The sequence below is a fragment of the Micromys minutus genome, assembly GCF_963924665.1.
Source record: "Micromys minutus genome assembly, chromosome: 1".
NCBI lineage: Eukaryota > Metazoa > Chordata > Mammalia > Rodentia > Muridae > Micromys > Micromys minutus.
The window spans coordinates 57,186,866-57,331,044 of NC_137969.1; the positions used below are offsets into that span (position 1 = coordinate 57,186,866).

At 43.4% G+C, this 144,179-nt stretch overlaps 1 protein-coding gene and 1 pseudogene across 3 annotated transcripts; one reads left to right on the plus strand and one right to left on the minus strand.

Annotated features, from left to right (window-relative positions):
* Positions 1 to 1,328: 1,328 nt before the first annotated feature.
* TGFB2 (transforming growth factor beta 2) lies at positions 1,329 to 80,189 on the plus strand. Of its 2 annotated transcripts, XM_080915437.1 has the most exons (8): positions 1,329 to 1,746; positions 15,400 to 15,483; positions 52,471 to 52,634; positions 70,935 to 71,067; positions 71,178 to 71,288; positions 72,960 to 73,137; positions 74,511 to 74,664; positions 77,551 to 80,189. In XM_080915437.1, exons 1-8 carry the CDS (start codon positions 1,401 to 1,403, stop codon positions 77,707 to 77,709), a joined length of 1,329 nt encoding a protein of 442 aa, XP_080771563.1. In that variant the 5' UTR covers positions 1,329 to 1,400; the 3' UTR covers positions 77,710 to 80,189. The 2 variants fall into 2 exon arrangements, with proteins under 2 accessions (XP_080771563.1, XP_080771564.1); XM_080915438.1 differs by lacking the exon at positions 15,400 to 15,483.
* Positions 80,190 to 103,485: 23,296 nt separating this feature from the next.
* On the minus strand, positions 103,486 to 104,085 carry LOC308426471 (histone H3.3A-like; annotated as a pseudogene). Its single transcript has one exon. The product of its transcript is annotated as a histone H3.3A-like (transcript).
* Positions 104,086 to 144,179: the final 40,094 nt, after the last annotated feature.

Below are 144,179 nucleotides of genomic sequence, written 5' to 3' on the forward strand. Positions count from 1 at the left end.
GCCAGTCGCCCTCCCCCAACGGGCCATTCCCCTTTCCACACCTCCTCAAAGGTTGAGAGAGCTCGTGGTCTTAGTAACAGAGGACTTCTGACTGTAATCCTAGCGCGTCACTTGGTTGAAGGCAAACACGTGGTTTGGGGAGCACTTATAAATCTCTGCTCCGGGCAGGATTGTGATGTTATCTGCTGGCAGCAGCAGGTTTGCTCAGAGCGGAGCTGCTTAAGTTGCCGGTGGGAGAGCAAGTGGGAGAGAAAGAGAAGGAGCAGAGAGCTCAGCTTTATGGCAAGCGCCAGGGATGGAAGGAAGTATTAGGGTCTAAAGAGCCGTTCTGGAGCAACCCAGCTGCAGAGAGAAGGTATCAGCAGAGGTCTACTATTTCAGGGTCGCAAGTCCCTTCTTACCCTAAGCGAGAAACTACAAACTAGGGAAGGGTGCGAGTCTCGGGATACCCCGCAGCCAACGCGCCCAGGAGGCAGTGTTGTTCCACAGGGGGTTAAGGAGGTGGCGGATCTCTGTCGCCCTTGGCCGCCTGGAGCAAGAAAAGGAGGATCTGCAGGACCGAGCTGGAGGCTGGCCCGCTTTGCAGGCAGCGGCGGCGGCTGCAACGTGGAGCGACCCAGCCGGGTGTAGGCCACAGCGGGGCCGGCAGGAGCGGGATCGTCGCCGCCTGCTCCGGCCTCGGCGGATCTCCGGGGCGGACAGTACCCCACCGAGAGTCTCCGAGTGAGCCGCTCCGGGGCGCATCTGCCTCCCCGCGGCTCGCCAGGCTCGCCCTCGGCGCGCGCACCCGCACGCGCGCACCCGCGCACACATCCACACGCACACTCATCCACACACGTGTGGAAGGCAGGGCCGAGCCGCTTGGTCTTTGAACATCTCAGTTAGAGCCCGGCGCAGCCCCGGCCGCCACTCAGCGCTCCCTGCGGCTCTGCGTGCCTCCTGCCAGCCCCCCGGACCTTCTCGGCTCTTCCCTTTTGGCTGGAGGATCGGAGTTCAGATCAGCCACTCCGCACCCGAGCCTGACACACTGAACTCCATTTCTTCCTCTTAAGTTTATTTCTACTTCAGAGCCACTCACCTTCCAGAAGAAAAAAACAAACCTTCCTTACTCCTTAAAGTGAGCGATACCCCCCCCCCCCGCCCCGGCATCGCATATTAATATCTGTCTCCACGTTGGGAACGCGTTGCATTTTCTTTCTTTCTTTCTTCTTCTTCTTTTTTTTTTTTTTAAAAGGAATCCCAGCCAGGGACGTTTTTCTATTGGGCATTGACTTTCGACTGCTTCGCAAAAGTTTCGTATTAAAAACAACTCTACCTGACCCGCTCTGAGAATTACTAGTTTCTTTTTAATTTTTTTCTTACTTTAAACAACAACAACAACGTTTCCTCCTTTTAAAAACATGCACTACTGTGTGCTGAGAACCTTTCTGCTCCTGCATCTGGTCCCGGTGGCGCTCAGTCTGTCTACCTGCAGCACCCTCGACATGGACCAGTTTATGCGCAAGAGGATCGAGGCCATCCGCGGGCAGATCCTGAGCAAGCTGAAGCTCACCAGCCCCCCGGAAGACTATCCGGAGCCGGATGAGGTCCCCCCGGAGGTGATTTCCATCTACAACAGTACCAGGGACTTACTGCAGGAGAAGGCAAGCCGGAGGGCAGCCGCCTGCGAACGCGAGCGGAGCGACGAGGAGTACTACGCCAAGGAGGTTTATAAAATCGATATGCCGTCCCACTTCCCCTCCGAAAGTAAGTACAGTTTCCGTGGTTTTCGCTTTTTCCATCCCCGAGTCTAAGGTTGGCCCGGAGCTCCTCAGATCCACCGCAACCTCAGGCGTTCGCCCTCTCCAAGTCCCCAGGTCCCGATCGCTTCGCTTCCCTTCTCCCTTCCACTGCCTTTCCAGTAGTGGGATGGAGATTCGTAAGCTTGCAAACCTTCAACTTAAGTTTTATTTACTTATTTCTCCATAACTTCCTTCCCACAAACGCCCCAGACCTTTAAAAAGACGTTTGGATTTCTTCTCTTCTCTGGTCTACCAACTAGCGAATCAGCTCCCTTCTGTCAAAAGGAAAGCGCTTCCCGGGATGACTTTAGGCTGAGAGACCACGATAGAGTTTGTTTTCTTTGCCGGGTTGGCGTGCAGTGGGGGTGGGGGTGTCCTCCAACTGGTACACAAAGAGTTAAAAAAAGTGCTTCCAAACTAGCCTTTCCAAAGGCGTCCCCCCCCCTTCCCCGCTGACCTATCTGGGGACTCCCCAAGCTTTTGCTATTGTCTTTCACTCCTCTAAGAATGTCAGCATCACCAAACTGGATTGTGGGCGAGCAGGGTGGGGGTGGGGGTCACTCAAAACCCCTTAAATCCTCCCCGGTCATTTATTGTTCTCTCTAGGTGTTTTTACACCCAATCCTCTTGCAAAACCGCGTTGCCAAGTCCCCTTTTGACCTCACGTGGACAGTTAGGAAGGATAAATACGGTTCTGATTGGGCTCAACTAGGTTTCACTTCCAATTCGATTTTTCTAGGTAGCTGACCTCACTAGTCTGGGAGCAAGTCGTTTCTCTTAGGGGGATTCTCCATGATCTTTTTCAACCTTTAACTCTGTGCTCCAGCACTTTCACAAGCAGCAAGGTCTTCTGCGCTTTCTGAAATCGAAGATAGGGGAGACAGTTATTTAAGAAAAAAAAAAGAAATCCCCGTTTCGCTGGGAGCCTTAGCTTCAAAAACAGCTGCACACAGTAGCCGTGATTTATTGTGGAGCCTTTTGGGGGGAGGGAAGAAGTATAGTTAGTGTAGATTTCTTTCAGAGTTCTTTAAACGGGGGAGGGGGAATGCAAGGGAGGGGGAGAGAGAGAGAGAGAGAGAGAGAGAGAGAGAGAGAGAGAGAGAGAGAGAGAGAGATTTTGCAGCAGCAACAGCATTGAGCGATACCTGAGAGGGTTAAACACCAGGAAGAAACACTAAAAGAAAAAAAAAAAAAGAAAAGAAAAAAAACTCCAGCATCCCTGTGTTCCAAGTCCCCGTCGTAAACTTCTCATTGGCCGATCTGTTTTCTCCTCCCCTTTCATGCCCTATATCCTCGCTGGCTGTCTTTGTGAAGTCTCTGTATCGTGCCTAAATAGATAATGCAGCCATCTTGGTAATTTTATCCCAGAAGTTAGAAGTGCGGGTGGTGCTTTTCTCTTCTAATACTTATTTTTAGTTTGACAAGCCAGAGCTATTCGACTTGCCGAGTCTTGTACTTGGTGTCCTCAGAGTGTCGGTGTACCCATGTGTCTAACCACAGTCTTTCTGGTCACTTTTCTTACCCTGTCGTGTCTCTTGTTGTTTAGTGGTGTGACAGATGCAGGGAACCCTGCCCAGCAGGATTTTATTATTATAATTATGGTCCTCTCCACCACAGTGGTGATACATACACTCCGCCCTGTTTATTCCCCCTGGGAAATAAGGATTTCTATCTGGGGCGGAGCCACTGTGATGTTAGGCAAGGGAGTTCATCTTAATTAGTCCCGAGCCATTGTGTGTGTGTGTGTGTGTGTGTGTGTGTGTGTGTGTGTGTGTGTGTGTGTGTTGATTCTGCAGATATTTGAGCTGACAGACAGGTATGTTATACAGGGCTGAATAACTCCTTCTTTGGTGTTTAGATGCAAAAGCTCAGCTTAGCTGTCAGGAAGTTTTGCAGAGACAAAGATCCAATCTCACACTGCATAGGTGTGCAGGAAGCAGGCCAAGAGGGAAGCACTTCTGTCTGACAGATGACGTTGAACAAAGATGAGCAAAAGATGACGTTGAACAAAGATGAGCAAAGATGGGACAACCCAGGACCAAGGTCATGAGCAAATTCAATAAACTCTTAGGTTACAGGGAAGATTTGAGTGTCAGTAACACTCACATGTGGACTTTTCTGTATCCCACTCCTGAACTTCCACACAAACGGAACCTAAGTATACTTGCCCGCACACATCCATACATACTATATGCACACACACACACATACACTATATGCCCACACGGGCTATCATTTTTATGTAAAAAATCAGGTATTTAAGAAGACCGTGTTCAATGTAGAAACTTAGGAGTAGGAAGGTATGTTAGTAGTAGCAGATTCAACACAATGGTGCAGGGGCTGTGGGTAATTTTATAGAAAGTAGGTTAACTGATTTTCTAGGCCTTTTAAATCCAAAAAAAAAAAAAAAAAAAAAAAAAAAAAAGAAAAGAAAAAAAGAAAGAAAGAAAAAAAAAAAGAAAGAAAAGATAATCATTCCAGATCATTCCATTGTATTTTTAAAGGAGAATTGGAAGGTCAGGGCTGACTGGCTTATATACCAACACTTGCCTCACTATGGAGTGTGCAAGGAGGGCATGCGCCTGTTACATCTTGCAGTGCATCTGAAGAGGGTCATAAGCCCATAGAGAAGTCATGGGAAAGATCACCACCCCTTTCTTCCTTCTCCACCAACTCATTAGCGTTTAGGGAGTGACTTCAACTCAAGTATTACAAATATGCCCTAATTATGCTTGGTGGCCATACATCACAACAGATGGCTGATATATCTTGGTGGGACATTTAATAAAGTACAGACCCAATATTTTTAGCAATGTGGAGATTTAAAACTGAAAATACAAGAGATATTGTATATGCCCTCTGGCATACTTTGTCTTAAATATTATCCTTGGCCAAGTGTGCAGTATAAATAAATAGATATTAATAGAACTGGACAGGCGCCAAGCTCCTAGTATGAATTTTAGCCAAGAATGTATTTATGGGGGTATAAATAATACTGTGTCAACATTTAAAGAAGGGATCTGATTAGTTTTGAATTTCTGCATATTGATCTTTTTACATATTGTTGGTTTAAGACTCAGAGTAGAGTTGAACTTGGGTGTACCACTGCTTGCCCAGCAGGAGTTGGTGGATGCTGAACACTTCATTCCTTTGAAGTTCAAGGTGCAGCTATTCAAAGGACAGCACAGAAGGCTTTACAAATCTGAGGGGAAAAAAAGTGATTTTTTTTCTCTCTAAGAAGAATCTAAATTGTTATTAAAACAAGTAGAGAAATGGTAAAGGAAGGGGAAGTCATTTTCCTTTTTTGTAAATTAGTTTGTTTGTTTTGTAAGTCTGAGTTTCTCCTATGTAAGGAAGTACTTCCTACGACTGATCTATATTCCAGACCTTTTTTTTTTTTTTTTAAAGATGGGGCCTCAGATGGTAGCTGGAGCTGGCCTTAAACTTGTCATGTAGTCTAGGTGATTCTCAAACTCATTGCCCTCTGTTCCCCTCTGCCCTTGTGCTGGGACTACCTATGTGCCCTGCCATGCTTGCCTCTCCCCTCTGCTTCTCCTCACAACAAAGTGGGCACATATTGTGTCCTGCTCTCTCTTCTCTTTGCTCTGTATGGTTTCCACTGTGACAGCTGATGTTGTCTGAAAATAGTTCTCACCGTCTTGAGGTGACATGCTGCTGGTTTTCATTAGATAGCAGCCAGGGATATTTCTGTCCTATTATAATGGAGAAGGCAGTCTACCCCTGCATCCAGCAGAGAATTTATTCAGCCTCAAATTTCAATGATGCTCATGGTGGGAAGCCACCGTTCCCTGGTGTGCAGCTTAGGTTGTTGGGTTCTGCTCCTAATAATATTTTAAGAAGTAATGGCAACAACAAAGTATCTTTATTATCAGAGAAAATTAAAATAGAATCATCAAATAGAGAATAATCAGAATAGAATATGGATTGGGCTATTTTGTATGACATATGCTTTATTATTGCGGCCATGAAGCTCCTACATTAGAGACAACCAATTTTCCCATTCATTTGCCTTCAGTAATGGGGTTGGTCCCTCATTCACCAGGAATGCCAAGTCAGCACATAGAGAACAAAAAGAACAGAGGAATTATCTTGGATTTTCCTTTCAAATAGAATAAGCAATTTGCAACCTGGGCAAGCAAAGACAGTAAACTGCCATGTTGGCTTATTTCATCTCTTTGAATTAGGTGGACTGAAGCATACAGCCTGGAAAAAAAAATCACAAAGAGGTTGGTTGCCTTTGTAACTCTTTCACATGAAGACTAAACATCTAATACTGAACAAGTCTCCTCTGGTCCTCCTGTAATTTCCGAGTGAACTTTTCAGGATGTAGAGTGAATGCCGGTGTCACGATGGTTTTTAAGGAATGTGACTTAGCATTCAACTCATGAATCTGTCTTTTTTTTTATATACAAATTGCTGGCCTGTTGGGCCAAACGCCCAATGAAGGGGACTATTAGCAGAGCACAGTAGTAGCCTTACTTTAAAGATACATTTTTGACTTCTCTCCTAAAAGATTTTTCTGTGTTATGTTTGTAGATGAATGTGAGTCAGAGAGAGGAAGGGGGATTGGAGAGTAAAGACTAGCTGGGACCTCTTGACTTCTGTAATGGCTGTTATTAATGCACAACAGAGCCAGACTTCTTTTTATTGACTCATGGCCAGTACTACTTGTAATGCCTCGCTGTGGTTACACCTGAGTACCTCCTCCCACATCTCCTTCATTTTTACTTTGCAAAGTAGGTAGCTGAGGCTTCCAATTAAAACACACTTTATAGCTGGAACAGGGAGGTAGTTTTTTTGCTGCCTCCTCTGAGTAGACCTCCACGTTTTAAGGGCTGGGGGTTCCCAAGATTTAAGAGCTGGTGGGTCACTTAACCACACCTCTGAGTCTTCACAGCGTCTCCCATGGTCAAGGCCAGGAAATGCAGGTCCAGCTGTCTCCTAAGAGGCTCTGCCAGATCCTGACCAATACAGATGTGGATGCTTGAAGCCAACCATCGGACTGATCTCAGGGACACCAATGGGGGACTTAGGGGAAGGACTGAAGGAGCTGAAGGGGCCTTATCTGGCATCAGTAGGAGGGGAGACCCTTGGTTCTGTGAAGGCTTGATGCCCCAGTAGTGGTGAGGCGGGAGTGGGTGGTTGGATGGGGGAGCAGGATAAGGGCAGATGGGATAGGGGGCTTGCAGGGGGGAAACCAGGGAAGGGGATAACTTTTAAAATGTAAATAAACAAAATATCCAATTACAAAAAGCCAAAAAAGAATATTGGCACAATGGAATATTACTCAGCTATTATAAAAAACAAAATTATGAAATTTTCAAATAAACAAAGATTGAAACAACAGCAGAAAAAGAGTTGTCTTCTCCATGGTGGAAAGATGCTGATGTAACCTCTCAGGCACCTTCTGTGTAAAGATATGAAAGAATGACAAATGGTTTTTCCTAGAGGAAATGGAGATGTGAAAAAGAGCTAATGATTCACCGCTGAACTCGCATCGAATCTGGGTTAGAATCGAGGAGGTCAGTGACTACGGGGCCTTTGCCCAGAGATTACAACACACTGGAAGCTGCAATGTTAGAAGGTTCTGGAAGGCAGGGTGGAGGAGCCCAAGGAGAAGTGTGCGAGGATGCTTTCCTGGCCTGCGTCCTTCCCCGCTGTCCCTGGCATCTTCTTCATAAACTCCCAAGAGAGGTGGGCAGCAAGCAGGTGCCTGCCCAGAGCAGCGCATTCCGCTGTCTCCTCCCATTTCCGGTCTGTCCTTCAGTCTCACTGAGGAAGCCACTTTGCAGACGCCCAGCAGCCTGACGAAATGTGGCTTTGGCTGAGATAAACAGATGTTTCTGTTGTCTTTTTTTTTTTTTTTTTTAAAGCATCTGGTGTGCTTGTGTTCTGCCCTTTAATATACTTTAAACAGAGATAGCTTTTAACCTGGGATTCATTGTTCTCTAGGTACTTTGTTTTAAATGTAATAACATGTTAGGGATTCTGGGTCAGGCTTGTTTAGACCAAAAGATTTACTTCCACCTTTTGTTTAAAAGAAATGTGTGTCTTGCTCTAACCTCAAACTACCTTGGGTGGGTGGTTGTTTCTTCTCTGACCTCCAGTAGTAAGAAGTGGGTGTTAGTCTACACTCTGATCACCAGCTTCCTGTGTTGGCTGTATGGCTTTGACTCCACACCAAACCCTCTTTAGTCCCTGGCTCTTAATCCAAATTGCCCCTCACCCTTCAAGATGATGGTTATCCCTCTGTAGGGTGGTCAAACCATTGTGCCCATCCCTATCTCGTACCCTGATGGTTTTCACTGGATATGGCAGCCCTTCAGATTTCTACTGAGCCACCTACTTCTGCAGATTGCAGAGGTCTGATTTGTGAAGAGGCCCTGGGCAGCTTCTGGCACTTCGTAGGCCTCTGTGTGGCAGTCATTATTCATTGCATCACAAATGTCATTGACTTTAAGATGTGCCATTGCTTTCATACCACCAGAAAGGAAGATTGCCCCCTCGAATTCTAGTGCAAAGGAAGATGAATTACCACAGAGGATTCTAGGATTATGAGATGGCGTGCGTTCAGCAGTCCTTACATGAGACCAGGGACCACTTTCTGTGATCTTGGGATGTCTTGGCAACATCTTTCCACCCAGTGGGTCCAGTTCCCTGGGTCACTCTGACTATTCTTCAGGTGCCCTTTACGGCAAAGAAACTGGCAATGTAGTGACCTCTTCCATGAGGAGATCTGGAGCTTTTTGGTGTCTTCTTAGGTTCAGCTCTCCTAAGTAGTTAGCACTGTGCACCCTTTAAGGTCGGCTCTGCCTGCATCCCCGTTCAGCCCTGCCTCTTACCAAATCTCTGCTTGTTAGCACTACCTTCGGGCAACCTTTCCTTCAGCTTTTATCCATGAACAGGCCATGGATTTTCATGTCTCTGGGCCCCGTGGATGTTGTTTCTTCAACTGTCTTTTAATATTTTGAAGATTGTTGCAGACATAGATGGCTCCTCTGTAAGAGAGCATCTTAATTTTGTCTGAACACATGCAATTGGCTCTTGTGCACCCCGAGATCTTGAGCATTGCCTAATGAGAAAGACTGAACCTCCACAGTGACCTGCACCAGCAGACCTGGGAATAAAGACTGTTCCCCTTAAAAGAGGAGAGAGGACTTATAGTTTCATCAGAGTGAGGCAGTGCAGGCTTATTTCCTGTTTCTGCATTTTTAAAGATTTATACTGATATGGATAAGAAGAGAGTGAACCTTTACTGAATGCTTCTGTGTGCCAGACCTGACTTTAAATAGTTACATGTGCCTCATCTCCTCTTCATAAGCCAGCTCTGAAGTTGGCCCTGGTGTTTTCATGTTGACATCTGAAGTTACAGCCATCAGTTTATCAGTGACAAACAAATTAAGGTTTCACCCCCTGATGATAACAGCAACCTTAACACAGAGTTCAGAAAATGAACGCCATTGCCTTTCTTTTTGTTTGGTAGCTATGGGGTCATCATATGCAGCCCAGACCTTGGGATAAGTAGTCCAGGCTAGCCTTGAACTCTTTATTTTACTGCTTCAGACTTCCCAGTGCTAGAGCTACAGTCATGGGTGCCACTATGGGCAGCTCAGCGTGGCTTTTCTTGACCTGATGTCAGTCACTGGTCAATCCTTCAGAGAACGACTCTATTCTCCAGGAGAGCACTGCATTTGCAAGTCCAGAATAGTTCTCTAGGAAAGTGAATGTATATCTGAAGAGGGCACAAAATCCCCCAACATATTCAGCTTTTATCTGTGTACTTGGTTGATCAAAAGTGAAGATTTATCAAGCCCTTGACCTTGGCTTATACTGAAAACCCTCCCAAACACTGTAGGATGCTTTTCGGAAATTAACTTATTTGGGTAGCAAAATGAACCCAGGCTTTAGAGCTAGCTAAGAAGTAGAAGCAAGAGAGAAGCACATGGAAGGAGGCTGGACCAAAGGAAAGTGGGTGGGGGTTGTAAAAATAGGGTGCTCCTTACCGAACTGTGTCATTACCAGCCTTGTAGCATGGGTCCATGCTTATCATTGGCCTGGGCCTCAGTTTTTCCGTCTGTAAGAATGAAGGAAAATAACAGCTATTCCTGGTGCTGTGAACCACAGTGAAGCAAGGGTAAGGAGGACACCTACCACAATTGCTTCTGCCCCCTAGGGCTTGGTCTCACAGACAGTGGTTTCCTATCTCAACACCCACCCCACACCCCACTACACCCCCCCAGGCCCCGCTCCCATCCCACCCCATCCCCTGAGTCACTATTGAGAAAAAGGAAGCAGAGCCAGGTCAGACAGCCATGATTAAGCAGGGTAGACTTAACTTTCACTGGAGACCAGCTCTGGCCCAGCCCTGACTTATGTGCAAAGTCTACAGCAAGTGAAGGACTTGGGGGGAGGGGTGTCTAAGGATGGGATGAGAGGGTACAAGGGACTACTTGCAAGTCACCTGAATTGATTTAAGGAAGCAATCCAAACCAGTGACAAAGGGGCCAGCCATGCTGAGCCCTCCGGTCATGCTCAAGGGTAGGAATACTGTACGCTGTTTCCTCTGTGAATTTGTGCCCTGGCTTTCTTAGAGCAGCTTGGGAACACCACTTTGCTGATGCCAGAAAACTCTTCTGTTCAAGAGGAAATTGACTGGATTTAGGTCTTTTGGAAAGAGGGGGAAGCTTCGTGGAGCTGAGCAAACCCTGTCCCGTGGACTGCCCTCCTCCCCATTCTCTCAAGCAGCGCTTGGACTCGTTAGGCCTGAGAAGTTAGAAATGTTTGGCTTAGACTTTCCTCTAGCCACAATGACTTGAGAAACCAAAGGCAGATGGGAAATACTCTGTGGATGTTGTGAAGCCCAAACCATCTGAAAATAGTCTGAATGCATTTCCAACCCTCTGCAGACAGCTGTTTTCCTTCACCCCTGTCGGCTCCATGCATCTTTCATTCCCAGGGAGAGTGTCTCTGCTGCCCCCAGGCCTTCCTGGCTCCTTCCACACTGGTAATTAGGAGCCAGGTTGTTCCTGAAGAGGAGACTCCACCTATCTGAATGCACAGTCATGGAGTAGCTATGTAAGAACTGCTCTCTGGTGGGGTTTGTTTCAGGAAATTCTACAGGACCTTTCCAGTCTCCTGAAGGAGAAAGAAAAATGAGAGAAAAAAAAAAAAATGCCGTGGCTGAGTTCTTGGCTCTGTTCACGTGGCTTTCCCTATCTTGCCCACAGCACACTGACAAACACCACATCTGTCCCAACAAGCCAGTTCACGGATCACCATCCATTCATAACTTCAGGCTGCCATAAGAAACCTCATTCATTCCTTCTCCGGAACAAGAATGCGCCATTTGGCTCCGAGAAACCCGCCGAAATGATCACAGGCGGGGGAGCTCTCAAATCACTCCACCTGAAAACGGCAACAGCAGAATAATTGGGTAGTTTTTCTTGGTGCCTTTTTAACAGCACGGGGCTATTTATTGTTGCCAAGATGTAAGTGGGAGTATTCTGGGAAGTGGAATATCATTTTTAAGCTTTGGACTGGTTTCCTCGTTGGTAATTTCAGTGCCTCTCAGACCACGAGTATCACTGATTATTCCGTCTGTACCAGATGTGACAGAGCTTTGTCATTTTTCCATTTGGGGAATTTTTTTTTTTTTTTTTTTTTTTTTTTTTTGAGGACCATCCACAGTTCATCTGCCAGTTTAATCTCATTGTCACTTCTGCTTTGACATCTTCACGATCACCCCGGAATTGTTCCTACTTGATTTATAAAGGAATTTCTGTAATTAAGAAGCTAGCTCAGAAAGTCCTAAAAAGTGCATACGATGTACTCTGACCCTGGGCCAACAGAAGAAAAGACCAGAGGAAGGGGGTTTATGGAAGGAACTGATCCCCCTCTGCGGGGTGTCTATTGGGATTCTGTTCACGTATCTTTGCACATCTGAGTTTATCCCTTGGCTTTTGAAACTCTGGACGTTGAGGACAGGGACAGAGGAAGGGACAGAGGAACCCTTTTCTGGTCTGGGATGGTGGGTCATCGCAAAGGCTGAATTCTAGTCTTCACTCCCAGTGCTGCCCCTGCAAGTCCCGCCTTTCGAAGTGTCTGTGAAGCCCCTAAGCTGCATCTTGTTTATATTTGAGACGTCGGGAAGCCTTAAGAACAACTAGCCAACTTTGCTGGTTTGAACAGCGTCCACTCTTGTACCTTGTAGAAGGGTTATTAGGTTGCTAAGTGTGTTAACTAAAGTCACTAGATGGGCCTGAAGGATCTGCATCCTGACTGACTCTTTGCTTTCTGGGAAGCCTGTGTCTTTTGTTTCCATGCACTGGGGTGGGGGGGGGTCCTACTCTGTCTTGGAGAGGGGCATGTTCCAGAAGAGTTCCATTGTTAGAGAGTATCGTGGTCAGGAATGATATGTGCAGACCAGGTCTCACTTCACAAGTGTTCACGTTGTGGAAGGAGGGCCTTGAGTCAAGCCCCAGGATTGCCTTGCCCAGTAACAGTTGTAGGAACATTCTAAGAACAGTTGGAACTTGTAGTTTAGTACTGTTAGGTAGAGACAGAAGCCGTGTGTGCAGCTACTGTTATTGAGACATACTGTGGATGCTTTAATGGAGAGCTGGGGGTGGGGGTGGTTCTCAGGAACTAATCTGACATAAAGTTTATTGAGACTTTTAAAAATTATATATTTATTTTATGTGTATGGCCATGCCTGCATGTAAGAGAGTATATAATCCCCTGCAACTGAAGATACAGACAGTTTTCAGCAATCATGTGGGGACTGGAAACCAAACCAAGGTCCTCAGCAAAAGTAACTGGCTGTCTTAACTACCAAGCCTTCTCTTCGGCCAGACTGAGAGTTTTACATGACATTTAATTACGCTCAATGAACTCCACACAGTATTCCCAGATGGTTTCTAAATGAGGTGTTCCAGGAGCTCTTGACCTCCTTGGCCAGATGCAGGTTTCTGGAACCCTTTTTACAACCAGGAGGGACCAGAGACAAAGGCCTTGGTAATTTGCATTCATAACAAACACCAGAGGGGACTCTTGGGCATAGTAAAATTTGAAAACTACTAGTCCCACTTTTTGCCTCTTAGACTCTAGAAAGGGCTATTGCCACACGGCAGTGTCCCTCGGGGTCATCCAACCATCTCCATCAAAGGAAAAGTGTCCCTTTGTAAGTTGTGGGTTTGTTTCACTGCCGCCTGACTTACCAGTCCTAGGCTAAAACAACCCCAGAGTTCTCATGGTTTACATCATAGTCTTTAGTTATTTTACAAAGTATCCATATTAAACATCCCATTCCACCCCTAGTCTGTGTAACCCACATTCCTCTTTCTCAACATGAGTACCCAGGTACTTTTGAACAGTATTGACTTTAGGACTGAATGTCTCTGGTTTTTTCATCACGTTCCTTATGTTGAGGAGCATCACGAGTAACCGGCACTTCACTCATCTGAAAAAAAAAATGTGTATCCATATCACCTCTGATACAATCATGTATGTGTTGAATAATGGTTATTTCAATAGTGGGGACTTCTTCCTGTGGTCCGAGAAGTCACTATTGTGATCTTACCGTCTGTTGTAACTGGCTTCCACCAGAGAGCCCTTGCTTAAAAAGCAGACAGCAGGCAACCGAATAGGACAAAAGGAGAGGGAAAAGGGAGGATATTAATACTGCAGCTTCACAGTGGGATGAAAGCAAACCAAAGGTGCATACTTAAGGACTGAAGAACAATACTCCCCTCCCCTCATTCTCACAAGTGTTCCTGTGATCTACATGACTTTGGGCCATGCTGGTCTCCTAGGTCTCCAAACTTCAATGGGCAGAATGGTGTCTCTTCTGTATCAGGACACGTACTGGCCTGAAGAAGGTGCTGTTTCCCAGGGAAAGGATTTAGGTTCCCCCCAAGAAATGCATAGAGCCATCACACAGAGGAGCAAGCATTGCTGAGCTAGCAGCTTGATCTGCATCTCTGCCCATCTCTCATTGTATTCCTTAAGATTTTTATTTAGAATAACTTTCAGCACGGCTTTGTAAAGGTCAGATATGAGAGAGAAAAGCCCCTTTTGCTAATCTTGGGACAAACAGTTTATGCGCAGAGTGAGGGATGCTTCCCCTGTCAGCCGATGGGGAACTCTGAAAGTAAACAGTACAGTCACTTACTGGGGGTGGGGGGGGGGGCAGATGGCTACAGATGTGAGCTGGAAGCAGCATATGGTAGCAATGTGACAGCGCCATGCGCAGCAAAAGGGTCATCCACAGCTTCATTGTCCCTGCCACACCAGCTGAGCAGAGCCCCATTTCCAGACCAAAGAGTGTTCTTCTGTCTGGAAAGCCAAATTCATACATGTGTGAACATCTGTCACTTGGGTCTCAGTGGGACAAATGTTGGAGATGGTCAGTATCAGAGTGTGGGAAGAGCTATTGCTGTCTAAAAGTGCAGTGGGAGGAAGCACATGTGGGCCATTGTCTTGTCAAAAGAAGGTCCAAGTCGGGTCTGAAGGGTGCCAGTTACTCCTAGAAGATACATTCATACAGACATACAGATAGAAGGCACATAGGCTCTAAACCCGTGGTAGCGCCGGAAAGGAACAACATCCGAGCCGGCTCTGGATGTAGGCTTCGCTCACTTCACAAACCAGATAACTAATAGGATTGCACCATAAGATTGCCTTTTACCTACAAATCTTTAAAAATACAGCATCTTGGGGGCTGGGGAGGACATGTTTGTCATCTCTTGCATACAGATGCATGGGTAAATTCATGGGAAATCAACAGATTTTTAACCTGCATCTTCTCACACAAAAATATCCTGTTGCTTTGAACACCCAGCAGTGTTTTCTCTTTTCTTTGATATACATGCATGCAAGTGTGGGGTTTTTATTTTTATTAATTTATTTTCTGGTGTATTTTGTCTCTGAGACTAAGGCAGCGACATTTAAGTCTGATTGCTGTTCTGTTCAAAGTAAGAGCCTCAGGAGTCAGGATAGCGGAGCGCTAAAGAAAGACATGGTTAATCTCTTTCAACATGGGGCAGCATTTGAAACTATGGGTCCACAACTCCAAACCAACAGACCCTTGGATTCCTGATCCACGGGTGAAACGGTTTTCACATGTGGGGGGAAAAGTGAGGACAGGTGTTGTTTTTAAGAACCTTGAAATTTAGGCCAGCCAAACAAAAGTTCAAGCTTTGTTTTCAACAATAGACCGTCTCTTGTCTAAGAGGGTAAAGGCTTTTTTGTTCATTCCCCTTTAGAATAATTCAGGGTATTACCTTTCCCCGAGTTCAGTATACAAGTTGCAAACTGTTGATTTATGACTGAGCACCTTAAGGGGACAGTTGCAGTGAGCACTGTGGGTTGCTGGGTAAGGCATGACGTGAGATCAGGGACTAGAAATCAAGGGTGGGGGCTGGGAGTTGGACTGTTTAATATCCTGCCCTAGGTATCAGATGCCTGCTGTTTGGAGGGATGGCTTGGGGGGATGGCAAGAGTAGCCAGCAAGTCCCTTTTCTACTTGGAATCTTAGTGTAGTTCTGGGCTGGGCGTGTCTTCAGTAAAATAGCTAATGACTGCTTTTTAAAACTCCTAGCTGTCTGCCCAGTTGTTACAACACCCTCTGGCTCAGTGGGCAGCTTTTGCTCCAGACAGTCCCAGGTGCTCTGTGGGTACCTTGGTGAGTATCCTCATTCGCTTTATTCCTCCTTTGACACCGCGGTACCAAGTCTTTTATATGTGTCTCCAATGGGGAATTGGTCGGAGGGGAGACAGGATTTTGAGAAACAGCTTGTAGGTGTGCCCTCACAAAAATGCCCGGGATTTTCTAGTCGGTGTCATGAGAAGAACCGATGACTGGTTTGGAAGAGATGCGCTGCCCGGCGTGCAAGAATGATTGCCAGGTGTGAGCTATGTGTGCCAGGGGTCAGAGGGGGATTTAAAAATATCGATCCTTTGATCCCCACGGAGGCCATTTTCTGGAGGACCCTAGAGTAAGGCCTGAGCATTAATGGGGAGGGGTCCCTTTTTACAGAGTTTGTATCTGCATTCCTATTTTTGACACACTATAGCTGTTCAGCTGATGTTCCTTGTGCTGAACCTAAGAGAAAGAAGGTCCACCCCCAAACCCCTGCCTTTCAGAGTGACAGAGGGAGGTTCCAGGGAGCGTTGTGTTAATGCCATCGTCTCTGACCTATGTTGTTGACATGTCTGAGTTGTATGAGAAAAACGGATTGTCATAGGCCCTCAGCTAGCTGAGCCTGGAGACCAGGTACAAGTCCCTCAGCACCACATGCTGGAATTCGGGTCACCAGAACCACAGATCCCTTACTCCTTTCTGTTTGGACCATGAACTGGTTCTATTAGCATTGATCGAATGTGTACTGTGTTCTGGACAATGGGTCCACAGAAAGTCAGATCTGAGTAAGCCAACACTCATGGAATTCAGTGGCTGAACTTTTTCTAAGCCATGCACAGGAAAAAAAAGAAACGGACCAAGTTAGTTAGGACTCTTAAAGTATATGTGGAGGTTCTACATCTGCACAGAGGGATGATTCTCCTGCCCTGACTGAAGTCAAGTCCTTTCGAGAACCAACTTTGCAACTTTCTATGCCTGACCTTGCTTCTTAGGAACAACTGCTACATATAGTGGCCACAGCTGAGGTTTCCTAGTACAAAAGACCCCAATGGCCCAGTTCTGTTAAGAGTTTATGTTGATAAAGAAGGGCTCACAGTGGCTAGAAGGAACAGTGTGAATAAAATCAGTGAAATGTTCAATTTGCACTGAGATAGCTCTTGTGGGAGACAGATTACATCCAGTTTCTCAGTTCTGAATTTTTATTTTATTCCACTCTACACCAAAGAATTAAATGTGCTATTTGCTGCCGTTCGCTAACTGGTATTTGGTCAAATCAGCTCTATTGCCCCATTACCCAGGTCATGCACCAATCCTTGGACCTTGATTAATACCAGAGAATCGGGGATAGTCTCCTCCTTCCCCTCCTCCTTCTTTTTCTCCTTTTTTCTTTCTTCTTTCTCTTCCTCCTTCTTTTCCTTCATTCTTCTTCTTTCTCCTCCTCCCTCCTCCTTCTCTTCTTCCTTCTCCTCTTCTTTTTCTTCTTCTGGAAATTGTAGTTTGGAGAAGTGAGCCCCTTGACCTCCCAGAGCTGACTGGTAGTGAGGCTGACATTGGAATTCAGGGTGACCTGGCTTCTCTGTGTCCTACCCACAGGCTCCAAACTTTGAGCTTTTGCTCTTTTCTGGGAACCCAAGCCCATTCATTGTGTGCGTCATTTACCTACTGCCTTTGTAGAAGTTTCTTTCTGCTCTCCTGTCCAGCAAACAAGCTGAGTCTTAGCTAGCAAACAGTTTGAGCCCTTTCCTTGTTCCTGGACAAGTTTTTCTCTTTACATTCTCCCATTTGGTTGGAGTTATTTTCAGTTAGTAATTGCTCAGAGCTTTTTCCTCTTCCTTTAGTGAGTAAGACATGTGAACTTCAGCACTCCTCCAGCATGCTGGGGTTGTTCTGGGTGAGCTTTGTAGAGGACAACATGCTTTTGCAATGTCAAAAGGTTGGATGTACCCAATCCTAGAAAACAGAAGCTCTCTAACCTAGATTAACAGTCACAAAGATAAACCCATCCTGTAAGGATTTCAGTGGCTCCATTAAGATTAAACAATGAGAACTAATGAGAGGGCTGAGATAACAACCCTGGCCGCTCTTGCAGAGGCCCCAGTTTTGGTTCACAGCAACCCTGTAGTGGCTTTCAGCCATCAGCAGTTCAGGTTCCAGGTGATCTGATAGCCTCGTCTGGCCTCCATGATACCAGACACTGGCACAGTGCACAAACGTACATGTACGCAAAACACCCGTACACACAAAATAAAATAAATAAACCTTAAGAAACAAAGATTTAAAGGTCCCATTCCAAGCCTAGCCTGTTTGTATACCCCAAGGCAGCTTCCTTGGGCTTGTACCAGACCAGTGGAGTCAGAAGCACTGGGTGGAGGCAGCTGGGAGGGTGCAAACTCTAAACAGTCTGCAGGTGCTCCTGATGTCACTGAATTCTGAAGTTGGCAGCTGTGGGAGGCAGTGGGTCCTCTGATGATGCTGGTCTGTTTACTCACAGAGGCCCACATGGAAGGCTTCAGATGCAGCAGGACCTCTGTTTGATCAGCTGGTGCTGCAAGGGAGGTCCCCTGAATCCACAGCCCACTCAGAGATTTCCCTGTGTGTCCCCCACTTTCCAACATACCTACAAACACCGAGGTGGAGCTGTTACTAAAGTATCCTGCAAAGCCCCTGCTCCAGATTCACCATAGGGGAAGGCTTTGTGTATACAGGGAGATGATTTAGGCACATGGGTGGGGGGTAGCAGATGCTATCTTGGAATCAGCCAGGAGACTGATCCCTTTATTCAAGTGCCCTCAACTGTGAGGTCTAAAGGAGATTATTTTTTTTTATTTTATTTATGTAAAGTTTTTTCTTTTCTTTCTTTTTGCCTGTATGCATGTATGTACATCATATACTTGCAGTGCCTGAGGAAAGCAGAAGAGGGTCTTGACTCTTACAGCTAGAGTTGTGAACTTCTCTGTAGGTACTGAGAACCAAACCTGGCTCCTTTTCAAGAGAAGCAAGCACCCTTAACTGAGCCATCTCTTCATACCCCCCCATGTGTTTAATGCATATAAAACATAAGCTAATGTATAATTCCCCAGGGTGATATTTGATCAAAACACCAAGATCCTCATTATGGCCTGAATCCCATTCTGACACATCCCATGGAGGTTAGAATCTAGACAACAACCAGAATGTAAATTCCACTGTCTGGGCCAAGCTAAGCTTCTTCTGGTAACTGCACTTTTCGCTTTCCAAATGACATTTTTCTTAAAGGTGTTAGAGCTGGTGGGAATTAATCATTTGACTAGTGCAACACTATGCCTCCCAGAATTCTGATAGGATTCTTGAACCACCCAGGTCCTGAGTCTTACCCTACAGTAGGAATATTTCAGCACAGCTTTTCCCTCATTTTCAGTTACCACACTATGTAGAGAACTGCTCAGCTCTCCTCTGGTGACTTACCTCCCACAGGCATCAGAATAGCTGAGAGGGTTAATTTTGCCCTACAACAAGCATTTCATAGGAAGATCTCTCTACATTCACTACAGCCATTGAGAGAATACTAAAGCAAGTATCTAATGCTTGCTGCAATCTTAAAAAAAAAAAAAAAGTAAAGAGGAGACTTCCTTATGAAACAGCAACTTATTTCACAGCCTTTACTGGGAAGTCGATTGGTAGCAAAGATTAAAAGAGAAGGCACAATCTGATAAATGTTCAAGTGCTCTGTAAGCAAGAAGAGAACAAGGGATTGGAGGGATGAGTAACAGTTTTACACAGGCAGGGCAGGGTGTGGGAGTACTGTTTAAGAAGGTAATGCTTAAGCAGGGACTGAAAGGACAGTGTCTATGAGAGAAGGCCATAGCTGCAAAGGAAGCAGCTAGACTGACTTGGTATAGTCCGGGGTTATCAGAAGTATGCTAAGAGAAGACAGTAGAAGGCCAATGATGGAATATTCATGCAGAGTCTTGTTGGCTATCGGAAATCTGTGGCTTTTCTTGTGCCTATTGAGTTGAGTATGGAGCACAACATAGACCAGGTAGAAGCAGGAAGTCCAGCAAGATCTTTGTAAGGCATGGGAGTGAGACCTTCCAAGGACAGTTCCATATATTGTGTGCACAGGCTTATTGGCCATGAACATTTGTGCATGTGTGCTGGGAAGCCATCTTTATTTTGGTGTAGGGTGGTGGGAGGGGTGGACAGGTGCCACAAGTGGTCATGTGGTCAGTGTTAAAATCAGTTCTCTCTTTTCTGCTGTGTAGTAAACAGGTGTTGAACTCAGGTTGTCTAGCTTGGCTATGGGCACCTTTATCTACTGAGCAGTCTCACTGTCTCTGATTGCTTTTAATTAGTAATTCTGAGTAATCAGTAGCTCACTTTGTCCTCTTAAACCATCCGGGCATCCTCCTGTTCATGAAATTATCTCCCTAGGTCTCCCATCCTGAACTGACAAACTTGAAATGGCGTCTGTTAGAGGAGTGTATGCTTGTTGTAATGTTTAGAAATAGTCCCCTTTGGCTTACTGGCCAGGATCACAGAGCACTGAACTCATAGGTGATTGTTCCTTAGCCTCCAAGAATGACAGTCTACCTTTCCCTGTGCAAAATAAAAAGCCAGTCTCTCAAATCTTTTGGTCTGCCTAGCTTAGCCCAGTTGAAGAAGTTGGAATGCAGATGCCTTTGTTTAAATATTAAAGTCAGTTCTTAAGGCAGGAACTGTGTAAATCACTCAAACACTGGCCTAGGGAGCTAAAGGATAGCATCTAGAGGGGGGATGATATTTGCAACCTGGAAGGTGACCTTTGGGATTGTAATGTGGCCATCTGGCAGCAACAGGAAGTGTTTTATGTTTTCCGGAAACAGAACTAGTGTGACAAGTTGAGAAGCAGCCAGCCAGGAAGACTTCCCATGGTCTTTGAAAGAAAAAATTGAGGTATGTCTGCAAGAGAGGCTCTTTGAAAGACTGAGGCTGGAGAATAGAGTTATATGAAGGGCTTGTTTTTCAAAGTTGGCTCATCGAGTAGATGCATTTAGCCTATTGATTGTGACAGGCTTATAATGCTGTACTGTGGTAGTTTGGACCCTGTGAAATACCGTATCCTACGTTTTAAACAGATGACACTGTCTATCACAGGGTAGGTAGAGGAGTTGGGAAAGAGAGGTGGTTTCACCAGAGTTGAAAATTTTCTATATTGTAGACATGAACTCGGTCCACACTGTGTCTGTATAGCTCTGGAAAGCAAGGGGCTTGTTGTTACAAAGGTAGACACACACATCACCAGCCTTAGTTTTCATAACAACTTGTTTCCCCAACCAAGACAAGTGTTTCTGGTATCAGAGGCTTGGTTGGAACTACCAGGTTTCTGAAGCATGTCTTGATATGATGTATGGAATTTATGTTTGTCAGAAAAAAATGCTGAGATAGGCTTTCCTCCAAAGCAGTGACCTCCCTTGCCTTAGGGTCCTAAGTTGTTGTCAGTAGTCCTGACATGCCTAGAGGTGTCTGTAGTAGAGGTTGTCCACAGCAAGGATCCTGGCTAATTATCTTTGAGGCTCTGAGTCTTGAGCAGCTTGTGGAAGGGAACCAGATCTCCTGCTCCTTGTGAATCTTATGTGAACTTCATGCTGTCTTAAGCCTCTTGTATCATGTTATTCCCTAGAATGTTTTGGTCTCCTGACATTTCGGGTATAGCTTTTAGAGCCAGTCTCTCACCTGCTGCACCCAATGAGCAAACTGGAAAGGCAGCTCTGGCTTAGAAGGGCTGCTGTTGTGTGACCCCCCATTTCCATGACAGCTCCCTGTTGTGAGGACCCCTGAGTGAGCAAGGTAGCATCTGTCTTACAAGTTCATAAATAATCATTGGCCACAGCCTATTCTTAGTAGCAACAGATGCTAAGCTTTTCCAGCCTGCTCTTGGGGTCAGTGGTGGGAAGGAGAAGAAAAAAATGAAAGCATTGTTTTGCACATGGCTGGACATCTGTATTTCTGAATCGCCCTGTTGTGTGTATGATGCAACGGCTGGAGCCGTTTTGCTGAATGTGAACTTTGTCCACCGACTGGAGTCTAAATTGGTTTTGGATCCTTCTGAAATCTAAATGGTCAGAGCATATTTTTTTAATATTTGGTTGGATTGTGTCTTTGCCCCAGAGTGGAGCTGACTCCATCTGTGCTCCCAGCAGAAGCAGCAGGGGGGTCTTTCTGGTCCATGTTGCTTGTGTCCCTAAGACGGACTGCTACTGATTCCATCCATTGTCCTTATCCCTGGGACCAGGGAGGTGGCCCCAGTAGATCTGAGATCATGGTGACTTCAAGGGTCATCAACTCTAGTAGCACCGTTTGGAAGCAGAGGGGTTTGCTGCTCAGACACTGAGCAAAGTGAATCTCGACCATGGCTGACTCGCAGGCACGCTGACTCTACCTGAGCTCCACAAGTAAAAGCATTCATGTCCTGGCAGGGTGGCACTAGTTCAGAGTTCGAGCCTCCCCTGTGCCTCCAAATCAACTGGGACGCCTACATCAGCCATGCTACAGACAGACCAGCTGGAGAAGTTCTGACCCAGCCATCTGTGGAGGGACCTAGAATCTCTAGCTTTCAAAAGGCTGTCCAGGTGTTCTGGGAACCTGTTTTCGGGGAAATACCTATTGCTCATAATAAATCCTCGTGGTGCTGCCTAGCTCTTTATGTTATGTTTTGAGGGATCGAGGGTGGGAGTCAATTGAGGGGTTGACAGAGAGAGTGGGTTCTGACTTTGCTAATATGAGGGCAGGAGAGAAAACTGTAAAGAGAAAGGCTGCAAAGGAGCTTGCACGAGGGTTCCAGTTTGAGCTTTGGAACCCACATAAAGAAAGCCAGGTCTGTGCTATGTGTGTGTAATCCTAGCTCTAGAGATAGGGGTGGGAGAGGGGGCAACATAGGGCTTGAGTTTGCAGAGGTTAGGAAAAAGAGAAGCAGATCCACACACTCACTGAAGCCAACGCAGCCTACTAGCTGAGTTCCTGGCCAGTGAGAAAACTTATTTGTATCAGTAAAAACATGAACAGCAAGCGAGGTGTGGCACCCAGGTTGTCTTCTGCCTCGTGCTTATACACACATACATGTGCACCCACAGACACATGAACATACACACATGTACATGTACACACCTATATACACAGCAAACAAAACTATGAATGATGTTGCTAATAGCTAGTGGCTAAATAGTTGGGCCCTTGGTTAATAATGTCTGTTTTGGCCCTATATGTGACCATGATTATTCAGATTTATAGGCAGGAAGTAGAGGCTTACAGATATCACATGCCATTTTCCCATAGTCACACAGATGACAGATGGCAGAGCCACAGCATGAACTTGGGCTGTGTGGCTCAAGAGGCAGCTCTCCCCTAAGGGATAAACTTCAGGTTTAAGTGAGATTTTATTTGTAGGAATGAGATGACAGAAAGAGAGACTCCAAGGTCTGGCAACCATGTGTGTCTCCTGTACAAGGAAGAGTTTCTTTTCCAGCACAGAGAAAGATGTGTTCTTTCTTTTCCTCTTAGTTTCTTAGATACAGTGTATCTCTCCTAGAAGCTTGTGCCACCCATGGGTTCAAACCCAGACATCAGGATGAGGCAGGGGTTCATGTGATTTCTTCGAAGAACAAAAACTTTTTTTTTGTCTGTATATGAGATGCATGTCGAGTGTGTTATCATTCTCCCTACGCTGGTCAGTAATTATGGGGTACAGTATATAATCCTTATATTTGTGCAGACAATGGTGATGGTTTTGTTTGTTTGTTTTACCTTGTTTTGTTTTCAGCCTGGTAAGTTTCAGCACTCTGTACTTGCTTAAAGAGTCCAATTGATTCTCTACCACCTGCTAAATGATTAGGATCCTACCAGCACAGTGCAACCAGTAGGACTCAAAATTTTCCATAGCAGTTTCTGCCAAGCCTGTCAATCCCCACGCATGGGAAGGAATGTGGCTGATTCGGGAGCCCAATAAATATTTGTGAAATGAGACAGGGACTGAATTTTGCAAATATGTACTGTAATAGAAAAGGCACTGTGCACCATGCTGAGGACATGAGGGGGGGGTGCTTTAGTCACATGATGCTTGCATTTCTCTGTGAGTGGTACACTGGCTAGCTCCTAATTGCCTACCTGGAGGAAGGCTGTGTCTACTGAGTGTAGCAGTATTAATCGGCTTTAAAAAAATATCTGAGCACCACCAGCCTGTGTTTCTATCTGTCCCTGTTGATGAAGGCATACTGTCTTTCTCCCCTCTGTGTTGTATTTTTCGTTCTTTGATTAATTTCGTTATTTGCAGTTTTGCACACACACACACACACACACACACACACACACACACAATGTTGTCTAGTTATTCTCTGACTTATACTTTCCCTCCCATCCCTATCCATCTTTATCCTTCATCCCTACCGTCCCCTTCCCAGGTTAATGATGTTTCACTGTGTTTTTATAACCCACTTAGTTTAACCAAGGCCCAGTGGGTACACAGCTGAAGGCTATGACCCTATCAACAAATAGCTCAGCAGTGGCAGGTAGGCTTCTTCCTCTCCTTCTCCCTTTTCTAGGCCTAGCTGCTAACGATAGGCCATTTTTGTGTAGACCTACATCTGTGGTTTGTGATTGTCTTGGCAGTATCTTGCCCAAAGTAGACTTTTTCAGCTCTTTACCCTACCTTTCTGTTTTTACATTCTTCCTGCCCTCTCTCCTGAGCCGTACAGGAGACGGTACTTATACCTTATATGGGGCTAAGTTCTCAACTGTAACTTCATCTTCACCCTCTGTACAGCCAAAGCCTCTGTATTCACTCCCGTTCAATGGGTAGAAAGGCTTCTCTGCTTAAGGTGGAGAGTAATATTTGTCTATAGGCATACATACAAATATTTAGAAGGCAGTTCGACATTTTGTCAGAGTTAATACCTTCAGCAAAGAGGCAGGGTATGGACTTGACAGCTGAGGAACCAACAGTCTTTCTACATACTAATGGTAAATGCACCGAGAAAGAAGTTGGGAAACGCTATTTGTGATGGCTTTGGAAAAATTAAGTCAAGGGAAACCTAGCTAGGGCGGCAAAGGACCTCTACAGTGAGAACCTTAAAACTAAAACTAACTTAATTAATTAATTAATTAAATTACAGAAGATCCTAAAAGATGGAAGACCTCCCACACTTGTGGAATGCCCATCCTACCAAAAGCCGTTTATAGATTGTATGCATTCTCAGTCAAAATCCCCATGCTAGGGGAAGTTCAGCATCCTTGGGGGCTGAAGAAAAAGCAGAGAGATCTTCCAGCCCTTATGAAGAGCAGGAAGCTGTTCTTTGGAGGCTTCTCATACCCAGCTGCAGGGATACTCGGGTGAGACCCTGCTCCCTCAGAGAGTTCATGCTGCTGTCACTAGGGCCATAAAGGGCCTGCGTTCTTGTATCTGTAGCCAGAGTTCATGAGTATTTTTAGGACCCCCTTTGTCTCAATCTGATTTCTGCTTGACACTTTTACCACATGTGGCCTGTGTTGAAATGACTTTTAAACTACTCTTCTAGCACTGGAGGAGGGGTTAGATCAGAACTGCAGCCTTTAAATATTTTCCCCCTTCTTTTAAATGTTTTTTTATTGTTAAATATCCAAAAGGCTGAATTGAGGTAATTCAAGTCTAACCCTGGAGGGACCCCTGTTTAGTCATCTGTCTAGACAGATGAGTGTCTGTAATGGAACAGAAGGTGGTCCTTCCAGTTCAGCTCTGAAGATGCTAATGCTTTGTTTTGTTTACTGACCTCTAAGCTGCCATCCATAAGCTAAGAAAAGGACTCAGCCTCTGACCGACAATTGTCTTGCATGTAACAGTTGAGTTATAAACTAGTGGCAAGAAAATACAGGCTCTGCATGGAGAGACCAGGTTAAAATCCAGCAAGCCTGCTCCCCTTTCAGAACCTCACTTTCTCTTTTTTTAAAGGATGATTTTTTTTAAACTTCACTTTCTAATGAATTTTTATAGAAGAGAATGATCTAACTCCAAACATTGCTTTGTCCCTCTTAGGGCCTGGCAAAATCACCCTTCTCTTTTTCATTTCCTGGCCGCTGTTGAAGCCCTTAACTTTCTTGCTTTTCTGCTTCGAGAATTTGATTGAGAATGTAGGGGTGGCTGCTCCTGGTTTTAGGGCCAAGTTGACATACACTGAGAGGTGTGAGCAATGTTACCTCAGTGCAGAGAAGCTGAGAGAGCTGCCAAGTTTCCAGGAGGCTGGAAGAACGTTACTGTTTAGAAATACAAGGTATCTAAAGACTGTGGCAATCAGAAATCTCCAAAGACATGGCAGCTACCAGGGGTAGTGGGTTGAAGAGCTCTGAGCATGGGGTTTTAGACTTCTAGTTAGGCAGGAAGCATGAGCTCTTGAACTCTATCATATAACAGAGTTATAGGTATTCAACAATAGGACCATGTTCAGTTAAAGGGGTGCCAGTAGAGAGGATAGGAGGCAAGGTGTATGAGGTGAGATGTTCTTCCCAGCCCCCAGCTTCCTCAGAAAAACTGGTCAAAGCCCTGAATGAGGTGGAGTTACAGTATTCCTCAGAAGGGCAGGAAACTGAAGGCTAGCTTGAAAGGACTGAGTCTTAGCAAGGCTTTCTCAAAATAGATAGCCCATGTTTTTAAATTGTGTGTATGGGGGGGGGGGGGTGTGCATAATTTGTGTGTATATGCTCTTTATATGTTGTATAGAGGCCAGAGGAAGACATTGGGTGTTTTGTTCACCTACTTCCTTCTTCCCATGAGATAGGATCTTTCATTAAGGCTGAAGCTACTGGCTACCCTCCTGGCTCCACTTCCCTGTAGGAGTTACAGGGGTTACAGGTCTGTGCAGCCACACTACACCCAGCCTTTTCACACAAGTGCTAGAGACTGAATAAGGCCCTGATACCTGCAAACAATGACTCTCACTTCCCAGAGCCACCTTCCCCCCACGCCCCCCACCTTCCCCCACCCGAGTGGATAGCAAATTAACTATTTCACCCCTTCAACCTCTCATCTTAAGTTCTTCAAGGACTATCCCTGAAAGTCACCACCTGGGGCATTTTATCTTATTTATTCAGTTCATTTTCACCGTTGCATGCACTGAATTGTGGGAAGACCACTTGCTTGGAAGAGGACATCAGGCCTCAAGCAGAAAGGTGCAAAGGTCCTGCCACCTGGGCTGTAAAGTGCTGGTGTCTCCAAGCCTGTTGACCAGGGAGTGGGCAAGAAAGAACCCCCTTTCAGATGGTTTATTTTAGATCCTGCTACGCAGCGGCTATGGGTCTATAGGATGTGGGGATCATCACGGGATATGATGTGGTGGGGTGTATGAGAGCATGGTGAAGTCCCAAGGAATGCAAGATCCACTTCTCATCCACGGGGAACCATGGTTTGACTGCGGATGTGTTTGAACCCACAGCAGATGAGGTCCTTAGCTACTGTGTGTCTTCAGATCCCTCCGCATTACAGTGGGTGAAGCCTCACTTCTTTGAGCTGTGGATCTTCTGGCAGTCAGGGAACTTGAACTTGGCTGTACGCAGGGCCTAGGCTGCATGTTTCTTATGGTTGCAGACGGACAGGCTGACCTGGCTGGTGCAAATCCTGGCCACGGTGCCCTGGGGTTTCCCTAAGGCACCCTACATACCTTACACACCTGCCACTGAGATCAGAGATGTAAACATCCTCCAGAAAACTTTCTCCGAGGTCTCTCAGTGCAATCCACATATAGTCACCAAGTTGCACACACTCTCAAGGAGGCTACCGTTTATGGCCATTGCACACTGGACCCCTATGAGGAACAGAACCTGACCGGCCTAATTGACTGCAGAATTTGTACTCTTTCCGGTATCACAGTTCTATTAGCCCTTCAAGAAATTCATGTTCTATTTGTGGAGTTAGACTTATATAAGAACCATAACACACAAAGAAGATATTTTTTTTTTTAACACTAAGTGGATTTACAGGCACGGCACAATGTGAACACGCAGGAAAGGTGGGCCCATGAGGGAAAGCATCCCTCGGTTCAGAGAGCCCAGAGCAGCTGCAGCCACAAAGGAAGGAAGGGAAAGCAGCCACTTCAGCTGCAGAGGAGGGAAGCAGATATGGATGGTGTTGGCAAACCTTTTCTCACTCCCCACTATGGTTCTTGACATCCATAACCGCCGAATCCCACCAGAACCCAGTGCTTTGCAAGACTGCGGATCTGGTACCTTTGAGTCATGTCTCTTTCAATACAACAGCAATCAATAAAAACCCCCAGTAAAATGTGGTTAACCACAAGGACATCCCTCCCCACCCCACCCCCACATCAACACTGTGATTCATTCATCCCTGTGCTCCACCATCTAATATTATGTCACACTGGGAGGTACCATACCCTTACCGTACCCTTCTTCAAGTAAGGAACAGAAGTCCTACTCTTCCCCCCCCCCCCCCCCCCACGTTTCTCTGCCTAGGATCCCTGGTAAGCTGAGACCTACCCAGTATCTGTGCGGGTGTCTGTGTCCAGGGGAAGCTTCGGATCTTGGGATAACAGGATGGAAAAGATGCAGTCCCCTGAAGGTATCACTGAATTAAAAGCTGCTCTGGCCCCTTCTCACATCTTTATTAAAATAAGTGCTGAGCTTAGGCCTCCCTTGGTCACCACCTCTGTGTAGCTCATTAGAAAGGCATTTGGTATTCCTTACCTGTTAGGGAACATATCCTGACTACTTGAGGAGAGATGGGTGAGGCAAAGTGGAAGACCTTCACCTGTTTCTATTTGTGTGTGTGTGTATATATGTGTGTGTGTGCATGTGTGTATATGTGTGTGCATGTGTGTGTGTGTGTGTGTGCATGTGTGTGTATGTATGCATGTGTGTGTATGTGTGTATGTGTGGTGTGTATGTATGTGTGTGTATGTGTGTATGTGTGATGTGTGTATGTGTATGTGTATGTGTGGTGTGTATGGTATGTGTATGTATGTGTGTGTGTGTGTGTGTGTGTGTGTATGTGTATGTGTGGTATGTGTGATGTGTGTATATGTGTGTATGTGCATGTGTGTGTGTATGTGTGGTGTGTGTATGTGTGTGTATGTGTGTGTGTATCTGTGTGTATGTGTGTGTGTGTTTGTGTGGAGTCCAGCTATACTGCCATCTGTCCTGGGAAGATCAGGCTGGGCTACAATATCGTTCGCACCTCTCTTTATGTACCTTTAATTCAGTTGATAAACAGTGAAGAAATGCCCTATTGCATCTAAAACCTCTCCTTTAGGAACCAGTTACCCTTTGCTCTATTCCTTTTAGATACACTTGGTGATTGCTCAGCAGTAACAGATACTTAGGAGAGCTTCCGGTGGCCAGCATTTTTGGGGAGACTTTGGTTTATTCGATCCTGGCAGTCACGAGCTTTGTGCTGTCTTCATTTCTCTTTTGAAGAAACCAAGGCAGAGAGAGGCTAAACTGCTTTTTAAAATGATTAAGTGGCAGAACCATGACACCCACCCACCCACTGTCACTCACTCCCATTAAGGGGAAGTTCAAGTCCAATTACGTCACTCAAGGCTCCAGTGTCAATAATGTATCCGATCATAAACCCTCGGAAGAAAATGGCCTAGGTCTGAAGATTTGAAGAAAGAGATTCTCGTCTAGAAATAGATTCCTTTTGGCCTAAAATTTTGAATCAAAGTGCATAGAATATGCTAGGGTTTCAAACTGAAAGGAGTCAGCCACGTAAAACCTCTCATGAGAAGACTATATATACATGCTGAGTCCTCTGATTAGCGAGCAGTCCGCAGCCCACTGTATATAAGCTAGACGATTTTCAGTATCTTTATTTGAAGTGCCCAAAGTGCCCAAATGTAGTTTGGCCCCAGGCTGCAGAGTGTGGAAGTCACTACCGAGCTCCGCCTGAGATGCCGGGCATTCCAGGCCAGTTACCTTGTAAGTGTAATATTTAACAGACTTTACCCATAAGATGAAGGACGGAGACTGAACAGCATAGGTTCTGGTTGGACTGCTGGATGTGGACAGGGGCATATTTGGGTGGGGGGTTACCTGGGAAAGCAAACAAAGGTTTGCCACAAACAATCCCTTCACTGACTACTCAGGATCTCGAAAGATAACAGGTGAACCACTTGGGGTGCTCATCATGAACAGTGTCGAATATTTTGCTTTGCTTTGGTGCTTCTATTTTATCCTTACCGTCTATAAGGTAGACTCTGCTATTTGTGGAGAAAGTGCATGTGAGTCTCATGTATGACCCACTGTTAATCCTGTGCTGTTCTAAGGTCCCTAGTTAATGTGTTAGTAAGCTGGTACAGTTAGGAAGTTTGGCAGAGCCTAACAGGCCCAGGAACCTACCATGTCTTCCTTTCCTTTCTCTCATCATCCCATATGCCCTAGGAGTCAGATGTTTTCTATGGTCTTACATTCCTGGAAACTGAGTCAAAGGTTAAGTTGTTTGCTAAAGGCCACACTGGTGTGTGGTAGAACCGGGGGTAGAATTCATGTGTGCTGAATCACTAACCTGAAGGCTCTTTACATCTTCATTTGGTACCAATGACAAGATCACAGACAAGCTCTGGGAGTCTGGGCCAGCTGGGCTCTCTATCACATCTCTGAGGAGAGTAGATGTCAGGGCAGGCAGGTGGGTAAACACACATGCTCCCAAGCTTGTCCACCTGAGTTCCATCCCCAGATCCACATGGGTGAAGGAAAGTGACAACAGTTTCTACATGTTGTTCTCCAACCTATATGCATGCTCCGTGGCACACATGGTACACATGTGCATATGCACATTCTCATCATAGTTGTGCACACTTACATACAATGTACCCACAAAAAAAGTAGTTTTCTTATTTAAAGGGATTGTGGGATGTGAGGCACTGTTTTAGAAGTTTGCATTGAGTACTGTGTCTGTTCGACTTTCCAAATCAGTGCTTTTTGGTAGGTGTGTCTCTCTGTCATCTGTGTGTGTGTGTGTATGTGTGTTTCTGTGTGTGTATACTCGTGTGAGCACATGCATGTGTGCGTCTAAAAGCATGGGTGCATGCTTGTACCTGGGAACATACACATTTGAGACGAGGGCAGGGAAGAATTAGTGTCAGACGGAAGAAATTCCTAGGTGCCAGAGGAGTGCACATGCCTTGTCCCAGCTCATCCCTTTATCTGATGATTTAAGGTTAAGGAGACACCCAACAGGCTGGGTTGCCATTATTAACCTTAATTCACCCATAAAATAACCTCAAATTCACTTTGAGGTGATTTTATGAAAATGCAGCCTTCCTTCCTGCCAGGCAAGGTCCTCAATGAGCCCCTCCACCCCCTGCAATGCCAGGGCTGCCATCCAAGGCGGCTGGAAATACAAACAGAAGGGCCTCATTCCCCCAGGCCCCTTGCAGGAGCCCTGTATCCAGCTACTAGTTCCTTTGCCTCAGAAGGTTTTGCTTTGGTTGAATCTCACCCCAAAAGCAATAATTTTAGCCAGAGGTGGAAAATTCTAGAAGCAAAGGTGTGAAGTGAAGCTTTTTGGCGAGTGATGTCCATGGAAGAGCAGTCATCCCTAGCATGGATGAGATGTGCTCCAAGACACACATTTAGGCACAGCAGGGCTGTATTAACAAACGTCCTCGACAGCCACCATGGACTTCATGGCTGTTTCTGAGCAACCTCTGGAACTTCTTTAGTAGAGCAGGGAATCAGGGTTTTTCTTTGTGAACAATCAGGTTTTTTTCTGCTGGCCTCCCAGTGCTCCTGTGTCCTGTGAACACTGGGACATGGGGACTAAACCCAAAGGGTGATTTTCCATAACTGGAAATGTTCAGGTAAAAGGGAGGTAACGGGACTAGCTGGAAATGAAGCCCTGCCCTCTTGGTAGGGAAGTTTGGTTTTGGAAGGTGAGCTCTTAAAGCCTTCAGTCCTTGCTCACAGCGCAAGGCTCAGGTCATCCTCAGGCACCAGTGTTCTCGCCTCTTCTGAGAGCATCTCGTTGCAAACACTGTGGTATAAGGCACAGGCTATGCTGTTTCTCTTTACCTACTCTTCTCAACTTTAGGAAAACAGGTGTCTGTGACATGCTAAGGGGTCCATTAAGTAAGTAAGTCCAACCCTACTTACTGCATGAATAGCCCCAAGCTGGTGGATTCTGAAATCTCTGCTGGTCAGCGTGCACTGGAACAGGTGTCTTTCAGTGATTCTGCTAATGGCCTAAAAGGCAAGACTGAAAAGCATGGATCTCTCAAAATACCTTTCCTATTATGATATCGGTCTACACTAAAACTGTCCAAGAGTGATTGCTGACCTGTCTTCCAAAAGTTCAGTGAATGTGTGTGCGTGCGTGCGTGTGTGTGTGTGTGTGTGTGTGTGTGTGTGTGTGTGTGTGTGTGTGTGAGAAAGAGAGAGAGAGAGAGAGAGAGAGAGAGAGAGACAGGCAATGAATGACATGTTACCTCTTTCAACTCTCCTTGTTTGAGCTGTCTCCTTTCACTGATCATGAATGTGTGGCATGTTTCTTTCTTTCTCTTTTGCAATTAAAAGGTTTAACCACAGCTATTGTGTAGGGAACTCACAAGATGTGGGACACAGGAACATGAGTCAGGGATTACGAAGTTCAAAGTTGCAGTAGAATCAGCCATCGACTTCTGAAGAACTTCCTGTGGAAGAGGGTATTGCTGGGAGGAAGTGCCATTGACTTTCCCCATCAGGAAAGGTGGAGCTTGGACATGATTGGGGGAAAGGCACCTCATTCTGACCCTCAGAGTCACTGTGCATCGACCCAGGCATGCTTGCTCTTGGCCTTTGCACTCCTTTCCACACTTCAGAATTTAGCATCTGTGCATACTGTGGTTATTTTTCACAGTTCTGTAGCAATGAGATGCACGGAACATTCATTGAAAGGTTATTTAAACCACATATAGCAATCCAGTCATGACCCTTCCAGAACACACTGATTCATTAAAAAGAAGAAAAGGAAGGGATGGGAATGTGGCTCAGTGGTCGAGCTCTTGTTTAGCATAGGCAAAGCCCTGAGATCCATCCCTAGTACCAGGGAAAGGTGGTGAGACAGGAGGGGGAGAGAATGTCATTAAACATCATAAGTAATTTGAATGCCTTAAATATTGGGTCTGTGTCTTAATTTTAATTGATTTTTTTCATAACTCATTGTTTTATAGGACTGGAGGCTCTTTTCTTTCATAAGGAGTTAATTCAGGTAGCTGTGTGTATTAAAGTAGATTCAGAACAGTGAGAACAGCATAGTAGAAAGTCATTAGCAGGTTCATGGGATATTTAAAAGCAATGGGCAAGCATATCAAATGCACTCAAGTCTCTCCCTTAAAAACATTTAGTTTGTGTGTGTGTGTGTGTGTGTGTGTGTGTGTGTGTGTACTTCAGCACAGTGCCATGGAGGCTGGAAGAGGGAGTCTGATCCGTTGAGCTACAGTTACAGGTGGTTGTCAGCTGCCAGATGTGGGTCCTGAGAACTCAGACATTCTAAAACAGCAAGCATTCTGAACAATTTGAGCAATAAATTCTACCTGAATCTCAGAATGAAGGCCTGACAGAACTACAAACCAGTTCTTTCCTGGCTCCTCTACTTACCAGCTGTGTGGTATGTTTAGTTCAGGCAGAGTGGTACTACACTGTAAGCAAGGACTTTGGAGCCAGGAAAGCCCATGAAGGAAAGGAAAGAGGGTTAGGGTAAAGGGATCCCAGCAAAGGCTGTTGCTCCAGAGACTGAGAGGATATGGTATCAGGACAGAGAAAAGGGTAAACTCCAGGTTTTTGGCAGGTGTTCAAGTGGAGTTGTATGGTTTGCTGTGTGTCTTTTTCTGAGCAAGGTCACAGAACTGCCTTACTCTCCTTAGCCTTGGTCCTGAGCCTTAGTCCCCTCACCTGCAAAACAGTAATAAAGGAAGGATTTCCCTGGAGGAGTCCTTCAGACTCAGCTATTGTGATTGGCTCTTGAACTACTAGCCTCCCAGGTACCGATTTAACACTTATTTAATTCACCCAACTTTAAAGTTTGTACATGCTGTAGGTTCTGACCATAAAAGGATGGATGGTGAAACTCACATCTCTTGAGAACTATAGTGCTCTGGAACTTGAGGATGATCCATGGGGAGAGTCCACAAACTAGAATTTGAGGATGGACTGCAGGTGCTTGAGAGGTTTCTAGGAAGTGCTCTGCACCCCCACTATCATCCACAGAAACAATAACAGAGTGATCTAATCTCTCTCCCAAGAGGGGTTGGGGTTTACACACTGAAGCCTAAGTGGCCCCTTCCCAGTTGAGTGGTGGAAAGAGAGTTCAGGACCTGGGTTCACTCCTTCTGTCCCCTCACTGGTACTTTGTGGTGGCTGTCTCTGGACCTCAGTTGCCTTATCTGCAGCCTGGAAGATGAAACTCAAAAGTTATTTAGGGACCAGAGGATTAGATGAGGTCATGTAATCAGATGCTCATTCAAGGATGGCTTATTCAATATGAATTAGCAAGACTACTTCCTTCTATGGGAATAGCCTTATTTGGTTCTGGCTAGAGTCCTATGAAGTGACCCACAGTTGACAAGCACAAGGTTGAGTATTCTTTCAATGTTGCCTGACTTCAGAGGCCAGTGGGAATTCCTCCTAAGAGGCAGAAGTCCTTGGTCAAAACCCTTGATCCTTTGGCCATGAGACTTGGAAGATTTTCCATGAAGGGTTTAACATCCACATGTTAGAACCAAGGCTGAAGTCTCTTTGCTGTGCTTTAGCAGATAGTTATGAATGGGAAAATGACAATCATCTTGGCAAAAGAGGGCCTGCTGAGGGAGCAGCGATTCGGATCTCACATCATCTCCTCCCAAACTTAAATTGGCTTTTCAGAAGCCCTGCCTTACACTGTGATGCTGCCTGGTTCTGTTTTATCTTTGACTGATGGAGCAATTAAGACTAGCCCAGACAACTGTATCAAAGGAACGCATGACCTGCTATCTGGTTCTCTTCTTGAATCTTACTACAGGAGACACTGCCCAGTCTCGAGGTGGCTTTGGTTCTTTCTGTGTTCTGTTAGAAGGCTCTTTCCAGTGCTAAGCTTGAGTTGTTCTTGGATTTTTTTTTTTCCCTGTTACCACTCTCATCACTTGAGGGACTACAGAACATGTCTTTATGAGGTGGAGACATGGAAGAGTAGAAACTATGGGCTTGGAGACAAGCAGACTTTAGTCACTATTTTTAGCCACTTATCTGTCTTGGCTTTAGAAGGTTGAATAGAGGCTTGCTTCATGGTAAACTCCAGCTCTTCAATCAACAGAAGGGTGGAGATGAAAAACTGTTTGATCCACAGTCTCTGCTACCCACATACTGGCATTTATATGAGGTACCCAGATGACATGAAGGTTACAAGAGAGGTGATTATGCCCAAGAAAGCACTTTGTCTACGTGTTCAACTGTGAGAAGTGCTGATGGTAATTTCATTTGCTGTAAGTTTCCTTATATACCTGGCTTTTTTGGTGCAGGGGTGGGAGGGGGTGGGAGGTGGGATCTAACTAGTCATTTGTCTTTTACAAAAACAAAAACTATTACATTCACATGCTACAGTGTACACATGGAAAGACACCCTGAAAGAGTTGTTTCTTTTATGTCTTGTGGGCCCTGAGACTCAGTCAGGCCTACACAGGTTGATCCCTGTCACCCACACACATTGATGACTTTTGCAGCTGTAAGAACAGGTAGCATCCTAAGAGTTGTCTTACTATGTCATGCTCAGCTCTGCCACAGGTTCCTGATACCAGTAGTTATAAGTGGTTGAAGCAGGGGTGTCCACCCCCAAGAGTTTTGATGGGGCCTCGGGCAGAGAAACCAATGGCTCCTGTCCATGAGTTTTCCCATACTGCCACTGCCTTGAGACATGTGACCTCTCCTGTAGTCCTTTATAGGAAAGAGTTATTAATTTCAGCTGAGGGTATACATAACTCCCCTTTTGCTCCCAGAATATTATGTTAATAATATAACCTTACATTTATTATTTGCTGTTTTCACATTTATTGACTCTTGTCATTCTCAGGGTTGTTCTTAGCAGTGAATGTAGTTAGGTTTTGGTTTAAAGGTACGCCATCATCTTCTTCCCCTGGCTCAAGGCTGTCTGATGAAGCCCAGGGAAGATCCTTTGGTTTTAGTTCTGACATGTGGTCATGTTAAAAAGATTCATGGCCAAGAGGACACTGGGACTTCAATACCGAACTGCAGTTTCCTAGTGGAAATTCTCACATGTTCCTTCCAAGAAGGCACATGTCTTCATGTGTCTATGAATTGAGGGAATATTTTACAGAGCTTTAGTTAGATCCAAATAGCTAATGGCTGTGCTCTCAAAAGTAAGTAGACTTGCTAAATTCAGACTAAAAAATAAGAAGGGGGTGTCCCCTCCCTCTTTTATGCAACCCTCTCACACCACTGTAAACACCTAAACAGGACTCTGTACTCCACGTGACAAATGCTGTCAAAACACAAGGTAGTAGCTGAGTATGCTTGCAAAGAGCTAGAAATACTCCCTGTAGGAGATGAGCATGGGCTGGACACTCAGGGGTGGGCAGCATTTCTCTTATGTAAAGGGTGTCTAGGTGAAGAATGACTGGCGTGTTGGTATGCCAGCAGTGCTTGGCATGTCTAAAGATTGGAAATGATATAGTCTGCTTTGAGGAGGGAGAGAGCTCAGTACAGGGCTGCCAAGGGAGTGGAGAGGAAGTGACAGAATGCTATGAATCTGGAAAGGTAGTTTGGGGCCACAGGGTCCAGAGATAAACACGGTGGAATTGTCTGTCTGAGTATTTCAGGTGGGTTGAGACGTCACTGTTTGTTGGAAGTTAAGGGGGGAAAGGGTAATTAAAATGGAGGTGGGCTTGTTTTGTTTTACCATATTCAAGTTGGGATGACCCCTGAAGATGTGTGTACTGCTTAGCCTTGTTCAATGAAAGTAAGTTTTAGTGCAGTAACAATGCCTCGCCTCTATTTATCATTTTACATTAAAAAAAACTCAGTGCTTTCAGCATGCATGGTCATATTCAAATATGACTAGAGCCCTCTAAGGCAACCTCAAGTTCATAGGTATAATGAGGCTATGGGTTTTACCTCAAGTAACATGATTCTGGAGGCAAATAGGAATTTCTCCCAAGACGCAGCAGTTCTATGTAGAAACCTTTTATCCCATTGGCCTTGAGATGTAGAAGATTTTCACTGAAGGACTTAACACTGCAACATGAGCTACAGCAGAAAGCCTTGAGTCAAGGGTAAAGAATGAAAATGGCCTTGGCCAGGGAAAGCCACTGAAGGAGCCTCCTTCCAAACAAGCCTGGCTACAGCAGAGGAGTGCCACCTTTGAGAATCAAAGACAGCCAGATCTCTGCCAACCACACTTGGTAGAGTCTTGCCCCAAATCTTTTTAGATATGAGAAAACTGATTTGTGTGTGACGGTGTCATGGTGCCCACAGCAGATCTGTAGTAGAACCCAATCATTGTCCGCTTAAAACTCATTTCTGACAGCCCCTCCCACATGGCACATCTCAGATTCCTACACAGCCCAGGGGTCGCTGTACAAGATCTATTTATGGATGATTTTTTAACTTCCCTTTATCCGCACAAGATACTCTGATTGGAGCCTGGAGACATATAGTCACCTTCATGTTGACCCTCTTTATTAGATTAGATTCATAAAATGCTTTTAGGATTCCATCTGGACGAGACAGATATTTAGAATGCTGAGCATGCCACTGAAGTTCATGGGTCTGTCTCGCCTCTCCCTCTCTGTGACCCGTCCCTATTACTCTTAGATTGCACGGACATGTCACATTTAGTTGTAAGAGTTCTCAATTGCCTTTCTAAAGTAAAATGTCATATACAGTTGTTTTGTTTTTCAAAGAAAGAGTCAGAGGTCAAGTGCAGGTTTCTTTTTTTTTTAAATATATGTGTGTGGTATCCCTGCATACATGTGTGAGCGCACATGTGTGTATGTGTGCATGTGCGTGCAAGTGTACGTGGAAATCAGAAGTATAGTTTTGGTGTCTTCTTAATTGCTCTCTATGCTACTGATTGAGGTAGGGTCTCTTACAGAACCTGGAGTGTGCTGGTTGGGTGAGTCTAGCTATCCAGTTTGCCCCAGGCTTTCCTTGTCTTTGCGTCAAAGTTCACTCAGTGGCTTTTGTGTGAGTTCTGAGGAGCCAAACACCAGTCCTCATGTTTGCGTAGTAAATACTTTATCTACTGAGCGATCTCTTGAGCCCCAACTGGAGTTTGAAAGAGTCTGTTGTTGGCCTGCATCAGTTGCCTGTAATATGTCAGCTGAGCTCTTGATGGACAGGAAGTCATAGTTGTCCTGTATCCAGAGGGACGTATAGGGAGCATAGTAAATATCAGGACAAGTACAGGTTGTTTTGAGCACCAGAAGGTGATTCTTGTCCCTGAGTCTGATAATCTTTTTGGCACTGTACTATTTTGCCCATTGGTAGCTGCCTGTGGGCCATCGTGAACAGAAGAGCTAGCCATTCCAAGAACACCTTCATACCCGGCGGCGGGGGGAGGGGAGGCTCTCTGAGAAAGAGAGGGGGGATAAAGAGAGGGTCTCTGTAAGGGGGACTGGGAGGGAGCATCTTTGATGTAAAAACAGACATCTTCCCCACAAAGACATCTTTATCACCGATGAATCACAGGGACCCTAGCATGTGCTCTCTTCCTTTCCTCCCTTCCTTTCCTCTCCTTCTTTCTCCTACTCCTTCTTCTTCTCTTCCTTTTTCCTCTTTCTTTCTGTCTCATTCCCACCTCCAGGCTGTTCCCAAAGCACTGTACAGGGCAGGTCAATGTTTCCTGTCAGCTGATCACTGAACACAAGCCATCCTTCAACATGACTCCTCCAGGGATTGTTGTCCTCAGGCTGCTGTGCACTTAGAGGAAGATGCTTCTGCACTGGGCACTGAAGAGAGCTGTTCACAGTAACCACCAAGAGAAGAAACCCTTCCGAGGCTGGCTGAAAGGCAGCTTGTGTGTTTAAATGTTGCACTACCTCTTCAAGCTGGAATATGATGGTTTTAGAATTGGTCTCCTTAGCATGCTACATTTTAGAGTACTTGCCATAGGGGATGGTGTGGCCCCACTGGCTGCTTTGTATTTCACAAGGGAAGCTAGACTTAAACTCTGTAATTGTCTTAGTCATCGTTCTGCTACCAAGAAGAGACACGAATGTATGACTGATGTAAGTCTTAGGAAAGAAAGCATTGAATCAGGGGCTGGCTTATAGTTTCAGAAGCTTAGTTCGCCATGGTCATGGTTGGGAGCATGGTGGCAGGTGAGGTGCTGGAGCAGTTGCTGAGAACTATATCCTAATCTGCAAGCTAGTGGTAAGGGAGTAGGGGGAGAGACAGAGAGACAGAGACTGGGCCTCGCCTGGGCTTTGGAAACCTCAAAGCCCACCCCTAGTGACATACTTCCTCCAACAAGACCACACGTTTTAATCCTACCAAAGAGTCCACTCCCTGTTGACCAAGCATTCAAGTATACCAGCCTATGAGGGCTGTCCTAGAGTACCGCAGAGATCAAAAAGAAATCTTTCTGATGTGTTATTTAGTCTTCCCAAGAAGACCACTGTAATATGAGAAGTGGGTGTCTTTTCTGATATAACTCCTATCCCCAGACACAATGAGAGATCCCACTGATTTTAGGTACAGGTGAAGAAGCACAATTGCCCTTGGTGTAAACTCCCAGCTCTGTGCCCTTGTTTACTGCTAACTCTACTCAGGTTCCGCTCTTATGTATGGACACTCCACTGTGGTGCTCCGGGACTCTGCCTTCACCCCAACCCACTGGTAAAATAGTGGTCTGTCTTCTGCAAAAAATTTTAAAAGTTGATTTAGTAAATAGTGTTAGAATAAGGGATTGGCTTGTTTTGTGTGCCAACTTGATCCAGGAATCATCAGAGGAAGGAGCCTCTGTTGAGGAAATGCATCCATGGGCTCCAGCTGTAAGGTATTTTCTCAGTTAGTGATCAATGAAGAAGGAGGACCCAGCCTGTTCCGGGTGGGGCCATCCCTAGGCTGGTGGTCTCGAGTTCTATAAGAAAGCTGGCTGAGCAAGCCATGTTAAGTAGACCAGTAAGCAGCACCTATCAGTGGCCTTTGCATCAGCTCCTGCCCCAAGGGGCCTGGCCTGTTTGAGTCTCTTCCTGTCTTCCTTCAATAATGAGCAACAATATAGAAGTATAAACGAAATAAACCCTTTTCTCCCCAACTCCCCTTTGGGTCACAGTGTTTCATGGCAGCATTTGAAACCCTAGCTAAGACATATACATAGGAAAGCAATTGGTGACAAGATTAAATAGTCACTTATGCTCTTCCATTTACCCAGGAGCTTATGCGGGACCAGGGCTTCGAGGGGTGTCTGAAGCCCACGGAGTTTTGATCCCAGTTACAAAGTTTTCTCCAAGCTTCCTAAAACAAGCAGAGATAGCTCTCAAGCTTACCCCAAAAGGAAAACTCATTATCTCTTAAGAATTCTCTTTCCATCCTTAAAATCCCAATGCCATCTAAGTTTGCTGACTTCTAAAATAAACTGGGATTAGTTGGTTTAACTCTTTGGACCTTCTGGGTATTGTTTTTAATTCAGTCTCCTTTCCCAGAATCCCTTAGAGTGGATTAAAATGTGGACATTCTATGGTCCTTCTACACAAAAATAACTCCATTGCAGCTCAGCCGTAGGGTTGCTCTCACCTAGTTAAGTTGTTAAAATAGCATGTTAGATAGTTGAAAGGGCTTGGCTGTAGGCTGCTTCTGCAGTGAAGACTCTAGAGTTAAAGAATCTTTTTTTTTTCCTTCTCTCTCCTCTTATAAATGGTGGCCTGACCTTGAAGCACAGAAAGCGGCTCATTACCCAAATGAACAGGATTCTTGAAATAAGCATCACACCCTGGCCGTGCTCCAGAGTTCCTGCGTGGTACGGTTCATCTGGATTCCTGTAATTCCTATATGCTCCCATATCTTAATTGCCCATGGCTGTGTCGCCAGTACAAACAGGATGAGGGACGAGTGCACACCCTGTGCAAGTACCCACCAGCCCTGAGAAAGCTCCATCCTGGAAACCTCTAGTGCTTTCTGCAAGGTTCCAACCGGTTATCTACTGAAATGCCAATGGAGATAGCAAGGAACTTAGCAATCCTTCCGAGCAGACAGACACCTCACTATCTTTACAGGCCAGATGGAGAGCTACCATTTCTCGTAAAGAAAACTCTAAACTAACATCCGGCCTTTGAAGGATATGCGTTTGGAAGCCAGTCTTGGAGAGCTGGCAAGTACGGGATGGGAACTCTGGAATAAAGTGGGTTCTAGAACTTTCCTACTTTCTGTTTTCAGTAGGGGCACAGCTGGCCTGATGACCTACTTTGAAGCATGCCACTGGGTCAATCAGAAACCCCATCATGATGACAGCTGGCAGGCTAGTTTCAGACTTGGGTGCTCCTCGCAGAATTGAGCAGTTTGGTGCTCAGTCTGGAGAAGGACTGAGTTTGAGCACTGGGGTCTGTATCCACTTGAACACACGCTCAACACTTTGTTTCTTATCTGGGAATTTAGCTTATCAATTTAGGTTACTTGTCTCCGGAAACATCACATAACAAACTGATACACAGGCCTGCTGGGCCAACCTTCAAATTCCTCAGTGAGTTCTACTCCAAAATCAGCTTCAGCAATTTTGGGAGCCGTGTTAAATGCTGAATGCTGTGCACATAGTCGCCTCGGGGCATCAGTGAAGGATGCTGGTGTCTTGGCCAGGTGTGGTGCCCCACCTTTAATTCCAGCCCTTGTGAATCTGGCAGAGCTCTGTCGGTGTTTTCTAAGCCAGCCTGATCTACATAGCAAGTTCCAGACTAGCCAGGGCTACTTAGCATCAAAAAAAAAAAAAAAAAAAAAAAAAAAAAAAGAGGGAGCGGGCTATAAATTTGTTCCCAGGGAAATGCATAGAATTGTAGTGTGGGTACAAAAGTAAAAATAAAATAAAATATCCACACTACAAAGTGTAGGTGTTTTTTTTTTTTTTTTTTTTTTTTTTTTTTTTTTTTTTTTTTTTTTTTTTTGTTGTTTGTTTTTGTTTTCTGGTTTTGTTTTTTTTAACTTCGGAGCAGGTAACAGCTCCCTGTGCCTCTATGATCATGTTTAGGCTTTAAAGGACTAGTTTTAATATTGGAGCAACAAGAATGAGGAAAAGTGAATATGAAAAGCAGCCAAAAATAGAAATTCCTTGCATAGAAATGAGATGAGGAGAAGAGATTGGCCTCAGATTTTTTAATCAGAACTGAGGGGACTCAGAAGCCCTTCTCTTAGGGAACAGACCCAGGCCTCTCCTGAAGCCCTGTGCTTGGCCCTTGCCCTTAGCAGAGAACATTTGTACTTGCAGAGGCTGCTGTGCTGAGTCTGGGTCAGATGCCACTGACCCTGCACACACCAAGGGATGCGGGCAGCCTCTCCGCACAGCTCACACCACCCCGCAGGGCTGCAGAGAGTGAGCACCATGGCTTTTGCTTTGCCTCCTTCAAACTGGTTCATCAGGATCATCTTTTTCCTTTTCGTGCTCCTTCTCTGCCAAGCCGTGGATTTAAGATGCTCCTACTAACAGCCCATGCCACTAGGCTCGGTTGGCAAACAGCTTGCAATTCTAGCAGGGTGTGCCTTGCCGCTTATTAGCGTCAGCTTTAAGGCAGAGTAGTGTATCAGCACGGTGCCTCAAAGTAATTAAGAGACTGCCTTTCAAAAAGGGGGAAAATTCCTAAGCAAGAATCGCACAGAAAACACGAAGAACCCACAATGCTGTACTGGTTAGGTTTTTGATGAGTTGATACAAACTTGGATGGTCGGGACAGAGGGAAACTCAATAGGGAAAAATGCCATCTGATTGGCCTGTAGGCAAATCGGAGGGCACGTTTCTTAATGAATAATTTATGTGCAAGGGAACATCTCATAGGGGTAGTGCCATCCTTGGGCAGGTGATCCTGGGGTAACTGAACATGAGCCTGAGGAACAAGCCAGTAAGCAGAGCTCTTCCCTGTGTCTGCTTTAATTCCTGCCTTGAGTTCCCACGCCAACTTCCGGCCAACGTCCGGCCAACTTCCGGCCAGCTACCATTCATCCTGGGCTGTTACCTGGGAGGGAGCTATAAGCTGAAGTAAACCCTTTCCTCTTTAAGTTGCTTTTGGTTGTGGTGTTTTATCACAGTGATGGAGCTGTTGGATGATTTTGTTTGTTTGCTTGCCTGCTTGTTCTTAAGATTTGGGCATTATCAGGCTGGTAAAGAGCTGCCCTGCCTATGATGTGCACAGAGATGATTACAGAGCAGGAGGGGGCCTCCCACTAGTAGAGAGAATGCTAGGGCTTGTCTATCTATGTTGTTTGCAGCACTGGGAAGTGAGATCGTCCCTTGTAGAGAGAGCAGGTCAGGGGTTGCGGGTTTTTTTTTTTTTTTAACCCATGCGTTGCCAATCTTTGGTGGAACTGTATGAAAATCTTAATCCCTCCGGTTCTTAATCTGTAAAGAGAAAGGAAAAAACTAAACTATGGTTCTTATTAAGGGGTTCAGGATGACTTTTAAATAGCTCCAGTGAAATTTACTAAAACAATCAACATGTGTTGGTGTCTTTCTATTGGGCTTGTTTGGAGCGATTGCTGTTCTCTGCAGTAATTGTGGGAATAAATGATGTTATGGGGTCATAACCTATTTAGCTGCATTGGTAGCTAAAAGAGGTGACTGGATGTCAGAGAACAAAATGCACAGCTTTTTTGTTATGTATGCATGTGAGTATTTTGCATGCAAGCATGTGTGTGCACCATATGCATGCAAAGCCAGAGAGACCAGAAGAGGGTATCAGATCCCTGATAACTAAAGTTGTGTTAAATTGTGAGCCTCCACATGGGTGCTGGGGATTGAACTCAGGTCTTATGCAAAAACAGTCAGCCCTTGTCACCCTTGAGTGCTCCCAAAAGCATAGTTTAAAGAGAAGAAAGAAAAGGAGAACGGGTGGAAAATACAGGAGAAAAGAGAGAGAAGGAGTGAAAGGAGGAAAGAAAGAGAGGGAGGAAAGAAGGGAAGAAGAAAGGAAGGGAGATGTGGACAAAGGAAGAAGTGAGAGCAGAAGAAAAAGAGAGATGTATGTGTTATACACAAAGATAGTGTACTTTGTAAAAATAATCCCAACATCTGATTTTAGTGCTGAATGGAGCAATGGTAGTCTCAGCGTACTGTCTTAACACTGGGAGACTGAGGCAGAAGGATTACGTGTACAAGGCCAGCCTGTGATACACAACTGAACCCTATCTTAAAAATGAGCCAACAAACAAAAAGCTTCTCCTCAGAGCTACAGTGGCCTATCCCTGCAAGGCCATGAGGTCATTGACTAGGTCTCCAAATGTGGGTCCAGCCATACTCTTACTGTGATTACCTTCTCATTATTGCTTCCAAACTAGCCAGAAACTGCCTTTTGCAGACACAGTTGGTCTGCTTTTCAGTATCCAGAGCTTTTACTGTGAAGCCCCCAAAGTCCCTAGCCAGCCTAGAGGTGGCTGAGAAACCTGGAACTATAAGCAAATGGGTGTCTCCAAAGAGGAGGGGTTTTATGGGGGCAATGGAAACTTTGGGACAGAAAGTAGAAACTCCATGTCTGTCACAGTTCAAGAAAACCAAACATCATGGGCCAGCACCACTGTTATTTCACTTTCTAGAAAAAAAATGTTTCACTGAGTAAGAAGGGGCCCAAACAGTCCTGCTGACAGTATGCAGGGTCTCAAATAGCAGCTCGATGAAGGCCAAGTCACACAAGCTGATGCTGGCACAATTAGGCTCCCCACTGCCAGCAGCATGTCAAGCCTGACACCGTCCCCCTCTTGGAGACTCCACTGTAAATTGCAGATGCTGTGGTGCCCTGTTACATTTAATAGGTGGGATGACCGGAGAGAAAAATCAGAAACCACGGCCGATGTGCTGTTTATTTCTCAGTCATTTTGTGTTAAATTGCTGTGACTTGAATATCAGCAGGGTCGGGATGTGGTAGTGAAACTGAATCTACATCCAGTGTGCCAAGACAAATTTCAGAAAACCCCAAAACACAATTGTCTTGATTTCTTGCTAGCCGCGCCTATGCACATACAAATAGGGGGCTGATTTATTGCCCTCCAACTGTTGGGTGCACTGGTTGTCTTGTTGCATTTGGGGGGCTGTCTAATAACCCCCCCAAACTACTTCTTTGCATATTGAGGATGTCAGAAATGTGGGACCCTTACATTCACTAAGCTTGTCACATGTCCATACCAATTACTGCTAAGCTTCAGGGTGGTGGAGTTTGTCATGGAAAAGGAAACAAGGAGTCCCTTTTGCTCACTGGAAGGTTCCAGCTGTATGTAGATGCTAATAGGGTTAGGGGAGTAGACACATGTGGTGGAAGTCGGAAAGATTGGGGTAATACTGGAGTTAGCAACATCCCTCCTACTGGTGATGGTTGCAGTGTGCAGCCTCAGCTCCCCCAACCAGGGAGCGGTCTATTAGGGAGTGAAGATGTAGACCCTGGCATTGAACTTTCTCAAACTGACCTTTATTGAAGGGGACAAAGTTTCTGTGTGATCTTTCTCTAATAGCCCATCAAATGCCAGAATTGAGATATTTCTACCTGATACAGCCCACCCCACCTTGGGGGTCTCTTTTCACAGGAGGCAGAGAGAGAGAGAGAGAGAGAGAGAGAGAGAGAGAGAGAGAGAGAGAGAAGAATCAACATACTTTTGACTGAAAGTACCACCTCCCCTTGACTCAAGCCACAAATTATTTCAGTTTTCTCACACCACATCTCTTTATCTTGGAAGTGGTGTGGTTTCTCTGCATCATAAGCAGTATGGGCAATTTTTTCTTTTCATGGGAGGGTGAGAGTGGGATAGGTACATTTTATTCACCCCTAGCTAGTTCATGAAGTGAAGAGCTGGAAATGGAGGGGGTGGGGAAGCTGGCCAAACTCATGTGATCCCCAACCAGCAGAGTGTATGGTCAAAGTTCTCAAAGATGGCTGTGCAAAGAATTACCTGCCATCCAACCAGTAGGTCTGGGATACTGATAAAGCCCTCAGGTTGAGTGACCATTCTTGGATAGTGGGATTCAGAGGGCAAAAGCAATGGAAGCCATTAAAACGAGAATATCATGAAGACCTACCAGATTTGCTACACCAGACGTCTGCAAAGATGTGAATTCTTCTGCCCACACAGGACTTTCTTATCTTGGAGGAGAGGTGGAAACTTGTACTCCTGTGATATGTGCAACGTCTGATACAAAGCCTAGATGTTCCTTTCTGCTTTTGTGTTTATTTGTGATTTTTTTCCTTCTGTCCTTTATTTCAGTGGTTCTCAAAATCTAATGTGCTCAAGAATCGCCTAAGAATTGTAGCAAATGTCGATCACTCTCCTCATTCTTTGAGGGCTAGTGGTAGTTGGAAGGCAGAGAGCACAGGAATGTTCTTGTAGAGTTATGCTCCCCACTTAGGCATCTCCATTCATGTAGAACAGATGCTTGCCCACACCGCAAAAAGGAATTTGAGGATCAGTCAACATATACATTATTGTTTATTAAGACAAGATAAGGGGTGGTACATGCCTCAGGTTTAAGAATGAATATTTCCAGAGAGGGAGACTTAAGGAAAGAGCTATATACAACCAAGACACTGCATGCTGGCTGCTCAAGAGCCTCACTTTTAACTGTTTCCACAATGACTGAATATAGAATTCCATGTTTTAAGTCATGTCATAATTTCCAACAAAATTTAAAGATTACGTGGCTTAAAATTAACTAAAAATATATGAGCTGGTTTATGTAATTATCTTATCTCAAAGAATTTCCTTTGGCAAATGGAACTGTAAACTAGTTTTATGAGGTGTATGGTTAGGATTAATGGGAGGGGAATATTTGACAGTTAAGCCAGAGGCTACAAACATTCTATCCTAAAGAAGAGGTTGTTGTTAACATCCTTTTTAGAGATGCCTTTGCAGGCAAGTTCAATGTTCTCAGTTGTGCAGAAAACCTCCCAAACAAGAGAAAACACAAAACTAGATCCCAAGTGAGGGGTATCTTTCCTTTTTCCCCTTCCCATCTAGTTCTAATCTTCTCAGCCTCAGGAGTCTGAGCTCCACTTTTGTCAGAAGGATCCTGCATTGGCTTGGATGTCTCTTACGACTTTTAGGAAGTAGTATAGGTAGATTTAAAGTACAGATAGTTAGTTATGATGCCCTCAGGGAGCAGAACACACAAAACTCCCCCAGACTACCATCAACCCCTTGCAAACCCACACCATCTGTGTTTCACTTTGACCTACTGATCTTCCTGTTCATCTTAGAAACTCCCCAAGGACAAAGAACACCTATGGGTTCTGCTTAGATGACCGCTACTGTTGAACACCAAGAGTTTCTTCTGCTCTCGGTGACCTTTTGTAGCAGCACTGGTTTGACCTGCCAAAAAAATCAGTGTGCCAGAAGGTTGAATCAGGGGGGATGGGAAGGTATCTCAGACCTGATGCATAATATGCCCTTCTCCAATGGCACGGGTATTTATCTCAGGTTACCAAGTTTGCAAGTCTGTGGGCCCGGAACCACACTTTGAGAACCAGAATTTTAGCAAATACAGCAAATGCCTGTAGATCTTTGACCCAAGAACTCAACAGGTCACCTTTTTTTCTTGCCAATCTTGTGGCATAACCAGCTGTGTGGAGGAATAAACCCTAGAGCGCTAATAAACCCTGACCTATGTGGAGGAATAAACCCTGACCTGGCTTAGGGTAGAGCTCTGGACATCCTGGTATATTTCTTACAGATTCTGTTTCTTCGTTCTTTGTCAGAACACATAGGTAAGACCTTTCTTCAGCTTTGTTTCTTTGTTTTGTTTGTTTCTTTTCCAGACAGGGTAGCCCTGGCAGTCCTGGAACTCACTCTGTAGATCAGGCTGACTTCAAACCTAGGTGGACCTGCCTCTGCCTCCTGAGTGCTGGGATTAAAGGTGTGTGTCACTACCACTGGGCCTTGTTTCTTTGTTTTTGTTGTCTGTTTTGCTTTGTCTTCATATAATCCCTAGTCATCTTAGAACAGCCAATATCTAGGCTGATTTCCTACTCATAGAAATCTTTCCACCTCAGACTCCAAAATGCTGAGATTATGAGTGTGCACTGCTCTACCTGACCATGATTTTGGGACCTCATTTGAGCATTATGGGGATAAGGGTAGGAAAATGGAATTGTCTTGTCATCCTTTAGAGTGGCCAGGACTTTCAGTAAAACAAGTGGAAGATGGTGGGAACTGTGCAAACTCTGGTTACTACCCCTCCATGCCCCCAACCATACAGGGGGCAGGAATTAGAGCACACAGAGCCCTTTATATGGTGCCCTTCGACATGCAGCTGTTTCTGTTCCTTCTCTTTGCCTCTAATGAATTCTGTCAGGCAGCAAGAGAGCTTCCCTCCCGGGCACATTCACAAAGGCCCAATGGCCACTTGGCAGCTTTGCAAGGGACCTGAGTAGAGATTTGTGCAGGATCCAGGGCTCCAACTTCCCATCTGCTTTCTCATGTGGTCCTGACAGCACCATTTAATATTGCCTTGCCTGGGTACCTAGAAGAAGAGACAGGCTCCAAAAAGCTGGGTCATGTTCCTGTTGCATTCAGCCAAGGTCTACTTGATTTGGTATTAGAACTGAGATTCCCCACTGAGATCTTTTCTGTCCTGAGATCTTCTTGCTCCGTGGGAATGTAGCAGGGCCTTTCTTCCAAGGAAAAACCATGGGGTCTCTTGCTCAAACAATCCAAAAAATGAAGGCTATAGAAAATTCTAGAGCAGCTAGGGATATAGCTCAGGTGTAGAGCAATTGTGTGGCATACATGAAGCTCTGGATTGCATCCTAGTGCCACCAGGAAGGAAGCACCAGCAAAGAAGGACGGAAGAATGGACAGGAAGGAAGAAAGGAAGGGAGGGAGGGAGGGAGGAAGGAAGGAAGAAGGAAGGAAGGAAGGAAGGAGGGAAGAAGGAAAGAAACCTGGGATAGGATCACTTGGGGATTTGCTTAGAAGAAGTAGAAACAAAATTGACCTCATGATCTTGAGTCAGCTGTAAAAAAGGAAATGCACATGTATGGGCAGAACACCAGGAAGAGGAAAAATCTTTGCTTAAAGTAAAGTGGGCTGGGGGCATATCCACACTCAATATTTTTTTTTTGTACCGTGACACTACCGTCAAGGGATGGGGCACTTGCCACCACAAAAATCCTGAATTGTGTAGAGGAGAACAGTGGTCATTTTGTAGTCCAAGAACCTCGTGTGAGGCTGGTACCAGCAGCAAGCAAAGGGCAGAAGCAGCGAATCCTGGAAGGCTAGGGCAGTGCAAAGGCTGAGGTTCCGAGCCTCATACCCACTGCCCTATAGGACTTCACATAAGAAACTATGAATTAAAACACTGTTAAAGATTTCAAAATGGTACCACAGAGCATTCAACTCAGGGTAGGGGACAGAGTTCGGGGACCCTGGCTGGTCACAAGGCCAAGAAGTCAGCTCTGCGCTATGTAGAAGAATGGTAAATGAAAGACACCTGAGCTCAAGGTGCTCTTAGAGAGAGGCTAAAGTATATATAATAAATTCCTTATTTGGAACAGACTCAAGTCAGTATCTTACATTTATGAAGTCATACATGATTAAATGCTACATTTAGCTTTCTCTATACTGATACTTTGCAAATTACCGAGGAGTTAAATCCCTGTGCCTCCAGCTCTCCAATCCCCAAATTTGATTTGCAAAAATGTGCAGCCAGAGCAAGGGGAGGGGCAGATGACCACCCAATCCATGACACCTGAATCGCTGGTGCACATGGTTTTTTTTGGGGTGCAAGGCACATGGGAATGCTTAGGGGGAAGTCACAGAGTCAGTGGCTGGTGGGACAGCCAAAGGGTTGAAGGAAAATCAGTTTGCTTGAGTTGAAAAAGGGGTCAGAAGCAGAGAGGGAGGAGCGCACCAGGTCGTGTGTGTGTGTGTGTGTGTGTGTGTGTGTGTGTGTGTGTGTGTGTGAGAGAGAGAGAGAGAGAGAGACTCGGGAGCACCTGGTAAGCTGGCTAGAATGGAAACTGGGATTGGAATTACAGAGGATTGATTATAGCAAGAACCCACCCCAGAGGGGGAAGTGAGTTCTTGGAGGAAGCAGCTCATTCCTAAGTGGGTGGATCTGGGCTGCACAAACCATTAACCCCCCCTACCCTGCTGCTCTGGAGGCCTGAGCGGAGGGAGCAAGCTTGCCATGCTCTGGTTCTAGCTGGTGGCAACCTGACCCATTTCGTTTAGAGCAATTTTCAGCAATATATCCCCCCAAACGAGAGGATATTTTGCAAGTTGATCAAGCCTCTCATCTAGGCCAGGGGTCTTGTGATCAGTAAGCAGGTGACAGTAGGGGACAGCTCTTAGGTCAGCAGCTTTTGTTGGCTTGTCACATCCTCTACCAGGACTGGTTGCTTCACCTGGCTCCAAAACCTGACTGGAGACATTGGTTGGGCCGTTCAGCCATCCCGACTCCTCGTGCTTTAACTGCTTTTATTTACAAAATGGGAACCTAAATGCAGATTGATTTTATCTGTCGGTTGAAGTATAAGCTGTCTAAGTGGTTCTGTGAGCCAGCAGAGACCATGTGCCTGGGCTGGAGGGAGCACAGAAGAGGGACCACACTTAGCCATTAAGCTGCTCTCGTAAATATTTGCCGATGCCCCTTCAGAGCTCAAATGCCTGGGACAGGATCATTTGGGGGATTTGCTTAGAAGAAGTAGAAACAAAATTGACCTCGTGATCCGAGGCAGCCGTAAAAAAAAGGAAACGGGTGTGTATGGGCAGAAGACCAGAAAGAGGGGGAAAAAAGTTCAAAGTTTAATAAACACAAAAGAGAATAAAAATAAATCTGGAAGGCACTTATTTACAAACTTGATGAAGGGGAAGATTATGGTGGAGGACTGTGAAGAATGACCATTTGTGGACGTCGGATGGGTCCGGAGGGGAGCCTTGGAAGGGAAAAGAGGAAAAGGAGGAGACGTTTACTCTGGCTAATGACAGGAAACACACACAACCTGTCTTGCTCTTCCAGGACATGTTTTCAAAGGATGTTTGAAGCCTCTGCTGTTTAACGTAGAGGATAGGCAAAGATGAATGTGGCTGTGACTCCTGTGGACCGTTCTGGCAAAGAGGGTGTGGGAAGCTGGAGAGTATAAGCTCTGGCCCATTGAGCCAGGGTGACCGACCTGTTTCAGCTGTGCTGCTCAGCTTAGGACCAAGATGGGTCTATTCCAAGCAGAGAAAAGTCAGTGTTGTCTCAGCAGCTGCCTTTGGGGTTCTATGGACTCTTCGGTTGTTCTGAAGGCTTCTCAATATCTGTCCCTTTCCTCCAAAGTCTGCTTATTTTAGATGTGTGGGGATGTTTGTTTGTTTGTTTCTGAGAGTTCTGGTGTGTGAGACCATAAAGCCTGAATTCATAGGGCAATTGACTTGGAAGTCCACAAGCCTGCATTTGCAGATTCTTGAGGATACAGGGAGAAGTAAGAGAGGACACCTGTGCTGCAAATCATGCAGAGCTTCTAAAGATGAGGAATTTTGTTTCTCACACTCCAGTAAAACCATCAAGGTACAGATTTCCCATGAAATCATGAGGGGTATTTATATCTGTTTTAAAATCAGCAAGATGGCTTGTTTGCCAAGTTAGTATTGCCAATAACCAGATATCTAGCTCTTTGAAGACACTCACTGATCATCAACTATGCAAACGAGATCTTCGGTGAAATCCCTGTATTCAGAACCCTGCCCTATGGGAAGGGGAGAAGAAATACCCTGCAAGTAGTCTTTTATTTTTTAGATTAAAAAATTTATTTTTACAGAGGAAAACAAAATAAAAAAATACAATGCAGAAACAAAATATGTAAAGAGAAACATAACTGTGGGTGGCCATGATGTTGTAACAAGGTCAGAGGTCATATGAATGAATGATCATGGTATAATGAGGTCATGTGATTGATCATGTTGTAATGAGGTCATGTGAATTAATGATCATGGTGTAATGAGGTCATGTGATTGAATGATCATGTAATGAGATCATGTGAATGTTAAGTGCAAGAAGTAGAGCATCTAGGTCAGCTATAACATTCTAGAACAGGGAAGGCATATTTATAGGGAAAAATTGCATGATTGTGGAAACATACTTTTGCCCAGTGTTGGTGCTCCATGAATATTGGAAGTGAAATCAATGTATCAAGGCAGCCTGCTGGTAGAAAAATAACAGAAGATTCTTACCAGAGGATGGTCTAGAACTTGCGCAACATCACAAATTCTGTCTTCCACAAGGCTCCAAAGTAAAGGAATTGGTTCTTTATTCTTCCTCTTTCTAGATAGAATGATGACCTTTTACCCACAGATGAAGTTACTCTCCCTCAAGAATTTGAAGGCTGGACCAGGTGTGGGTAGTTTGTGTGTCTGCTCTTGTTTTATTCACTTTTTTTTAAAAATCATAATTTGATCATGTGTATGAAAACCCAGACTTTAAAAGTAAAAAACCAACCCAGTCGGTGAGTCTGAATAGGAGTAGGGTAGCTGGATGCCAAACTTTCAAGGAAAGAAACACGTGGGGAGAAAGAAGCTGTGCCACTTAGGAGCTATTTTCTTGGCATATCTGATTAAAGCGTATGCAAGCCCAGCAGCTCTCTTGAGCCATCAACTGTCATGAACTTGTTCCAATTCATAACCATCTGGGGTTTTCCACTGGTCTGTCAGCCTTCAAAAGACTGGGTTAACTGCTTTCATTCAGACGTGGTGGTTGGAAATGGTTTGTTAATCGTTCTTAATCTGCTTCTCCTGGAACCAAACACACATGTTGATTTTAGTTTGTTCCTGGTTAAATTGTTAATGGTATTAAATTGGCCATTGGAAACCAAATTCTGTAGACATTTCCCTATGGCTCCTTGGGACTATCTTACACTGTGGTCCTTCTTGATGGATTGAATCTTTCTCAATGGTTGCGTTAACTTTTTACAGATGCCATCCCGCCCACTTTCTACAGACCCTACTTCAGAATCGTCCGCTTTGATGTCTCAACAATGGAGAAAAATGCTTCGAATCTGGTGAAGGCGGAGTTCAGGGTCTTTCGCTTGCAGAACCCCAAAGCCAGAGTGGCTGAACAACGAATTGAACTGTATCAGGTAACCTGTGCTCAGGTTGTGTTAGTGGGTGAGACACTTTCTACTCTTAGGATTTTCCTCCAAGCACCTTCATGATGTGATGCCTTGTTTTTACTCTCACCACAACAGCTGGTCCCCCTTCCCTCAGCAGAGTCAAGACATGCAACAAACTCCGCACATACCCGAGTACTTACCTTAGGAGACTCTAGTGCACAGGTCAGGCCTGAGGCCTGGAAAGCCAGGTCACACAGATCACCCCAAGCAGGGAAACTGAATGGGATCTCCTTTCTCCTTTACTCCCCTCTTCTTTTTCTCACCTCCTTTCTCTCTACCCCTGCCATTCCTCATTTCCTGTTTTCTATAACCTGTCTTGTCTCTGCTTCCTGATTCTTTTACCTCTCCCACAGCCAATCACTCAATGTGCTGGCCTCTACCCACATGTGCAGATTCTGTTCTGCATTGTGCCAGCTTCCCTGACATCTCCAGACATCCCATCTTGTCAGTAGAGCTTCATCTTGTTGAAAACATGGATGAAGAATGGGGTCCCTGAGATTTCAGACTCAGACTCTGAATTAAGTAACTCAGGGGAAGCCTGTGGGACTGAGGTTTGAGTCACCTAGGATCTTTGCAAAATATAGACACCTGTTTTCTACCTGTTCCAGTTTAAAGAGGTCCTTTGTATCCCCACACCTGGGCTTAGAAAAAAAAAAAAAAACATATTCTGATAATATAACTGGGTCTTCTAAGAATCCAACATTCTCACCACAGTCTTCAGGCAGTCTGTATGTTCCATGAAGCTGTTCTTTAAAACCTTGCATCTGGTGAGGAAGGCAGATGTTACAAACAGAGAGCTTAAATGTCACCATGCCACATGAACAGCATGTGCATGTTTAGAAGACAGAGACTGGGAGCTCTCAGCAAGGCATCAGTGCTCAAACGAGGCTTCCAAAAACACCTTAAAGTATATTAAGATAAGATAAGGGGTCATTCTGAGCAGAAACAGCAGTGTAATATCGGCATTCCAATATGTTATATGTAGGGCCTATTGTATGCACCTAGGATAAGGTGTCCCATACTTGGAAATAAAAAAAGAGCAGGAGAAGGTGGTCTCCAGGCAGAGTATATCAGAGAGAGACTGAAGGAGATTAAGAGCAGACCCCTGGTTCAAGTAGTGTGGTTCACAGTATTTGAAGAACAAAACGCAATTGATATTTATATGCAGATACCTCATTGTTCCAGTTTTAATTATTTGAAAAACTGAATAATAAAGATTAGGATTTTCCTCATTCTTTACAAAAATGGGAAATTACAATACATGTACCTGTTAGGTGTGAGTTCATGAGACTATATGAATAACTCTTAAATAGGGTTCAGCAAGAACTTGTGGAGCATACATGTAAAGTGCTTTCTTATTTCTAGAATGGATCCTTTGTTAGATTAGGTGTTTGAGTCTTCACATGTGCTCTGAGAGCACACTGTGGACAGCTCATGCCCTATAGGTATTGATAAGCCAGCCAAGCCTCAGAGTAGTGAATGTCTATGCCTGCTTCCTACTGTGTTGTGGCCACTTCAGGAGAGGTATGTCACATGATTCCTCTACACTGTGAAACATGCCCTCTCTGGCATTATTTCTACCTTCTTTATCCTTCTTATAGAGAAAGATGCTAAGTTGAATCTCAAAGAGACTGAGCAATTGGTCAAAGTCACAAGGTTAGGAAGTGGCAGGCATGAGACAGGAATCTGTTTCTAACTTGTAAGGCTCTGGTGTCCTTTCTCAGAGATTGCACAGCATTGGCTGCCCTTGGTGTGAAAAACAGGAACTGATAGATGAAATCTCTAAACTTCAATAGGAAGACAAATTCCCCCACAGATAGATTATCAAAAGGTGGCTTGCCTTTGCCCATTATTATTTGTTTGAATTATAAATCGTTAGAAGTAAGAAGCATGGAATTAGACAGGAAGGAACATGGAAGATGCCCCAGCAGCAATGAAGCAACAATGATGCTTTGGACTTGAACCTTTTACCAGTGTATTGAGTGGTGCTGGCCAGAACACCTAGCCATGAAAGGAAGGCCCATTTACTTAATACCACACTCTATAAAATCCACCCATATTTTATCCCGTTCACTCCTGAGCTGTTCTCCAATGTATGCATCTGACCCCTTTATCAGAAGCTCCAGTTTTCCTTGTCCCTTGTCAGCTTCCCACTTTAGTTGTCACTGGGGTAAAAAGGGTGGTTCTGTTTTTGCAGCATTTCGTCATATAATTTTTAGCCTAGTGATGCTTATGATAATAGTCTTGAATTGCAATAATGAGGCTAAGTAACAAGAACAGAACTGAACACCTGTAATAGATTTATGAGTTTTAGATCCAAACTCATTGAAAATATTATGTTGGGACCCCATATGGTTTTGTTCTTAAATGGGAAGATCTCAAACTATTTGAAAAATTCAGTTGTTCAGAAGAACAAGTCCCTGAAGTTTCTGGATGCTCTTCGATTACACATCTTCTCATATTGTGCTTCCTAGAGGATGATGGGGTAATTTGGAGTCAGTTGAGATTGATGTATGCAAGATACATTGATAATTCTCAGGGAACTCTGTAGACAATGTTGTGGTGGTGGTAGTGATGATGTGTGTGTATGTGTGTGTGTGTGTGTGTGTGTATATGTATGTATGTACCATGAACTTAGCATGAGAGTGCCTCTCACCAGGTAACCCATCAGAACCCAAACAGGAATAAAGCAAAGCCATCCTCTTACCTCTCATTCTCCCCAGCCTCCTGTCTTCTCTATTATACCTGGTTTCCAAAGGGTCCAGCTGAAAGAGAGCAGGTGCAGTGCCACGGTACAGCAGCTCATGAAACAGCAGCACGGCCATAGATTCTTTCTGTCTGTTTAAGAGTTTAGTTTAAGTATTAAACATTTGGACTTGAAGATGAAGTGGAGAATTGATGTTTGTGGAGCAAAATAATTAAACTATTTTAGGAGTGAGAACAACTCATCACCCACGTAAGCAGATGGTCTACATAGTTCATCTTGGCAGGAATCTGAAACATGAATCTGAGGCTTTAGGGTAACAGTGAGGATGATGGTGGATGGGCTGGACCTTCACATGGGGAGGTCTGGGTTCCTAAGATGTAAAAGAAGAGGTGCCTAGCCACTGTGGGGAAAACAGTGTGAATGGAGTTCATGAAAACTGCTGTTTTTTCCTCCATCCATGTGTGTGTGTGTGTGTGTGTGTGTGTGTGTGTGTGTGAGAGAGAGAGAGAGAGAGAGAGAGAGAGAGAGAGAGAGAGAGAGAGAGAGAGAGAGTTTTCAACTTCTATTTCTCATATTGCCCAAGAGGATATAAAATAAAAAGAGGTCAGCCAGAAAACCTGACTGTCTGTTAAATTAGACTTGCAAAGTATGCTACTGAAAAAAAAAAAGAAGTTATACTGTGCTCCTGTTATATGAAATTTTACAACACACAATCCCCTTAAGACTGATCTCACCTCTGGCGCCACATCGGAGACATACAGAGCATAGTAACCATTTCAACCACCCTCCAAAACAAACAAACAAACAAAACAGCCATGGTGTACCAAAAAACACTCTTTACACAAGGCCATTAATATTGCATGGGTTTTGGAGTGATCAAGTGAGCTGCCTGCCTCATAAGGAAGTTGAATTGTTATCATTTCCATTAAGTCATGATGCTACCCTGAGACGGCTAGCCTTGTGAGGAGATGGGACCCAGAATGTCACACAGACAGCAGTCCTTCTTGTTCACATTAAATAATAAAAAAACCCGAGTGTTCAATGGTAACTAATAGTGCCGTTATTCCTTTTTTTCATACTGTAATGAGGGAACAGTAGAACAGTGTTGATAGCTGTTGCTAACTCATACCATGTGCACTGTGCACTGCATAGTGATGCTGTAAGTGCTGTGTGTGTGTGTGTGTGTGTGTGTGTGTGTGTGTGTAAAAAGAGCCATTCACTCTTTATAAAAACCCACAAGGTATGTACTGTCATCCACTGTATGTTATAAAAAAGTTCTACCAGAGCGTGGAGAACTTCAGTGACATTGTTGGCCACTGGACTTGAGGAGGGTCATGCCTTAATTCCAACCTAGGCTGACTGGCTCCGGGAGCCATATTCTCAGCCTCTTCACCATATCTGCAGAAAGCACAAGGCTGTGGCATTGGGACCATGTGTGTTGAAGGTATAGCTTTGGCCCTTTGGGATCCCAAGGAAGTCCTGCTGCTAGAAGGATTTACAAGTTGGTGTGATCCAAATACAAGAACCTTGCTTGTCAGAGATGTGTCAGGTGCAGAGTTCAAGCACAGAAGCTTCCTGGGTAGGCTCTGTCTCCCCAGCAATTACCACTGTAATTTCCCAAGCATTCTTTTGAACTTTTATAGAACAATATCCCTAATTTACAGTCTGGCTCCCAAATGTTATAAACAAAGCTTGAGCTCAATAGTTCTTATTGCACAGGGTCTGATTCCTGCATGCTCTCCCATGAGTTGCCTCAGGGCTTACTTTTAAAGAGCATTTCCCACACCCTCTGCACATGAGCCATTCGGAGTAGAGAAGAAAAGGAGCCTGGTAATTAGTCAGCCCTGTGTTTGCTTTGATCACTACTTTTTTTTTTTTTTTTTTTAGTATTGGCTTTTGATCCCAGCAAATGCTTCTTCTCTCTCAGCATCTATATCACAAACTGGAGCAAGAGGTTTTTTTCAAATGAGTCTTTGAGGCAATGTGCCTTCCAAGAATGACATATCAGAAGCAGAGCTGGACTATTATCTGGTTACACTGGTCACCTAGAGGGGGTACTTTTGCTATAACTGGCTTGTAGGAAACAGTGCTCTCGTTCTCTCTGGTTGGATTTGGTCTGACCTGTTCCCTGCTATGAGCAGGGCAGGGAAGAGTGAAGGGATTCACCATCACTAAATTTCATTTCCTGGCTTGTGTGTTTCCTTGATTAAATCTCTAAGGACGGTGAGTGGGCAGGGGACTATGATGTGTCTTGTTTGCCTTTTGAAGAATTACTATAAAGCAATTGTTTGCCTTTTGAAGAATTACTATAAAGCAGTTAAATCAACAGGGACAACCCTTTACTTCTTTCCCTGTCCCTACTGCTACTTTAAGGTCCCTCATCAAAGAAATTTGCTATTTCTAGTTGGTTTTTAACATTTTAATTTGTGTTTATGAGTGGGTGCCTGTATGAGTGTATGTGGCACCAACATGTGTCTAATAGTCACAGAGGCCAGGCAGGAGCATCTGATTTCCCAGAACTGGATTTAAAAATGATTATGAACCTCCCAGTGTAGACATTGGGAATGGGTTTCCTGGAAGAGATCCAAACCATGGAGATATCTCTACAGCCCCCCTCTGAACTTTCAATAAAGTTCTTTTTAGCCTGCTGCAAATGTTTCGTATCTCAACTCTTCTATAACCATCCGAGGCCAAAATCTCTTCCTAGGGAGAATCCATGCTTATTTTGTGACTCTGGCATTTTGATAAAGTTCAAAATAACTTTTGGTAGAACTTTTGTTCTAGAAGTAGGCTTAGAACACAGCTCTTGAGGACACCTGAATATTTGAAAGGTAGTATCTCAGTTAGGGTTTATTGCTGTGAAGAGATACCATAACCAAGACAACTCTTACCAAAAAAAAAAAAAAAAAAAAAAAAAAAAAAAAAGCATTTAAAAAAGCATTGAGCACTAGGAGTCATTAAAGCCCACCGCCACAGTGACACATTTCCTCCAAGAAGACCACACCTATTCTAACAAGGACACACCTTCTAATAATGTCACTCTCTGTAGGCTGAGCACTCAAACGCATGAGGCTATGGGGAGCCAAACCTATTCAAACCACGACAGATGGTATTGATTTTTTAAACTGCTGTATTAGTGAAGAGTTTAGACAATGAGGCAGATGGTATTGGTCTTCAGTTAGATATGAAGTCAGATCTTGTCAGCTTCCTGTGCCCATTCTAATGTGAAAAATGCTGCTTTCTGCCTTAGACTACTATGAGGTTCCCCAATCCTGGTCCCTTGTCTATCTCTTCCACTCTCTACCCATTTCCTGCTAAAACTTGTGTTCACTCTTCTGTCTTCCCACAATGCACTTCTAGAGCTAACCATGTGCCTGGCTTACATCTGTAACTTGCTGGTAACTTTGTGCCCTACCCTGTCTCTCACCCCAGGGTCCACTTTCCAACAGAGCCACCTCTGCTCTCAGTTCTTTTCCCCTTGATGATGTTCTTCATCATCAGACACCCTTGATCTTGGTTCCACTCCATCTTCATGCTCTTTTCTCTTTCCCTGCTACCCTTGCCTGCACAATAGCTACTTATCAAATGCTTTTGAATGAAGTCAAGAAAAAAAAATTCATAAGAACATTGTTAAAAATAAATGAATGACATCATGAGTGCTTCTGTAAGAACTGTCACTCACTTCCTTAGCGCTGGAAAATGTCCTACACTGATTTTTTAAAAGATCTCTCTCCAAATATTGGAGGAGAAAGGAACGTACTTACCTACCCACTTTCTGTTGTTTATTCAGAAGCTGGCAACCTAGATAATAGCAATGTAGGTGTTAAAAAAAAGATTCTATAATGAGTTAGTGAAATGAATACTCTTGGGTTTAGGCATGGCTTGTGTCTTAGTAACACATGTATTTAAGGTATGACCTCCAGCGAAAAGGTGTAGTCAAGTGATAGAGCATTGAAGAAATGAGGCATGGTGGGAAAGTAGTGCCTTGAAGGAGGCACATTGACAGTGGTTGATTTCCACATTGTGGTGAGAATTAGGTCTAGTGAGATTGAGTTGCTCTTTCTCTCAAAGTGGCTTGTTCTATGCCAGGTCCAAAGGGTACCTCAATCTCCCCTACAAAAGGCAGGCTCACTGACTTAGTCCAATTCAAGATGGACTATAGAGAAGGATCTCTGGTGGTTATATAAAAGCCACCATTCCTCAGGATTTAATTTAATAAAGGGAGTCATTTTCCTTGCCTCCACAGAGGGGACACGTGGCTCTCCACTGGCTTATACCTGTGACATTTATTAGCACATCGAAGCCAATTCTGGCCTCCAGGCCCCTTAGTCCCTATTAATATTTATTTACATACTTACCAAAGCACCCATGCTAGCCTCCTGGCCCTTATCACCACCCCATTCCCATTCTGCTATGACAGGTTGTTCCAGACCCCCCTTCTTTATAAGGTCAAAATATCCCCACCCCCATCCCCACCCTACTATTCCATCTTTCTCTATTCTTCTCTTTCTTGATATTCTCTCTTGACATTATCTATTATTCTTCCCACTTCTAAAGCCTTGGCCATATTCATTCTTTTTCTCGTTTTCTAGGTTCTGAACTCTTCCAGATGCCTCTGGAAGCTTCCCCCCCTCCCCACCTTCTCTTTCTCTCCCTCTCTCTCCTCTATCCACAATAGAACCCACCCCTAGTCATGGAACAGCTATGTCAGTGGTTTCTTTACTGTGCCCTTGCATACACCATGAAGCGAGGTCTACCCTATGTTGGCCTTTCTCTGTTTACATGCCACTTTGGCAAACACTCTCACCATGCTATGATATAACTCACGTGTCTCAATTCCAGGCCCCTAAACTATGAGGCAGATAAACCTCTTTTTCCAACAAAGTACACAGCCTCAGGTATTTTGTCATTTCAGCAGGAAGCAAACTAAGACGATAATGATAACTGCCAATCTCTCTATCTTTCTAAAAAACAAACAAAAATAGGCTATTATTGATGTATTTAAGCTGTAGAGCCCCTTCCAGCAACGAAACAATGAGCTACATGTAAAGATATACATAAAGTATAATTCACACGAATTGCAGGTACCAGGAAGTGGAAGGACGGTATAAGAAACGTGTTCTTCAAGCCTATGTGTGTTAGTGTCAGCTCAGAGAATTGGAAGAGGAAATCAGAGAAGACAATCAGAAGAAAGCCCCAGGCAATCAGTCCATGTGCCCATTTCAGACTCAGTCCCATCTGTGGCAAAAGACAACTACATCATTGGCACAGTGCATAGTCCTAGGCTGTGTGGTATAGCCGCCAAGGAGTGAGGGAGTTTGGCCAATAAAAGGATACAATGTCCTCGTACCATTGAGTGCTATGCTGAATGGTCTCTCTCCAGCACTGAGGTGATCCAGTGTGGTAGAATTTCTTCCTAAGCCTTGAGAGAGGTCTGCAATGGCCTCACATGTTCCCTTGAGCTGCAGTATCTAGATTTCAGTGACAAAGGTCTCTTTCATTCCCTAGACCTGGAGAAGTGACTTTACTTGTTTATGCCATATGCAGTCACAGTTAGCACAAAGGGTCATCTGTAGAGAAGGAAGGAAAGGAAAGGGAACAATAGAGAATTGTAAGGTGTTTTCATCACAGAGTGATATGGAGTGTGTGTGTGTGTGTGTGTGTGTGTGTGTGTGTGTGTGTGTCTTCGTAAGTCTGTGTGTGTCTGTGTCTATGTCTATATGCGTGTATCTATGTCTATGTGTGTATCTGTGTTCTGTATCTGTGTGTATATGTCTCTTTCTCTAGCTCTTTCTCTGTGTGTATGTGTGTCTCTCTGTGTCTATGTCTGTCTGTGGCTATGTGTATGTGTGTATTTATGTCTATGTCCGTGTTAGGTCTCTCTCTCTCTCTCTCTCTCTCTCTCTCTCTCTCTCTCTCTCTCTCTCTCTCTCCCTCCTCTCTCTCTCTCTCTCTCTCTCTCTCTCTCTCTCTCTCTCTCTCTCTCTGTGTGTGTGTGTATCTGGTAGCATTAGCATAAAGGTCATTAAAGATTCTGTGTGTTCTTCTTGATCATGGGTGCATGTGGTTATGCATATCATATTAGTGAGCTATCTACTGTAAAAAGAAAACACTCATGAGTGTTACAGGCTGGCTCTTCAAGTTCTCAAGAAGTCCTTGCCAGGTCTACATTACTTAGGACTTCTTGGAAGGGTACAATTACAAAGGAGCCATGACAATTACAGGACACAGCCTTAGCAGAAATAGTAAGTACTAGGCTGGCTAAGCCACCTCCAAAGGTACTAATGCCAGCCTTGATTCATGAGGCACCCACCCCTAAAGTGGCCAATGATGACAAGGAATAGAGTTACAGTTCTGCCTCTAGAAAAGAAAAGTTCATTTCACCCAGCTCCGACTCTCTAGAAAGTTCCACTTTCCATCACTTGGCAATTCTTTTATCTGCTCCCTGCCCCCATGCTTCTGCTGGTGTTTTCCTAATAACATGTAAACAAAGCAGAAAAGGCCACATTCAGGATCCTATCATAGACCCCAATGATTCAGTTCTCAGTACATGTGTAACCTCTGTGGTTGCCGTGTGGGTACGTATAAAGCCCAAAAGAATTTTCATTTGTCACAATCAAAGACTGATAGTTCAGTGACTTATCACTTAAGGAGTGCTTCTAGGTTTGTTAGTGATAAGAATTAATCAGGACAAGGCTGTGTCAGGTGCCAAGAGAAGATTGTGTGGAGTAAGGAAACAATTGGAAGAACATTCCTTGCCCTGAAGGATATTACTGCTCAGTCACACATCTCAAAGTTCCCAAACAGCATGGTGTGTGAGCACTGTTGCAGCTGGGTTTATCTCCTTTCCCCACAGATATATTGAAGTACAAATTCCTAAAATATCATCTCCCTTGCAAGTAAATTCATGGCAGAGATAATTAGTTAAGATGGGACCATGCTGGAGGAGGACAGCTCCATCCATAATAGTGGGCTTGCTGACTAATGTCCATAACAAGAGGACCCCATGAAACCAGAGATGCACCAGAAGAGTGACATCCTGTGACATTTTAATTAAAAAGAAATTTGGTTTTGAAAACTCACATGTTTAGAGAGTGAGAAGTTGGGTGTGCCTGACTTGATGATGGTCTTTGCACCTCTCCCAGTACAGATGATCTTCAAGGGCACTTTGCTTACATCAGAGGAGTCTCCAGTGAACCTCAGGGGCCACAGAGTGGGTGGAATAGGGGGCTCTTTTGCCCAGGTGAGCAAGACTTCTCACCTAACAGGCCTTGAAGCTCTTTCAGGCATTGAAATTTCACTCTCTCTGCTGTAGACAGTGCAACATCAAGTGTGACTTTGGGGACATCCTGCCAGGATGAAAGTAACTGCATCAGTATCAGGTGCTGGACTGGGTGTGCTGATGTTAGCTTTGAGACACACATGATGAAGACATTGAGAAGCAGTAAGAGATGTGATGTCAAGATGGATAGATAGATAGATAGATAGATAGATAGATAGATAGATAGATAGATAAATAGATAGATAAATGATAGGTAAGTATGTAGACAGGTAATAGGTAGGTAGGTAAATAGATAGATGGTAGATAGGTGGGAGGGTGTTTAGGTAGATCAATAAATAGATGATAGGTAGGTAGGTAGATAGGTGGGTGGGTGAATAGATAAATAGATAGATAGATAGATAGATAGATAGATAGATAGATAGATAGATAGATAGATAGATTTTGTTGGACATCATAATTACCTTACACAGCATATTCATGGCCAACCTGGGTAAGTTAGACCTCATTTTAAAGTAAAAAAAATCAAGGAAAATGACTAAGGCTATAGACCTTTTGTCTACCTTTCATAAAGAATCTAGCAACACACATATGCACACACACACACACACACACACAGAGAGAGAGAGAGAGAGAGAGAGAGAGAGAGAGAGAGAGAGAGAGAGAGAGACAGAGAGACAGAGAGACAGAGAGACAGAGACAGATAGAGATAGAAACTATTGACTCCATGGATGGTGGATGTGGCTACTGCCTGAGTAATTTATATTAAAAGTGTTCCCCAAACAAAGAAAGTAAATCCCCCCAGTCCACACTCTGTATCCTTCCCATAGTCCAAAGCACATATAGCCTTTACTGAACAACTAATTTTAGAGAGACACAGAGAAGACAGCTTTACTTGGTAACACAGACCTAAGTCTACCCAGACCGTGTTACCCAGAACATGGGGGAGGGGTGCAAAGGCAGCAGTGCTATAAGTTCAAAGTCAGCATGTTCAGAATGAATTCAATGTGAGCACGAGCAGCTTAGTGAGACCCTGTGTTAAAATTAAAAATAAGAGGGCTGATGACATAGCTCAGTAATAAAGCACTTGCCTACAGAACATAGGCCTTAAATCAGTGCCCGGCACTGGGGGTTGGTCATAGGACATTGCCAGAACAGTGAAGCACCTTGTATTGAACCTGAAGGAAGCCAGCTCTTATGACTAAGATTGTCATGGAAAAGAGAGAGTTTCACATTTTGCTAGAACAAACAAAAGACAATGTTAGAGAAGCCTTTTCCTAGGTATCCTGGCTTGTGCTTCTGGGGTTTGGCAGTGCACATGAGCAGCCCTTCAGGTCTTCTCTTCAGCTATAGGGTGTACAGATTCAGAACCATGCTGTCTACCCCATGGGACTTTTGTTAGACTGAAAACAAGCATGGAAATATTAGGAGAGCCCAACTGGCCACACAGACACAAGGCAGTGGAGCTATGATGAACTGAGCCTGCTTGGGGGAAATGTTCGGGTGATGTAGAATAGAAAGAATCTGAAGTGTTTAGAGATGACAGACAAAGGCCTTTCATGTAAAGTCAAGAGAACAGAGGGGCATAAGAAGCGAGAGGTGAGTGAGCTGGGTTGGCCTGCAGCAGCTGGCCTCTCCAGGGCCTCTCCAGTCTCCAGCTTTGTAATTCAGAAGCTCATGACTTGGGGTCAAGCACATCCAAGAGGTTCATGGTCACAGCCAAGAGAGCATACACTGAAATCATCATTTGTTGATACATTGGAAACTCTACTCACATTTAAGCACACCTAGACATTAGTGACAGTTGGAGTACTGGACATGTGAAAGACCATGTCACAGCAAGAGCTCAGCTTGGTGTTTTCTCTATAGCCCTGTTGTAAAATCTCCTTCCTGGCTGAATCAACTCCTCAGTTCTCCTGCCAGGATATGGGCAGGACAGCAATGTCCAATTCCCAAGGCTTTCTTTCAGTGTTGTGGTATCTTGTGGAGAGATGTCACCCTTGGCACTGAGCCAAATCCTAAGTTGATTTACAGTATTATTCTTTGATGGTGAAGATTTTTCTCTGGCTGTAATTTACAACTAGGCTTTTACTTTTCTTTTTCTTTTCTAACCCCCAAACTATTCGGTAACATGGTGACTTTCACCTCTAGCCGCTCTACAGCTGGCTGCTTTCCAGGGTTGGAGGGATGAATGAATCCTTTTGTGTAGTGGTTTTGTAACTCAGCAAAGGACTTACAACCTTGCCAAGGGTGAGATGTGAGTATTTTGTGATGTTGCATATGACTTGGCTATATCAGTGATGTACTGAAGGTGGCACTGAGGGTGGCAGCTAAGCCAGAGACAGATAAATCTCCTTATCAAGCCATTAGGACCCCCACCCCCAGCTACCCCATCCTGGCTTCTAATTCAGCGAAGAACTACTGTTGGTCAGCTCTCTAGAGATAGAGACTGTAGAATGGATGGCTCAGTGGGTCAAGGTGCTTGCTATCATACATGAAGACCCTTAATCCCTAAGACTCATAATGGAGGAACCCGAGAGTCCGACTCTGGCAAGCTGTCCTCTGACCTCTGCATGTTCACTGTGGCACTCATAGGTGACAGCATGCACATGTGAGCACACACACACACACACACACACACACACAGTGTTATAAAAATGAGACAAACTTTATATTGCCTTAACTTGAAATGAATATAGAATATAGAATAATATAGAATATGGATATATACATATATATATATGCATTATATTTTTCCAATGACCCTATCAGACTTTGTCATCTTTAATCCTAGATTTTTACTTTCTTTGAAATAGAGAAGACTCAAGAAAAATCATTGAAAACCAAAGAACAGGATCTTTCTAGGTTTTTAGTGTTGTTTTGTTCTGGTATTGATTTTTATAGCCTTCTCTCTGTTACCTAAAATTAGAGAAAAAAAATACTGTGATAAAATATATACAAAGAATAAAATCCACCTTTCAGCTGTGTCTGTTTGTTGTCAGGGGCATCATGTTCTCAGTGCTTTGTGATAACCACTACTACGCAGTGCCAGTATTTTAAGCCGCCCCCCTCTTTAAAAAACTGAAGTAACTGTGAGTGTTTGCATGTGTGGATGTGTGAGTACACAAAGATGCTTCAGTTGGGATCAGAGAACAACTTGGAGGGGTCTTTGCTCCTACCATGTAGATGTTGAGGGTCATCGCAAAAAGCACCTTTTCCCACTGAGCTGTCTCACCAGCCCAGGATTGTAGTTGTTCATATTCATAATCCAAAACAGAAACTCTGCTTCCATTTATCCAAAGTGACTTGTTACCCTGTCCCACAACCCAAGCAGCAACGATTGAACTTTCTGTACAAACTCTCCTGGTCTGTCTTCTTGTGGGAGTGAGGTACTTTGGGTTTTTTGTTGGCCTCCTTCACCGAGTTTGATGTCCTCAAGGTTTATGTATTTTGTAGCAGCTTTCAGAATTCCCTTTCTCTCTGATCAAGAGTCTACATGTACATGTATTACATTTTGCTTGTCCATACATCTATGGATGAACATTTGGTCCTTCTCCACCCTTTGGCTCTGTGTGTGATGTTGCTGTGGACATCGGTGTGGTGGTTTGAATGGGGTTGGCCCCCATAGCTTCATATATCTCCAAGTTGGTGGAATGTTTAAGAACAATTAGGAAGTGTGGACTGGCTGGAGGAAGTATGTCACTAAAGGTGGGGTTTGAGATTTCAAAAGCCTATGCCATGCCCAGCCTCTTCCCTACTCCCCTTCCTACCTGTGTATCAGGATCTAGGCTCTCAGTTACTGTTCCAGAATTGAGAGCCCAGACACCTACCGGGTAACATGCTGCCCACTATAATGATCATGGACTGACCCTCTGAAGTTACAATCAAGCTGTCAATTAAATGCTTTTTTTTAGATGCTGCCCTTGTCATACTGTCTCTTCATAGCCATAGAACAGTGACTTAGATAATAATATATATATATATATATATATATATATATATATATATATATATATATATATATATATTATGTGCTTGTGTCTGGGCTCTCAATTCTTCTGGGTTATAGGTACAGATTATTTCTTCTGGATCCCGTGGTAATTCTCTATATTCTTTGGAGGATCTGCCACACTGTTTTTAAAAGTACCTTTATTTTTTTTTCTTACAGCAAGTCATCATCATAAAGACCTTAATGTTTTCTTTTTCTTTTTCTTTTTTTTTCACAGAAGCAATGGCTAGCTCCTTTTCCCTTTGGACTTTCATAGCAACAGCGTCTAGCTATTTAATTAGCCTGGATCATCTTAATACCAAGTCCAGGTGTCACCAGCCAGCTGAGAAATGTGCCCAATGGGCTTTGCTAAGCACACAGTCCAACTGGCAATCTCAGAAGCAGTTAGGATGTAATGTACTCAGAGAGCCCTAGCATACTGCAGAGGATAGAGTCCGAGATGGATGGGCAACATTGGTTGACTGGGCCAAGGAAGACAGCTGCTTTAGACCAAATTACCTCTGTCATGATAATGTGCGGAAAGAAAGACAGAAACAAATAGTTTTGGACCCAGAAGGCACTAGCAGCTGCTCACATTAATTGACCTGGTTTAGAGACAGGAGAAAGGCTTGGGCAGTGAAGGCTAAAATATAATGGGAAGCTGACAGGTCTAGTCTGTTTTTGTGGTGTGTGTGTGTGTGTGTGTGTGTGTGTGTGTGTGTGTGTGCATGTGCGTGTGTGTGTGTGTGTGCCCACACACAAGTACATGCACATGTCCATGGTACACCTTCACATGGAGGCCAGTGGTCAGCCTTTAACATGTTGGTTAATCACTTCTCCCCTTTTAAGTGGTCCCTCGATGAACCTGCTATCCATTCAGCTAGGCAGACTAGGTAGTGAACTCCCATAATCTTCCTTTCTCTACCCTTGGGCCGTAGTTACAGATGTGGTCACTGGACCCAACTTTTCTCGAGATCCTCAAGTTTGCAAGGCAGGCTAGGACTCCCTTGCCAACACCTCTCATGACCTCTTGAGCATAAGAAAAGACAAGGAGCTTAGTGAGGAGAGGCATCAGGTCAGGTTAATTTCTCTCAGACTTCACTTAACATAGTGACAGTGAGAATGGTCAGGGAGGGAGGAGTGGCACTAAAAGGGGCTGGAGATGGCTTTAAAGTGGAGATTTCATGGTGAGGTGTGATTGGAAGCCTTTCTAGACAGTTCTGGGGGAACATCATGAATCCAGCAGAGGAATACTTTTAGAAAGCGTCACGGGTCCTCGTTAGCGGCTCCCACAATGAAAGGTTTGGGAGTCTGCCCTTCTAAAGGAACTTGGTTTATTTAGCTTAGAGAGGGGAAACATGCATAGTGAGGGGAGCAGGAGGGATAGATTCTGAGTGATGAGAAACAATGGTTTCCTGACGGGAGAAGAGTGGAGTTAAAATCGAACGTGGCTTTGGGAAGGTTACAGGTGACTCCCCTAAGCTGTGCTCTGAGTACCACAGCCTGCTGTGACACAAGTGCTTCCAGTTACACACATAGAGATGTGCTGAGGGTAAACAGTTGGCTGGTGTGAGTTTGATTCATCCACTTGATTAACATGGTCATGATGTGCTTATCTTAGGTGAGACAGGCTATTATGTATATGCGCATGTGTGTGTGTGTGGATACAATCATGTACATGTGTCATATATGTATATATGTGTATATATAATACACACTGATAAATGTTTAACTTTACATGAGGGATTTATAATCATATAAGTTGTTCTATCATAGTATCTAATAATTAATATCATATGGAATTTATATATGATCAATTCAACAATGAAAATGAGGCTTTGTTCTAGGTAGTGTCCCAAAGTATTAATTTTATGAAAATGAGTAAGCTATACACTGTTAGTCAATAGCACAGGAAATATGCCAATTACCACATGACAATACACAGCTACTGGAAACCAACTAGGAGAAAAATTCAAAGCAGAAGGATCAGCTCTGGACATGCTCTGAGATGTTGGCCAACAAGGGGAGTGGGTGCACTTTCTTTCCTCTATGTTTTTATCCTTCTTATTCTGTATTGCATATATTGTGCCCTTTGTTCTCAGTTGGATAAGTTGTATCTGAATCACTCAAGCCAGGCTCTTAGCCCTAGAACCTCAATGGACGCTGCTCTGTGTCTTTAACATGTAGTCAGCCTCCGCTATGCATTCATTCCGCCTGCATCAAGATTTATTATGATCTGGTTCAAAGATTTTTTGCTTGGTTATTGAATTCTTTCTACTCTGTGAGAAAGGGTCATAACCCCACAATCCCACTCTGACTGTCACAACAAAGTGGGAAAATGGCTCTAGGCTGGGGAGGGCTTTGAATCCTTTCTTGATTTTCCATTTCCTTAATCTACTTTACAGGAATCTTCGGAGGATTAAATTAAACTAAATAGCGTGTGCTAAGCCCAGGGCCCATTGTACTCAGCCCTCAAGTCACAGGCATTGGTTTTCTTTAACTGGCCAAAAGAACCTCTTGCCTATTGCAGGATTGTGATTACCCTACATTCTTCCCCTTAGTGGGGTTTGTCCACGGGGGTTGGGGGGGCAGACTTGTGGAGTAAGTTTGTCTAAAGTTCATGAGGGCATTGAGCATGAAAATGTGTGTATGAGGTTACTTTCTTCCCTTCCCTACCTTTCCCTTCTTCTTCTTCTTCTTCTTCTTCTTCTTCTTCTTCTTCTTCTTCTTCTTCTTCTTCTTCTTCTTCTTCTTCTTCTTCTTCTCTCTTATCCTTCTTTTATACTTTTTCTTTTCTTCTCTTCCCCATCCTTCCTTCTCCCCTTTCTCTTTGTCCTTCCTTCCCTCCTCCTCTCCTTTATTGCATTATTTATGTTTATAGCATCCTTTTTCTTTCCTACTTTCTTCCTTCCTCTTTTCCTTCCTCTTTCCTTCTTTCTTTGTTTCTCCCTACTCCCTCTCTAGTCCTCCCCCATCCTCTCCTCCCTCCTTCCCTCCCTCCCTTTCTCCCTTCCTTCCTTCCTTTCTTCTTCCCTCTCTCCCTTCATTTCTTCCTTTCTTCTTTCTTTATGTTTGGCTCTAACTCAGGATCTTGTGGATACTAGGCAAGCCCTCTCCCTTTAAAGTACTGCTCCAGCTCTTGGTACTTGTTTCTCAGTACTTTGTCAATCCTGGGGTAGAATCTATACTAACCCCAAATATTCCTGGAAGTGTTTATTGTCATATTACCTGAAACAAACTGTGGATGTTGGGGGGAAAATGCTTGGTAACAAGTTTTGATTTTACAGTTTACCAGGGAATACATATATCTACCAGGTGTCTAGAGAGTCAGTAGTAGTTGTTTGCACACTGGGGCACTACAGTTTGAAATGATGTCAAGTTGGTAGTATGGGCCCATGAACTGTAGAAGCCTATGAATTTATTAGAGGGACCAAGTATGAAACACATTCAAAATTAGATTGAGTACCAAGAAGACGTGTACAAAACACTATGGCTTGAGTCCCTAAGTACTGCAGAAAGACAATCCCCTGTGGTGGACATTGGATTTGCTAGAGCTCTGGGAACAGGATTGTTTTAAAATAGACAGGTGGAAACCACCTCTGATTTACTCTTCCCATTGAGACCCAAGAGCATCCTGTTATAGTGCCTTCCTTATCTTCCTGAAGTCTTGGCGTTCAGGCCAACCAGAATTTTTAGATTCTCATTGGCACACTGTGCCAGACAGCTCCTGCCCAAATCCTTCTGAGATGGCAGGATGTGGATTTCATCATAAATTACAAGGCACACTGAGAGTCAAAGTCCCAGCCAGAGGTTTACTTCCAAAAACCAGGACATATATTTTAATACTAGCAGACTTGGGAAACTGGTAAGACCTTTCTCTTTCTATTAGAAGATTTATAATCTAGGCACTTGGGAAGAAGGGCGTGGGTTTCTGAACTGTACTCTCATATCCTGGATCCCCAAACTAAGGAAGTAAGGAGACAGAGCAACAAAGTTGCAGACTTCTGTCAGCAAAGTCAAATAATGACTGCCACTTTTCTTTAGACATCAGACTTTATGGTTGTTGCTATCTTCATCACAGCATACTAACAATGGACTGAGTAGTTATACTTTTCAAAGCAAAGGCCCGGTGTTGTGTTTTCATGCACATGACTACGTTTGTTGGGATGACAGTGCAGGAGTCCAGACTCGGAGCCTGGTGTCAATAATGACTCAGAATAACGTGAGTAGTTTGAGTTTGGTCATGCCATCAGCAGCCACCTGAGTGCTTTCTCCTGCTCCTTTTCTCTCTAGATCCTTAAATCCAAAGACTTAACATCTCCAACCCAGCGCTACATTGATAGCAAGGTTGTGAAAACCAGAGCCGAGGGCGAGTGGCTCTCCTTCGACGTGACTGACGCCGTCCATGAGTGGCTTCACCACAAAGGTTACAAAGAACCTTCTTTCTCTCTCACTAGATATGGCCCCAACAGCTTGTGAGTTACCCACAGACATAGACATGTGTGCAAATGATTCCCTTAACTTAATGTTTTCCAGACAGGAACCTGGGATTTAAAATAAGTTTACACTGCCCATGCTGTACCTTTGTACCGTCAAATAATTACATCATCCCGAATAAAAGCGAAGAGCTGGAGGCGAGGTTCGCAGGTAACTGGAAGCTTGGTTTTTACTGTGAGACTCCTCTGGGAGGGGAGGTGTGGTAAAGTCAGTTTGCATGTGAAAAAGGCACTGTTGGTGAGGTGTGGGGACTCTTATTTATTTGGGCAATGATTTGCTTAGCAGTGGATAGAAGAAATTAGAAAGTGGACCTTCAGTGAAGGCTCAAAAATGGTCAAAGTCTGAGTTTAGTTTCCAGAACCCATACCAGAGAGCTTAAAACTGCCTAAAATTTCTGTTCCAGGGGAACTAGATGACTTCTTTTGGCCTCCAAGGGCACCGGTACTCAAGTGTACACACTGATGCACATACATAATTAAAAAATAAAATAATATTTTCTTTTAAGTGGAAAGGATTGGGAGAAAAGCGTAGACTCTAGGTGCTCACTGCTACCTAGTAATGAAACTGGCTAGTTAACCATGAACTATTAGTCCCTTAAGCCCGATTTTCTTCATTTAAGTGACTCAACTTCCCATCTATTGAGATTTGTAGACAGCAAGTTTTTCAGGAAGTCTATTTCTAGTCCCCCAAGCAAAGTTTCAAGCATAAACATTTCACCCAAGAAGAGAACCATCTCACATCTCAGCTTCTGTAACTGACCTTCCAAGTGTTGGGACATACCGCCTTTTTCTAACTTGCCCCCATTATTGTAAGTGGCTTCCCTATCAGATTTCTGTAGCAGCTAGTAGACACAGAACGAGACCTCTATTTTCCCTGCTCATCTTTAAGTTGACCTTATCCAAATCCAGAGTAAGTAGAGATACTGAGGGTTTAAGTCACTTGATTTATTAGGCAGTGAATTGTTGGTTAAGGAGGTAAAAGAGAAGTCCCTGCCCACACACTGTTGTACCATCTGCCTTCATTCCCTTATAACCCCACCTGGGACCTCCATTTACTTTTGTAAATCTTCAGTGGCCCTTGGTCATGGAAAACCACCCCCAGAGGTGTAGAGATTTATTTCAGTCTCTAGCCTAGCCATGATTCTCTTGAGTGGAGATTAAATGCTTAAACTGGCAGTCTCTGGAGCATGCTTTGGGGAGCTCAGGTTTCCAAATCTCGGATGGAATCAGAAAAGTGTTGAGGATGCCATAAAATAAATGAAAAAGCTCTTTCTGCACAGCTTCCCAAAATAGCATTAGGTAAGGGTGACTCCTGTTTCACCTAAACCTAGTTCATGGCTGTTCAGCTAAGCCTCGGTTTATGCTCATTAGGGGAGTCTTCTGAGTGGAGCAGTCTCAGGAAAAGAGCGAACCAACGGGTGACAAGGCATGCTCTATGGCCGTGTGTTCTGTTGCTGAGAGCTTGCACACAGCCCACACTGAGGATGGACTAAAATAAACCGCCTAGGTTGCCCTTGGACCATAGGTCAAAGACTTCTTGTGTAGTGACTTTTCCCAGTAACAGCCCTGTCTTCAACACAAGACCGCCTTTGGACAAGAGGCCCATTCAGATGTGTTCCTTGTCACTTGTGGGAGGCCTGTTGTGCCATATCTGTTTTTGTGGGGAAATGATGGTAGCCAGTCAATGTGGCTGTGGTAGTTGTCACTGCAGTTTGTGACCATATATGGGGGGGTATTTATATATCTATATTATATAAATATTGCTGCTTATATTTGATAAAGGTCAAGCTAAATGTTTATTACCCAAATGCGTTTTTTCAAGGTATTGATGGCACCTCCACATATGCCAGTGGTGATCAGAAAACTATAAAGTCCACTAGGAAAAAAAACAGTGGGAAGACCCCACATCTCCTGCTAATGTTGTTGCCCTCCTACAGACTGGAGTCACAACAGTCCAGCCGGCGAAGGAAGCGTGCTTTGGATGCTGCCTATTGCTTTAGGTAAAGAAATGAAAATATAAAAAAATGCTTGAGACTGCTTGTTCTTGCCTTGCCTTTGATTTCTCCTCCATACACTGACTTGAACTGAAGCCACTGCTCAAAGCCAGGTATATAGGATAGTAGAGCTTTTAAACCTTGTAACAACATTCTCCCCAAAGACTTTCTAAAAAATAATTTATTTTATTTTTTATGAAAACGTAATTATAGTACATGATTTCCCCTTCATCCCCTCCTTTTTGTCCTGTGTTCCCTCCCAAATTCATAGCCGCTTTGTGTTGGAGAACCACTTAGGGGATGCATTTCTGGGGAAGACTAATTCTCCATTTGTAGGTCTTCATCTGGGAGTAAGGCCTTGTGACATTACCCCATTCCTGTTGGTTGTCCTTCTTCAGGTCTTGTTTAAACAGCTATATTGTTGAGGTTTCCTGGGGTCTTTCAACAGTTCTTTCTTGTGTTGTGGCCCTTAGCTCTCAAGTGTGAATTGAATATGAAGGGGGAAATTTAGCCCTTGGGATATTTTTTTCCAAAGCTTGGGTTCTGGTAACTTTTCATAGCTCTCTGCCCACAAAGCAACGTAAGTTTCTTTACAATTTTGGCCAGATCAGTAAGACCCAGCATGCCTTGAAGCTCACCCTGGGGTCTGATCTCTTTCTGAGTTACAGAAATAGCACAAGAAGGTGGGTGGCCATGCAAGAAACTGTTTGCCACTTTTACATGAACTTGTGAAGAGGGAGATGCATAGTCTTCTAAAATAGGGGGAGGACTCCCTTTTTGGGAACTTGTGGATCAGAGGCAGGATCTTCTTTGTGAGGGACTCATGATGTCATAGGTCACAAATAGAGAAGGACATTCTAGTTGCCAAAGACAGTGGGTATGGCTACAAGACTCCATATTGCTTAAACCAGATCTGGTTCATCTTTTGATCTAGCAGTGGATGGGAAAACATAGGCAATGTTCTCAAAGGGAAATGCCTCCAGGGCGTCTCTGAAAATACCTGTTTTATTTTGTCCATTGTCTCAACAAACCAGCTACAGAGTCTGGATGTACCACAGATGTTCTGCAGGAAAGACTCTGCCCCTTTCAACTGCCTTCCTGCTTATGCTTATGTGCATCAGGAGGCGTCGTCTATTGATTTTTTTGTGTCACAGACAAGACGGTCAGAGTACAGAATACACAAGGGAAAGCAGCCCAGGGACTCGAAGTATCTCACTGTTGACATCATATGAGAGTATAAGTCATCAAGACCAGTCTCATGGTGCTTGAGGCTAGTGGAATAAGTGAATGGATCATTTTTTTTTTCTGATATAGGGTGAGGTACATGAAAAATCAACTCCAAAATACCCTCTGCTCTTTTTTTCTTTTTTTGGCAACAGAAATGTGCAGGATAATTGCTGCCTTCGCCCTCTTTACATTGATTTTAAGAGGGATCTTGGATGGAAATGGATCCATGAACCCAAAGGGTACAACGCTAACTTCTGTGCTGGGGCATGCCCATATCTATGGAGTTCAGACACTCAACACACCAAAGTAAGTATCTGGATTCTCCTACTCTTGCCTCAGTCAGTGATGATGCTGCTGCTGCCAAACTCAATAGCTGTTGTAAAATGCAAACTGTATATCAGATGAATGTCTTTTTCTTTTGTTGTTGTTTGCTACTTTTTTGGATACAGGATCTAATTGTGTAGCCCTGACTGTCCTGGAACTTACAGTGTAGACCAGCTAGCCTTGAATTTATTATGGCGATCTTTCTGCTTGTGTTTCTCGAGTGTTGGGATTATGGGCATGTGCTAGCACATTTGTCTCTCTAAATCTTTCTGACTAGGAAAGGACCGAAAGTGAACGTACAGCTAAGTCTTTCATCAAGTTACTTTAATGAGGACAGAGGGCTAACTCAGCAAGAAATTCAACATCAGCTGCCATGTTTCCCCAGCCCAGATAAGCACAAACCTTTTCTGTATATTAATATGTTCTTCTGTGAGCTTCCTCTTTGTGGCTCATAGTGTAGGATTTTAAAGATGGGAAGGGCTTCAGAAAGGGTCTTGTTCAAACAGAATTTCTCTACACACAATGAAATCAGGATGTAGATGCTGTGGCTGCCTAACCGGAGATAAAAAGAAATCTGTGTTTGGACTGTGGCCCTGTTTGCGTTATAACCCAGTTCCTGTCATTCCATCTCTCCGAGCTTAATGCCTAAAATGTGGCTCCAAGTAGAGGTTTCTGTTCTGCTCTTTATGCTTCTGTAAATCTCTTTATTAAAGAGGCATTAGAAACATTGCCTTCGCTGCAGGGTAGGAAAATGGATTTGCTGCCAGAAAGATCCCATTGGGTTGAATTCAAGAGTTAGGGGTTATCGATGATTTTTTTTGACAGTCTGTGTTATAAAAATGGCTCCTTTCTGCTTATGAAAAGTTATATATTAGTAAATATGAGGTCTATTTATTTATAAATGCTGGCCTAGACTGGAATCAAAACGGGCAAACATGGCTTCCCCTCCTCCTGTCATCTTCCCAGTGCCCCTGTTGGCTTGGCACTCGGGTGACCATGTGCTTGGCCATGTGAGGGAAGCTGGCTCATGCCTGTCCCTTTGTCTAAGCTCTCTAGCCAGCCTGATTCATCTGGACCGAAGCAGCAGTAGCTGCAATGCAGGTGGGGCCTGGGTGCCAAGTCCAAACGTCATTCTCCTCCCTGATACACAGAGGGAGTATGTAAAGGCTGAGACCTGGCTTGTTTTTCAACGAGAAGGAAGAATAACTGTCATGGTCACAAATATGTGGTTTGGACAGTTCCCCAAGAAGCCAGGGGTAGCCTAATAAAGTAGGCAGTGTTGCTGTGCTCAACAGGTCTTTTGTCCTTGGTTGAAAACATCCCAGGGAATCTCGAGGAAAAGGTCACTTGTTTGACTAACACATTAATGGCATCCTTGGAAATGTCTCTGTCATCACTGGGTGACCTACACAGTACTCAGTAAGAGCCACACAGCTCTGTGATGGAGAACAGGATGAAGCTGCAGAGCTCTGTGCAATGTGCTCTCTTCTGTTGTAGGACTTGCTATTTAGTTCTTGAACACAGTCATCCCCATTTAAGCATGAGGAATGGTAATGGAGACTCGGATACAATGATCGCTTTAAGCAGCATATGAGAAAGGGAGCAACAGGGACCAGAAATTAGTGATTTGGGGTGAGGAAGAGAGTAATACACACCCAAGATTCTAGAACTCAAGAGACAGACAGGAGGATTGTGAGTTTAAGGCCAACCTGGGCTATACAGTGAGTTCAAGGTCAGTCTGCTCTATTATATAGTGTAGGCAACAAAGGAAGGCTTAGCACAGAAGTGAAACAAAATGAAGAATGCTCATGGCTTTAGGTTGATTTTTTTCTCCATTCTTAGCATCCCTGTAATTATGAAGTCACGGTAAGTAAATGAATTGTTTTAAATGAGAATGTAAGTGGCCTTTGATTGGTCTGTGAAGATACGTGGCTGAAGACACGTGACTGACAGATATCCTATCTCAGACAGATATTCTTTCTATACCTGAGGGCAACTTACAGTTCTTATGAAGATTTCAATGGACTATTTAATTCCTATTTATCCTTTTATCCTCTAGCATAGAATCACAGTCTATGACTATCCAGACAAGACTTTCTGGACTTAAAAGGCATAGACAAAGTGAGCAGAGGCCCTGAGTCTAAGGAGCCCTTAACTGGCATGTCAATGTAAAATGTGTGTTCATGCAACCTGGTTTCCAAATTTATATAGGAAAAAAACATAGCAGGAGGCCTGAGGCCTTTGTATAATCAAAGGCCAATAGACTTACTGAAAAAAAAAATTAGGAAAATCTAATATCTGAACAATTTGATCTGGCCTGTCTTTTTATGGAGTTGTTTGTTTAATATGTATGCAAAGAACAAAAGTCAACTTGTGGGAAAATTCGAAATTTGCCGTTGCTAAGGACACAAGCCAATCTGACCGTAATTTAGAGGTAAGAAAACAATAGTAATGATTAAGATTGCATACTCAGCATCCCTGTGCTAGGGAAATGGCTCAGTTGTTAAAGCTGTATTAGCTCAAGAACCTGCATTCAGTTTCCATCAACGACATAAAAGCCAGATATGCATCTGTACTTCTATAACATCGGAGTGGGTGGAGATAAAGCTGAAGCTGTGAGGGTAGAGGCAGGGGCATCTCTGGAGTTGACTAACCCAGCCTATCTAGCCAAATCAAGGCACTGCAGGGTTAGTGAGAGGCCTAACCTAAAATAAACAAACTCTCTCAGTGGAGAAAGACTGAGGAAGACACCCACTGTAAAGCTCTGGCCTCTTATCATAGGTGCACACACATGCACATGTGCACAAAAATACTAACAACAAAACTAATCACCTTCTTGCCTGTGTTTCTCTGTGTTGTGTCATGCAGGTCCTCAGCCTGTACAACACCATAAATCCAGAAGCTTCTGCTTCCCCCTGCTGTGTGTCACAGGATCTGGAACCACTGACCATCCTCTACTACATTGGCAATACGCCCAAGATTGAACAACTTTCTAACATGATCGTCAAGTCTTGTAAATGCAGCTAAAGTCCTTGGGAAAATCATGACATGAATATCACGGTGACAGTGATGTATGAAGACAGCAATGATGATGATGACATTTGTGACAAGAGGGAGTTTTGATTCATCAGTGTTGAAAAAAAAAATCGGAGGAAAAAAAATCGGTACTAGTTGAGACATTTTGCAAGCTTGTGTTCTGTTTGTTAAAACTGGCATTTGAGATTACAGCAGCAACAACCACAAAAATGGAAGGCTTTAACCTGCATCTCACCTACTTCCTGAGAGACACAAAAAGAAAACATCTTTTTTTTTAAAGGCAAAAAAAAAAAAATAAACACTGGAAGAATTTGTTAGTGTTAATTATGTGAAAAAAAAAAAAAAACAAAACAGGAAAACCCGTTCAGTGGAGTTGTATGTATTCTTTTCACCCCACGCTTCACCCCACGCCTCTCCTGGTTCCTCTGTATTGCTCTGCATTGGGCGCCCTCCCCGTCCCTTCCTCTGAGCTAACAGTGAGTTATTTATTGTGTGTTACTATATAATGAACCTTTCATTGCCCTTGGAAAACAAAACAGGTGTATAAATGGAGACCAAATACTTTGCCACAAACTCATGGATGGCATTAGGGAATTTGAACTCAAATAAGTCAGGGGGGGGAACAAGGTCATACTGGATGACCCCCTGTGAGCCATTATAGGACTGAGCAAGTCTGAGAAAAAAAAATCAAAGGCACAGTGAACACGCGATGTGCACAGCCTGCCTGCCGAAGCTTCATGGACGGCCATGCATCCAGAAGGCCTGTTAACAAAGAAAACTTGGAATCAGTGGGAATCTGGAGGATTGTTTTTCTTTTTCTTTTTTCTTTCCTTTCTACTATTGTAAATGGTATTTTGCCAGTTTAAGCAAGCAGGTGAAATGTTGAACCTGTTTTGATGTGTATTGTCAGACTTTTGACCGTAATATGGCTGTTGATCTATAATCCGGGTTTTTCTTTTGTCTTGGTATATGTAATTACACGGATATTATTAAAATAGATGGGTCTAGAAGCCAGCATGATTGAAAACACACTGCAAACCTGTTTTACAAACTATTAAATCAAAACAATAGCTACTTTACATATAATGTGTAGATCTTACCACCTTTTAAATATTCTGTAATAATGATTATGATTTAGATTGAACTTAAATTTGAACTTTTTTTTTTTTAAACGATCATTCGGATTGTATGTTTGTTTCCTTTAGCTGGCCAGTACCTTTGAATAAAACCCCTAGATTTTTGACTTGCACTACAAATTCAACTTTTTTACACTATCTTTTCTGCCTGTATTTTATGTATTGTCCATTTGATGACATAAGCTACCTGGGTCCATCCCCCCTCCCACCCCCAGTTCCTTCTATTTTCCAAACAACAACAACAACAACAAAAAAAAAAAAAAAAAAAACAAGACAAAACAGAAAACAAAACAACGCCCAAAAAGATAGGCTTGGGTTTCACAGTATTCCTCCCCACACCCTTTACCCCTGTCTTTTCTGCGTCAGAGTGAGTCAGGTTGAATGGTAAATGGCACTATTCCTGGGAAAATGGAGCCTTCTCAACAGAGGACTGGGCACAAATGTAGTTTTAGAAAGGACTTAAGAATCTGAGCTCAGAATCTTGGTGGCTGGGCTAGGACATGTTCCTTTAACTCACATATTTACAGACTCTTTTTGCTATTAGGAAGCAGACAGTTCCAAGGAAGCACCTGTTTCCTTAATTGGGTTTTTGGTGTTCATGGGAGTATTGAAAAACACAGAGTTTGGTGACGATTTTCAAAGGGGAGAAAAGTGCAGGCCAGAACTCATTTTATTCACAATTTCATTCATGATTTCCTTGATTTCACTGAAGTTCAGGTGTTGAAAGACATTCGTTGCAGGCTGAAAAAAAGAAAGCACAAACCAAAATTGCCTTTGTGAAAATATGCCTCCCCTCACCTGAGCAAGCGCGCTCTGCAGCCAAGGTCAGCTTTCATTTGGCTGGAGGTCGTTGGGTCTTTTGGTGGTGGGACCTGACAGTGGGCTTTGTCACATAGCTTCAAAATTTAAACCAGTCCATGAGACGATGGACTATTTGTGGTCTTACACAAAGGTCAGCACCATGAGGCATGAATACAAGAGAATTTCTTTGATATTGTACACTTATCTGAGGAGCTTTCCTCAAACTTCACTAAGATGAAGGACACAGTTTGCAAGCCAGAAGACAGAGCGAGCGAGCGCTGGTGAATGGTCCCTGTGTCGGGTGCAGCACAGCCTCCCCCTCCCCCCCGCCCGGTCTGCCCATGTTTCTGTTATTTTGGTATAATCCCCACCACCCCTATTTCTGCAGATATATTTTTGTCTTGGATAAAATGACATTTTTGTTCTGTATGATTTGTCTCTCCTTTTGAATGCACTGACTGCTATTTTAAAGGTTCTTGAATCTTTTTTGTTTAAGTCTGTGGGTTCTACAGGTCTTTCTTTCCCATTAGTAAATATTGCCATGGGAGGGGTGGTAAGTAGGGAGGGGGTGGGGGGTGTTAGCATATGGGTGGGGCAGCAGATTGTATGTGTTAAGCAACAGTACAATTTTATGGTTGGCATGGATTTTAAAGAACGGGATATAAGAAGAGATGTTACGTGTTTTGGTGACCAATTATGCTGTATTTTTAACACGATGCATGTCTGGTTTTGTGGTGCTCTAGTGGTAAATAAATTATTTCAGTTACATGTTGCTGTGTTCTTCCTGTCAAAGAGTGACCTGTGAGACTAGCAGATGTGTGTGATGTAGGAAGATGACTGTTAACGTTGGAACAGGCTGCCTAAAGCTGTCCATTAGGCTTTTGTCATACAGCTGTTAACTTTACCAGTGCCACACTGCAGCCAGGACGCAGCAATCGAGAATGGAGCAAAGGCTGTGCTGGCTTTGTGTGTTCTCATTTATTGCTATTTGGTAATTGTTTGGGGTTTAGTTTCCACCCAGCTTGACTGTCTACCAGAAAGAAAAAAAAAAAAAAAAAAAAAAAAAAGCAGAGATATTTGGGCCATGATTTGGCTTTCTGGTTCTATGTTCTGCCAATCCCAGGGCCAAAAGTACTGGTCTAGACAGGATCCCCCGTCGCCCTATAATTCGGATAGTTAGTGAGCCAGCCAGATATAACAAAAGCCACGTGCACTTTGGGGTCGCTGCTTGAGAGCAGTTAGTCCTGTCTGCTTCATCTTTAGCACTGTGCACAGACATGCACACACACACACACATATGCCATAATCTTGAATCTCCTTGCTTCATGCTTAGAGGACCCCACTTCTCAAGTGAGTTGCTATCCTCTTAACAAGGGGAACTTACGGGAGTGTAGATGGGACCCGGGGCTAGTTACTTCTCTTTGTCGGATTCTAGAACTTTGCTTGTGCCCACTGTGTTGTCCACATGTCTACAGAAGGAAGCCCTTAATACAAGATGGGCAGACACTAGAGAATGGGAGTCTTCCTCTCCATCATATCCTCGCTGCTGCCATCACAGCCTGTCTGACCTTAAAGGGAGGGCGTGTTCCCCTCTAACCTGAGTTCAGGGCTCTGTGTAAAGTGAGCCAGCCAATGGCTGTCACCCATCCCAGATCATATCACAGTTATTATTGGGTGAGAATCAAAGTGATGTACAGACCTGACAATGGAAAAAGTCCCCATCAGTCCCCAAACATGAGGAAGTTTCCCATACACCCCCTTTACTCCTCCTCCTCCCCATCATCATCATTTATCTCTCTTTACACACACACACACACACACACACACACACACACACACACATCCTTATTTCTGGTGGTGGTGCTAGGGACTGTACACTAATCAAATGCAGTAAGGCTGAGGCACTCTCAGCAGCTGTTTCTTTACCTTCCCAGAATTCCTGTCTGCCTGTCTGCCTATTTGTGAATAGCCATGAAGGGAAATTCTGAGCTCTGTTGTAACTCACTGTTGAGCAATTATTGTGGTAGTCTTGTGCCTCTTCTGCGTCAGGCCATGGCAGTCTTTGCAGTAATGAACTCTTGTCTAGACTGTAGATTAGGGCCATACATCTCCATCTTGGTACTAAATCTGTGAAACTCTCCAGACCTGTGTTTTCTCACCAGCCATCAGCCATTCCCAAGAAGATCTCATAGTTCCATAGGCTAACCTTTCGATGACAATTGGCTAATTGAATGACCTCCATCACATGGCAATACCGACTGTGGTCCCTTCTCTCAGAAGATTTGTTCACACAGCCTTTGATGTAGACATAGTTTTTAAGGATTCATTTTATTTTTAATTACTTGTGTGTATGTGTCATGTGCACTTGAGAAGGACGTGTCTGTACAGGCTGGAAAGGGTACAGCCCTCCTGAGACTAAAGCTCTAAGGGAAATTCGGTCCTCTCCAAGGACAGCATGCTTCTTAGTCACTCAGCGATCTCTCTCTGGTCCTGAAGTACATTTTATATTATGCCACATTATGGGAGAGTGAAGGGGATACACAGTGGGCTGATTACTTCCCTCAAAGCTCTACAGGTTGCAACAGAGAGTCTAGGACACTATCGTCCAATGGATGAGTTGCATGGGGTCCCTGGGAAATTATTAAATTATAGCCAATCTGACTAGAGACAGGCTACAGGTTTAAAATACCCACAAAATGTTTAATGTCTTGTACAAACACGTGCAATATAATAGTTTTGTCTCAATATAATAGTTTTGATTGTTATTAAATAATCTAAATATTCGTGGATATGTGTGAGTTTAAATAAAGCATGTGGTTAAAATGCTTTATTTAAAAAGCTTTATTTTGAAATGCTTTATTTTAACCACACCTGTTTTTCTTTAAAATTATTTTGCATGGTTACTATGAGTTGAACTCTATTCTATGAATGAGTTCTGGTGTGGAGTTTTGTTTGTCTTTTCTCTGTTTCTTCTGGTTTATGAGCTGGGATCTCATTATGTTTCTCAGGCTGCCTCAGCCCTCGAAGTGTTGGGGTTTCAGGCATGGAGCACCTCCCTAGCATGGCTGTAGAATTTGAAAGCAGCTCTGATTGGAAACAAAAACTAAGCCATTCCCACAACTGTATTATGAGCCTTTGTTTTTGTAATGAATGTGTTATTGAATGATGTTAGGACCTACCTGGTGAATGTAGAGTCTTGATCAGTCACCTTTTGTCAAATGTGACACATCTACAGGGAAGAACCTAAGAGTAAGTCCTCAGTGACAAAGGTCAGAAGAAAAACATGGCCATTTTATAAGCTTCACTGTCCAAGTTCCTGTGGTTGCCTACTAGCAATGGAGTGAGACAGTTCACCCTTGCCTTGACATGTTAAACTTTTGAACCAAATGCTTTCAACCCATAAAGGCTACATTAATGTTTCAGTGGCAACCTTTCCTACCTCTCTTAAGGGAAAAACAAATACCCAAATACTTACTGTTTGCTTGTGTCACTGGTCATGAGACAGCATTGATTTTCCAGGAAAGAAGTTATGCCGAATGGCTCTAGCCACTGGACCTTCTGGGGGCAGAGTCAGATTTTATATTCCTGGGGTTTTTCACCAAAAGTTACACATTTCATTCATAAAATTAAAGCTAGAGACTCAGGAGGTGTACACAGACATGAAAAGGCCAGACACATGAGCTGCAAAATCCACCTGGCAGATACATCTTCAGTAAGTGATTCTATCATCCCCATCAAAGACAATGCCTGCACTTCCAGCAAAACCCAGCTTCCTCCTTCCTATAGTCATCTCAAGAGCTGCATGCCCCATTCTCTGCTGCCTCCCCAAGACTCCTCAGTCATTGTACTCACTAGATGCTATGAAACTGGAATGATGATTCATATAAATATTAGACCATGGTATCCATTTATCATCTGTCTTTTATGTATCTATCCTCTTTTATCTATGAAAAGTTATTACCAATAATTTATGTAAATATCTTCTATCTCTATCAAATAACTACCTTCTAGCTCTGGGTATCATCTACCATTTATGAATCATCTCTATCTATGATACCCACTAGCATTTCTATCTATCTATCTATCTATCTATCTATCAATCATCTATCTATCTATCTATCTATCTATCTATCTATCTTTCATCTTACCTGTCTAACTTTGTGGGAGAATGCAAACAAAAGATTTTCCAGTGACCTTCTCTTTAAAAGATTGCTTTAGGTTTCTTCCTGCAGGAGTCTTTATTTTCCTGAAATTCTCTGTAGTTGATTTTTTTCTCTTATTTCGGCAAGTAATGCCTGTTTGTCGGAGAGTTGACTGTGTTCCTGTAATTGGGTAGGAACCTCACAAAATGAACAGAATGTACCAAGGGACACTTAGTGTTGTATGATCAGAACTAGAGAAATGATCCACCCAAAGAGAATAGGCATAACTAAACAGAAAAAAAAAAAAGCCGTAGTGGTAAAGAAAAAGGTCCAGGGTGTCCCCCAGAGAAAGGTTTTTCTCTGCTGCAGATGTCAGCTCAATTGAAAGAACACAGGTGTGTCACTCGGTTGACTGCACCAAGCTCCTGCCAACCTTGGTGACAGAAACCCTTTCTGTAGACCCAAAGCTCCATTCTGAAACATATAGCAGATCCCTGGTCTCAGGATGTTGAGAACAAACAAGCTAAGCAGTTATGCAATCCAACACTGTTCTAAAGGCAACGTGAAGTCATGCAGCTTGGCTGGAGCTCAAGTATGGGTGGAACACGAGTTTCTTCATTTGAAACAAAATTAAACAGTACAGAAAACTGAGCAGAACGTTCAACCAAATGCCAGTGCTGGATCAAGTTTCCCATTGCCATGTGTGAGTGTGTCTTCCCCTCACTCAGAGCCTGGTGTTTGATGGAACCTTAGGTTGCTTTCAGGTTCTTAAAGAGAACACACAAAAGAAGCTGGTAGGGATGCCTTAAGCTTTAAGGAGGCCCAGTAACCTCTCGAATTGATTTTCTTGTTATAGATCTGACAGTCTATTATGGAGATATTAAGTAGTGAAGACATCTTCATTACTATATGAAGTATAGAAAACATACACACTTATGTACCTATGCATGCACATGCATAATTATGAATATATACAAATGTGTATGTCCATATATGTATATGTGTGGATATGTTTGACGTCCTTAGGGGTACAGAATAAGAAATAATTACTACCCCAGGATTCTAAAATTGATAGCAACTTATTCAACTTCCTTTCTGGAACCTGGACTAATGAGACAAAAGAAGGTCTCCAAACAGGATGGGAGCAGAAGGGTGGAAGAGACAAGTGGGGGGACCAACAAAGGGAGAAGAGACTCTGAGAACCTACTATGTGATCAGCATCTTGAATGAAGAAGACTGATGTATATTTGGAGTAGGGATATGTATGCCTGTAACCCCAGCATTCAGAAGGGCGTTGCAGATTATATTACCAGAGGTTCAAAACCAGCCTGGTACACATAGTGAGTTCCATGCCGGTCTCAACTGCTTAGTGGGACACTGTCTCAAACAGCAAGCAAGCAAAACCAGGAAAAAAGCAGGAGAACTAATGTAGAAAGGCACAAGAATGAGACTCACTGTCAAACAGGAGAGTCATGGCAGAACCCTGCTGCACCACTGTTTCCAGGAGGACTCTGGAAGAGAAATGCTTGCAGAAATGGTTCCAGTTCTGTCTCTGCCCTGATGTCCTGGGTTAAGGAAGTGCCACATTCTTCTACCTCAGAGAAAAATGAGTGTGCTTACTCTGTGCTTCCAACTCTGGACACTTGCTTATTTTATATAGGTCCCTAGTCCTGTTGGAGGGGTGTGGCTAGAGAGGGGTGTGGCTAGAAAGGGGTGTGGTTAAATAGGGGTGTGGCTAGAGAGGGGTGTGGCTAGAGAGGGGTGTGGCTAGAGAGGGGTGTGGCTAGAGAGATGGTTCAGTGGGTCAGAGCACAGGCTACTCTTCACACAGGACCCAGAGTAGATTCCCAGCAGCTTAGTGGTGGCTCACAACTACTAATTCCAGTTCAGGGGTTTTGATAGCTTCTTCAGAAGCCCCCATGAGTACTGTAAACATGTGGTACACAAAATTCCATGCAGACAGAATACCTATTTATATAAAAATAAGCAAATAAACAGATAGGTAAATAAATACATAGATGAATAAACAAACATGAAATATATTAAAAATGCATTAGTTAGATCGATGGGAGGCACAGCACTGGCCGTAAGGTCATTTTGCAACCGGTGCCTCAATGATGTCAGTAAAGAGAAGCACTGAGTGAGGTGGTGAGCTGTTCTGTTCTGACCACCCTCCCTGCAGTGACAAAAACCTCCGACTTTGCATGCTGGGATCATTCGCTCCTCTAAATTATTCCCCCCCCCCATTCATTTGTAGCATTTCAGTTCATTTTCAGAAAGAAAACACATCTTTATGTCCCAGCAGGGTACGCCCCCTTGGTCTCCATGTCAGAAACACTGCTCAGGGGAGATGTATATGTGGGGATTTCTCCTGTACCTCATATGTACCTCCATCAATTTAGGTGGCACCAGCTGATTATTCTGAAGTCTATAGTGTAAAAGGGGGGAGGGTCATAAGAGAGGGGTTAAGTGTAATATCTAGGAGGAGGACAACTTCCTGTAGCTTCAGGGAAGACCTTGGACTCACGATTTCCAAAGTTGGCCGATGTGTCAAGCTCCCCCTGTCTACTCACTTTACATAAGGTTGACACTCCTCTCGTTATGTATGGAGCCCACTTGATACAAGGATGGAAGCCATGCTCCTACGTACTAGGGTCAGGCCATGAAAGGTAGTCATAAAGTTGTCATCTGCTTTTCTTGAGATGCTCATTTAAGGAAACTGGCCCTTGTGCTGTAGGAAGTTCAAGCCATGTGAAGAAAGCATGTTTTATGACTCAAGCCAGCATGCCCAACTAAGGTCCAAGCTGACGGTCACTTCAACCCTGAATCAGTACATGAGGAAGGTTTCACATGCTTCCACTATGCCCACTGACTTTCTCTAACTACTCAAAGCGCCTCTGGCAGAAACCAGCTACCAAAGCCTAGTCAGTACTTGGAACTGCAAAAGGCAATAATTACAAAGAATAATTATTGTTGTAGATAGTTTTGTTCTGTTGTTGTGATCCCCCCCCCCCTTCTGGTGTGTGTAGGCAAAGGACAACTTGTGGCAAGTAGATCACTTCTACTATGTGGATCCCTGGGATTGAACTCAGGCTGTCAAGGTTGACGGCAAGCATCTTTTCTGCTGAGCCATCCCTCCAGTCCTATGAGCAACACGTCCATTTCCAAACAAGTGAGTATTCTGTAGCTCTGTGGGTTAGAACAACAGCATATGCAATTGCCTCTGTCAGTGGAACTCAGAGCTGCTGAGGAGCATGAGCAATTATTTCCAAGGAAGCTCATGGAATGGTATTTCTGCATTAAAAAATGGGCTTTACCAACCTCCCAATGACCAGATAGTTCTGCTAGCAATAAGTAGACGCCAGGGCTAATTACACTTCACTGTTACCCAATCTCCTGAAAACATCTACAGCTATGGAAAGCATACAATCCTCACTGCCTGTCTCAGGTTTATGTTCCCACGAGTGATCTCAGATCTCAGACCAGGGTTCACAGTAGTTGGTAGTTCTTAGGATGGCTTTGGGCTTTAGACTGACAGCTTCTCCAGTCTATCCCAGTCTTTTGGAGATAATTTGAAAAAATGGGAAGGAGAACTTACAATAATGGTAAATGTATATGTATGTGTGTATGTAATGTGTATGTGTATATGTATATGTATATGTATATGTATATATGTATACACATATGTATACACATATACATTCCAAGAAAATATTATGCAGTCCAGTGCCACAAAACATACTCACAAAATGGGATCATTTGAGTGAGAGAAGATTCTCCATGACTACAAGTATTTGAAAGACTCTCAAGACTTTCAAGCAGAAGATGGATGTTCATAATTCCTCCTACCAGGAGTCTTTTGCTCATTTGGCCAAGAACTCTAGTCCTCTTGGCTTAATTTTTAAAGTGGGAGATGCTTGTATGCTTGCCTAGCCCTCCATTGCAAAGTTGCAGGTCTCTAAAGGATGTCCTTTTGTCTCCATCCCATTCCCTAATGGGAGCCTGGCCCAATCTCTTGGGGAAAATGTCAACTATCAATCACAAGATGTTTAGAAGCTCACGGTCTGCTATTTCCCCAAAAAGATGTACCCTAGGACAAAAACAATTTATTTCTTCACATGATGGCGCCAGAAACAGATTGGAATGGAGGTTTGACGAGCGGGGCCGTCTGGGAGTCATCATCACAACTAGACACTTCCTGTGGGCCTTTGTTTGGTATGGGAATTCTCGTGCTAGCTTCTCGTGAAGAGACCTTCCTTCCCCCGGGGGCAGTTAACAACTGCCCCTCCCCAGCTGATGGAAAGTTCTGGTTTTGTGATTAGTTAGCTCAGTCTCAAAACCTGGCTAATTTTACCTCCAAAATTAAACAGATTCATCGATAAGCTTAGGATCCCCAGATAATATTATAGGATTTTTTGTTTTGCAATATGTTGGTGTTTGACTGTGTATCTTAAATGAGGATTATTTCTGTAAAAGTTAGAAAGATATCTGAATCTATGACATATAAAATGATCTCTGAGCTTCTTTGCTGTAGTGTTTGGTACAAATGTGTGTTCTTTTACCTGTGTCTAGCTGTCTGGTGAGGATGGCAGTGAAGGAAGGAAAGGACTGATCCATCTGAAGAGCTCTGTATTTATTGCTTAGCTTGCCCACCAGAACCAGTGAGCCATGGTCTGTCACCAAAGAAAACAGACCTTCGATGAGCATACAAGAAATTAATGTTAGGTTTACAATGCACGGCACAAAGTAGGTGCTCAAAAATGCCAGTGTTTTTTTCTTTTCCTTAGATACCAACCTCATGGCATTATTCTTATAAGTGGGTCGTCCCCTAAAGACAAATCTCATATATTCTGCACCTTGTTACAAGGAGGTCTTCTTGACAGATATCACCTTGTCCTCAGACAATATTTGCCTAAGTTGTTCTTCTATAACGAGTCTCACATAAAGGGATTCTAGGTCCTCAGACCCCTCATTTGTCCTTGCAACTCTCAAACCCCCTTCTCTTAGAAAGCCACCTGGCTGGGAGAATTCTGCAGCGAGCAGTTGTCATTGTGTGATGACCATGGAGTCAGGAAAAGCACCTGTTCTTCTAGGATAAGACAGCAGCATCCTGAAAGCCACAGAAACCTGGGCACATTGAGAATATAGTCATTAGGTTCTGTCTAGGTCCTCAGCCCTTTACCACCAGATAGAGCACCATTGCTTCTAAGGAATTCCACATTTATCCCTCTGAAAGACTATGCTATATGTGACAACATTCCAGTTTTGAGGCATGACTTGTGCCAATCCACACAGGCAATTAGAGCTCACACATTCCTTGGGCTACAGGTCAAGTGTTGAAAGAAACTCACAGAGGAAAACTTTACCAAAGGAATCCACCGGAGGCATTACTAGGGGTTCAGGAGTGACTGGGCTCTTCTACTGTCTTAGCCGTTCCTTTTGCCTAACCTCTATCCCATGAGTAGTGGCTTGTCGGATGCTCTGGATTGCATCTCAATGTGATTGGCAGTAGCGGGGCAATATGACTGTGGTACATTGAAGCTGTCCCTGCAGAGCATGGGGACACTGAAAGAGGAATCAGTTAAAAACGTATGTCATGGACAGGAAAGGTGCCACACACCCCGTCACCTTAGTACGTGGGAGATTGAGGCAGGACAGTCTTGAATTGTTTATTTTTAAACATATTCAAATTTAAAAGCAAATACTATTTTTCATGGGCAACATGAAGAAGCCATGAGAAATGTTTATGAGTAGAGCATCTGTGTTTCAGACACAATATAAAATGCAGCCTCTGCACGTTCTCTCTGGTCTCATATACAAAAGACTGTACAGTAATTCCTCTTACAGTCAACTGACAAGTCATTTTTCCCTCATTTCATTAATGAGATTAGGGGAGTGCGGCCCGTAGATTATCTTGTCCTCCTCAGGGCTGAATTTTACAGTAGCCCTGATCAGGTCCTGAGTCTCCATGACCAAATAGAATTAAAAAATAATAATAATTGCATTTACTTAGAAGCATTCAGAATGCCAACAATACAGCTGCATTTTTTTTTTTTTTTTTTTTGCAATTACAGAGTGGTATTCAGTTAACAGAACAACAATTATCTTCGTATAAGCCGCATCAGAGACAAGATTAAAAAAACAAAAAGAAAGCCAAAAGAAAAAAAACAGAAAAACAAAACAAACAAACAAACAAACAAACAAAACCTAACCAAACTACTCTCCCCGTACATAGCTAATTTTTGCTGTGCACCAAAAAGAACCTGCTTTAAATTTTCATGCCAATTTACAGCCCCCAGACTGTGCCAGGCAAAGGTTAGTGGCTATTGAAAACACCACCAGGACAGGGCTATCTAAAGACACATTCAGTATTGTGTTAACTATACAAAAAGACACTGTGCAGCTTAAAAACAAATCTTACACAGCCTTGCATTTCAATTTTTTTCTTTAAAAGGAGTGAGTTGTTTACAGGGGAGTTAAATGCTTTATAAACAAGAAAAAAAAAACCTGCTAGCTAGAACCAACTTATTCTTCATCATCTTCTTCCTCATCCTCATCTTTCTCCTCTTCCTCATCCTTTTTGGAAGAAAAAAAGAAAGAAAACAAAAGATTAATTTGTGCACATAGTGGCTCATGAGTCCCAGCACTGAGGAGATAAAGGCAGGTCGATCTCTGTAAGTTCAAGGACAGCCTGGTATACAGGTTAAGTCCAGGACAACCAAGGCTCTGTTACACAGAGAAACCTGATCTCATCAGCCAACAGAAAAAAGAAAGAAAGAAAACAAAAGCAAATAGAATTTCTTCTCCCTCCTCCTCTGCTGTCTCTGAGGCCCTGTTGTGTTACTTTCTTTCACTGAAAAATTGTCTTTTGGAGTGTAGGCAAGGCATAGACCAAAATTTTTAAAAAAAGAAAGGAAAATCAATACTGTTGTAAGGTTCCAAATTAGATGATTGTTAATAAAAAGTCTGGCTCCAATTGTACTTATTCATAATCCCTTTTACACGTCCACAATGCTTCTTTCTATACTCCCCTCAACAATTTGACTATACCTGTTCATCTCCTGGCCTTCTTTTCCAGGCTCATCTTTTAGGGAATAAAGTAGTTATGAAAGTCAGCGATCCTGGGCTGAAGAGATGGCTCACTCAGTGCTCACTGAACACACAAAGGACCTGAGTTTAAATCCCCAAATCCCATGCAAAAAACAAAACCACAACACACACCCAAACCTGATGTGCTCCACAGATTCAGCTCTCAGATTCTATAAGATGCTTGCAACATGCTTCAAACATTCTAACATCTGTATTTAAAGAAGGCAATGAAATGAATGAAATGAAATTTAGATATGGCATATCAAAAGAATGATCACTTTAAAATAGAATATATATATGTGTGTGTAGGTTACATATATATGTAGGTTTATATATATGTTAATATATATATATATATATTAACCCCCCCCACACACAGATAGGTTAATTATTGAAAAATCTTAAACTTGTTTAAGAGTCCTATCCTTCTTTCTTTCTTTCTTTCTTTCTTTCTTTCTTTCTTTCTTTCTTTTTTTTTACTAATCATTTTATTTGTTTACATTTCAAATAATATTCCCCTTCCCGGTTACCTCTCCACGAACTCCACTCCCACCCCCTTCTCCCCCCTTCCCTTTGCCTCTATGAGGGTGTTTCTCCACTCCCTTGCCCACCACCACTTCACTGCTCTAGCACCCCCCTATGCTGGGGCATCAAGCCTCTACATCGCTGAGAGATTCCCCTCCCACTGATGTAAGATAAGGCCATCCTCTGCTACATATGCAGCTGAAGCCAAGTGTTCCTCCTTATATATTCTTTGAATGGTGGGTTAGTCTCTGGGAGCTCTGGGTGGTCCAGTTAGCTGATATGGTTCTCCCTATGGGGTTGCAATCTCCTTTAGCTCTTCCATAGGGTCTCCGGGCTCAGTCAGATGATTGGCTGTGAGTATCTGCATCTGTGTTGGTCAGGTGCTAGTAAAACCTCTCAGGGAACAGCCATACCAGGCTCCTGTCGACAAGCACTTCTTGATAGTAATAGTGTAGGGGTTAGTATCTGCAGATGGAATGGATTCCTAGGTGGGGCAGTTTCTGGATGGCCTTTCCTTCAGTTTCTGTTCCATTTTTTCTTATTGTTGTTCCTGTCTTTCCTTTGGACAGGAACATTTCTGGGTTGAAATTTTTGAGATGTGTGGGTGTCCCCATCCTTCAACTGGGGCCTTGGCTATCTACTGGACATAGTCTCTACAGGGTTGTATCTCCCCTTTGTTGGGTATTTTGGCTAAAGTCATCACCGTTGGGTCCTGGGACCCTTTTACTTTCCTGGAGTCTGGGACTTTCTAGTGGCTATCTCAGTTCCCCATCCCCCACTGCTACATGTTTCTACTCAATTTTCTGATCCTCTGTATTTCTCTCCTGTCCCTTCAAGACCTGCTGTATACTCTCTATTGCAACTCACATGTCTACACTGCTTGTTCCCTGCCACCACATATAGCTCGTGGCTAATGGATCAGCTAGCTCTCCATGGCTGCTTCTACCAGAGAGAACCAGTTACATAGAACTTAGTGAGGAACATAAAATTTCTGAGCTGACTCGCTACAGCTTTTGACAAGCTGATACAAACTAGAACCATCTGGGTAGAGGAAAACATAATTGCTTCCATCAGTTGGTCAAGAGACAAGTCTGTAGGGCATTTTCTTTATGAATGATTGACACGAGAAAGCCAGCTCACTGTGGGCAGTGCCACCCCTGGGCAGGTGGTCCTGGCTGTATCAGAAAGCAGGTTGAACAAGCTATGGGAAACAAGCCAGTGGGCAGTGTTTCTCTATGGCTCTGCTTCAGTTCCTGCTTCTTTGGTTCCTGCCTTGAGCTCCCTGGCCTGACTTCTCAGGGATGATCTGTGGTCCAGAAGTAAAAGATGAACTAAATGGTTTCTCTCCAAGTTGTTTTGGGTCATGGTGTTTCTCACAACAACAGAGAAGCAAACGAAGACACTGGAGTAGGAAGAGTCCTGTAAAGTCAAGGTCAGTGTGAGTTAGAGTGAGTTCCAGGCCAGGTGTGTCTACATATAGATTCTGTCTTAAACCAAACCAAGGATATTTATGATTCAATTGGCGTAAGTCACACAGGTCTTAGGGGAAGCTAAGAACACACAAAAAAGTAGGCAATGGTCCTTGGCTCTGTGCCTTCATGCAGTATACAAAGATATACCAAAAATAGCAGGCCATATCTTCATGTCTGTGGAAAAGTAGCAACCATACTTCTGCATTACTGTTTCTTCATGTCTCTGTGCAGTAGACATGTGTTACTAATATATAATAGCTCATTTTCTCTAAAAAATAACAACCTAAAATCAATAAGCAATGCACAGGGGTTGGCAGGGTTAAATATAAATCAAAGACCCTTCCTTTGTCAGGTCATTAGGGTGCTAGCCTGTGTCTGCAGTTTAGAACCCTAGTGGTCACTATTGGCCCCATGACTTTCTTAAGGGAAGACTCCCAGTTTAGAGTGTGGGGCACTTAGGTAGGTGGTCAGCATGGCAGCTTGACCACAACAAGTATAGAGGTGACACCAGATGAGACACGGCAGGCCACACCTCCATGTCTGTGAAAAGTAGCAGTCATGTTTCTGTATTACTGTTTCTGCATATGCCCATGTAATAGATATGTGTGATTAGTAAACTAGTTACTAATATACACTAGCACGAACCCAGCATATTTGGGAATAAGATGCAGTTCCTCGTTTCTTTGTAATGAGGCTTGGGCCCAATTCATTTTCCTGGCATAAAAGAGGTCTTGCTCCCTGAAACAGTTCAGACATTGCTTTTAGTTTCAGCTTTGTCTTTCTGAAGTCTGGGTTTGTGGCTCTTTCTCTCCTAGAAGTCTACAGAGAGCGTGGCAGAAGAGCAACTTGGGATGCCAGGGCAGCAGAGATGACCCGTGTACAAAAGGTAAAAGTTCTTGGTCATAGGAGGAGGAGGAGTCTAAAACAGACATCCTGAGGGCCAGAGGCAGAGCTCTGCCGAGTCACAGCAGGGTGCACACATAGCAATCTGATGACTCACTACCAAATGCTTCCTAAAAGAGACTCCTTAAGTTACCGTAACATTTCAGAACGGTATTTATAGTGCCAATAGAAAAGAGGCAGAGCCAGTGACTTGGAGCCTCTCCTTATCCTTGCTTTCTCCTGCCAGCCAAATCTCTCGGTCAGTTCCCAAGCCTTCTTTGTTCCCTGAACCTAGGCAGAAACTGCAAGGGTCTCCTAAAGTTCAAGGGGGGCGTGACAGGGCTCCCCCCTTGCCACTTTCTCCCACCCCCCAGCCCTTCATCTGGACTCTCCCTGGTCTCGGCTCTGCCTCTCACTGAAGCCTTTCTCTCTGTTTATTAGCAGTTCAGATGCACTGTTTTGAAATAAGTGGGCAAGCCGGGGGCTGTTTGTTCTTCCGCTGCGAATGATATGTGTTGGTGGCTTTCCATTTGTTAGCTAGGAGATGGACAAAGGATGCAGGGGTCTACGTGAGAACCCTGGAAGGCTTGTGAAGAAAGGCTTCCTTGTCAGTAGGATGGCCTAATTGAGTGCTTGATTAACTACTCACCAGCCCCTTCACAGCAGAGCTCAGTATCCTCCCAGAACACCAAGACTTCTGCTTAAGTATTATTTTAGCTCTTCCCCAAGGGGCCACACAAATTTACATCTGTCTAAAACCATGCTACAGAATTTTAGAGCAATGGCCACATATCAGTCTGTAGTGTAACCTTCCAACTCATACACATGGCTCCTAACGAGTGGAGGATGAGTTCATGTCTAAGAGATGCCTGTTTTACTTACTTTCTGTTTGTTTATTTTTGGTAGGGAAGGGGATATGAAAGGTGCTTTATATAGTCCAAGATTTTTTATCCTGTGGGTGGTTTTGTGAAAAAAATAAGCATCAGCTTTGTTGCTAAGCACCTACAGTATAAGATCATTTTTCTCCATGTTAGCTTCTTTACCTTCCACAGCTGAGCAATACAGTGGCCATTGCTTTCTCTGGTCACAGATAAGAAGGCCGACTCAATAATGTTCTCTACAAACTCTCTGACTGTGATTGGCAAAGCTAACATTTGCATCTCTGAGGATCTTATTGTTTATGATATCCTTCAGTGTCCCCAAATTTTTTTGTTACTGTGACAAGAATGTTTTCCCAGAGTGAATTCAACTAGGGAGATGTGTGTTTGGTTGTTGTTGTTGCTGTTGTCAGGTCTCTCAGTGTATTGCTGACTAGTTTAGACTCCAACCTCCTTCACCCACACCCTCGGTGCCTACACTGCAAGAATTACAGGTGTACCCCACCGTTCCCAGTTCAGAAAACCGAGAGTCATGGAATACATGGACCATGAAAGCAGAAAGCTCGCTGGGGAGCTGGAGGGAAGCCATCTGGGAGGGGATGGAGTAAGACAAGTATAGCAGCATTTATGCATAAAAATGCCACAGTAAAATCTATTACTTTGTCTGCTAACTTAAAATAAATACACAGAAGGGCAGTATCTTAAAAAGATAGTGTTCCTGTTTGAAAGAGAACATTTGAAGACTTAAAACTCAAAATAACTGAATTATTCCATAAAGAGTTTTGAAATTTATTATCATTATGGAAAATTTCAAACATATACTGAAGTAAGGAGAACAGAACAGAAGCCTCTCCCTGCTCTACCCAGCTATCTGACCCATATCTCTCCTTACACTCTGTTTCTTTCTACTGGATTACTTCGAACAAAATACTTGATTTTTAATTAATTAACTAAGACTTTTCTAATGAGTAGGAGGCAGTTTCTGGAATGTAATTATGCTCACATGATTTGGATAGAAGAAGCTAGGGAAATTGGTTTCTTCCAAGGGCCAGAACTATACAGCCACTGTTCTTTCTAGAGTGAGCTGAGAGTTCATGCTATCTTTAGAGTTCATTAGCGCTTTAGGGATAGCAGATGTCCTCCTGTCTTGGTGTGATGTGGGAGACCTGTTACACAGTGCTCCTGTGTCTGAGCATCTTAGTCCTTAGATGGACTCATGGGAATACACAAGGGCTCCTTTGCGGAGAGCCCTGGATCACAACAAGTGAGAGAAACTTTCAAGTGGCGGTACTTTCTTTTCCATTATAGATTTCATATGCAGTACCATGCAAGAAGATGACACTCTGTTCAATGGTCTATCTGACAAACTTTCAGAGACTGGACATTGATAATGACACCAGGAAAGAGAGCATCTGCCCTTGAGAGCCCAAATCCTGTTGGAAGAAGTAGACACATTTGAATGCTTGTAGGAGAGTTTGCAACTACCCCCAAATAGTTAAGAGGTTTGTGAAAAAGCCTCACAAATTCTGGGCTTTCATCAGAAGAAAACCTGTATAATTTTATTCTTCATTGTGAACTGGGTTACTAATATAAATAGATAACAGCCAGGTGTGTTAGTGCATGCTGGTAATCCTAGCACTTGGGAGGCTGAGGCAAGAGGATCTGGTCTGGAGAAGTAACTAGTCGACGAGATGTGGAGCATGCAAACTTGAGTCATCATCCCCAGCTCCAGGTACAGTGATGCAGGAAGCACTTCTGGTTTTCTGTGTAGTTGTTTATCAAAGGTAGCTAGTAAGACAAGGACTTATGTTTCTTGAATATCTCCCTAACACACACACACACACACACACACACACACACACACACACACACACACACCTACCTACCTCTTTCCTTTGGCTAGCAAATTAGATTGGACTGTGGAGTCAACCTACCACCAATGCGATGAGACATAGTTGCCACCTAAATGGGCGATAAAAAATGGGAACCATCATGGCCCCAGGGTATTGTTAGGCTGGTTTGGGTTCTGGCTAGTGAACTCTAGATTTAGTGAAAGACCCTGTCTCAAGAAAAAAATCATAAGTCTCCATAAGAACATATTTACACGTATCTCTACATTTCATCCCAAATGAACACACACACACACACACACACACACACTCACTCACAAGTGTTTGAGGCTATCTTGGGCTATATAGACTGTGTCTCCAAAAAACAAAAATCTAAAAATTGTGAATGTGTGAGTGTGTGTGTGTGTGTGTTTCCCAAGAGTGTGAGTTCGTGCTAAAAAGAATGAAAAGTATATAGAAGGAACAGGAAGACCCATTACTAGGGTGAGAACCATTCTGATATCTGTGGCTTTATATACTTTGGAATCTCAGGTCTAAAAATAACTTTCATTTGGAACTGGTTGTTGTTTATCCGTATCCTGGATTTTCCCATTCTTAAAAATACTCTGACATGCACATAAAGACCATGTTCCAAAGGTCAATGCTCCTTAATCCTGAAGGGTGTGGCAAGTGAATTCTTTATATATCAGTCTAAGAATAAGTCTTGGCACAAGTCAGGTATAGGCCTCATTGAAAGTGCATTACTTGTTTATTTTTCAAGCCAATACATTAAAAAAAAAAAAAGAGTAAAACCATCTTTAATATTAATCAGTAACTTCAAAGAATCCATGCATCAAGATCCTTAATATTCACCAATAGCTTCACAGGTTCCATGCATCAGAATGGTTTTGTCCACAGTAGAGGGAAGGAGAAATTTCTCAAGAATCCTTTCCCTTGTGGCATTTCAAATTGGAGAGTAAAACAACATTCCAAAAATCGCAAGAAAATGAACTCTTTTTGAGATGCTGCTATAAACTTCTAATTTTATTTACTTTTTTTTTTTTTGGAACTTGGGGGAGATTCTGATATTTGTTTCTTACATAAGAAAAGATAGAAGACCAGAGTCCTACCAGCTGCCCAACTGTCAGGTCCCCTTTATCCCTTTCTTTCCAACAGAGTATCTGGCTCCTAGACTTTCTGAATCAGCAGTGTTTCTGTCTTGCTGCTTGCTTCTCTGGTGCTGGAGGCCAGGCAAGAAAAGAGAGGGGGTGGGGAGGAATGAAGGAAAGAAAGGAAGGAAGGAAGGAAGAGGAGAGAGAAAGAATAAATTAACTCAGCAGGACTAACCAGAGATAGCCCACTGTCCAGTTTTCAGCCCCTGGAATTCCTTCATAATGGATGACCTTGACTGACTTCTCTGTACCTGTCTGCCTGGAGACCTGAAAACAAGCAAAACCAGGAAACAGCTTACACTGAACAATGTGGGGAGGTCAAGTAGGGTTCTATTACCTTTCTTTGTTTTTAAAGGATATGTTTCTGAGTGACTCACTGGGCTGCTCAGGCCTCTCAGAACCATGAAATGAATCTGGGAGACAGGGAACCTGCTGACATTGTCCCTTTGTGCACACAGATGGGGTACTATACTGTTAGCCTTTGCTAGTGAGTCTTTTCTCTGTCCCTGCCTCCAGAGTCATAAGCAGAGGGAGTGACAAAGTATTTAAAAGCAACAGTTTCTCCCTGTAAGGCTTAGAGCTCAGTGTCTAAGCTGACCTGCTCCACTAGGCACTTGGGGAAAACCAGAGGCCATGAATGATCTTGACCGGAATTCCACCAACATGAAGCCATGCTGGGAAAAAAAGCTCTGTGGAGAGAGATTTTATGATGAATTGTGAAAACATTGCTGTTTTGAAATGTACCATCTAGCAATATATTCCTGGCACTCCGGTTAGCTTTCCGCTTCATAGGCAAAAATCTAGCAGAGTAAAGAAGGAAGTAGTTCGAATTCCTCCTATAGGGCCTTTGGATGTCTTTAAAAGGCTTTATGTGTCTCCGTGATAATTAGTCCTATGCAGCACTCTGTTCTCTGCATTTGCAACAATTTCAAAAGGTCTACTTTAGAAAAACTTTGAACTTTAAAGATTTTAATCACTTTCAAGACCTCAACCCAAATGCTACAATTACAAGTTGGGTTCCATCAGCCCCAGGCCCACCCATTTCTTAGATATCCCCAGACAGCTCCTCACTCTTGTCTGCTCATTGCTTCCACCATCCTGACCCTTGGCTGTCTGGCTTCTCTCAGTGTAGATGATTCCTCTCTAAGGTTGAGATGAAAAATTCACTCAGGTGACATCATCTTTACCTGATTGTTCTCCAGAGGATGGGTTTTATTTGGTCTCCTGACTTAGTGAGGTGCTACTAGACATCTCGCTGTGTGAAGCAAAAAAACTCTTCTCACAAACTGACAGCTCCATCCATAATGCTGGAAGAGAGATCACACCTTTACCCAAGGTGGAACATACATGGGTTTCCTTCTAACCCACTGATTCTATGAAACTCTCCCTGACTTTGTTTCTTCCCTCCTCAAACCTCTCCTTGTACATATCATTAAGCCATACACTACAGGGTATTGCTCTTTTGAATTTGCTTGTGAGGTTTATTCCATGAGCTGGATCTGAACCTTTAATATTCACCCTTCATTTTTACAAGATTAATTGTATATGACCTAGTGCTATGTACTTAATGCATAATCACTCAGTATATTCCATGTCAATGAGCCATCATTCACCGAAGTCTGATGATGGGCAAGCTTTTCTGATAGATTTAGAGACAAGTTAAGGTAAAAAGTCTTTTTTTTAAGAGATAGAAATCAATCAGGAATATAGGGGTAGTGAACAGAATGCCTTTCATCTGATGTTGGTTGGCAATAATCTAGATCCTTCTAAAGCAAATCGTGTGGCCCAGAGAACAAGGCATGACAGGCTATGGCTGAGATCCAATCTTAGAGGAGAGCAATGGCTGGATCTGGAAAATACGGGTGGCTCTGGACCGAGTACCCTGTGAGAGGTCGGGAATCTCACGGTATCCTGTCGTGACTCAGATGGCATGACCGTCAAGACATTTCCCATCTACTTGTTTGTGTTCCATGCCAACGGGCAATGATCGCATGAGTAACAGCCTCTCAGCTGGGTGGATGGGAACAGTTCCAACAGTTCATGCAGAACAGTGGCTTAAACAAAAACATTCAGGACATTGGGCAAGGTTTGGGATTAGACCCTTAAGTTCCTGTGAACTTACAAATGTGTGTCACCTCAAGATTCAGACTACATGTGGGGTTACTGATAAGATCTATTTGCCCGACTACATAGTCTGAGAGTCAAACCTTGGTTTGCAGTTGCTGTACAGGAATATTTTCTGAGCCAACCAACCACTCAGCCCTCCATGTTACTTGTGTGTGCACCTCTTTGCTAATTGCACATGACCTCTGGGAGAGACTACAGTATATAGGCCAGGGAGGGGAGGCCTGTCTATGCTGGGTAAAGACTTCTCAGTGTGGTCTTTTTAGAGAAAGCACCCATGATTCCAGCCCATCACCTCTTTCTTGCCTGTGCTCTGTTTAAAAAAAAAAGAAAAAAAAAAAAAAGCCAAAAAACCGGTAATTCACTGATTTCCCAGAATGAAGGTGGATTGAATCGACTTTTGGTTGGGACCAAATAAGGAAGGGTCCATGTTTTTTTCATCTCCTCCTGGGAAGGGATTTCAGTTACACTTGGTGTAGTCAGCGAGATGTGATGATGAGTGTGGAAAGGACAGAGAAGTTTTCCCTGATGTGGAGAACGAGACACCGAGATAAAGCTTCGTGAGGTGAGGTGGTGTTCGCAGAGGGGGTTTCAGTATAGTGGCCTGTCTCCATCGGAGGTCAGGGATGAGATATCAGCAGGCAGCTTCAGAGGCAGCCTGGCTGTCAAGTATAGGAAATAGATGATCCTGCGGGGAGACTGCAGTAAGAGAGGGATATGTGGCTGGTAGCTTCAGTATTGACCTCCAACTTAGCAGGGAAATAAGATAGAAATGCAGGTGTTGACTTCCTGGGTATTGTGTATGTGTGTTTGTTTATTTGTTTGTTTTTTGTTTTGTTGTTTGTTTGTTTGTTTGTTTTGCTAGGGGCCCAATAGGGGAAGAAGACCAGATTAAACCAGTAGTGTAGAGCTCCTACTGAGACTACAAATCCTGGATCCTATGCGAGAAGTCAGGGAGAGTGAGGAAGGGACTGACCTAGAAGTGACCACAGATGCTCCTCAAGTCCCACCTTTAATGTGGAGTAAGGGAAGGTGGATGATCTAGAGTAGAATATTCAACCCCATAGCTGTTAGAGCTGTGGGAGACTTTCCGATAAGCAGAAAGAGACCCTTCACCCCTGGCTAGTGAGGCTGCAGCATGTGGGAGGAGATGGGATCCTCTGATTGAGGGCAGGAGGAGCCTAGAAGCTGAACAAATGACTTCTTTAGGCAAAGGCTTTACAATCAAAGGCCAGAAGAGTCCCTGAAGGACTGGCTCCTATGATCCAGTAGGGACATGTGATTATCTCTAGCTGAGGTCTCCTGAATATTAAAGACCAGAACACAGCAGCAGAAGGGCATTCCCTGCTGAGAGTCCTGGATGCAGGAAGTGGTGTTTGATGCCCAGCACACAGACCCCCGGGGATTGTCTTTACTGGGGACCCAAGAAAGAAACAGACTGAAGCAAGGACTGGGTTTGGAGCCTTGGTGGCATTGTGGAGTCCCTGGCTGCTCTGGAGCACTGTGCTTATAGTAGAGGTCTAGGTCAAAGTTTGGACCAGTGTCCAAACATCTTGTTGTTGGAGCTGTAGGTGGTTGCTTAAAATTTCCCTGAGAATGAAGTTTAGCAACAGTGACCGATTTATATAACAGTAAAATAGAAAGTGTCTGGAAAAAGGTAGATGTGCTGACTCTACCATATTCATATTTCTCTCCAAGTTGGCCTTCCCACTCTTAACTGCTAAGCCCTTGTTCCAGCCCTCACATTGCTGAGCATTCTAAAATTTAGGCCCCATATAAGACTCTGGATTTATCAGTTCACTCTCTCTCTCTCACTCTTTCTTTTTTTTTTTCTTCCAAAGCCTTTTGAAAGTTCCATTCACATGTCAGAATATTATTTCTGGAAAAACAACAATGGCGGCAAAACATACAAGGAACTTCTTTTGTTGTTGTTTTTGTTTTGCTTTGTTTTTTTTAATTTTAATATTTATTTTATGTATGTGAGTACACTGTCTCTTGTCTTTAGACACACCAGTGCATCAGTCTCATTACAGATGGTTGTGAGTCACTATGTAGTTGCTGGGAACTGAACTCAGGACCTCTGGAAGAGCAGTCAGTGCTCTTAACCACTGAGCCATCTCTCCAGCCCCAAGGAACTTCTTTTTAATTAAAAAAAAAAAACCCCAAGAATATAATTGCTTTTAGAGTTGTGTTTTGTTTTAACAGGTCTGGCAACACAGTACATTTCATCACTGAAGGAAAGTGTCACAAAGAACTGAGAGAGCATTTATTAATGTCTGTTCAGGACAAAGTTAGCCAAAGAAGCCTGTTTTAAGAGACTCCATATTTTACTTTGTTTTCCCTGAGAACAGCCAGGACTAATTAGAAGATGCTCGCAGCTTGTAGTAGTTAGGTCTGAGTGTTTGTTAACAAGCTCTCCTACGTAAAAACGAAGCCCGATCACATCTCAATTTCCCAGTCCGCTCCTCTTTCCAGGCCCCATTGCCATCTCTCTGTTTAATTGCAATAATTCGATTTGTTTAATGTCACTACCGAGCAGAGGAAGTTGGGATAGAAATATCTCAAGTGCTCAACCTAATTTGAATCCCAGTCATCAACTCAGGAGAAAGCATGGCTTCTCTCTAAAAAAGAAAATTGTCTAGAACAATAGAATGCAGTTTACAAATTCCACCCAACCACTGGACAAATAAGCTACCGAATCACACGAGTCATGTCACAAGGAGGCCACACAAGACCAGCTGCTTCATAAAGGAGCCTGGGAGCCAGAGAGGGGACTTTGAAGATAAATATTGCCACATGTGGAAAGAAAATAAAAATCCCAACAAGCCTTAATTATACATCACCCCTGTTTCGAATGTCGTCTGCCGTGGGAACGGAAGGTTCTGCATGTTGACCCAGGGCTGCTAGAAGCATCCTCTCCAGTGTGGATGACAGAATTAAGTCGGCTGGTGGGAGCATGGAGGCCTGGTTACTTGTGAGATGAGCTTTCCTTTTGTTTTTAGCACTCTTTGCTCCCCTCAGCCCTGCTAGCATCTCTCGAGACTGGACATACATAATGGACTCTTGGTGATCGTGGGGTTGTCCTCTTTTGACATCAACTAAAGGGAAATACGACATGTAGGCTGGCTTCCCAGAGCCATGGTGGTAGATGTCTCCAGGGAGTAAAGCTTGCTATGGCAGATTGACTCCTGGGTTTTGAAATAGACCCCAAAGCCAAGCGTACCTTTACTTAAAAAAAAATAGCTTAATGTATTTTAATAGCAAACTCACAGGAACAGCACAGGAGACAGACAACATTAAAAACATGGACTTGCATGTAGGAAGACTCGGTTAGAACAGGGCAGTTAGTGGGATGGGATCTACTGGATAATAAAAACACTTTACCAATTAAAAAAAAAATCCAAATGTCGGAGTTGTCCAGAAGATTTTAACAGGTTTATTTATAACTGTTATCAAGTTGAACTGTTGAAATGTGTTCACTGAAACTTTTTGCTTGCATTAATGCTTTACATCTTGCATTTATATTAAAAATTCACACACAAATGAACATGGAGAAGCTGCCAATATCTGATCTGTCCTTTATGTTCCACTCACAATCGTACACTTAGGTACCTTTGAACCCATGGGAAAAGTATCTAACATTCAGAACTACTGAGAACAGGAAGAAGAGGGAAAAAATTGCTTTGAGTATAAAATGTCTCCCCTCATAGTAGATTCTTAAGCACGTTCCCCGCGTAAGCGCCGTGCTAGCTGGATGTGTTTTGGCATAATTGTTACACGTCTGGCACGGATAACACAGGTTGGTATCTTCAAAAAGGCCAACCAGACAGGCCTCACTTGCCTCCTGCAAACCACCATAGCTGCGCTCTGGAAGTGCAGGTCTGTTTTGACGTCCTGAGCAATTCCTCGCACCAGACGCTGAAAGGGGAGCTTGCGAATCAGTTCAGGGGACTTCTGATAGCGTCTGATGTCATGGAGTGCCACAGTGCCAGACCTGTAAGGATGAGGTCTCTTTACCCCTCCAGTAGAGGGCGCACTCTTGCCAGCGGCTTTTGTAGTCAGTTGTTCGTTCCCTGGGTGCTTTACCACCGGAGGATTTGCAGGCAGTCTGCTTTGTACGAGCCATGGTACGGGGCACCTCCTTCCTTTTCCCCCTCTCTGGCTGAAGCTCAGCAAGAGAGAGGCGGTGCTGGTGTTAGAGAGAGGAGGTGAAGGCTGCGAACACAGTTTGCTTACCTTTACCTTAACCGTGGAACTGAGATTGTCTTGCAGTTGACCTTTAATGACTACTCTGCCGTGACCCTTGTCACTGTTGTCTACTTTTACTTTTGTCTTGAAAGCAGCTCCATTTTTTTGTTTTGTTTTTCAGTTTTTTTCTTTTTTTCTTTTTCTTCTTCTTTTTTTTTTTTTTTTTTTTTTTTTTTTTTTTTTTGCCTTTTCTTTACATCCCAGCTGTACATTCACGACAAGAAAGATTAGAGGAGTCCCCGGGGATTTAGAGATTTAGGCAGTAAAGACAGGACTCAGGACTCATAGGCCATTGGGAATTCAGAGACTGGAAAGAAGGCTCTAGAAGATGCTACACAAGCAAGAGAACCCAAACTTGGTCTTTATTATCCATGTGGAAAGCCAGATGTAATGCTGGTGCTGGGAATGCAGAGACAGAGGGACTGTGGGTGTCACAGGCCAGCCAGGCAGTCTAGCTGAATTAGTGAGCTCTGTGTTCAGTAGGAGACTCTGCCTCAAATAATAAAGTGTCAAATGAGGGAGGATTCAGGGGTGGGGGGGAAGGAGAGGGAAGGAGGGAGAGAGAGAGAGAGAGAGAGAGAGAGAGAGAGAGAGAGAGAGAGAGAGAGAGAGAGAGAGAGAGAGAGAGAGAGAGAGATAGAGACAGAGAGCAAGAGGGAGAGAGGGAGAGAATCAGAATCAGAGTCTGACTGCATTTTTAAAAAAATTTGATCTCTGTCAGTCCATTCTTAGAGGGCTCCTGAGAAAGAGTCTTTCTTTAGTCTGCTGTGGGTCAGCAAATGGTGATGCTCACATCTAAACAATGCCGTTCTGAGGCTATGTCACACTGTTCTCTTTAGCTGAGCTTATTTTCTTATGATTTATGGAAAAAATGCTTCTTCCACCTTCTCTTATGTGCTGGAATTAATTCTGCCCAAATCAAGGAACAATTAAGATGCTGTGTGCATTGTTCAAAGCATGACCCAGGACCTCTGCAGGTGGAGGGTGGGATAAGTGTTACTTTTGAGGGTCACCACTTGCTTCATATTTTGTTCTCTAAATCTTGAGAGAACAAAGAACTAACAAGAGGCTAAGTTTTTTTTTTTTTTTGCAATATGAGTGTACCATGAACATAAAAAAATGAGTGCCTATTTACTTAAATTACACACAATGTAAATTATATGCAATTTGGAAGAGCATTTTACCAGCCCCAGGTTATTATGTCCTGAAGTGTATATCAGGTACCCCCCATTGTCATTTTCTCAGGAGGCCCACGGGTCACAGCTCTCTCATCAAACCTGCCTTATAAGCTCAAGATGGCTGGGTAACACCGTCGGTGCTGTAGGCATGTGCCAGTGACTCTCAGCTGCCGTTTCCCTCTGCGACAAACCCAGTGACCTCAGGTCACTATCAGTGCCATCTGTGGACTTAAAGTGTGCTGTAGTCTCTAGTTACGAAGCCAACCATTGTTCAGGAAGTTGAATAGAGCAGGGTGCCCATGGAATTTACTGGTCTTTCTGGCCTCGTCCCTCTGAAGCAGTTGTCCTTACAGTTCAGTGAAATGACCCTTCTGAAGAGTCAGTTCCAGTGTCAACTAGATGTCAATACCTGGGGACAGTGAAGGAATGCACTTTAATTCACCAACTTACATACAGTCTCTTTGCTAACTTCTGGGATTTACTATTTTAGAATCCAACAGGCACAAAATGGCAGTGTCCATGTTAAAGGTTGGGTGTGGCAACTCTCACCTGGAGTCCCTGTACTAGGAGGGGGCAAATATGTATGCAGTTAGCTCCTAGCAATAAGCTACTGAAATCTGCTTGGTGTCTCTACTTTGTTAGTCTAGCAGTCTTGGTTTCTGTGGGAGAAGACATGATAAATAATTTCACTCAAGTGAAGTAAACAATGTCATGGAGACAGATTGAAGTGCATTACTATGGCAAAGTATAGCCCCTCTGAAAAGTACAGGCAACCCTGGAGGTGAAAGCCTGCCATGCTGACTTTAGGCTTGGTCTCAGATGCAACGATGTATTTCCTAGCTCCTGTAATCACACAAAGTCACATATGTATGGCACTCTTGTGATTTTTTTTCTGGTTGAGCCCTAATTTACTAAGTTACTGTCTGCCTTTAGCTTTAAATGTGTCATAGGCAAATGTGAAACCAGGCTTGCTGACTTCTCTTCCTCTTTCTCCTCCTTCTCCTCCCTCCCCTTCTTCTTCTTCTTTTCTTCTTCTTCTTCTTCTTCTTCTTCTTCTTCTTCTTCTTCTTCTTCTTCTTCTTCTTCTTCTTCTTCTTCTTCTTCTTCTTCTTCTTCTTCTTCTTCTTCTTCTTCTTCTTCTTCTTCTTCTTCTTCTTTTCTTCTTCTTCTTCTTCTTCTTCTTCTTCTTCTTCTTCTTCTTCTTCTTCTTCTTCTTCTTCTTCTTCTTCTTCTCCTCCTCCTCCTCCTCCTCCTCCTCCTCCTCCTCCTCCTCCTCCTCCTCCTCCTCCTCCTCCTTCTTTTTCTTTTTCTTCTTCCTCCTCCTCCTATTTTTTGGCTCATTTTAATAAGAAATTGGTGCTGGGATTGAACTCGGGTCATTATGAATACTAGGCAGCTCTAGACCCAAGCTGTACCTGTCTTGTCTTTTCTCTAACCTATCAACTTTCATGTTGTACAGAAACCCTGGGTCAATGCTTATGGTGTTAAGGGATTTGCATTTCTAGTACTGGGTACTATCATTGTTAATTAGCAAACTTACTATCATCAGTTTATTCTTCTTTCCAGTTATAGTAAATTTTTTTGGTTTATTATTTAAATTTGTAGAGTACAACAGTCTCTTACGAATAGAGAGGAAGATGCTATCTGTTACTTGGCTGAATTATACATTTTATAGTTCAAAAATCACTTTTAAAATCTGAATTGCAAAATCCCATATTTGTAAAGATCTGAAGAAAATCAAACATCAGAAAAGACTCTGAACTAAGAGTAGAAATAATGTCCTGTGTTCTGAAAACACCCTTGAAGGACTTGTGGATGGGTGTACCTGGAATCTTCATAGAGAGAAATGGAGGGTCACGTTTGTACCAGGGTGCCTTCTACAGGCAGGTGTGGGGAAGTAGGCTCCTTATCTGCCTAGGGTAGGATTCAGGCTCTACTTATGACCAGAGCAAAAATCTGAAACCAAAGTTTCATGTTAGAATTATCTCAGATGTCATGTCCTTAGTATAAAACAGAGAGATGCTTAGGGTATATGGTTTCCCTGTGTAGACTTGATAACACACACACAGTTCTTCATGGAAAACACACACACACACACACACACACACACATACACACATACACACACAAAGGAAGAAAAATACGAAGAGAAAGAAAGGGAAAGTACGAATTAGAGATACAAGAAATTCTTTCAAATGAATACGTTCATTTTCAATGTTGTCTCAAATCCCTGTTCGTTTGCCTGAAGATCATTGTTAAAGGGTAACTAGGCAAATCTGATGAATTCAGTGACATGAGTGATCATGGCCAAGAGAGCCTTTCTCTTCTCCTGTGAAGACAGAATCTGGGGAGATGGGAGGAGCCTGTGCCTCAGACACCCTCCCCCCTCCCTGTGTGTAAGCCACTTGAGTCTCAGAGTAAAGGGACTTAGAGAAACTTGATAAAGTTTTCCTCATGCTTGAAATTCACTTACCCTGGGTAACAGGAAACGTGGAGTCTTGTGATGTAGATTGTTCTACCAGATGGCAGTCTCAGCACATGCTATTTATGTAGATGAGCCTTGCACATGAGTCATGTCTTTAAGACTGACCTCAGCAGCCACTGTAGACCTGGGTTCCACACCGCCATTATTAATACATAATAGTAACAGAGTTGATGAATACTTGTGCAATAAACCAGTGCCTTTACACAATATTAAATATGGAATTATTTTCTCTTTATTAATGGCACTTAATTAACGCTTGTGCTTTTTGTGAGATTAGTTGTTGGCAAGAGCGGGTGCAGCATTCAAATCCATAGACATTGGTAGTTACACAAGACTGCATTCTTCACTGAGCCATCCTACCTCGGAGGTTAATTGCCTATTGGTATGAAAATGGCTTCTCTTCTAGGGTCAGCTATTTCTTATAGGATTGATGGTGACAGGTCCCAAGAAGAGTGATAATTCATTCTTTCACTGGGAAGGACCGTACACAGTAACAAGAAGGAGTTAATGACTTAGAGTCCTCAATGGCCCTGAGACCGTCCTCTGTAGATTGGAATGCTGGGGGATCAGCTAGGGAACTCAGAACAAGATGCTTTTGAAAACACAGAGTGAGAAGCAGTGTTTCCCGGGTCTGAGGGTGAAGGCCTCCATGGTTCTAGCACCTCACTGCTGCAAGTGTGTGCTCTGTTCAAAGGCTGAAGGAGCTGGAGTGTGATGTGTGTGCTCTGTTCAAAGGCTGAAGGAGCTGGAGTGTGATGTTCACTTGAATCGGCAGCATAAGAACATCCTCCACCGAGGAAGAAACTCTTAACCCAGGGCTTGCTTCCCTCTTCTACTTTCTCCCGGTCACCTGGACCTCCAGCCTGTTAACGGAGCTCCTCTCGAAGTAGGCCCCATCCACTCAATTCTCCAAGCCAGTCTTCTCTGGAAATAACTCATAGGCTCGCCTAGAGGTGTGCTTTCCTAGTTTTCCTGATGAATGGTTTTAAGGTCCGGTAGAAAATCCAAACTGACGATCAGAACATGCTCTCATCTTTCCTTCCCTTAACTACTGGATAGTTTAGCCACGCAGAACAGTTTCATGCTTATTACAACTTTCGTTATTTGGCAGTTGCCAAGAGACTAGAGAGTAAAAGTTATATCAGCATAGATATATAATCAAATATAATCAAAATTAGGGGCATGCTTTCTTCACATTCAACCATCAGCCTGTTCCATCCTTCCTGCCTTTCCTCCTTGACTCCTCCCCCTTTCATTCTACATTTTCCCATAACTGTGCTTATAACTCTCATATATACATCACCGGTCAGTGACTTTTGGCTTTTTAAGTCTATAGCCATTTTCTAAGGTGACATTGTGTCCTCTCATGGACACAGAATGCCACTTTCTCAGACAGTCAGTTCATGCTCACATTTTGTAGCAACCCAACCATCTTTCTCTTCTTTAGTCCCTTTCCTTTCCATCCCAGCTGAGGTTGATGTCTGTGTGTGGCCCTAGCTTGGGCACTGGTATGGCCTGAAGCTGACAGCCAATGAGTTCCCTCAGCTTAACTCTCGCTTTTTTTTTTTTTTTTTTTTTTTTTTTGGCATTTCCACTCAAACCACATTCTTTTCCAACCTCCTTGGAGATGAATCAGCCTTTACCTTCTCCTCCTCTTCTTTTCCCTTCATAGGCAAATTGAGGTCAGTCTACCTTTCAAGCATATTCCCTGATTATCTCTGAAAAAGAAATGCTACCATTGTGTCTGTCTTGGTTTCTGTTATTTCTCATCCAGCATCAGTGGGATGAGATGCCAACGTTCAGTAACTGTGTGTGTGTATGTGTGTGTTCATTTTTTCTTTCCCTCTAAATGATCATGGATTTTGTGACCAAACTAAGACCTGAAAGCAAGGGTAGCCAGTCCACAAGAGATGTTCAAGTTGCATGGGAATGACGTCATGATTAAGGGTACAAGTCACAGGGAAAAGCAACCGGCTTTGCTTTACCTATTTCTGGCAGGAATTAGAGAGTGGTTCATTACTGAATTTGTACTGCTAATAATACTCAGGTCTAATTTTAGGTGATTTTCTTCTTAGTTATTCTACTGAGTGGGCACACAGCTGTGACACCCACGGAATTCTTTAAAGTGAGACCCTTTAACACCAGGGCCACATCATAGCAGGACATGGAGCTTTTTCCTGGCCCTTTCACTTCTCCAAGTACCCCACCTCCTCCTACCCATGTGCTGGTAGAAGCACTCACTTTTCCCCCAGAGGTAACAACTATTTGACACTTTCATGAGGTCTGAACAAAGCTCACCTGACACAACTGAAGAGCTTCCTGGGAGAAGTCTTTTCCCTGCAGCCAGCTCCACACACTAGGAGAGAGACCAGGTTTTGGAACCAGATCAAAGTGGGACCCAGTTCTAACCTCAGCAACGCTAACCTTTTGACAAGTGGCCCTTGGACTCCTCACGAAAGAAGGTGGAATAACGTAGCGCCGTCTCATGGAACTGGCTGTGAGCTCAGTGACAGATCATGAAAAGTACCTGGCACCAGCAGAGAGCAGCTATTTTTATCTGAGATCCACGAGGCAGAGCCTTGCTGTGTTCTCCACGGTCTGAAATGGAGATGCCCTTACATCATCCTTCCTGGCCAGGCCTCATCCCTTGTGTCCTTAGACTCTTGCTTGCCCATCACCGGCTTTCTGTCAAGTTACAAGCTGTTAGAGCAGTAGTCACGGTAAGGACAAAGATGGTCGGTGCAGAATGTGGGGACCGTGGAATTTCACCAGCATTCCTAAATCACACATGCACAGAAGATCCTTTCCAGCCAAGCATTATTTTCACCAGCTCTGCCCCCTGAGCATTCCCTTTCTCCCAGAGATGACTAAACTCTTCCAGCATGGCACACTAAGCTATTTGAGGTTTCTAGGTAGTAGGGGACAGGTCAAAGATCAGGACTGGAGTCAGAAAAGGTTGCAGGGTGGCTTATCCAGCTATCTTATCCTAAGTTTAAAAACTCTGAACTTTGCAAACAGTGTCTATATGCCTCGTTTGAAGGGCATGTATGTTCTAGAGGGAGAAAGAGAGAGACTTATCTACAGGGATAACTTCTTCAGTATCTGCAGGGTTTGCTTTCAAAGAAGTTCCTCCCTGAAAACAAGGTGCTGTGCCATGGCAGGCAGCCCGTGTATGTGCTTCATTTACTTGCAGTCTAACAGTTTTCTCCTTCTACATAGGCCTTGCTTCATGGGTGACGACTGGTGTAGTGATTTCAGAGTGATGATGGCCATTTAGTTAAAGAGATGATCTGTCATTGTGAAGGTGTTATGAACACAGATTGTGCTTACCCATTTTGGCCTTCCTTAAGATACACTGCTGTGCTTGCTCTTATTTGAAACATTAGAAAGTTTTTTTTTCTTATTGGAATTTTAAACATCCCCCCTCTGTATCTGTTCATATTTATCTGCTTATATCTATATCTATAATGCTGTAAAAATAATAGGATATTTTTTCTGAGATAATGGTGTTAAAGATCTAGCCCCCATATTTAAAATATTCTTGAGCACTGTTGTTACTGTACTTATTCTAGAGGAAATTAATCAGTTAATTTAAGATTCTGTATTAAGCTGGGTATGGTAACATCTACCTACAATCCCAGAACTCTAGAGAAGGAGGTAGACGATCAAGAGTTCAAGGACATCTTCAGCTACATTTTGAGTCTGAGGATAACCTGGGCTGTGTGGTACAGTCTGAAAATAGACAAAACAAACAAAACCTGGAACAAAACGAAATAAAAAAGAAAGAGTCCCTGTTAGTTACTGTTGATCAACATGATGGTACTTTCTCAGAAAATTCCAGAGATACTTGTGGAATGAATCACTGCCATTTAGCTCCTTCCATAAATGGTCTTAACCTAGGCAGGCCTCTTAAAACAACTGTGGGGTAGTCCCTACACAGGCATCCACATCTAACAGTTAAGATGTTAGTCAGAAGTTCTCCCTGGCCATTCTTTTTAGCTATAGTAGGAAAGGTGGAGTCCAAGGAGGTGAAGCTCAGCTGCCAGCCCCCACAGCTCAGCAGCAGCAGACTGCCCATGATGCTCAGCCTCCATTTTTACACTGTCACTGACAAGAGAGAGAGAGAGAGAGAGAGAGAGAGAGAGAGAGAGAGAGAGAGAGAATGTGAGCCAGAAATGCAGCCCACAGCATCATTCTAAAACTTTCAGTGGCTGCATTAAGCAAGTGAAACAAGGGTCGGGGAAGTGGCTCAATAGTTAAAACTTTTGATACATAAACACAAGGACAGGAGCTCCCACTCATATAACTCACACAAATGCCACAGAGACGAAGAATCTAGAGCAAGCTGGCCAGGGAGACCAGTCATATTGTCAAGCTCTGGATTTGATTGAGAGATCTTGCCTCAGTAAATAAGGTAGAAGATGGATGAATTCCTAACATCAGTCTACTGACACACAGGTACTACATATATGTGCCACCACACAAAATGCATTGCTATACATGCATATATGCACACACACACATGCATGCCACATATGCAGACACACAAAAAAATGGAAAGGAAAAAGAAATTTTCCTTGATGCAGACCATCCACACTTCATGGGCTTGTTTGCTACACATTATTACTGGCTCTTGGACTGACCAGCATTGTTTTCTATGGGCTTAAAAATATGACTCAAGAGAGCCAGTGCATGTTTAGACAGTTATAAATACTGTGAGTGCTTCCTTGTATTATGCAACAATCAAAATTTATAGCTCTTTGCTCTTCTACAACCTCTTTATGATAGTTACTCTTGGTTTTCAATGCCACTGGATATGGGATCAACTAAAAAACATGCCCATTATAGGACTATGAGGTTATTTCCAAAAGAATGAGTGGAGAGAGGAGACTTTTCCCCACCCTCTGGAGTAGATGTCACCTTCCTGCAGCAGCCCAGGCACAAAAGAGGTCTCCGGAAAAAGCTGCTACATTTGCCTACCTTGGAAGGAGGGAGTGTAAGGCAGCTGTCTCATTCTGAATGATGGATTCTATAGTCTTTCAGTCCCTGCATTCGGACATTGTGAGCCTCCGTTTTAGTAGCCATTGAGTGTTCTTTTACCTTGCAAAAATTTAGAAATTATTATCTAGCCATATTGATTGTACAAATTTGTGTGTTTGGCTGTGACAGTCACACATAGAGATATCACAATTAGAACATAGCCACTCCAACTATGTCATCTGTCTCCAGCCTTCACCTTTGATGTCCTTCCTCAATCCCTGCCCTCCCTTTCAATAATTCTCTTCTTCAATATACTTCTGACTTTATTTAAAACATCAGCTCCAGAATAGTCTGGTCTATTCTGGCCATTGGTGTTTCTTCACCCATTTAGATGGGCCACATCTTAAGGTACAAAATCCCTTTGGAATAAAATTTTCTCCACTAACTTGTATGTATAAAGTTTGCAAGGCACCAATATTCCATTTCATTGTGAGATTAAAAATGTCAATTCAGTGCAGCACAGTAGGGGACCAGCTTGCTGGGACAGTCCTCAGTCAAAGTTCTGGGCCCCTCAGAGTCACCCCATGTAGGTCACAGTCATTCTACCAGTTTAAAGACACCAACCCAGGGGTGGCTGCAGCTCACATTCCCCTGCCAACTCCATGGGGCACCATGACTCACCTTGACAATTGTCCCGGCTTCTCAGCTGTCAGAACAGGAAGCAAGTTTAACATGTCTTGCTTAATTCAGAGAACCCAGAGTGAGTTTGGCTCAGAGTCACAGTTGGACTTCCTGAATTTCCGTCACCTTGTATACTCTTCATAGTTCCTCAGAATAACTCACAGTGGTTCCTGGTTCTCATCGCTTGGCTTCCTCATCCCAAAGGGGCCTTGGGTAAGAAGAGTAGCCCACCACCTTCCTCCCAATTCAGTGTTAATCTTGTCTGTCCATGTGGACTCTGCAATGCATCTGAAGTTACTTCACAAATCTTTAGGCATTGATTAAACAAATAGCTTAGCTAGTTTTAAAAAAAAATTAGCTTATGGAAATGAAATCAATTGTGGGCTTGTGTGTGTGTGTGTGTGTGTGTGTGTGTGTCTGGGAGAGAGAGAGAGACAGAGACAGAGACAGAGAGACAGAGATAAAGACAGAGACAGAGACGGGGGGGGGCAGATAGACAGACAGACAGATGTTGCTGATAGTGCAATTGTTAGCAAGAGCCTCTTGTGAAAAGTGTGATGTGAAAATGCTTCTCTCCTGGGGAGGCAGAAAGACACAGCCCCTTTCCTCCCACAGAAAGTGTGATTGCTGAGGATCTGTTTTGCTTTTGTCCTCTCCTCCCTTACTGATTCACTTTCTTCAACAGGATCTGTTCTCTGCCTGTTGTTCCAGTTGCTTCTCTTAAGTTAAGTGACAAGCCTCATTTTCTTTTCCAGGGATATAGTCAACAGGGGCCAGAAGCTCTGTTCCTTCAGAAGCACAGAAAGGAAACTGGGTGTCCAATGGGGGGACTCCATTTCCCTAGCTCCCCAGGGTAGGCCTGTTGTGTGTCCACAGCTGAGTGATGTGGCCAGCTTCCCATCCACTGCACTCTGCTTTAAATGCCTACTTTCAAGTGTACCTTATCCATTGTTTCATGGACTCCCGAATACAAGGGGCTGATCTTTACTCATCTTTGCATTCCTGGCACATCGTGCTTGGTAGACACTCCTCGATACAGTCTCATAAGTGCACAAAGCAGTCACTGAGTGCAACTTCTACTGGGCTGCTCCTTGCTGCACAGGATGGCTTTGTGAGTAGCCCACTGCGCGCTGGATGCTCAGCTGTTATACAGTTTTTCTTCCACACTAACCTACACTCTGGGCCCAGAACTTCCTCTTCCCATGAAACACACCTTCTCTTCCCCGTGTGTTTATTGGAAGTGTTCAGCTGAAGACTTCGGCTCTGTGACGACAGATTTTGTTTTCGATAGGAAGGCCTCTGCTTGTCCTCTGCTTATTCAGCCGCCTTCACTAGAGCAGCAAAAACTTTGGGCATGCCAGCTACTCAGGTCATTTCAGGAGAAATCTAGATTCCATTTAGACACATTCTGAATGGCTTAAATATTTTACTTTCTCAAGGTTCTGCAGAGCCAGTGTTTATCACTGGTTGAGTACAGTTACAGAGAGATCAAGGGCTTGGTTTATTCTGGGTCACATCCATTTTAATGGCCTAGGTTAAGCCAGGCCTTCCCCTTGTCCTTCACTTTCCTAGGCCTTTGACTTAATTTCCCCAGCTGTGTCACCTTTTTCCTGGGATAAAGCCCTGGACACTAGCTGTGCCTGCCCTGTGAGTCTCCTGGACAAGCAGCACCACATTCACAGCCCCTCTTGCTCTCCCGCATGCATCACTGGCCAGCATCAAGTGCTGGACCCAGCAGCTGACACTTGGATTTGGCTCAGAGCTGGTTTGTAGATCACATGTCAGAGCAGAACTTGAAGTCTCACGTCCAACACAAAGAAAGGTGACGCCAGTGCTTGGGAATGTCTTTAAACAGAAAATATGTCAACTCAGTGAGCCTTCAACCCTGCCTAGCTTTCACCTTATTGTATTTATGTTAAGATGTTTGCAAAGTGTTGTGTGTGTGTGTGTGTGTGTGTGTGTGATTTTAGGATCAAAGTATGACAATTCTGTGAGTGTGCACTAAGCATGAACCACAAAGAGCATAACTCCTGATCACCCTAGTTTTGCTCACCTCGATTTCACTAATTAAAAACTTCACAAAGGAGAGTCTTGAATAATCACATAGACCTTGTGAATAACCTACTAATGGTAGAAATAGCCAAAGTATCAGTGATTAATGAGCAGAAGTGACAAAGAAAGGCAAGCTTATGGGAAACCATTTCTAATGGTGATGTCAGCAAGGAACAATTTGCAGACATAATTACTAAAAAATTATCAGAGTCTTCCTTGTCAAGTATTTTGTATGTTTATAGAGCTGTTGGTGACTCATTTTGGAAGTCTGGGAGACTTATTTGATTTGGAATCAGGATTTTATTATAGCTTAGCTGTTATGTAAGAGTTTATTCAGACTGATGGGGAGGTATTCTTCCATGTCAACAGACCTTGTATGTGTGTAGTGAAATGTTCCTGTAATTATTTCAACAATTCATATCTGAATGTTTCCCCTATATTTTCCTGCTTAGAAATGCTTTCAGTTTATATAAAGCAGTGCAAGGAAAGCAGAGAGGCAGGCTACCAGGCTACCATGAACCCTAATGATTTACTGTATTGGTCCAGAGTTTTTCTAGCATATGAAGTTGTTAATGGCACACAGACTGGTTCCCAGGCAAGCTACACACGTAATGTAGGCATTTCTATATGTGATTTTCAGCATAATAAGCCAGGATGCTCCATGGCTCTACTGTGGTCAACACTATAATTAGTCAGGCTTTACCCACATATTCCGAATTCCAGTGCTTAAGTGCAAAGTCATCTGGGTACACCCAGTTTGGATGTTGGCTGGGAAACTATTGTTTGATCAACACCTCTAGTTGCTAGCCTGAAGCATTTCATTTGGAGTTTCGAAAACACTAATAGCAACCAGATAGACATGTGTCTCTGATGTTGTTGCCTCTAGAATAACTCCAAAATAAATGTAGCCAAAGAAATCCATGGTTCCCAAGGAAAGGTTGAACCCTATCTTTGCTCCAAAGGGGATGGTCTGGAGAAACAATTAGGAGGTTAAGCTGAGAGGTCTCTTGTATTCCCGTCCTGGCTTGTGCACTGCCTTGTGCTACCGTAAGATTAATAGGATTAATAGTAAGGTTGAGGGGTTATTTTCTTTTCCTCTATAAAAGTTTATCTGCTGACTCAAGGAAGCAGAATTTAAACATAGAGCAATATAATTCATCTAAATATTTGTCTTTGTGGGTTTATATGTAGATGTGAGGATCTCACTTAAACACTTCAGTGAATTTATTTTATCTCATGATAACCCTTTATATCTAGGTGATATTTGTTACTATGGAGAAAAATCAGGAGAAAGGATAGAACTTTGCAATGAGGAATTAAAACAGAGAAGAAAGGAACCATGATGGGGTTTCCCCTCTAGGTAAATGGAGGTAAATAAAACATTTCCAAGGAAAGCTATGAAATGCATTAACATTAACAACAGAAATACCTCTTTTGTAATAATGAATAATGAAGAATGAAGAATAGTTTATGACCCAGAAAAGTCACAGCACAAAAGGCAATACTTCCTTTAGATAGATTTTAGTTTACAAAGACAAAACAAAACAAAACAAAACAAGAAACTTGTTTTAACTCTTGAAGTGCATGCACATTGTCCCATGAGTGGTCTCTAGGGTGAATGAGTCTCTTTCTTTTCTACTAAAGTCTCTGAAGCTGTGGTGTAGTTCTGAGACTCCTCTGTGACTGTTCCCACCTCTGGGTACCTCCTCCTGGGATAAGCTAAAGAACAAATGTGTGGGGCTTCTATTCAGTGGTAGGTGCACACACCAACTCATGCTAATGGGTTGGTGAGTTGAGTCAATACTCCAGAACCATGATTTAGAAGGATGACGGAGCTGAAGAGTGTGGTGGCATAGATCTGCAATCCCACCTCCCCTGAGGCTAATGTAGGAGGATCATGAGTTCAAGGTCAGCCTGAGCTGTAGAATGAAACTCTTATTTCCAAACTCCCAAATGCTATGTCAGCAGCCAGAATTATATGATAGGTGAGTTCTACAGGTCCATTTGCTTGGATGTTGATATTCTCTCTTCTCCCTTCCTATTTTCTGTCTTTCTCCTTCCCCTCCTTCTATTACTCCCTCCTCCTCTCTGTGATAAGCCAAAGAGAACCAAATAGCCCTATCTTCATGGAATGAAATTTTTGTTTAGAGAGCATCAACAGCAAAAAACAAAAAAACAAAAAAAAAAAAAAAAAAAAAGTCATAAAAGGTTAATTAGCCTTTACCCAATCCCTGCTACTTGGAAAGCATTTTATCAAATGTGAGAATGCATTAGCCACCAAGTCCTTTAAAGAGTCTCATGAAGTTGTTACAGATAAGACTCAGCTTCTGATGGGTTTCCATCCCAATAAACATGTCATAAAACACAACTCTTCTCAGTTACAAAAGGCATTTAGTCCCAGGACTCTGTAGGCTAAGAGACTGGGCAGTACAGCAGAGAAAGACAGGGTCTGGCTTCTAACCCACTGAGCACCACAGGTTCCCTGGCAGGTGTTAAATGTCTATGGGGACACTCTTATAGGCCTGCAGTTATAAAATACAATGCAAAGTCCTTTCTGTGAGAACTGAAGGAGCAGCTTGTGTAAATTTAGGGAACATAGTGCACTTTTCCATCCATTCTGACAAAAGCTGAAGAGATAGGAGTGGTAAGGCGGTGGGGCAGTGGCCCCCAAATGTTTCTGCTAGAGCAGGGGGTGGGTTTGACAATGTGTCCTCATTCGTTTTGATGTACTAGCTCTATCATCCTAGGACACTCGCCTTATTTGATCTTTTTTTATTAGAAAGAAAAGTATACTTTAAAAACAAAATCAAAGCAAAAACACAAAAACAAACAGAACTTTCCTGACCAGATCTCCATTTTTTGCTTGAACTTGGTAAGAGAAAACTGAGGCAGTGCTCAGCCCGTTGCTTCCCATTTAGTTGTGAAGTTTGTACCTGAAGTAGGCACTCCAGACCTCAGGTTCTACCACGAACAGTGTTTTTGTCTCACCCATGAAGAGCCAGACTACGTGTTTAGTTGGTAAAGAACTTTCCTTGTCACCAAATGGCCCTGTCTTACTACTACCGACCACGGTGTGATCTTACACTCCATTCAAGGGAACCACAATTTCTCTCTCTCTCTCTCTCTCTCTCTCTCTCTCTCTCTCTCTCTCTCTCTCTCTCACTCACTCTCTCCCCTTTTCTTTTTTTCTGTAGCATCTCACTATGTTGCTCAATCTGGTTTTGAACTTGGGTCTCTCTTACCTTTCCCTTCTGAGTGCTTTGGGTTATAGATGTCCTCCACCATGAAGAGCAAGATAATGAATTTCTTAAGTCCTTAGTAACCATCAATATCAAGAAGAGAAACACTTCTGTACTGACTGGTTTTGTGTCAACTTGACACAAGCTGGAGTTATCACAGAGAAAGGAGCCTCAGTTGAGGAAATGCTTCCATGAGATCCAGCTATAAGGCATTTTTTCAACTAGTGATCAAGGGGGGAGGGCCCAGCTCATTGTGGGTGGTGCCATCCCTGAGCTGGTAGACCTGGGTTCTATAATAAAGCAAGCTGAGAAAGCCAGTGGAAGCAAGCCAGTAAGTGACATCCCTCCATGGCCTCTGCATCAGCTCCTGCTTCCTGACCTGCTTGAGTTCCAGTCCTGACTTCCTTTGGTGATAAACAGCAACGTGGAAGTGTAAACTGAATAAACCCTTTCCTCCCCAACTTGCTCTTTGGTCGTAATGTTTGTGCAGGAATAGAAATTCTAAGACAATCCAAGATAACATGTGGTTATTATTAGCTTGGGGTAAAATTGGAGGAAATGAAGAGGTTCTGAGTTCTCTCCTGATAAGGGTTATGTGATAGTGCTTCAGGAAAGGTAAGCATGAAAGGTTGAAGAAGTAGGTGAATAATTCATACACCACCTTGAGCTGGATGCTTCAAAGATGAGTATCAGACACATCCCAGAGGGAATCATGGGTAAGGGAGCTTTTATCCCATTGCTCCATGCTTTGTCATGGTCACAGCCTCATGCAATGAGTTCACAGGTGTCTATTCTCTTCTTTGATATGCCATAATTCATAGCTTGTCTATTCCCTGTTTCTGTGAGCATATTGTATAAATCAACAATCTGATGGGAATACAGAGGCTAATGAGACTGGGTAGGAATGTACAAATAACACAAAACAAAATGCAGATATTAAAAATGCTTCTGATACGGCATTATAAACATTTAATGTGTCTTTGGTACAGTGAACTAAGCTGGTCTTGAACAATAGGACTTCAGATACTTAGATACTTAAAAAGAATCCAACCAGGGGAAGATGAATAAAGTCTACTGTAGGAGAGACAAGAACATAGGGGAGCACATGTGAGATCAGACATGATCTCCTCAGGCTCTTTGCCCAGTGTCTATTCATTCACTCACTCATTCATTCATTCATTCATCCATCCATTCATTCAATTTTTCTTTCTCTTATTTGCTTTTGAATACTTGCAGCAATGTCATTGCTAGGCCCCAGCAACAAAATGGCCGTTTTTGGGAAGTAACTACCAACAAATTCAGCTATGTCCCCCTTCCTTACTCTAAATTTGTGCACTCTATTGTGGAAAATAAGATGAGAAAATGAGAAATGCAAAGGTGTTTTAATTAAGTGGGCACTGCTGTTTTAGTGTTCCTAGTGAGCCTTAGGATTCGGCCACTTGTGTTTGCTGTTGGCTTTGGTTTTTTGTTTGTTTGTTTTTGTTTTTGTTTTTTTCTAGATCTGGGCATTTGAGACTGACTCTGGACTGTCCTGCAGAGGCATGTGTGTCAGGAATGTGCTGAGTGGTAACCATCTCTCCAGCAGGTCTCGTGTCATAAACCCGACAAGAATCCTCATGGGGGGCTGGGCATATGCAGAGCTTCCAGTCAGTCCTTACATGGGCAGAAGCTGATTTGTTCTGAGCCCGCATCACTCTCAGGTCAGTTAAGCAAACCCTTGAACACAATGATCTGGGTATGAGATGCCATTCTGGGTAGAGTCATCTGGGAGCTAAAGTACGCGCACAGGAAGCTAAGTGTCTAAGTATATTTTTTTCCTGTGGGTTCTGGACTTATAGCTCAAGTCTTCCCTCTACTATGTGTTGAATACCTGACCAACAGAGCCAACTTCTGAGCCTTTTTCATTTTTTCTTTCTTTCTTTCTTTTTTTTGGTTTGTTTTGAGATGACTTCAGTAGAAAAATCAAAGATTTTTGAAAATTTATACCTGAGTGTTTAGTAAAAAATTCTGATTGGAGATGAGAATCAAAAATCCTTCTCTGGAATTGCATTAAGTACTCAGGACACACACCTACCACATATGACTGCTCTCTTGGCATTGGCATGTGCTGGTAGCCAGTAACTGCTTCCACACTGAGCTCGCCGGTCTGTTCCGTGCTGTAGTGACGCGCCTGTGTAGGCAGAGATCAACATTGCACCTCCTACCTTAATGCTATTGGCTGTTCCAGTGCAGGCCAACACCAGCTTTAAACACAAGACTGCGTCTTGTTTCACTTATCAAATTCTCCCCTTCCACTAGACCGTTTCTTTAAATATACACAAACATGGCTTTATGCCTTTGTCATCAGAAAATGAAAACAAAGCCCTGAGACAAAGGCAGAAGTGACAGCGTCTGTTACATAGTATCCTTGTACTCAGGCGCTCTACTTCCTTAAGGTGAAATCCCTAAACAGGCTCACACTCATCGCCTAGCTTTCCGGTTTTCCTCCCTTGCTGTTGACTCTCCAGGCCCACTTTCTCCTTCTGTGATAGCCAGGGTGTAACACTGCCTTCCCCTTCTCAGTCTTTGCTGGGTCCATCTCAGTGCTGATATGGGGGGAGGCTCTTCAGAAGTCTGACACACACACATGCATGCATGCACGCACAGACACACGCACATGCAACCTTGTCCATTCTTCAGTGGCTTCTACACAAGCCTTCTCTGACCACTGTCCATCTTTGTCGTTTATTCTTGCTTTGCTCTTCTTAGTGTTGGGTTTCAAAGAAACCCAGGACAAGTCTCACTCAGAACCTGTGGCTCCTCCCAGCACTTCTTGCCCCGCCCCTACCCAAACTTCCTCCTCCCAGGGGCTGGGCTTCCCTTCCCTTCTCCCAGCTCCTCTCTCCCTTGGAAAATCAGCCATTCTGGCTCCTTGGTTCACATCTGTTCTCTTGGTCCACTTGCCCCACCCATTCTCCTCTTCCATTTTCTGCCTTTCTCTTCCTCTCTCGTTCTGCACCACCCCCACCCCCACCATGGTGTCATTCAGTCTGGAACCTTCTAAATCTCTCTGGCTGTTTTCTCATATCTACAAGGAAACCTTCTTCTCCAACATACCTAGTGGTCTCATGTCCTCATTTTTCTTTCCTTATTCTTTCTTTTCCTTTTAAAATTAATTAATTAATTAATTAATCCATTCATCTGGTCCTGAAACCACAAGACTGGCATAGATGTGTTCCCTTCCAAGGGACTCAGCACCTTTGAATTAAGCTACTGATCTGACTCTCTTGTGATTTCCTGGGCCTAGACTTTGTAAATTTCCTCTCCTTTCCCAAGGAGCTGCCCTCTAAACCCCAAAGCTTCCTTAAGCCCGTTTGGGCTTCTACAACACTGAAATTCCCTGGGGCAGAGTTCCCATACCATTACTTTGTCCTTTTTCAGCCTTCTCCTGGAAGTCTCATGGCTTCTCTGCGCTCTCCTGGGCTTCTACGATTCTCATCTCTCTCTTGGAGCATACAGGAACTCTCCCTCCCTCGGGAGTTCATGGATCAACTCTCCCTCTGAATCTGGGTTAGCTTCAGGGTTAGAGGTTTTACTGAGAATGGCTTGAACTCAATACAACTCAACCAATGACCAAAGGCAGCACATTATATTTTCAAATACCCCATATGTTAACAACCCAGCCACCGCACAAACAAATTATTCCAATATATATATATATATATATATATATATATATATATATATATATATATAGTATCTAAACTTTCTCTGCTCTACATTTTCTAAGGCTTTTACCACATGGTCATGCTAACCGAGATGGTGGTAAAGTTACGTCATATGTACTCTTTTTTAACCTTAGTAAATAAATGTGGCTGCCAGCCATCTTTTCTTCTAGTCTTAAAACAAAACAAAACAAAAAACACCCCTCTTATCTCTGTGATTTCTCTGCTTTCAAAAAAACAACAACAAAAAACTTAAAATCAGTATTTCTCAACATGGGGTTGTGACTCCCTTCAGGGCTCAAATGATCCTTTTACTGGGGTCTCCTAAGACCATGGGAAAATACAGACATTCACATCACAATTCATAACAGTAGCAGAATTACAGTTATAAAGTAGCAATAAAATAATTTAATACAGGAGGAACTGTATTAAATGGTCACAGCATTAGGGAAGTTTGGAACAATTGTTCAAAACTATGCTGTAAAGTACATTAGGATTTTTAAAGTTCTTGTGTATGGTTAAAACAATCTAACAAAATTTAGCTTAAAACTTATTACCAAAGGCTTATAGGAAAAAAAAAACAATAGATTGATGATCTTAATTTGCAACAATATACTACACATTTGATACAACTTTGTTTAGAATATACTGTATATGTAACTTGGATTCAACTCTTGTTTAAAAAATAGGTTTATTGAGAAGAATAGATATTTTAAAATAGCAAGCACATGGCTGGCAGCCAGTTTTTATTTGCTAAGGTTAAGAAAAGAATACATATGGTGTAACTTCACCACCATGTTGACCCTGTGGTAAAAACCAAGGTACATGTAATAAATAAGGCTTATAGATTCCTAAGGTCTATTCAGGGCAGCAATAACTAGCTTAAAAATATATGTCTAACCTCTGTCTTTTCTCATTAAGCTTTAGCTTTTTGTATAAACGGAGTCATATAAAAACCTGATATTCTGGTTGTTTTCTTCCTCACCTGCAGGAAACCTCCTTCTCCTCCACCACACCTGGGAGCATCATCATGTCCTATTTTTTGTTTTGTTTTGTTTTGTTTTGAATTCACATACTACATGTCACTAAGAATGAATCTGATGAGATGATGAGACTCTTCTGTGTCTAATGGAATTGCGGGCCATGGACTATAGGCTCAACCTGTACTTGTTGAATTCATGAGTACATACATGTAAATAAGGACTAAAGTAGGCCAATCAGCAAGAGGCTTTTTACAGTAGTTCTGTGACAAGCAAACTTCCTTTTACTTTCCAGTGGCAGCTGAGGCCAAGAGTGGCTCAGGTCAAATCCATCTGTTTCCTCCTCTCCTTTTAGATCTTCGGTGTCACCTGCTCTATCATAGTGACCCAGAGGGGGAAGCTCACGCAGAGACCATGCCCTACAAAGATGCACACACTGTGACATCCCAGAACACAAGCACGCTGATTCTTGGCTTATTACACACCTCAGAGGGCAGAACAACATAAAAGTTTTGAGAGTACACTGCAGCCAGGTATCTTAGGTTCAAATCCATCTGAAGGCCTGGATTTAGCCATCTGTTCTCTCTCTGCGTCTGTTTCCTCTGTCATGGGACAGAGGCTATCAGCACTTAACAGCAGTGGACACTGCTGCTAATGCTGGGAGATGCTTGCTGGCAGGAACCAGATAGGGGTTCCTCCTCAGGGGCTCTGCCAAAGTCATGCAATTAAACATGCTTGTAGCTGACCATCAGACTGAGCACAGGGACCCTGGTGAGGGTGACAGGGTGGGAGGGGGTGAAGGAGCTGAAGGGGGTTGCAGCCTCATGGCAAGAACAACATTGTCAACCAACCAAATCCTTCACAGCTCCCATGGACTAGAACACCAACCATTGAGCATGCACTGAGAGGCTCACGGTTCCAGTTGCATATGTAGCAGAGAATAGCAGTGTCTGGCATCAATGTGAGAAGAGGCGTTTGGTCCAGTGAGGGCACGTTTTCCCAGTGTAGGTGAATGCCAAGGCACTGAGGTAGAGAGGGTGATTGGGAGCTAGTGTACCTTAGTGAAGACAAGTAGAAGGGTAGGGGGGATGGGGGTAATGTTTCAAATGTATATACATTTGATACAACTTTGTTTAGAATATACTGTATATGTAACTTGGATTCAACTCTTGTTTAAAAAATAGGTTTATTGAGAAGAATAGATATTTTAAAATAGTAATTTTTAAGTTTGGAGGTGGGTGAAGGAAGGGGGTAATGTTTCAAATGTATATACAGAGAGTATCTAATAAAAAATTTAAAAAATAAAGGAGTTAAGTAATCTGAACTGTCCAGAAAGCCAGCCATTTACAGAACTGCATGTGAGAGGGTATCTGTATTGCGAAAACTTGAATGTAGGCAATATGTCAGGAATATGTGATCTGTTTATCTGTGATATACATTAGAAGTGATGAGGCTTAACGCCCTTCCTTCCTGGTTTTTCCTGCTGAATTGTGAGCTAGTTGCTGTGAACAGACACAGTTGCCCTCTGTGCCAGATGGAACAAGCAGGCTGCACCTTTGCTTAGGTGGTCTTTCAGGATATGTGCAGAAAGCAAATGATTGGCATTGCATCTGCTCTCTAACTTGAATGAGTCCACAGAAAACATCAGGTACGGCCAGTCATCTCGGACTTCTGTGTGAGTGGGTGTCTGTGTGAGAATTTTGTCGGTAGCTCCTCTTTCCATGTGACTTTGCATCACACGTCAGTTGGACGGTGTCAAAAGTATGTCGGAACGATGCCTAAGAATTTCATTTGGAACCCCTGTCAGATTTTCCCCATCTGTTCTAAGGTGTCTGGGTCAAACCATCGGGTTGAGTAGAATCATGCTCCTCTTCCCATTTGTCCTGTCTTTTGCATCCTTTTCTTTTGGCCTGTGTTCTAGTCAGCCACAACCACTCCGAACCACCTAGTAGTCCCTATTTTGAATGGCTTTCTTTCATTTTTGCCTTGTTGGTTCCAATACATCATTTAGATCGCAGCTCAACAGAAACGTTCAGAACAGGCCACGTACTGTCAACCATATGCCACCATTGCATGGCGGTTACTCGTTATGCACTACGGTATCTGTTTAATGCCTGTGGCTTCTGCTTCGGCCGAGAGGATACTCCCCCCAATATCTAGTGCCAGTAGGGATGCGTCATGAAATAATGGATGAAGACAAAGAGTTAGAAATGGTTATAGGGCTGCGTGATGTGCGTGGCCCTTCTATGTTCTAGGTGCTCCAGTAGGACCAAGAACGAGGCAGGTGGTAAGAGGTGAGATTCAGAGGGAGCCCTCTATTCTAACTCTGTTTCCGTTCAGTGAGCAGCGAGATCCCAGCTGCGGGAAAGACAGTATTTCTGTCAAGAATCCAGCAGCTCTCACGGCGCCCCTGCATGGTGACTACTGATGGGGACAGATGGTATGTGCAGAGTTGAAGTTTCATGTCGATTACTCCCACAGTCGCAGCCGATCTCTTTCTGAGTGTGGCATGTCACAAGAAATGTCCCCATAGGTTCACCAGTTTGAACACTTGGCCTCCAGTTGGTGGTGCTGTTTGGGAAGGATATGGAACCTTCCAGATGTGGAGCAGTGCTGAAGGCGGTAGATAAATGGGAGACGACTTCTTGTTCTCTCTGTCTGCCTCCGTGTGTCAATAAACACGTGATCAGTCAGTTTCCGGCTTTCTGTTTCCACAGCCGTGCCTTTCTAGACTGTTGACATATCTTCCCAGCCATTATGTGTTGCCCTAGCCCTAGGCCCCTTGGGAGATGGTCCTCGGGGTAGGAGGTAAGAAAGCAGGAGTCAATGACACACACTCCTGGAGTCAGGTGAGAAGCCAAAGCAGACTCATTTATTGCAGTCTCTGTACCTATAATCCACACTCATTGGTCCTCAGTATCTTGCCCTTTGTTGCTGGAACCTTCTGATTGGCTGGCCAGGTAACAAGCTCTGTCATTTGTCTTCAGGCGGGAAGCAGATCTTAAGGTTGGAAAATGCAGATGCAGCTGTTTGCGTATTTGTGGGTTGTTATGAGCCAGTCAGGGTTTGCTGACTCATTCCTCCTACATTGATGGACATTTTCTTCTCTAAGGTGCCTTTGGTCATGACATTTTACCATAGTGACAGCGAAGTAACTAATACACTACTCGGGAAGAAAGACTTACAGTTGCTGTGCATCCTCCTGCTTTGCTTTTAAGTCCAGGGTCAGTGTCAGTGATCTGATGAGCATGACCCTTATCCGTGCTTTGCCAACCTTTGCCTTCACGTACTACTATTGCTTAGTACACGTGCTTAAGTAGTAGTTCACTTTTATGTCTGCAGTACTCCCACTTCTCCCTCCTAAGCTTGTTGAAACACCACCAATTATATTGACAGCTCTTACTTGATACACTTGATTCCTATTTCTGCTTGTTTTATTACATTCTCTGTGGTTATCAAGGACATCATCCCCTCTGTTTTTTGAAGGCCCTGCCTCATTGAAGGACACCAGTGCTGGTCACTAAGGGCCCTGAGTCATATAGCCCCACAATTCCAAGAGACACCTGAGGACACTTTTCTGATCCTCTTGTCTTGCACTGGGAAAAAGTGTGACCCAAGGACGTTACATAGGATGTCTCCTGAGGGTGCTCATCCCATTTTATTCTATGACCTCTTCCCTACTGGTTTCTGTAGTCCTTAGAAAGTGAGAGTCCCACCACCCCCTTGTGCAACCTTTGACAAAAATGAAGTAAGAGATGCTGTGGAAACGTTCCTTCCTGCTTTTGTGTTTTGAAACCATTTCCCTCTTGTTTTAAAGGAAGGAGATGCTTGTGAGTTCCCCCCTTTGTGGCACTTAGGAGTCATTTCATGGTGACCTACAGGGTCCTGTAGTCTGTTACCAGATGCTTGATGTACCACAGTTTCCATTTATATATCTCTGCTCTGTGACACCATCCATTTGGAGGCATGAATCTGAATCCAGGAGGCTGACTAAAGGAGGGAAAGATACTTCTCAGCACAGATCACCCATTAAGCACTCCGGCCAATGTGCCCGAATGTCTCCAAGCTGTCTCAAAGGCTGCTGTGTGTGCTTGAATGTCTGTGTGGCATCTAACAGGTTGCTATTCTCAGTCTGGGCGGCAGGCATCCAGAGCTCATTTGGTTCATATTCACGAATGTCCAGTAGCAACTTCAGGGGTTCACTTGCAGTCTATTAGCTTTCTGACACAACACAAAAGAAAAGCTTTGTGAGTGGTAGGTTGGGAAACCAGACACCTGCTTCTCTGGCTGGTCTCCTGCCCTGCACCCAGGGAAAATGACTCTGAAATGGGGGCTGGTCTGCGCTGGCTGCCAACTTCAGACCCCTGATTAGAATAATGCCCAGCAGGTTCCTGATTCCTGTTCTCTCAACCCCTCCAAAAAACCCAACCCCCCAAAAACAAAACAAAAATAACAACAACAACAAAACAAAACAAAACCCCCAAACAAAAACGAAACAAAACAAAAAAGCCCAAAACAGAAGATGGCTGTTTCTAAGGGGAAAATGACAAGCTGTGGGTGCTTTTAACTGGTACAGTTTGTGAGCCATCTTCCATAGGAAGCAGAACTTGAGAAGGCCATTGTAACCCATTCAATGGAGTGCACGAAGGGAATTCTATGTAAAACAATTTTATGTTTACATTGGATTATCTTTCTTTTCACTCTCAGTATCCAGACCAGTCAATGGGCGAGTGTGATCAGGAACAACTGAAGTGGATGACGTCAGGCAGAGGAGACAGCACATTAGATTGGATTTGAGGTTGAGGTTGGTTAGAGCTTTGAGCCTTTTGATGTTGTTAACTTTGCTTACTGTGTGGATGGGAGAGTAGCTTTTCTGGTTTTACCTTCCCTCTCCTCCCCTTTTCTCTCCTCCCCCTTTCTCTCCTCCCCGCAGTGCACTCTGACACTGAGCTTCTCATTCCTGCCTTGTTCTGCCTTCGAAATCTTTGGTGGAGCTTGGATGAAAGGATGAGGAACAAATTTTTTCCTAAAAAGCCCCCCTCCCTTCTCTTCCTCTACCCCATGTCCTGCAGAAAAGCAGTGACAGCACACAGACGGAGCAAAATGCTCAGTGATGAGATGAGTTAGAGAGCCAAGTTGAACAGATACTGTATCAGGTGAGGTTGCTTCTCCTGTGGAAAGCCCCACATCAAGGCCTTTAAGAACACTCAACAGTGGGGCTGGGGAGAGGGCTCATTTGGTGATATACAAACAGATCCCATATGAGGCTGGGTGGGGCACACACCTGAGATCTCAGAGCTGCTGTGGTGATGGAAGGAAGATGGACACAGGAGAGTCCCCAGGAGCTCACAGGTTAGCTAGTTTGACATGTACAGCAGTGGGCAGTAGATCTTGTTCCAGACCAGCTGGAAAGTAAGGCTTGGACCTCTCCATTCATTTCATGACACATGTACTCACAATCTTATACATTAACATGTACGTATAATACTAGAAACAAGTCAAAAGCAAAAGGATACTTCAAAGCAAGCCAGACAGGGTGGCACACTCCTGCAACCCCAGAACCCGCGTGGTGGAGGAAGCAGGAAGAACAGGAGTTCAAGGCCAGACTGGACTACAGGTAAAACCCAGCCTCAAAACCCAGAAAAGGCAGGGAGATTCTACTTAAAAATATTACCTATCTTATATTGAGCACTAATTATTTTGAAAAGAGAACGAGAGTTGAATATTGAAAGTTAAACATAGTAAATTAGGAGAATGGCTAGATATATAAAGAACTCAAAGGAGAGACTACGTGCTCTAATGTTGCTAATATTCTTGGTAGACATTAAACAAAAACTGGCTAATAAAGCCCAACATTTGATAAAGTAAAAGGAAGCTCAGGTTAGACAGCATCATTACATCCAAAACAACCAAGTTGTAATGGGGCCTGAAGAGGTATTTTAAAAGAATACTCTTCAAATTCCCTATACTTTGCTCTTTTGCTTTTTCATAACTCTTATTTTGGGATGGGTTGGAGGGGGTTACCTAGGAGACAATCTGATATACTTGATTAAACTAGAGTGAACTGGAGCAAACGGTGTTTAGAAACATTGCATGATCTTGGAGCTCGAAGTGTCCCCATCCCTCCCTCTCTCAAAAGAAAAGGACAAGGATACTGGATGATCTCATTCAGTCCTTTGAAGGACTGGTACCCAGTAAGGAAGAAGGGCTGGGCTGGGTGAGCCAGTTTTAGCCAACATCAGGGATGACTTATACCCAGGACAGTCAGGCAGCTGAATTCCATGCATCTCTCTGCTAACTCGGGGAGGCCAAAGCTCCTTGAAGGTAGCTGGAGGCTGAGGCAGCAGAGGCACTATTGACTAAATATATGTGACCACACCTTATTTTTCCAAGAGAGCCTTTAGCATCAAAGTCTGCAGATCCACCGGTAAATAATGGGTACAAATATATTTTGACCCCCAAGTTCATATGCCTACAATTCATCAACTTGCAAGGCATGTTTTCCCCTTTAAAAAATGGTCCTCAGTAATCTCATAAATGAACAAACTAGAAAGTTTGCTTTGATTCTTTATCATTGGACTTGCTGTGTAGTATCCATGCCAGTGTGCTAGGCACAGAGCTAAGAACTGTTTAAAGTGGCTCATTTGGATGTCAGGATTTGTTTGTCTATATATTCTTCTTGTCATATGCAAGATTTTCTTGCATAGGGTGACAGAAAATAGAAAGCCATTGCCATGTGAATATATGACAGATGCTGAGCCTCTTCCTCCTCAGTTCCTGCTTCAGTTTCCTCCTCCTTCCTCTCCTCCCAGTTGTGAGCTCCTGTCTTTCCTCTGGACAGCTTGGCTCTGCATTCTCATTCCCTGCACATGTATGATCCCATGTATCTCCAAAGACCTGGGCAGATCCAGAGACAGGTCGTTTTGTCTTTCTAAGACTCACTCAGTTCTCATCTAAGCCTCCTGATTTCTGTAGGAACAAGCCACCCTGCTGCCTCATTTCTCACAAACCGAGGTTTAAAAATTCCCCAGCCACACCTTCCTTGGGACCCTTAGGTGAAGTGTACCCGCACACAGGCTAAACCCTGTACCCACCTTTTCCCAACAGCAGTTTCCTGTGGGTGGGGGCGGTGGTGTATTGGCTCTGGAACAAAAAACGGCATCTGTATTCGTAGCTTGGGACAGCTTAAATGTGACTAAAGTGAATGTATGAACATTGGTTTGAACCAATTGCCTTTGCTTTTGGCAAACTTTCTTTTCCACTATTTAAGCATTCTGCACTTTTTTTGTTTGTTTTGTCTTTATTGTGTTCTTAAAGTTGGGGAAAATCTGGTTTTGAGTAAGTTCACTGCATTGGAGCAGATGGAAATCCTGAGCAGAGAAAGAGGCCAGTGTGTGAGGAGAGAGTGTGGAGAAACTGCCAATCCAGATTCTTATCAGCATATAAAAATTATAGTCCCCTCGACACAAAACGAACTCTCCAGGCACCAGAGGATTTGCGCATTGGACATGAAATTGTTGGCTTTGATGTGGTGATTCACCCGTTGTGCACAGATCTTATGGGAAAAGGCCAAGTCAAGTCTGACAGTGATGTTGTCCAAGGATGCTAATTTAGCCTTTGATATCTTAGAAAAGGCACCAGATCCTCTTACTCTAATGTAGAATACACTTTATATAGAAACAGCCAAGAATTAGTGACAGAGTTGTGGGAATGCCCAGTACTTCATCTGTAGAATTGTCTTCTTAGGAACCCAGGCAAAGCGAAAGAAGATGGTAGAGGCACACCAGTCCTACCAGAGAAATGAGTAAGTGTGAGAAAACCTAAGAGAGGCTTTCTTCCTAGACTGAGAATAACGATGTCTACAGAGTGAGGTGGGCCAAACATGGAGAAGGCCAGTGTGCCACACTGGGCAAGCCCTGTGCTGGCAAAAAAGACGAGGAGTGTGTCCAGGATCTATGCTTATCTGTTAGCTGAAGTTTGGATCTCAAGGCTGGGAAAGACGTGGCCAGAAATAAATGTTTAGGGCATGACATTCTTTCCATGTGAGGACACGACATTCTTTCTCTTTAGTGACAAATGACTGAATAGTGAGCAAGGTCCCATTTATGATGTAATTCTGTAAAAATGCAACCTTGGGCATCTGGTCCAGCTCACGGCAGGACAGAGTTAAAGCCGAGCATTACTGCATTACTCTTTCTTTTCAGGGAGTGACAGTTTGGGACAGGAACATGAACTTGCTGCTTTTGGGGGTGGGGTGTAGTGTGTGGGGTGCCTTTTCTATCTACAACTTTTGCTTTTAGTCGTCTGTGGGAGAGGATAGCTCTCCCACCTTTGCTCTCCATGGGATTTGAAAATATTCATCAAGAACATAAACCCACAGACAGAAGTACAAAGAAAAAGTGGAAAGTCATTTTCATTTTTAGAAACCCAAGGTTGGGGGAGCATGGGCATGTGGGCGTGTTTGGGTGTTGGAGGTCTGTCTAGGAAGTGAACTTCCTTACAATAATCCCCCAGCCTCAGAGCACAGCTTCTAATAACAAAGGTCAACATTTACACAAATCTCTGTGGTTGTGCCTTCCGTTCGTTTCTTCTTTGTATAGGAAAGGAGTCGGATTTTTAAATGCTTTCATGATGTGATCAGTACACAGTAATGGGAAAGAATTTTTCCGAAACTTGACTTTCAGTCAAAATCAGGAAGGACAATGGGAAAGAACTTCGAGATCTCAGCTATTCAGGATGCGGCACTTTCCGACATCTGGACATCCAAACAAGCATTTCACATTCAGTGTTAACGTTAATGAATTTTTTCCTTTAGAGTGGATTGGATGGTTACATAGTTGGCAATCATCTTGTGGTCTGTTGCTTACATTATCTGACCCACGGTCCATTTTCCTCGTGTTGGCCGTGGGAAAGAAAAAAAATGTGAAAAATCTCTTAGAATGTGGACAAGGGCACAAGGCATGGCACCGAGTGTTAACTGATCTATTCCAAGCAGAGCATTGTAGCGAATTGTTTGCCAGCTCTCTGAAATTCCATATGCAACAAAAAAGAGGAAAGCCCACGGGGTGGAGCAGGTTACAAAATAGGATGATTGTTTTATCTTGTTGTTCAATCTTTTTAAGATTTTTTAAAACTTGAATATAGATTTTTTTTTCTATACAATACATTCTGTTTTGGGTCCCTCCTCCCAACTCCTTCCAGATCTTCCCCAACCTCCCATCCCCCAACACAAATATATACCTCTTCTCCCATTATAATACAAAAAGGCATCTCTAGTAATAATAATAAAATAAAAGTAAAATAAAAACCAACACATCAGATTAGCACAAAGTGAACTACTTTGTAGAAGAAAAAGAACAAGAGGAACAAGAGGAAAGCATGAGGCATGAGAACCCCCTACAGACACAGAGACATGTTGTTTGCATAGCCAGGAATATCATAAGATAACAATACCAGAAACCATCGTATACAAGCAGGAAACCTGCAAGGGAAAACAAAACAGCAATCAAACCCCAAAAGAATGTCCAGACAAAGCCTCATGAGCCAAGGAACCTCTAGTCCTGCCTCTGAGCTCCACTGGTGGTGTTCACGTGCTGTTTGCTGGGCATGGGTCTGTCCTTAAGAGTGGTTTAACTTTATAAAAATTCCTGAAATAACAGGTCACTCTCTTGCCTTCATCTTTCCGATTCTAATCAAAGACAATTGGACAAACAACTTCGCTGGATCAAAGAGTGTTTTCAGGAGGCCCGTAGACCTCTTTCGGGTCTGTCTTAAAGATCTCTGCACAGAAGTACCACCCGGTACTTCTGAGGAGCTGTTTGGAGCACCATGCTATTTACAGTAGCTTAAGCACACAATAAAGGGAAGGTCATGGCTAACTCCAAGGGCCGGTTTAAGGAGTGGAAGGGAAGAGAAGATCACAGGCCCTGGAAAAAAGAAGATGTTGAAGGCATCTAGGCACTTTCTCATGTCACCAAGGACCTGGAGGATTCTCTGTATGGCCAACGAAAGTGGAATTGTGTGTGCATAGATGAATATGTGTGGAGTATGTGTGTAACTATTTCATATGTGATTGTGTGCATTATAATATGTTTTTGTATACATGATTACATGTGTATGTGTGAGTGTGTATATACACAAGAATGACGGTATATCTATGTGTTTGTAATATGACTAATCTTCATTGTCAACTGGACATACCTAGGAAGAATAAACTTCAATTGAAGAGGATTTGCTTCCACGTAATTATCCTGTGGTGAGTCTGTATGTAGTATTAATAATAAGTAGTATTCATAATGATGATGATAATGATATAAAGTGGGAAACCAGAGAAAGGGAATGTCTCAGTAAAAATAAAAAGGTTCTGTCCACAGAGTCTCACCCCAAGGGTGTTCTTATTCTGGGAACCGTCCATTGTGGAGCTGAGTGCAGTCCCTTAGGTGGTTAAATACCAAGCCTTTCACCCACAGATCTCTTTCCACAGGCCCATGTGTTTTCACTTTGTGCAGGCAACAAAGCTGTAACTGCACACTCCAGCTGCCTCTCAGTCATTGCTTTTACATATTGTCCTCCACAGCCCAGTAAAAACATGACTCAACAATCAATAACTTATCAAACAGATTTATATGTTAAATTATCAATCCACAATACAACCAAACAATAAATTCACTGCCAATTGATAAATATATAAACTGCCCACCTAGGCAGGATAAAACCAATCTAATTCACCTTGATCTGAACCATCCTCCTTTGCCACCTCCATCTTGAATCTCCTCTTCTACTTTACCAAAACTTTTGTTTCTGCCCACTCTCTACTGTCAAATCATGTATTGCCTTGACATCAGCCTATAAGGGAACTGCTCTAGGCAGGAATGGAGACATTCCAATTGCCAGTATCTCTGCTGTCAATGCTAAAAGCTTATGAGATAAAACGTACAGCTCAACTCCTACACACTGGCTCATAATAGCAACCTTAACGAGAGGGGTGATAGCAATGTCCCCATTTAAGGATGAAGAGCATGAGATAAACACTTTTTGTAATCCATCATAGACTTTAAATTGGTAACCTGTGCATTATATTTAAATTATAAGATGATGGAAGTAATGCTGGACTTTTGGTTTTTGTTTGTTTAGTTTTTCTTTCTTTCTTTCTTTTTTTTTTTTCACATGGCCAGAACCAGTGAATATATGGAAGAATGTAAAGTTAATAATAGTAAACCATGCTAATAGATTAAAGTCTAAAATACACAACTGCTAGAAAAAAAATACTACCTATAATCTGTCAATAGCACTTATATAAAATTGCACATAAAAGAGCTACTGGAAATGTATAACATTGGTTAGGCATGTGTTAGCCCGTACATGCACTCGGGGGAGTAGAGAGTGTCTGAGGTGGTGGTTCATGAGCCACACGAGGACGCTGTTGATGGCATGGTCCTTCACCATCTTTCAAGCCCATCCATTCCTTCCATACAGTATTATGCAGTACGCATATACCAGGTGGAGAAAGGCAGGGCAGAGGGGAATACAGAAGCCTAATGAGTTTGACCTTTGTATTAAGAAAATGACTCTTTGGCTATCACTGTAACTCCATTGCCTTGAGCTGCTTGCAAAGCCTCACGGAGTTGAGAAGAATCTGCAGAGGTGACTATGCCTTCTGCCTTAAGCAACGGCTGGGATCAGCAGTGAGGAATGACAGCATGCAGATGGAGTAGAGAGCCAGCCACATTTCCTTAGCAGCTTTGTCAAACCCTTGCTTAAGTCATCCACTCACACATTTAGTAAAGACTCACAGTGGGTTTCACTCCAGTCCAGCTTTGTTAGCATGGACGGAGCCTAAGGAGGTGGTGAGCTGCAGAGTTGGAGTGGATGGCTCTTTACCTTTGTGTGTTGTTGTGGGCACAGATGTTCTTTACAGCAGAGTGAGCCAATTTTCAGATTACTTTAAACTTTGAAGTCTTGCTACACATCTTTATCATCTGGTTTTTAAATTCCTGATTTGTAACATTAAATATTTTCATCAGGTTGTAATCAAATTTTTTAATAAAATGTGCTTTGGACCTAAAATAAGATTTCAGAAAGAGCCAAATACTATCATGAAAATAGAAACCAATATTGAATCAATCACCACATATTGGCTGGTTCTCAACTGTCAGTACAATTACAACCAACACTGGTCAGTTAATGTTCTGATTAGTAGGTGAATCCACTAATGTAGTCTCAACTCTCATAATTGTTGTTGTCCTCCTTATCATATCATCTCCATCATTACCACCACATCTGCCATCATGATTACTATACCCATCATCATCACCATAGCCACCACTGCCACCACCATGACCACCACCATCACTACCGCTATACCACCACTACCACCACCATCACCACCACCATCACCATCACTACCACTATACCATCACCACCATCACCACCACCACCACCACCACCATCACCACCATCACCACCACCACCATCACCATCACTACCACTATACCATCACCACCACCACCATCATTATCACAATCACCACCACCACCATCACCATCACAATCACCACCACCACCATCACCATTACCACCACCACCACCATCACCATCACAATCACCACCATCATCACCACCACCATCATCACCATTACTACCACTATACCATCACCACCACCATCACCACCACCACGATCATCACCACCACCATCACTACCATCATTACCATCACCACCACCATCTATTAGTGGGAAACTACAGAATACCAGTTTTGAACTTTATCAGCTGGGATTGTTTAGGGAGACAAACAAAAGTTCTGGGCTAGTCCAGAGTCTTGGAAAAGAGGACTAGAAATAAGCATGCCACCCACAGTTTAGGGTAAGAATCTTCCAGATACCACATATATTCATGATTATATTTTTATTCTTTTGGCTTTTAAGACACTGATTTGCACCAGAGATAAGAATGCAGAGAATGATATATAGCTTGCTTAAAGGCATTTGTTTGTCTCATTAGAACCAGAATCCATTGTTGAAACCTAACCACCAATGTGATGCTTTGAGGAGGCAGGGCTCTGGTATGTGACAAGGTGATTGATAGGTGAACTTTTATAATGGGATTAGAGGTTTTATCAAAGAGGCCCCTGATGCCTTGCCCCTTCCGTCATAAGCAGACATAAGGAGAGGTGGCTGGCTCTGAGCCGTGAAGCAGGCCTGCACCATGCTCCAAATCACTGCTGCCTTAATTGTGCATTTCTTGGTCTCCAAAGCTATGAGAATTAAATTTCTATTGCATTCAGTTTGTGCTATTTAGTTACAGCTTCTCAAACTGATAAAAACCAGGCATGCACAGAAGGCCAATTGTGTTTGTCATAACCCATTCAGAAACTTGCCCATTGTGAAGAGATGCATCTAATCATGGACAACTGTGGGAATCACCCTAATTGTAGAAACATAATTGGGACCATTCCAAGAAAATAGACATGCCAACAATTTTTATAAGATTTTAGATACAAATTTCAACCCATCATTTATTCACTCAGCAGGTATTTGCTGAAGATGTGTGACTTCTGTGACTCTATGTTACATGCTATGAATATAGTAACAATCAGAAGACAATTCCTTGCTTTCTTATACTTTACACCACGGAATGGAGCCAGATAACACATAAGCATATAGATCTTGTATGTGTACTCATATATACTCACACACAGTACTGGAATGAGAGCTGGGCTGAGGGAGAAATGATTGTGTTTTTAATAGAAAATCTCATTTAACAAATTTTATAGATTCAAAACATGTGTATAAAAATAAGCCAGGTACGGTGGTGCATGTCACTGGTGTATCTGTGAAGTCTATGATAGAAAGAGTAGGGTTTTAAAACCAGACCAGGATAAATGTTAAGAGTCTTTTTTAAAGGAATGAAGGAGTGAGTAAATAGATTTAACTTTTTTTTCTTTTCTAGCCTCCAGGGCACCTGAGTGCTCAAGCACACACACACACACACACACACACACACACACACACACACACACACACATACACACACACACACACACACACACACACACACAAATAATGATAAAGTAAAATAAAAAAGGTTACATGCCAGTTTGTCACCATGTACAATGTATGCAGGTGCCTCTTGAGGTTAGAAAGGGGCATCAGATCTTCTGGGGTCACAGGTAGTTGTGAGCTGTCTGATGTGGGTGCTATGAACTGAACTTTCATCTTCTGAAAGAGTAGCAATTGCTCTCAATCACTGAACCATCCTTTAACCTGAAATACTAACAAAAGAAATAATTTTCAAAAATAAAATATGCACTAAGACAAGAAAATTTATTTTGGAGTCACCTACAAATTCTCGAATAGAGAAAGGAAGATGGCTGAGGTCAGAAAACAGGTATTGGCTATGTGCTGGTTGGCATTGTATGGTCTTGTCCTTTCAGCATTGGGAAGCCTCTGAAGAGTGTGGGCAAGGCAACTGTTTGAACAGTACTTTACCTCAGAAAGCTCATGTGTTCTGTACTCTGTTTCAAGCAAACATCATACTTGAAAGATACACTTGAAGAAGTCAACTAGAGAATTAGTTATATGGTCACAACTTATCACATTGTGAAAAACAAGACAAAGTATTTTATTTTCAAACCAAAATGAACAATGTGGATTCTAGTAGCCACAGGATAATGAGAACCAGGGTGATTGATAGGTACACATATTCCCAAAGACCTGAAGACCTGCACGGTGACCTTGGAGCTATTCTTTCTGTACCCAGCAACTTTGGCTTCTATATCTTGTGTCTTCTATCCCCATGTATTTTATCTCAGTTTGCCTTTCTAACCACTGGTTGTTGATGGTGCCATGGAGAAAGAGTGAGAGGAAAGGATTAAGAAATCAGACAGGCTTCATAAGGTCAATGTACGTGTCATTGAAGACTGCTCTGCCAACTACGGGCAAGACCATAAAGATCTGAAAGACTCACACAGTCACCACTGTGGTTGACAAGGCACAGATTTCCCACTGCTGAAGGTAAATCTCAACTCATCATTGTGATCTTTTCCTCTTATTACGTACTTTATTAGGAATAAATGACTAGAGTTAAGGACAGTGAAACAGAATTTAAAAGATGAATATAGGAGAAGCTCTTACTTGAAAGACATTCAACTTTTGAGAATTTTACCTTGATGCTGAAAGAAAGAAACCATGACTCACCATGACTGATTTAACTGTACCTATTAAATCCAGGATAGGGTCAGAGTATTCTTCTTAGTGAATAAAAGTAAAATAATTCTATTGGTTAAAGCTTACCTCAGGTATAATAGTTGCTTGTCTATTGCTATGATAATATATGACTCAAAGCAACTTATAGAAAGGTTTATTTGGGCTTACAGTCCTAGAGGGTGAGTCCATGAAGGCAGGACACAGGCAGCCTGAGTAGAAATTCTAAAGATTCTCTCATTAATCACAAACATAAAGCAGAGAAAGAGTGAACTGAAAGGGGGGCCAGGCTATGAATGCTCAAAGCCTTCCCTCCAGTAACGTACTTCTTCCCACGCGTCCCCATTACCTCCCCTAAACAGCACCACAATCCAGAGACCAAGTGTTTATTACCTGAGCCTATGGGGAACTTTCCCAATTCAACCATGCCAAATGTTTATAGTATGGTTTTTCTGCTTTGGGCAAGCTAGACTTGAGGTATCTATGCAATTGGAGACAAGATAGGAGGATGTATCCATCCTGAAAGAGAGTAAATACAAAGAAAACTAGCATTTCAAGTCTATAGTTAAACCCGAAAAGGTGATTGAATTTCTCTGGGGAAAAAGTCTGGAGAGAAAGCTAAGGTACTAAAGGTGAGGCTGAACTTATCAGAAAGATGGGGAAGGAAGACAACAGAAGCCAATGTTCAGTTGACCAGGGCCACCTCAGCCTTCACGCTGGCATTCACTCATCTTTGAGCCATAACTCATCCATTCATTGTAATTCATAGAAGCAGCATTTCCCAGATCTCCATCTTGGTTGGGAGCAGTAGCTCTCCTAACAGCGCTGCAGACGCCTTCCATGTTAAACACTGGCTCCTGCTCTACACATCCATATTTCTACAGAAAGTTGGCTTTGAAGGAATTTGCCTCCAACTCATTAATTATGCCAGTTCCAGGATTCTTAACCTTAGCCCCTCTGTGGTCCTCTGGTTTTTCTCAGTGCCAATATTCTTGGTGAGTGACTTCTCAGGAAAGTTTGAGGGACTTCTGGCAAAGACCAACTATCCTGTTACCCGAGTAAGATTTGAACTCCAATTAATCTGGACCCATTATTATTAGTGGCACCATGTGTAGCTAAGACTAAGAAGACCTGTGAGCCCTAGGTGTTGATGACAATCCCTCTCCTCCTGTTTCCTCTCCCCTGTGGTATTTCCTCATTCTCCCTCCCTCCTTTCTATCCCTCAACCACAAAGAAAGATGGTGAGATCTGGCTTTTAGCCTGAGGCTGGAGGGTGGACCTGCCCACAGACTTGGGGTCCTTCACTCTTCTATTTCTTCTTCTATGACGCTACAGCAAGGAGCTGTCTGCAGGTATGATTTCCATCTTGGCATTGTCATATCAGAAAACTCATTGACTTCTGAATGTCTGAGAAAGAAAGAGAAAGGTTTGGGTAACAGCTTTCAACCTCCCTCCCCCATTCTCTAACCACACCCATCCTCCCTTAAGAGCTGGCTTATTCAGTTTGAGGTGACTTTAAGCCCTTTGTCTTTCTTGCCATTAACAGTTCCCACTTGATTTTCCTTTCTGCCATTTGTCATCCTTCACCCACTGCAGATCTCCCAACTCCGTTCTATGTTCCTTTGTTAACATGCTCTGGTTTTAGTCACTTCTTGGATAAGTTTGCTCATTAAGACGTTTTCATCTGCATTTACATGTTTCTGCCTTGTGTGCTTTCTGATTGTTTATTTGCTGTTCTTGGCATCTCGTTCCTTTGGGCTTTCTCAGAAGAGACTGCTGCTTTACCCACCCCCTTCTCCCATCCCTTCTGTATGCACAGAAGCCACTCACAGATGGCTAGTTGACAGCCAGTGTTCTGTAGACCAGCTCTAACCTTTAACCCTTTCTGCCCATGCTGCTCACCCAAAATGCAGCTCTTATCTCTTGCACCCGTTGGCCCACAGTGCTCTCTGCCCAAACCCTGTGGTTGGAATCTTTTAATGTGGAGATCGGTATCTCTGGGCACAAACATGGCTTGATTCTTGACCCAGAGCACTTCCCACACAGAGCACGCAAGCATTTGGTTTGCAGCCAAAGGCAATTACGTGTAAAAATCTGGAGTTGTTTGTGATTCTGTTTCATTCTGTGCCTTCTCGGCTTCTCCACCAGAGCCACTCCATTTCTAGAGCAATTGCGTCAGGCCAGCTGTTGGCTGCCATAGTTGTTTAGCGATCCATTGATCTTTTGCACAGTTTGAGGTGGTGTTTGAATATGCATTTTCTCTGTACACCTGAATTAGAGTGGACAGATATCTGTGATCCATATGGAATAGCCACATGGCTCTCCACACAGGGCTGGACACCACAGTGAGTCATGGTACTACATTCTAATTCAAATCCTTCAGTGTTAGCTGTCTGTGTCTCTAACTCCCCAAGAATGAAGAAGGTTCTTTTGCTTTCCTCCAAAGTTTAAGACAGCGTCTATCAACTCAAGTCTTGTGATCTTGCTGACTGATTGGACCAATACAGTCTGGAATTATCAAGATACTGGAGGTGAAATTTTAGTGTGCCTTAGAATACTCAGAGGGGCCTCTCATCAGACTCTTCTATTCAATAGGTCTGGAGTTTCATTTCTAACAAGTTTTTTGGTGCCATTGTTGTTTTTCTCAAGCATTACACTTAGAAAATTGCTGTTTAAAAACTGTAGCAGAAATCCAGGTTTTGCTTTGTGTGGTCGGAAGATAGGATAATGCGGGGCCTCAAGCTTCTGAACGTGACCTATCTCGGAAGATGAACATGGTTTCCACCAAAGGTCTTTTTTTTTTTGTCTCTGGAGCTGGGTCAGTTAATACTCACTGTAAGCTTCATGGGATTTAGAATCACCAGGTGTAGTGATTTAAATGAGAAAGGTTTGTCTCTGCTCCTACACTTGGATATTTGAACACTTGATTCCCAGTTGGTGGCCCTGTTTGAGGAGGTGACACAGCTTTGCTGGAGGAATTTTGTAAGTGGGGGGGGGGGGACTTGAGAGTTCTTAGCTTCAGCTTGCTTACAGTTGGCTTTTTCTGCTTCATGTTTTCAGGTAAAGATGTGATCTCTCTCAGCTTTCTGTTTCCGCTGCCCTGCCTTCTGTTTGCTGTAATGAACTCCCAGCCATTATGAAGCTATAAATGAAAACAACTCTTCTCTAGGTCACCCTGGGTCATAGTGTTTTGTCGCAGAGACAGCAAAGTCCCTAATGTGCCATGGAAACAAACCTCAGGGCAGGGCTGTGACAGATTATCTAGATTAGGCTAATTGAGGAAGAGAGATTCACCCTAAATGTGGGTGGTACTATCCCATGGGGTGGCTTGCCTGGCTGAATTAAATAAAAAGTGAGCCACTGTTAATTGTTTTCAGCTTCCCGATTGTGGATTCAGTCTGACCAGCTGCCTCCAGCTCCTGCCTTCACCACCATGTTGGATTGTATCGTTTTGAGCTGTAAGTCAGGATGAACCTTTCTTTCCTTAAACCACTCTAACCAGGTGTTTTGTTACTGCAATAACAAAGCGAGACATACGGGGTCAGCTCTGTGTTTTTATGGACACTTTATGAGTTCTATTCTGGATCCTATTTTAGATATTAAATTGTAAAATCAGGATAGAAACACTCAACTTAAAGCTCAGGTCACTTCCACCCATGTAAACAAAGGAAAGTTCAACCCACACAATCAGGCTCAGGTTGTTCATTTGCCCAGGAGCTGGGGGATCGCTTGTGCCTATTGCACATTCCCCCCATCCCTGGATATGAAGGAAGAAGGTTGAGTGGTATTGGACCCAAACTAAAACCTTTAGAGATCAAGTTATTTAAGCATGCCAAGACTCCATTTTGCAGAAAACACTACACGAGTCTTCACCAAGAATGTATTAAGAGGGAAAGTATATAAATAAAATCCCCTTCTTAATAGAAAGATGACTTGGTCCCTACTTTGTAACTACTTATCTTTCTAGTGTAAATTTGGTCAATACTCTCCTGGGGTTCTAATCCTCTGCAAAGACAATTTCCTCTGTGCACTGGACACGCCAGGGGTGGCTTCTTAAGCCTCATTTAGGACTAGATCTAAAGAGTTGGGGGGATATGGCTCACTGATAGAGAACTCAGCCAGCACACACAGGCCCTAGCAATCTCTAGCATCAATACAAAACAAAAACCTGATATAGGAAAGCTGATAATTTGAATAATCTATACTGACACGCTAGATGAATCCCCATGATGTAACAGCTTTGTGTGAAATTGTGTGGCTGGTTTGTGCCCTACCCTTTTGGTGTATCTGGTGGAAATAGATACTTGGTGGGCTAAACATTAACTTTGTTAAGGTGTGGCTGTACTCTGCTGTATTTCCATGGGAACTATTATTGATAAACAGGAATGGAAAGGCCCCCTCTTTTACATAGATAACAGTGGGTGTCCGGAAGATTGATAAGAAATACTAATATGTCTCAATCAAGCACCTGGTCACAGGGAGATGAGATTAGTCCTGTCTTTAAATGAATACTGAATAATTAGTATTTCTTCATTTTAATTTTATCCATTCTATGTGCATGCATGCCTGTGTACTGGGTGTGTGCTTAGAGCCCATGAATGCCAGACGAGGAAATAGGATCCCCAGAAATTGGAGTTAGAGGTGTTCGTGAGCTGCTATGTGGATCCTGGGAATTGAATCTGGGTCTTTTGCAGAAGCAGTCAATTCTCTTAACCACTGAACTGCCTCTCCAGCCCTGAAATTCCTATTACTTAATGTTGATGCCTTACAATGCCTAGCCAGTTCTGTTAACAGGGTATATAGCATCTTGTTAGGGTAAAAATGTTTGTTAGGAAATAATTCCTTTGTCTTCAGTATTTGAACTTCAGAAGAGAAACTGAAAACACCAGCAAGAAAGCAAAAGGACCCTTTAACATTCTTGGGATTCAACCTGGTGACTCCAGGATGTCTATGGATTTTAAACTTGATGCTAAGACTTCTGAGCAAGGAAGGAACAAATATCGGTCCTGAGATAAGGGGGGAGCTCAAAATAGTAGCAACAAAGGAGAGCTTATGCTGTCTGCAGAACAGAAAGTCATGGCAAGCAGAAAGAAATGAAGCCCAGGGAAGAGGCGCTTGCCCAAGAGGCAGAGTAAAGGAATCCAAAACAGTTCAGTTTCTAGGAGCAGAAGCTATGCACAGGACACTTCTACCTCTCAAAGGTGGTTCTCCAAACACAGGGGGCCCCACTTGGCCAGCAGTTGTTCTTTAAGTAGACTACCAAGAGCTCTTGGATTTGTTAGTGTGAGCTGAAAATTACTGAGACTGTCTTTCGGGGGGGTTTTCAAGGGACACACTAGCTTGGGAGAGGGGGTGATGATCACACCCTTGGTGCATTTACTTCTGGGCAGGTGACAGCAATGTTACTTCTTTTTCCTTGTAATTACAAAAGAGTTTAAGACTTTTCTTGGTATTGTCATGAAAGCAGGTCTCAGAAAGAAAAAAAATGTGGCTGAACCATGTTTAGGGAACCTGAACAACCTGAGGTATTCACTTTAGAGAATAATATTTCTCCACACCCGATGCAGTAACACACTCGGTTCTCTCACTGGCTTTATCTTTATGGGTGCTTGGAGAGGGTATCTTCAAGTTTGTTTCTGACAAAACTAATGTTCCAACAGAGACC

Coding starts and splice junctions, on each gene's coding strand:
- TGFB2 (XM_080915437.1), top strand. CDS start 1,401: ATGCACTACTGTGTGCTGAGAACCTTTCTGCTCCTGCATCTGGTCCCG. Junction 1,747..15,399: donor GTCCCACTTCCCCTCCGAAA/GTAAGTACAGTT, acceptor TAAAACTCCTAG/CTGTCTGCCCAGTTGTTACA. Junction 71,289..72,959: donor GCTGGAGGCGAGGTTCGCAG/GTAACTGGAAGC, acceptor CGTTTTTTCAAG/GTATTGATGGCACCTCCACA.